At 35.6% G+C, this 144,179-nt stretch overlaps 3 protein-coding genes across 9 annotated transcripts in view; 1 reads left to right on the forward strand and 2 right to left on the reverse strand.

The window, feature by feature from the left end:
• The first annotated feature begins 6,714 nt into the window (after positions 1–6,714).
• On the forward strand, positions 6,715–10,636 carry LOC101888301 (ninjurin-A). The gene is made up of 5 exons (XM_059126047.1): positions 6,715–6,851; positions 8,535–8,571; positions 8,635–8,727; positions 8,793–9,034; positions 10,390–10,636. The coding sequence occupies exons 1-5, from the start codon at positions 6,798–6,800 to the stop codon at positions 10,546–10,548; spliced, it is 585 nt and encodes a 194-aa protein (XP_058982030.1). The 5' UTR covers positions 6,715–6,797; the 3' UTR covers positions 10,549–10,636.
• Positions 10,637–12,914: 2,278 nt separating this feature from the next.
• On the reverse strand, positions 12,915–94,220 carry LOC101887281 (nocturnin). Of its 7 annotated transcripts, XM_059126038.1 has the most exons (8): positions 76,025–76,186; positions 39,903–40,308; positions 21,495–21,596; positions 20,967–21,199; positions 18,341–18,406; positions 14,369–14,490; positions 13,640–14,293; positions 12,915–13,580 (listed from the first exon to the last, which is right to left on the reverse strand). In XM_059126038.1, exons 2-8 carry the CDS (start codon positions 39,980–39,982, stop codon positions 13,392–13,394), a joined length of 1,446 nt encoding a protein of 481 aa, XP_058982021.1. In that variant the 5' UTR covers positions 39,983–40,308; positions 76,025–76,186; the 3' UTR covers positions 12,915–13,391. The 7 variants fall into 7 exon arrangements, with proteins under 7 accessions (XP_058982021.1, XP_058982023.1, XP_058982024.1 ...); XM_059126040.1 differs by lacking the exon at positions 21,495–21,596 and having other exon boundaries at positions 76,025–76,185; XM_059126041.1 differs by lacking the exons at positions 21,495–21,596; positions 39,903–40,308; positions 76,025–76,186 and adding an exon at positions 93,730–94,220.
• A 7,083-nt stretch (positions 94,221–101,303) lies between these two features.
• Positions 101,304–144,179, reverse strand: part of LOC101888126 (rhodopsin) — a 75,954-nt gene continuing 33,078 nt past the window's right edge. Inside the window, exons 2-5 of the mRNA XM_059126045.1 lie at positions 106,549–107,415; positions 103,937–104,122; positions 103,709–103,839; positions 101,304–103,461 (exon numbers count right to left, since the gene is read on the reverse strand). Coding sequence (XP_058982028.1) covers positions 102,287–103,461; positions 103,709–103,839; positions 103,937–104,122; positions 106,549–107,093 — 2,037 coding nt within the window. The 5' untranslated portion in view covers positions 107,094–107,415 and the 3' untranslated portion in view covers positions 101,304–102,286. The remainder of the gene's footprint in view (positions 103,462–103,708; positions 103,840–103,936; positions 104,123–106,548; positions 107,416–144,179) is intronic.

Genomic DNA, 144,179 nt, shown 5'->3' on the forward strand with positions numbered 1-144,179 from the left:
GGCTGTTGGTTCTTGGAAAAAAATCTTTAAAAATTCCACGTTTATTTGGCCGTTGGTCCTTGGAAAAAAATCTTTAAAAAATCCACGTTTATTTGGCTATTGTTCCTTGAAAAAAAGAATTAATTAAAAATCCCACGTTTATTTGACTGTTGGTCCTTGGAAAAAAATCTTTAAAAATTCCACGTTTATATGGCCGTTGGTCCTTGGAAAAAAATCTTTAAAAATTCTATGTTTATTTGGCTGTTAGTCCTTGGAAATAATTTGTCTAAAAAATCCACAATTATTTGGCACCTTAGATTGCACCTTAGATTTTTTCTTTTTAAATATTAGTTAAAATTCCACGTTTATTTGCCGTTGGTCCTTCGAAAAAAATCTTTAAAAAAATCCACATTTATTTGGCTGTTGGTTCTTGGAAAAAATCTTTAAAAATCACACGTTTATTTGGCTGTTGGTTCTTGGAAAAAAATCTTTAAAAATCCCACGTTTATTTGGCTGTTCGACCTGGAAAAAATTTTTCTAAAACATCCATAATTATTTGGTGATTGGTCCTTTATTTGGCTGTTGGTCCTTGGAAAAAATTTGTCTGAAACATTCATAATTATTTGGCGTTTGGTCCATTATTTGGCTGTTGGTCCTTGGAAAAAATATTAATAATAAATAATAATATTAAAAATATTAAAAATATTAAAAAAAATCACAATTATTTGGCGTTTGGTCCTTTATTTGGCTATTGGTCCTTGGAAAAAATTCTTTAAAAAATCCAAGTTTTTTGGGTTTTGTTTCTTAAAAAAATTCTTTAAAAAATCCACGTCAATTTGGCTATTGTTCCTTGAAAACAAAAATTCTTTAAAACATCCAAGTTTATTTGGCTATTGTTCAAAAATTCAAATACGAAATTTCAAAAAAATTGGAGAATATTATATCTAAAATCGCCAAAATACCGAGTATTGGGAGGTATTGATATATGTGGCCGAAGAGCTGCACCTGCCAATTGCACCTTACCAAATTCGAAACAATTCCGGTGAAACATGTCGCTAAAATCATCAAAATACAGAATACCGGGAGGTACCATTATATGGGGGCTTACGAAGACGTGGACCTGCACCTGCACGGACAATTTTCTGCCTTAGGTTGTAGTATCCATTTCGAACTTCAAATACCAAATTTGAAACAATTCCGGTGAATAATGTCGCAAAAATCATCAAAATAAATGTGTGCAACGTGTTAGCTTTCTATCTCAATTCGTTCGAAAGATAGCGTGGTTACAACAGACAGACAGACACGCCGACAGACAGACGGATATCAATAAATCGACTTAGAATTTTACGCTGATCAAGAATATATATACTTTGTTGGGTCTGACATGAGTATTTCGAGGAGTTACAAAGGGAATGACAAAGTTAATATACCCTCCATAGTATGGTGGAGGGTATAAAAACGAAAAGTTTTATTATTTTTTGTCAACATTTTAGTATTAAATGTGTAGCGCCAGCGACGTAACGGCCGACGAGACGGGCGGCGATAACAGCACCAGTCAACAAGCACCGTGTTCATTGGGCGCATAGTGAACAAGTTAGTTTTCAGTGGTATTCCTTTCACAGCATATGGCTAAGAATTCTCATTGACTTGGTAGGGCCGGTCACATATAGTGTTCGATTTGAGGTACGATAGGGGAGGCTCGCTACTGCAGGGGGCTTGCCAAAGGCTAGTGATTTCAAATCATTTCCGTGCTCCGACTATCATAAGCGTTAGCTGGGAATAACTTTTTCGAGACTGGCTCTCATTAAGCTGAGTGGCCGGTAATTCATTTGCGAAGAAGTTTCGGCTCGTTGTTCCGTTCACAGCATAATGCTAAGAATTCTCATTGACTTGGTTGGGCCGGTCACATATAGTGTTCGGTTTGCGGTACGATAGGGGAGGCTTGCTACTGCAGGGTGCTTGCCATAGGCTAGTGATTTCAAATCATTTCGTCCTCCGACTATCATAAGCGACAGTAAACCGAAACTCCTACAGAACTAGGAGCCGAAACTTCTTTGTAAAAAAATTACCGGCCACACAGCTTAATGAGAGCCAGTCTCGAAAAAGGTATTCCCATCTAACCTTTTTCGATACTGGTTCTCATTAAGCTGTGTGGCCGGTAATTTATTTTCGAAGAAGTTTCGGCTCGTTGTTCCGCAGGAGCTTCGGCTCCTAGTTCCGCAGGAGTTTCGGTTTACTGTTCCGCAGGAGCTTCGACTCCTTGTTTCGAATCATAGTCAAACATTGGTAGTAGAGCAGATGTAGTTATAAACCGTAGCGCTAGCTAGAATAGTTACCTACCACTGTAGACGATCCGTATAGCTAAACCTGAACATTTCCTCAACGAGCTGCCGAACCTGAACGAGTTCCGATCCATCTACAAAAACTTAGACATCGGTTGGCAAACCTTAGTGAGCTGCCAAACCCCGACGAATCTTAATTCGTCTACGAAGACCTGGACAGATGGTCCCGAGTATCTCCACAGAGAATTGCTAACATTTATACCACAAGTCCCTAATCCGCCTCCGAACACCTGTCTATCAACATCCCAACCACACACATCGCATACCTCGATTGTTCACCGTTCGTCAACCCAATGAAGTTCCCCATTAAATCGATAACATCCCGATCGCCAATGTGAACGAGCCTAATATCGTAATTTCTAACATCGGTAAAACTGTCGACAAACGAGGACCAAATGTTCCCGTTTGCCTTCAAATCATTAACCCGAACACAAAAATCGTATTTTCTGACAAAAGTCAAACCGACGACCACATGTTCACTATTACCTTCAAATCGTCAACGCCAGCGTCAACCGAACGCAACATGATAATTCCCGATATTCACCACCAATCAACGTTCGACCGTCATCTACGAGTACCCGATCACCTCCGAATCGTCAGCTAATCACATTTCACATCAACCACCCGAGTCCCCATTTTGAAAAAAACCCTACATCATCATTATTTTTTACGACTGGTTCAATTTCTCGTTTACGATACGTCGGAAAACGTCAAATTCCCGATCATCAATTAAACCACACAAACTTGATGTTCGGAAACATCTCCGTAGTCCATTCGCCATCATATGTTCAATATTAATCTTAGCGTATTTAACAGGAGTAAATTCTAATTAAGTAATAACCAGTAAAGAACGACTCAAATTTGGGCGGGACCGACTTTATGATACCCTACAGCACTTTGCATATTTAGTAGAGCTTCACATAACAAATAAAAGTTCTTATGGGGAATTTGAAAGAATTAAATCATACCAACTATGATTATAATTTAATGGGGGCTATAGCTACATCTGAACCGATTTTCACCAAATTTGACACACTTGTTTCTAGACTCAATTTGGTCGTAAGTGCCAAATTCCATCACATTTGCGCTAATTCTACACGTTTAGTGCACAATAAAAGGCAAATCGGACGAAGATTTATGAGAGCTATACCTAAATCTGAACCGATTTCGACAAAATTTGGAAAGGGTATTTCTGAGCTGTATTTGATATATTTCCCCAAATATAGTTATTAAAGAGTGTATACTTCGGCTGTGGAGAACAAAAATAACAAATCGGATGAACAATATGTATGGGAGCTATAGCTATATCTGAACCGATTTCGATAAAATTTGCATGCTTATTTTCAGACCTAATTTGGTCGTATGTACCAGATTCCATCCTATTTGGACTAATATTACACATTTAGTGCCCAATAAAAAAAAATCGGACGAAGACATATATGGGAGCTATATCGGACGGAATGTGATTCTACGAAGATCATCAGAAAGACCTATGGGTCTATCTCGCTTCCTTCTCTATGTTACAAACAAATACACACAAATGTAATACCCTGTACTACGGTGTGGTGTCGGTTAAAAAAAAACTGACTTTCTCTCGCCGAAATTGTAAATTTTCTGGGAGCTACAAAAGAGTTAAAATGTCCCCTTTATCACAGTAGAGTTTAATATAATACAAGCTTATATGTATTCAGTGGATTACAAATGTGTGTGTAATTTTCGACGACATCTGTAAATGTTGTTACAATTTCGATGATTAAGAAAACAACATTTTTGGACGAAATGAAATAACAACATCCAAATTAGGCTACTGACAAAGCCTATCAACGATTAATTCAAAGACATTTATGGAAGTGTGAATAACACTGTGGGTGTTTTTTTTTTAATTTTTTATTGTACACTGGAAAAAAATGACAGTAAAAACCAGTAAAGAAAAGCTAAAGTCGGGCTGGGTCGACTTTATGATACCCTACACCACTTTGAATATATAGGGGAACTACATACGGGGTGAGATGAAAAAACTGCAAGCTGTCACTTCAAAGCCACTCGTCCGAAAGCTGTTAAAATTATTTGCAGTGACAGCTCATTATATTGTTTACAAGCGTACAAAAGCATTTTGGTGAGAATTTTTCAGAAAAAAAGTTATTCGTGATGGAATTCAATCGTGATAGTGTGATTCCTTTATATTTGGCTGGAAAACCAAAAGTGGCTATCGTTAGAGCATTCCAGCATTTAAATGTGAATAAATCTTTTGTGTCTCTTTCCATTGCTCGTTACCGCAATACTGGTAGCGTAGCCCGACGTTAAAGAAATGGACGGAAGAAAACAGCAACATCAGCAGAAATGGTTCGAAAAGTAAAGAAGCGACTTGATCGAAAACCACGTTGCAGTGGCCGAAAAATGGTTTCGCAATATTCCATTCGGCAAATATTGAAAAATGAGCTCGGGGTAAAGCCATTGAAATTATAAAATGTGCAAGAATTTACACCGCAACAGAAAGAAAATAGACTTAAAAAAGCTAAAAAAGTGCTTCGCTTGGCCGAAAGTGGTGAACTGCCGAATTCAGCTTTCTCCGTCTCCGATGAGAAAACATTCGTTGTCCAGCTGTTTTTAAGCAAACAAAATGATCGTGTTTACTTGCCAAAGAGGTCGGTCAGCTGAAAATGTACACCTTTGGTTAGCCACCAGAACTCAAGCACAGGCCATGGTGATGATGTGGGCCGCCATAACAGCCGATTGTCGCTCTCCGCTCGTATTAATCGACCATGGCATCAGAATAAATGCCGAATATTATCGCGAAAAAATTCGGGAGGATGTATTAAAGTCATGGTCACGCAAACTTTATGGCCGCAGACCGTGGACATTCCAACAGGACTCAACACCATCGCACTTAGCACGTGCCACCCAAGAATGGTTACAAAATGAGGTTCCTCGCTTCATTTCCAGCGCACAATGGGCACCAAAATCTCCGGATACCAATCCGTTGGAGTATTGTGTCTGGAGTAGTTTGGAAAGCAAGGTTGGCACTAAAAAATACCAAAGTGTCGATCGCCTTAAGTAAACGCTTCGCCGGGAATGGGCCAAAATACCGCAGAGCAACATTCGGGCAGTGTCTGACGGTTTCATTGGCCGTTTGAAGGCCATAATTCGTGCCAAAGGTGACCAAATCGAACAAATCTAAACTTATGCTAAAATTTGATGGCATTTCCGACATTCAATAAAATTTATCTCACCCTGTATGGTCTGTTTTATTGCCAATAAACGTCAACTATTCAGAGGATCATTGATTGGGCGCCATCAATACGTGAAAGCTGTATAAACTTTCGATTTAAAATCATACAACTGAACCTTATTTTTTGTCCTTATTTTTTGGCTTAGTAAAAAAGCTTAAAATGGGGTAACAAAATCAATACGCCCTCTACTTCATTGAAAGGCCCAGACATTTCCAAAATTCTAATATTTTCAAAAATTCTAATATTAAGTGTCAAAGGTGACCAATTCGGACAAATCTAAACTTATTCTAAAATTTGATTCTATTTCCGACATTTTTTGCTTTCATTTAATAAAATTAAAAAAAATGTAAACATTTTTGCGTTTGACTTTGTTGCAGTTTTTCATCTCACCCTGTATATGGGAGTTATATCTAAATTTGAACCGATTCCCGTCAATTTCAATAGGGTTCGTCCTTGGGCCAAACAAAAATAGTTTAGTAAATTTCATCTCAATCGGATAATAAATGTCAATAAAAAATTTCGGCCCATAATTTAAACTAGGTCGCCCCAAAGAGCTTTATTCTTTCACGAGAAGGCCAGGCCAGGTGGAATGCCAGAAAAAAACGTTTTATATTTATTCACGCTTAAACCCTCACTATTGCAGTTATTGAAGCACGAAATTGAATACATTTTCTTAAGATGGCAACCATGTCAACTCACAATAAATAAATATGTAAAATTTGAAGCATACTTTTAGGCGTCTAATTTGCTATTCTTATTTTAAAAATTTGTAATTTATGGGAATAAGTATTAGAACAAGACCACCGGCTCTCATAGTCCATATAGCTGTATCATAGTGTGATCCTGAAAAAAATTGCTCCAATAGAAAAGCATATACTTAATTTAAAATGGAACATTATCTTTAACATATTTACATGACTCAAATATATGTTTTGATGCAAATATCAAAATTTTTTCAATTGAAGTGTATTTTGGGTTATGTCCCGTCAAGTTAGATAGATATAGCTATGACTCCCATATATATCCATTTTTACAACTTACCAACATGCATCTGTAATCAAATTTTATTAAAAAAAAAACAATTTAAATTTAAATGATTACTAATAGTCGATATTTATATGAAAATGTGGCCACCAATAACTTGCATGACCATGCCAATAAAATGTGCATTCATAGCTTTTCTTTCAGTTAGTGCGTACCACTAGTAGAAGCAATACGTCCTCTCGGAAGTGCAATCGAAAATAAAATGGAACTGAGTTTTTCTACCGGTTTGGGTCAAAAGAGGTGCTCCACAAGTGAGGTGTGTGTGTGTGTCTCCAAACAAGTCAACTTGGAGGAATATCTTTGTAAATTAGGAAATTTCGAATTTTAAATTTTGATATTGTTCGATGCATCGGCAGTTTTTATTTTCAAGTGATCAGAATTTCAATATTTCTTGTTCTATGAAAATGCAAACGTCTATGAATGGAAGAAATGTCAAAAAAAAAATTATAAAAAAAACAAGTAAAATAGTATCAGTCGGTTTTGCCGACAGATGTATACCTCCAGCCTTGAGTTATGATTATTCAAACTGTTGCCCATTAACGGGGAAAGTTCCGAAGTTGGCCAATATATCACATATTCATATCAGATTTCTGTTTGAGGGAAATATTCAGATATAGGAAGTTATAAAGAATCGCTGAATTGTTTCGCAAGTTATGACAGATAAAATTATTGAATTATTGTGGGTGTGGTACCAGAAGGGGTTCGCAGATATATATCAACTTCACAATAGACCTTGTATTAACAAAAATGTTTGTATGTGTGAAATCAGAAGAAATTTGAAAGCTTATTTCGATTTTTCCTTAGCGTTTTGTTTTTCAAAATATTGGACTCCATGTGGGGGAGGTACCCGAGGAATTCTCCGATCTCTACCTTCTTTATAACAGATCCTGTGTTAGTAGAAATACTCAGTGGTACCAAGTCTAAGTGGAATCGGATGTTAATTCCGCGTTTTATGAGCTTAATGGATATTCACAATTTCGATCTTTTGTGGGGCAGGTACTAGAAAGAGTGGACCGATATCTTCCATCCTAACACCAGATCTTGGGTTAATTAAAATTTTGGAATGTTTGAAATTTGAAGACAATCGGATTCTTACTTCACAGTTTATAAGAGTTGTAATTATTCAAAATTTTGACCCCTTTTTGGGGGAGATACCTGATGGAGTGGACCAATATTGTCCATTTTCGCACTTGACCTAGAACTGAAGCAAATATTAGGATTTGCAAAGTTGGAGCCAAATCGGATTATCCTTTCTCTTTCTGGGCAGAAAAAATATATTTTTTGAAAATTTCGACCTTTTGTGAGGAAGGTACTAGAAGGAGGGGACCGATGTATTCCCCCTTCTCGTCAGACCTTGGGTTAATAAAAGTATTGGGATGTGTGAAATTTAAAGATAATCGGACTCTTACTTCAATTTTTATAAGAGTTGTAATTATTCAAAATTTTGACCCTTTTTTGGGGGAGGTACTTGATGGAGTGGACCGATATTTTCCGTTTTTGCACTTGACCTAGCACTGACGCAAATATTAGAATTCGCAAAGTTCTAGCAAAATCGGATTATGCTTTCTCTTTCTGTGCAAAAAATATATTTTTTGAAAATTTCTAACTTTTGTGGGGGAGGTACTAGAAGAAGTGGACCGAATCTCCGAACTCCATCTAGGTTTGACAAAAATATTACAATGTACCAAGTTTTGACCAAATCGAGAGTTATCGTGCGCACCAGCCAGCCAGACAGACGGACATCGCTAGATCGACTCCAAATGTCCTGAAACGGATTTGGTCCAAAGAGACCTAGGGTCTAAAACCGTTATTTCGACTAGGCACGTTTTGTACCATATGATATATACCCTCTGTAGCCATATGGCTGCGTGTATAAAAAATAATAAATTTATCATTATCCTCCCACGCTAACTTTTTGAACTTTGTTATATATTTATAGGAGGTTATTGAGCAGATACCGGAGCCTGAGGCACAAGGTAAAACACTAAGTCTGGAATCTTAAATTTCATTTAATGTAAAATTTGTTTTTTCTTTTTTAGAAACCTTAATTTCAGCCAATCCGCAACCACAATATCAACACCAACATTCTAAGAAACGCCCACCATGGAGTTGTTTCTATTGTTCGGCTGATGGTAAAATTATTATTATTCATTATTTATTTATTTATTTATTTCATATCTTTTCTTCCTTCCATTAGTTAAGGTCAGCGAGGATGCCCTAAAGGCCATAAAATCGAAAAAGGACAAAAGAGAAAATGAAAACATTAGCAAAACCGAATTCCACAACTATCAGCAACGAAAAACCTTGGGTCAAGGAATGATGGATTTAGCTTTGCTAACCGCAAATGTGAATCAGCTGCGAACGCTGTTGGATATGGAGATTAAACATCCGTATTATGTGGCAAACGTTGTCTTCATTTCGATCAGTATTTTCTTTCAAGTAAGTTCGGAATATATATTTAAGCATACATATTTAACAAACGAGGTGTAGGATTTAATTCGGATTTCCAAAAATAAAATAAGTTAAGAAGAATTGTGAAAATATTAGAATTTTGCAAACGTCCTAGCCTTTCAATGAAGCAGAGAGCCTATAGATTTTGTTGCCCCATTTTAAGTTGTTAAGTTCAGTTGTACGATTTTAGAACGAACGCTGGGTACGCTTTCACGTATTGATGGCGCCCAATCAATGATCCTTTGAATATTTGACGTTTATTGGCAATAAAACAGACCATACAGGGTGAGAAAAATTTTATAGAATGAAAGCAAAAAATATCGGGAATAGCATCAAATTTTAGAATAAGTTTAGATTTGTTCGAATTGGTCACCTTTGGCACGAATTAGGGCCTTCAAACGGCCAATGAAACCGTCACACGCTACCCGAATGTTGCTCTGCAGTATTTTGGCCCATTCCCGGCGAAGCGCTTGCTTGAGGTGATCGTCACTTTGGTATTTTTTATTGCCAACCTTGCTTTCCAAAATACCCCAGACACAATAGTCCAATGGATTGGTATCCGGAGATTTTGGTGGCCATTGTGCGCTGGAAATGAAGCGAGGAAACTAATTTTGTAACCATTCTTGGGTGGCGGGTGCTGAATCCTGTTGGAATGTCCAAAGTCTGCGGCCAAAATGTTTGCGTAACCAAGGCTTTAATACAACCTTCAGAATATTTTAGTGATAATATTCGACATTTATTCTGATGCCACGGTCGATTAATAGGATCGGAGAGCGACCATCGGCTGTTATGGCTGCCCACACCATCACCATGGCCGGCGCTTGAGTTCTGGTGGCCACTGGCGAACCGAAGGTGAACATTTTCAGCTGTCCTCTCTGGTAACTAAACACGATCATTTTGTTTGTTTACAAACTGCTGGAAAACGAATGTTTTCTCATCGAATTCGGCAGTTCACCACTTTCGGCCAAGTGAAGCAAACTTTTCAGCTATTTTGAGTCTATTTTCTTTTTGTTGTGGTGTAAGTTTTTCCACTTTTTGGAATTTCAATGACTTTATCCCGAGCCACTTGTGGCTTTCCAGCCAAATATAAAGAAATCACACCATCACGCTTGAATTCCATCACGAATAACTTTTTTTCTGGAAAATTCTCACCAAAATGCTTTTGTATAATGAGCTGTCACTGGAATAATTTTAACTTTTGTTTATTTAATTTTTGCTATGATCTACTTCACATAAATTCGCAATATATATAGTGGTGTAGGTTGTTATATAGTCGGCCCCGCCCTAATTGGTTTATTGTTGTTAAAATTTTTTAATTTCAACAATTTATTTTATATTTTCAGGTTCTTGTCGGAATAAGTTTGATTCTGAACAGCAGAGTTAATGTTAATGAAGAGACCGATGTTGCTGGTGCTTCGAGAGTTAATAATTTCACCTTTGCCTGTATTTTCATAATTACCATTGTAAATGTATTCCTGTCTGTATTCTACGACATGAAATAAGTCGACTTTATTATAAAAAAATTAATTTTGTGAATTTTTTTTAGAAAAATAAATATTTAATAAATGTCTATTTAGACATAAATGCGTACTTTTGGGGAACTTTCAATTATTATTCATACTGGTGTCCTACTACTGAATTCTGCAATATTTTCGATAATCATCTTTAGTTTCATAGAATGTAACACTGACTTGAATTTCAATATATATTGGAAAAATCCAGTAGATTGTGAATGTAGAGCTATAAAGCGAAGTCACTTGTATCGCCCTTTTTATACCCTCCACCATACCCAGTGTGGAGGGTATATTAAGTTCGTCATACCGTTTGTAACTCATCGAAATAATAATTTTAGACCTAACAAATTATATATATATATTCTTGATTAGTGTGGAATGCTAAGACGATTTAGCCCTGTCCGTTCGTATGTTTCAATCACGCTATAGTCAAACGAATTAAGATAGGAAGCTAAAATTTTGCACAGATCAAACTTTTGTCTGCAGGCATGTCAAGTTCGAAGATGGGCTATATCGGAGCACGATAGCTTATGGGGGGTATATAACCCGATTCGGTATTTGGATGACAAGGAGTTCCTTCTGAGTACTTTACCTCCTGAAAGAGTATTGCCTATATAGGTCCACGATATCGTATATCCCCCATAAAACGATACCTCCCTATATTTGATATTTTGATGATTTTAGCTACATTTTTAATGGAATTGTCTGAAAATGGTCACAAATAGTTTCTTCTGAGTACTTTACCCCCTGGAAAAATATTGTCCATATAGGTTTACGATATCGTGTAGCCCCCATACAACGGTACACCCCGATATTCGTTATTTTGATGATTTTAGGGATTATTAGTTTTTTGCAAATTTCGTTTTTAGAATTCGCAATAGGAGTTACTGTCTACGCAGAAAATTACCTATGCAGATTCATCTCTTCCTATAGGCTCCTTATATCGTTACCTCCCTATATTCGGCATTTTGACGATTTTAGGTACAATATTCACCGGATTTTTTCAAGTTTCGTATTTGAATATTGTAATTTATTATGACAATAGTTGCCTTTGCGTTGACAATACGAGGGTAGTTTTGGTCAAACATTCTAACCATTAATAGAGTTTTGGTCCTTTTTTTAAATGTGGCTAAAAACTCCCTTTATACCGTATCATAGTCTAAGTATTCTACAAATTAATTTGGCATATAATTCTACTGTAGGTATTCCATAGAAGACGAAGCAATGCTGGCCTTCGATAGAAGAAGGAGACTTCCTGATCTTCGAGAAATCTTCTATAGAAAATGATCTCCTGGCCTTTTCTGAAGGAATACGACCTGGTCATCTATAGATGGAGGACAGAAGAAAAATAGCTCTTGGGTTTCAATGAAAGGAGGAGACCACCTGATCTCCGAAAAAGAAGAAAATACCTCTTGGGTTTCAATAGAAGAAGTCTTCCTGGCAAAGACCTAAAATGGTAAAGACTAGACAAAATGCATTTTGAGCAAATGGTTTGTATCTACAATACATAGAGTAACGGCTCATGGCAGAGGCATGTTAATATAAAAGCCACAATTACTGTATCGGCTCACTTCTTCTTGTACCTTCCCCACAAAAGTTTGAAATTTTGAAATCCAAATATTTTTTTCAGCGCTGAGTGAGGTGCGAAAACGAACAATATTGGTACACTCCATCAAGTACCTCAACCAACAACTTATTTTAAACTCGGCACATCATAATATTTCTACCAACGCAAGATCTGTTGTGGAGATGGGATATATCGGATATATCTAATTCAGGCAACCCCCACAACGGGTCAAAATTTTGGAAAACCAGTGTGCAGAATTTCAGTCAATTCCATTACAAAAATGTGAGGCGTAAAGGATATCGTGGACCGATATAGCCCACCTTTGAACTTGACCTGCCCGCAGACAAATCTGTGCAAAATGTTTGCTTTCTATCTTAATTCGTTTTGACTCTAGCGCGATTACAACACACGGACGGACTGACAGGCCTAAACCGTCTTAGAATTTTACGCTGATCAAGAATATACATATACTACTTTGTTGGATCTAATGGTGGAGGGTGTAAAAAACATTTTCTATTTGCTACAACCTTAGCAGTTTGTTTCGAATTCACTGTTTTTTATATATTTACACCGTCGAATAGCCCGTTTGGATTGCGGAAAAGTTCTAGTGAATTTGAGAGGTTTGTGTTCTTAGGCCAACATTTATATTATACTGAGATAAATTTGGCTTTAAACTAGTCTGGGATTTCTTCAAATAAGAAAAAATATCTCACAATTAAATTTAATTTACGTTTTGTAATTCCAAAGCGGGCTCTAAATCTCTTAATGATGCACAAAAGAAAACCCGTTTATTGTTTTTTACAACTAAAATATTTTTATTAATTATGTATTTGTTGCTGTTGTTGTTTGTAATAAAAAAGAAATCAAAGAAATCTACATAACTACAATCATTATTACTATTTTTATTATTATTATTTTTAGTATTGGTATTTGTATAGTATGTGTGTATGCATGAATGTGCATGCATGTAATTGTAAGTATTTTCACACTTCGGCATTTTCCGTTTTCTTTTTTGTTTTTTGTCGTTCTTTCTTTCTTTCTTTGTTGTCTAAGAGCTAATATCACAATTTGTAAGAGTGAATCGGTTTATATGGGGGTGTATATGCTAGGATGGGTCTACTACAATGGGTCTAATTAGTTAATTAAGTAGAATCCGTGTTTACATTTACGATGATGTAAAAAAAGTGGTATTGCTTTCGTGGAAAACTTCGTTAGTTTAGAAATTGAAAAAAATTTAAAAAAAAACTTAAGATCTGGGGATGGTTCACTGCGTTTTATTTTTTTCCTGCGGCTGTTGCTGCTGCGGTTGCGATTGCTGTGATGATGATTCATTTGATGAGTCCAAAACTTCAAAATCACATATCAAAGAGAAATGATCTGAGGGATATTGGAAGCTGGGTGTGCGATTCAGGCCGATTTCATCGCCCTGGGGGAATTCCAAACAGTTTTTAACCTAGAAAAGAATGAAATATTATTTAAAATCCCCTTGGAGAATTCAATGGCTTTTCTTACCTTCAAATGATCCTTGGTATAGAAGACATAATCAATGGTGTGACACTCCTCGCCATCTTCGCGTATCTTCCACGTTGTATAGGGTGGTTCGTTTTGTATGGATTTCTGCACTTTATCGCAGCCGTTTATCAGGGCCTGCTTATCCTTTGTACTCTCATTGTTGCATTCATCACTCTCCGCACGCATCTCAGCATAGGCACTGGCCAATTTCATAAATTCACAATTCAAGATGGTCGAATAGACCGGTTCTGTGGGTTCGGCATTAAAATCACCGCACAATATTACGGCCCGATCGCCGGCAAATTGTTTTACGAATCGTATCAAATCACGACCCTGTTCGTTGCGCAATTTCGAAAGCAACGAACCATGACGAGCCTTTAAATGGGTCGTACACACACACAGCTCACGACCCGTCTGCTTGACAATCAAATTGACAGCAATGGCAACCTGATTGCTCTGAACTCGCCAAACTTCCAGGATGCGAGTATCGAAGTTGCGCAATTCGAATTTATCGCGTTTGAAGAAAATCGCACAACCATCGGGGCCGTTGTTCTCTTCGATGTACAAACATGGCGAATCAGGTTTGGGGAAGAAAATGCCCTCGTAGTTTTGGGTGCCCAAAATGGTTTGAAGGAATTTGAAATGATCGACTTCCTGAAAATTGATAGACGAATTAGAAATGATTTTGAAATTTAGAAATTTTGTTGTTTTTGGGTTTGTTGTACTTACCTGTAAACATAGAATATCCGGATTGTGTTGTAAAATTTCTTGTACTATAAGGTATTTGCGATTTTCCCATGTCAGAGCCTCTACGGGACAGCGAACAAAACCATCATTATTTTGGCCAAGGGCTGAAATTAAAAAAAGAAAATAATTTAAAAAAATATTAGAACAGATTTAAAAAAAAAACGGTGGAACATAGTTGTCTATTGTTAATGGTCTATGATTTCGAATTGCTACAAAGATCAGATTCACTGGCTGATTCATCAACGCCCAAGCGAAGTCAGCATTTTAAAATTTTTGGCTAAGGTCAACTTTGATGCGGAGGTGCGAGATAGACCTGGGTTTTTCGAAATTCGTCCCATAAGGGTATGAAACGTTCAAGGGGAGATGATAGAGCTCTGAATTTGTATACCCTCCACCATACTTTGCCATTCCGTTTGTAACTCCTTGAAATACTTATGTCAAACCCCACAAAGTATATATATTCTTGATTAGCGCAAAAATTGATGTCGATTTAGCGATTTCTGTCGGTCTGACTGACTGTCCGACTGATGTCGATTTAGCGATTTCTATCCGTCTGACAGACGGACTGACTGTCTGTTGTAATCACGCTGAGATAGAAGGCTAAAATTTTGTACACATGTGTATTTTGTCAGTAGGCAGGTTTAGTTCGTAAATGGGCCATGTCGGTCCACGTTTTCGTATAGTTAACATATAACGGTACCTTCCTATATTCGGTATTTTCATGATTTTAGAGACATTATTAACCGGAATTGTTTCAAATTTCGTAGATGAAGTTCGTATGGGTACTAAAATCTATGACAAAAAATTGCCTATGCAGGTCCACGACTTTGTATTACCGGTATTTTGATGATTTCAGTGACATTATTCGTTTCAAATTTCGTATTAGGAGATCTTAATAATTACTACAACCTATGGAAAAAAAATTCGTATGCAGGTCCACGCCTTTGTATAGACCCTATATAACAGTACCTCCCGATATTCGGTATTTTCATGATTTTAGCGACATTATTTACCGGACTTATTTAAAATATGGCATTTGAAGTTCGTAATAGGTTCTACCGCCTATGACAAAAAGTTTTACATGCAGGTCCACGTTTTCGTATAACCCCCATATGACGGTACCTTCCAATATCCGGTATTTTTATGATTTGTGAGACGTTATTCACCGGAATTGTAACAAATTTAGTATTTAAAGTTCGTAATGGGTACTACAGCCTATGGCAAAAAAAAAAATCGTAAGGAGGTCCACGTCTTCGTATAGTCTCCATATAACAGTTTTCAGTTAAATGGTAGTTTCCGGAAGTTTTTTTGAAATGTTTCAATTTCCTTCCAAATGGTGGAGGGTGTAAAAATTTCGGCCCGACCGAACTTACCTGCTCTTATACATATTATATTCTCAGTCATATGGCTAGAGAGGGTATATATCATTTGATACGGCCAGGAAGTACCCCATCAAAATAACGATTTTAGACCCTAGGTCTCTTTGGGCCAAATCCTTTTCAGGGTATTTGGAGTCGATCTAGCGATATCCGTCCGTCCGTCCCTCTGTCTGTCTGCTGGCTGGTGCTCACGATAACCCTCGAAGAGAGTATCCTATTTGATCCAAACTTGGTACATCGTAATATTATTATCAAACTTAGATCGAGTTCGGAGATGGTCAATATCGGTCCACTCCTTCCGGTACCTCCCCCACAAAAGTTCGAAAATTTCAAAGAATATATTTTACTGCTCGGAGAGAGAAAGGATAATCCGATTTTGCTCCAACTTTGCAAACCCTAATATTTGCATCAGTGCTAGGCTAGGTGTGAAAATGGAAAATATCGGTTCATTCCATCCAGTACCACCCCCACAAAGGGTCAACATTTTGAATAATTATAAGTCTTATAAAATGTGATGTAAGATTCCGATTATCTTCAAATTACACACACTTTTATTAACCCAAGGTCTGGTGTGAAGATAAAATGTATCGGACCTCTTCTTCTGGTACCTCCAAATTTCTGGTAACTTCCAAAGGGTCAAAATTTCGAGTAACCACGAAGCTTATAGAAAAACGGAATAAACATCCTATTCCATTCAGACTAGAAACATCTCAATATTCTTCTATCAACACATAATCTGTTATAAAGATGGTACGGATCCAACCATTCCATCTGGTACCTCCCCCACAAAGAGTCAAAGTTTTGAATAACCAAAACGATTATAAAATCCGATATAAGCATACGGTTGTCTTAATATTGCACATATCTCGTTATTTTTACTAACACAATATATGTGAGAAGGAGGTATGTCCACTCCTTCTGGTACCTCAGCCACAAAGGGTCAAAATCTTGAATATCCATGAACCACATAAAACGCGAAGTTAATACCCGATTCCATTCAGACTTGCTACATCTCAATACTTCCATCAGCACAAGATATGTTATAAAGATGGTAGAGATCGGAACATTCTTTCTGCTACCTCCCCGACAAAGGTTCAAAATTTTGAACATTTATGAAGCTTATAAATCGCGAAACTAACATTCGATTCCATTCAGACTTGGCACAGCTCAATATTTCTATCAACACAATATTTATTATAAAGATTGAAGAGATCGGACTATTCCTTTTGGTACCTCCCCCCACAAAGGGTCAAAGTTTTGAATAACCAAAACAATTATAAAATCCGAAATAAACATCCGGTTCTATATCTGTATTTCACACATCCGATTATTTTAAATAACACAAGATCTACATAGAACATGGTATATATCGTTCCTCTGCTTTTGGTACCTCCCTCACAAAGGTCAAAATTTTTGAATATCCATGAAGCTTATAAATCGCGAAATTAACATCCGATTCCATTCAGACTTGGTATTTCTCAATATTTCCATCAACACAAGATTTGTTGGAAGGGATCGGATAATTTCTTCTGGTACCTCCCCCATATAGGGTTCAAAATTTTTGAAAAACAAAATGCTCAAAGATGGCGGAATAAATATTCAACTCTCTTCAAATTCCACACATACACACATTTTTGCTAACACAATATTTGCTGTGAAGAAGATATATATCTTCGAACCCCTTCTGCTACTTCACCCGCAAGGGGTCACAATTTTCAATACTTTTATCTGTCATAATTTGCGAAACATGTCGGAGATTCTTTACAACTTGACCTGACTTATTTATGATTTCGTATAAAATTTGGATATAAATATTTCAATTTTCTTGTAATTTTGCCCATACCAATATTTTTATCGGTATTAGATGGAGTATAAAATGGAATACTTCGATCGACTATATCTAGTATCTCACGCACATTTTAACATTTTCTAAAATTGATCACATATCTCATATAAAGTGAAGGAGATAGTTCATATAGTTTAAACCTGGCACGTAGCAATATTTATATCATATTTATTTAGATCCGATACGAAATGGATAATGTTGGCCCATTTCTTCGGGACCTACTCCATAGAGGGTCAGCAAATTGTATAGTCATAACATAAGTCAAAAAAAAAAAAAAAAAAAAAAATGTACATTTAAATAATTTTCTATGAATGAAATATTTTAATCTATATTAGATCAGTAGAAGGGTTGTTGACCTAGTCTCATGTCTCAAGAGCATCAGTTATGTCTTGCAAATAGGCCTTCGATTGTTTACCCTAGAATGTCCTTCGACCAGTATGAAGTTGTTGAACCTTTTCAATGTCTCAACATTTAAAATAGCCGTTTGGCCTTTCTATGATTTTTTGGTTATCGACCTTTCAATGTCTCTCTCTTTACAGTCCTCTAAGAAAACTACCTTAGACATTGCGGCAGACTACTCTATAGCCATACATCTCTCAAATGTAGGCAAAAATTTGTATTCAATTTTTGCAATAGCATCCGGTTCGAGTGACACACAAAAGAAAGAGTCAATAATCTCCAGGCAACCGAGGCCATCAGTTAGATGAATGAAAAACAGTCAATACTTACTTTGTGACAAAAGATTCCATTGCAACAGACGTATATGATTTGGATCCGAAATTGGGGCACTGCAGACTGTAAAAAAAATAGAGAAATAAAAAAACATTAAAATTCAATACAAATGTTAATTGGATTCAAAAACAAAAGAGTATTGCAATATCAAATGCAAAATGTTTTGTAACACATATTTATGTAAGACCGCAGGAGGGCGTTTGATTTACAAAATAGGCCTAATGTGAATGAAAGGAAATGGGTTGTTGCTTCATGGAGCTCTCTTCACGAGTTTCACATAGATAAAAATTAAAATATTTTGGAATATATATATATATATATATATATATATATATATATATATATATATATATATATTTACAGGGTGAAATGAAAAAACTGCAACCAACTTCAGACTACTGTCGGACACTCGTCCGACAGCTGTTAAAATTATTCCAGTGACAGCTCATTATATTGTTTACAAGCATACAAAAGCATTTTGGTGAGATTTTTCCCGACAAAAAAGTTATTCGTGATGGAATTCAAGCGTGATACTTTGATTTCTTTATATTTGGCTGGAAAACCACAAGCGGCTATCGTTAGAGCACTGCAGCATTTAAATGTGAATAAATCTTTTGTGTCTCGTAACATCGTTCGTTACCGATTACGTGATATTGGTAGCGTGGCCCGACATCAAGGAAGTGGACGGAAGAAAACAGCAACATCAGCAGAAATGGTTCGAAAAGTAAGGAAACGAGTTGATCGAAACCCGCGTCACAGTGACCGAAAATTGGCTCGTGAGCTGAACATATCGCAATATTCCATTCGGCAAATGAGCTCGGGGTAATGCCATTGAAATTGCAAAAAGTGCAAGAACTTACACCGCAACAGAAAGAAAATAGATTCAAAAGAGGTAAAGAGTTGCTTCGCTTAGCTGAAAGTGGCGAACTGCCGAATTTGGTTTTCTCCGTCTCCAATAAGAAAACATTCGTTGTCCAGCAGTTTGTAAACAAACAAAATGATTGTGTTTACTTGCCAAAGAGGTCAGCTGAAAATTTTCGCCTTCCATTGCCTCCAGAACCGAAGCGCCGGCCGATGGTCGCTCTCCGCTGGTATTAATCGACCTTGGCATCATAATAAATGTCAAATTTTATCGCGAAAATATTCTGTAGGGTCTATTAAAGCCTTGGGCACGCCAAGATTTTGGCCGCAGACCTTGAACACTCCAACAGGACTCAGCAACATCGCACTCAGCACGCGCCACCCAAGAATGGTTACAAAATAAAGTTCCTCGCTGCATTTCTAGCGCATAATACCTCCCGATATTCGAAATTTTGATGATTTTAGCCACACGTTTTAATGGAATCGTCTGAAATTCTACTCAAGGAGTTCCTTGCGAGTACATTACCCCATGGAAGAGAATTGTCTATATAGGTCCACGTTTTAGAATAACACCCATATAAGGGCACATCAGATATTCGGTATTTCCACCGGAATTGTTTCAAATTTAGTATTTGGAGTTCGGAATAGTTACTACAGCCCATTACAAAAAATTAATCATGCAGCACCACGTCTTCGTATAGTAGATTTAGCAATGTCCGTCCGTCTATCCGTCAGTCCGTCTGTGAAAATCACTCTAGCTTCCGAACGAAATGAAGTAGGATGATAAATTTTTACTCAAATGTGTATTATATCTGTAGGACTTTTGGTATTGAAAATGGGCCACGTAGGTCCACGTTTTCGTATAGCCCCCATATAAAGGTACCTCCCTATATTCGGTATTTTGAAAATTTTAGAGACATTATTTGCCGGAATTGTTTCAAATTCGGTGTTTGAAGTTCGTAATAGATGCTACAGCATAAAACAGAAAATGGGCCATGTAGGTCCCGTCTTCGTATAAACCCATATATTGGTACCTCCCGATATGCGGTATTTTGATGATTTTAGCGACATTATTTACGGGAATGGGCCACGTAGGTCCACGTCTTCGTATAGCCCGCATATAACGGTACCTCCCGATATGCGGTATTTTGATGATTTTAGCGACATTATTTACGGGAATGGGCCACGTAGGTCCACGTCTTCGTATAGCCCCCAATATAACGGTACCTCCCGATATTCCGTATTTTGATGATTTTAGCGACATTATTTACGGGAATTGTTTCAAATTTAGCATTTGAAGTTCGTAATAGATACTACAGTATAAAACAGAACATGGGCCATGTAGGTCCACGTCTTCGTATAGCCCCCATATAACGGTACCTCCAAATATTGGATATTTTGATGTTTTTAGAGACATTATTTACCAGAACTAATCCAAATTTAGTATTTGAAGTTCGCTATGAATACTACAGCCTATGACAGAAAGTTGTCTGTGCAGGTCCACGTTTTATAACCTCCATGGTACCTCATTATATTCGGTATTTTGATGATTTTAGCTACATTATAAACAGATTTTTTGACAAAAGTTGCCTATGCCGGGTCACGTAGTCTTATAGACCCTAATATACGGCTACAATCGGTATTTTTAAGATTTTAATAGAATTTTTAACGGATTTTATTTTTTTTTAAATTACCAAATGGTGGAGGGTATTCAAAGTTCGGCCCGGCCGAACTTACAGCTTTTTTACTTGTTCGTACTTACCACGGGATACCGAATTCAATTTCAAACAACGCAGTCCATCTGTTAGATCTGACGAGATAATTGAAGACACGGGCTTCAGGAAGTAACGGCTCAAGAGAGGCGGTTGATTGAGGCCACGCAAGTGCTTAACATGTTGCAACAACTCCGATGTGGTGAGACCTTTTGGTATATCTAGACCATCGTCCTGTGAATCGACATTATTGATTTTGGGCGCCGAGTTGAATGAGCCCATTCTGGAAAGTAAGAAAAAAAAAATAATTATTAGTTAATTTAAAATGAGAAAAAAAAAATATTTAAAAATGCATAAAACGGCTTGCAATTAAAATGGCATCATAAACAAAATGATCATCAAAAGAGCAAAAAAAAAACAATTTATTAAAAAAAATATAAAACATATAACGAACACCTTTAAAACAACAATAACAGCAGCAAAATTATGCACATTAAAAATAAAATCAAATCGAGTCAACTCGTCAAAAACCAAAGCAAAAAATTGAACATCTTTCAAACCTGGCGGCGAATACTCACAGTGTTGGATTCTTAAAGAAAATCTTACGAATATAAACGGTTATAATAAATAGCGTGTGACTGTGGCGACTGGAACCCAAATTTGCAGCGGATGACATTTCACTGAAAATTATACACACACAGACAAACACCAGTTAAAATAATTGCCACTTGTCGAGCGCGATGATAAAAAAGGAAAACCTTATGAGACGAGGCGTTTTTAATGGTGGTGCTAGAGAGTTATGAATGAAATGACTCCGAGCTAATGCAGTTTATGATTGCATTGCATAGTCAGGTTCTCTTTATTCATTGTTATCAAATTAAATAAATGCAACAATGCGATTTATATACATGTATTTACATGGTGGCTGGTGGAATTACTAGGGGTTGAGGGGCGAATAGAAATGTGAAATATTTAAATCATAAAAAAAGTTTTAGAATTAATGCCGTCTGAATGCAGAGAATATTGCCGGTTCATTTGATTTTAGCCAGAGTGATACTTCTAAAAATAGAAGACACGTGTATCGGCATTTCTCTTTCACATTTTTTTTTTGAAATCTTTGGATTAAGATCCCTTGGAATTCATTGATTTAAGGTATATAGTGTCTTCGGAAATATTAGAATATTCTGGTCGAACATTTTAACAAATGAGTCAACAAAGAGTCTTTTTGGTCCTTTTTTCAAAGTATGGCTAAAACGTCGCTTTAAACGTAGGTGTACGAAGTCAACATATTCTACAAAATTATTTGTCATAAAATTCTGCTATGAGACCTAGAGCACATCAAAGGTCTAACTCTTCCATAAACATCAGGAATTCAGATATATTAAAAACACATTTTAGGGTTAAACACGTATTTTATGTGAGTTGGTGCAAAAATCTCCTACAATGCATCATTTTTGAAGGATGACGTCAAAGACAAAAATATTCTCCATCAATTTTTTTATTGTGTCGCCAAAGAAAAGAAACCTCTGTTTCCCCAAAAAAAAGGAAAACATATTTTGATAAATTTTTTCCTCGGGCTTTTTTCGAGTTGACACCTGAAAGTAACATTAAATGTCGTTAGAGGCAGAAGGTGTCAAAAGTAGAAATATTCTGCACAAAATAAATCTATAAATATCAGAGTGATATTTAAGTTCGACCGGATCGAACTTTTAATACCCTCCACCTTAGGGTGAAGGAAACATTAGAACCCATTATGACCCACAAATACCAATTGTTAGACATATTCGTGGGCAAATGTGCCAAAAATCATTAAAATACCGAATATCGGGAAATACAGCTATATGGGGCTATACAAAAACGTGGACCTACACATACAATGTTTCGCCACACGAACTAGGACCCATTGTGACCAACAAATATCAATTTTTAGACAAATCCGTGAAAATATGTGACAAAACCATCAATAAACCCGAATATCGAGGTAGGTACGAGGAGGTACCTTTATATAGGGACTATACCAAAGCGTGGACCTATACATGCAATGTTTCGCCACCGGAGCTAGAACTCATTATGACCCACAAATACCAATTTTTAGACAAATACGCGAAAAAATGTAGCAAAAAAATCATAAAAATACCGAATATCGGGAGGTACCGTGGGGTATACGAAATCGTGGACCTAGATATTGAATGTTCTGTCACCGGAGCTGGAACCCATTAGAACTACATATGCTCATTTTTGGACAAATTGGTGGGAAGATGTGGCAAAATTCATCAAAATACAGAATATCGAAAGTTACTGTTTGTGGGGACTATACCAAAACATGGACCAATATATCACTACATCAAATATTGTGGGCTGTATCGTGATTTCAACAGACAGACGGACATCGTTAGATCGACTTAGAATTTTATGCTGATCATGAATATATACTTTTTGGGGTCTATGACGAATATTTATAGACGTTACAAACGGAATGACAAATTGAATATAGCCTGCTTTCCTAGGTGGAGGGTATAATAAAGAGGGTAAAATATTACTAAAAAGAAGAACATCACAGATTTTCAAAAAATATTTTCAACAAGTTAAAAAGCATTAAGTTCGACCGGGCCGAAATTTAAATACCCTCCACCATTTGGAAGGATTTTTAAAAATTTCAAAAATAAAATCCGTTAAAAGTTCTGTTAAAATCTTAAAAATACCGAATATAGCCGTTATATTGGGGTCTATACGACGTGGGCCTACATAAGCATTGGTTGTCATAAGCCATTACCATATTCAAATTCAAAACGTGAAATAAGCGGTGAATAATGGAGCTAAAGTCGTCAAAATAACGAATATAGAGAGGTACTGATATATGGGGCCTATACGAAGACCTGGACCTGTATAGACGATTTTCTGTCACAGACTGTAGTTCCCATTACGAACTCTAAATACGTAATTTGAAACGACTCTGGTGAATAATGACGCTAAAATCATAAACGGGGGCTATACGAAGACGTGGACCTGCACAGACAATTTTCTGTCTTAGGCTGTAGTATCCATTACGAACTTCAAATACCAAATTTGAAACAATTCCGGTGAATAATGTAGCTAAAATCCTCAAAATATCGAATATAGGGGCTATATGAAAACGTGGCCCATTTACGAACTTAACCTGCCTGCTGGCAAAATAAACATGTGTGCAAAATTGTAGCCCTCTATCTGAATTTGTTCGAAAGATAGCGTGATTACAACAAACAGACGGACGGACATCGCTAAATCGACTTAGAATTTTACGCTGATCAAGAATATATATATACTTTGTTGGGTCTGACATGAGTGTTTCGAGGAGTTAAAAACGGAATGACAAACTTAATATATCCTCCATACTACGGTGGAGGGTATAAAACAATATCCACGAGTTTTCACAAAAAGAGATCAGTCATACATTACGTTTTTTATTTGCTGTTGTTTTTTTATTTTTTCTCAATTAAATTCAAGTTCATGAGCGGTCATAGAATTGAGTGGGTGTTACATGTCCAATGTGTTCCATGCACATACACATGTACACGTATATATGGGCCATTACGTTTACAGTTCATTTCAATTGTTATCAATATCGGAAATAATTCGAGTGAATTTTTAACACATTTCAAATCAAAATACGACTTTTACACTCACAGACACATTCTTTGATTACAGGGCCAGTTTCTATTGGAAATAATGCACAAATGTGTTGAACAACACTTATAAATAAAAAAAAAATTCAATTTTTATTAATAATAAAACCCGGTTGACAGATGCGCTTAAGCGTTTTTTTTTTGGTGTTTTATCTTCACCGTTGCTAGACAGCCACTCGCTGCTGGTTTATACCAGAATTATTCTGAGATATACTCGTAATGACATATCGTCTAGCGTGATCGCGCTCTGCTTTCAATTGTCTGACTGAAGTCAAAAGACGAAACATTCATTGACAAAATGAACGAAAATGGGTGAATCATTCATTCACCAACAAAAATAAAAAAAAAAATATAAAACAACAAGAACAATTTCAATACTTTTTGAGTGTTGTATAAATTGCGGTTTTACCATTCGATCAATATGGAATCTCCTCCGCTTGTAGACGTATTATTTATGTTCTATTTTTTGCTTTTTTGATGTAGGAAGTTTGGAATTTTTGATACTCTTTAACAACAACAAAATTAATTAATTGAATAAAAAAAACGTCTGCCCCCGTTGACGACATCCATTGATGAAACGTGTTAAAATAGAGATTTAAAATTATATTCGGTTGTGTGGACATGTGTTTACGTTAATTATTTTTTAAATATTTTTAATTTTATTAAGGCATGGACCGGTAAATAACGTCACAAATGCAGTGATGCAAAATTTGTGTAGAATTGAGGTCATAATATGACGTAGGCTCTATATTCATGTCGGATTTGTGTTTTAAACAGGAAGGAATTTTGTTTGGCAGGGGAAAAAAGTAAATCGCATTATGACTGACATTTGAGATATAATTTAATAATAAATAATACTGGAAAATATGAATTTAACGGTAAAAATAAAATAAATGCTTTGAAAGAATTAAAATTGTGATAAGTGTTTTAATTAAATATTTTATGCAATTATTTTTCTCCGTTTTTTCCACTACCAGAGTTTCCAAAATCTAGACAAATCTGCGTATAAAAAATATAAGCTCTAGAATCTTCCAATCGGTTATCCTTAAAGGACGAATATCGAAAAACCCTGTCCCTAGGTTAAACTTCGCACAAAATTCTAGCTTCAGCTGTTTCGTCTCATTTATTAATAAAGTCAGATAAGCATAAAATGAACAAAGTCCGTTTTTTTTTAAATCAAAACCAAGTCCACACGTTGCGTGGCTGAGGGCATTAAATGTGTGGACTTGATTTCCTTTATAAAATTTTTCATTTCACATTTTCATAGAACAAGAATTGAGGCCTAGGTCTCTTTGGACGAAATCTGTTCAAGGCACTTTGAGTCGATCTAATGGCATCCGTCCATCTGTCTGGCTTGTGCGCACAATAACTCTCGAAGGGAGGATCCAATTTGGTATAAACACGATATCGGCGATGTTCAATAAATATTCACAGAAAATAATTTACCTCATAGAACAAGAAAGGATCAACCATTTTTATACCCTCCACCTTGGAAAGGAGGGTATATTAACTTTGTCATTCCGTTTGTAACATCCTTAAATATTCATCGTAGATCACACAAAGTATATATATTCATAATCAGCATAAAATTCTAAGTCGATTTTTGTCCGATGTCCGTCTGTCTGTCCGTCCGTCTGTCTGTTGAAATCACGATACAGCCCACATTATATGACATAGAGCGCCAAAATTTAGCAGAGCAATTTGTAATGTGTCTAGGATGGTTGGTATTCAAAATGATATATCGGTTCATGTTTTGGTATAGTCCCCATATAACGGTACCTCACGATATTCGGTATTTTAATGATTTATGCCACATTTTTTCACGGATTTGTCTAAAAATTGGTATTTGTTGGTCACAATGGGTTCCAGCTCCGGTGGCGAAACATTGTATGTATGGGTCCACGATTTGGTGTAGACCTCTAATAACGGTTTTCGGTATTTTGATGATTTTTGACACATTTTTTCACGAATTTCTCTGAAAAGCTTATAGAACGCATAATTAACATCCGATTCCATTTAGACTTGGCACATCTCAAAATTTCTATCAACACTAGATCTGTTAGAAAGATGGTAGAGATGGGACCATTTTTTCTGGTACCTCCCCCAAACGATCAAATAAAGAGAAATAAGCATCCAACTCTCTATTCAATATCAATATTTCTGTCAATCCCTCAGAAAAAAATCTGATTCCAAATAATAAAGACCATCCAGTTTTAACATGGGTAATACATAAGTCCCATATTGAGATAACCGACGAATTAACGTTTTCGGGAATTTTGAAGCCTTTTTGAAGTCCTGGTAACAAATAAAAATTTAGGTCCATGTTGTTGTTGATAATTGGAAGATTCAAAGAGGTTGGTCTACAATTTAGAATTTAATAAAAATGGCATCTATCTATTGAAAAAGTACGTCTAAAATATTTAAAGTATCTAATATCGGAAGGTACCAGTTTTCGGGGACTATTCCAAAAAGTGGACCTACATTGCATTTTTGTGGGGAGTAAATCTTCGGAGAACCCAAAAAGTAAATTTTCAGCTGATTTAGTTGGATATGAATCTTTAAAAAACACCCATATTAAAGATAACCCGAAATGTCAAATTAGAGCTGATATGGAGTTAAAAACCCAAAATTCCGATAAATCAAAAGGAACCATTGTATACAGCATTTACCTAAACAAGGGAAATATTCCATGTTCAACAAAAATTATGCAATATTTTCTAAGCTATATCTGGCAAATTCGACGTCGATTTTTCTTATATATACTGGGTTCCTCGTCGAACGATGTTAACCCTGACAAATATATTTATGTATCGTAAATAGAATTACAAAATTAATATAACCTCCATTTCATGGTGGAGGCACATTTAAAAATCAGACGAGACCTTTTTGTAACATCCTGCCTGTAAGGTCAACATTTTGATGAGTTATAACTTCCATAAAATAATAAAAAAAATCAAGAAATGACAATGGTAATAATGCTATTGACCGCTTTCAAGGTTCAATTCTAAAAATGGAGATATGTTTTAGTAAAACAAAAGCATCTCCGAGGTAATTAAAAAATTATAAAGATTTAATGATATATATACCTTGCCAACTTTTTGGCACTTAACAACATTTAAATGAAAATCTTAAGCCACGTTTTTGCAATAAAAAAATAATTACAACAGGTCAAGTGTATCAAATTGAGGCTATTTAAAAAAATCATGTTTTTTTTTTGGATGATGAATATATTGTTCTAACACAAATTTTACTAAATCCTTCAAAGTCTTCAAAATATTTGTGAAATCTTTCCATAATAACGGTTTTGAATTTAAAATTCTTAATTTGAATGCAAAATTTGTAATGGAAGTAATAGAAGGAGGTGTAAAATGCAACATTGGCAGACGGTTGTATAAGGATCATCTGGTCCGCTCTTTAGCTATGTCCCTTCAATGACATACAACTCTTCCTTTTAAGCTAATAAAAAACAATTTTCAAATCAATTGCATTTACCTGGTCAGCATGACTCTTTGTAAATAGCCCTTGCGATCATTTTTACAGGGCGGCTTTGTGGAGCGAGTGGGGATTTCGAATGTTGGTTCCATTCTAAACAGAATTGAAATCCTGTCGTTTTAAACACTTTTACTTTTCACTTTAAATGAATGTGAGCGCAAAGATGGAATACACCGTGTTGTTGCTGTTGTTTTTTATTATCTTTAAATACAACTCGATATATTTTTATTTGTTCAACACTTTGTTGTTGTTTGTGGTTATTTTTGGTGTTAGGAGCTCTGGAGTAAATACAACAAAACTGAACCGTTCTTGTAAAAGGTTTGGGTAGAACTGATTTTGGTTTGAGTGCTCGAAATATAAGAACGGGAACGGATCGATTGTCCGATCGAATATAGGCAGGCAGATTGGTATTGGAGATGTTTGTTTTTATGTTTTTTTTTTGCTTTCGTTTTTCTTTCTTTCTGTCGCTGTTGTTGTAGTTGTTGTCAACGTCTTCGTTGTTGATCTACTAACCGACAATTGTCTCCGACTTGATTGTGATGTACTCGCAATACCCTATGCCTTTGAATGCAGCAGTGGTGAGCGGGTCACAGCATATGGCGTCGCAGCAAATTTTTGTAAAGTTTTGGTTTCGAATTTAAATTTCAAATGAATTCATTGTTTGCTACTGCTGATTTTGCCTTGCAATGAGATGAACTGATTTTTTGCGTGAGCTCAATATAATGATATGTAAGTATTGATTTGAGTTTTTTTGGAATAAAATGATGTAGAGCATAGAAGGTATTATGAAATGCTGGGATATAAAAAGTATCCATGCCAAAAAAAGGATATTTCAAGAAATTTGGAAACAAATTAAAAAAAAAATTTTGGAAGAAATTTTGCTATATCTGGTTTATGTTCGAGACTTTACTGTACCAACCATATTTTTCCGATGCATCTCCTGCAAATATTTCAAAAATGAAACCTTTGAACAATGGACCCACATCTAATTTTTCAGTTAGAATGTCTCTATATGTAAACCTTAGAAAGAAAGGATGACCTTAATTTCAAATTTCAGAATTTAAGATCTTTCCCTTAACCCAAAACCAAATATAGTACCATACAGCACGTTTCGTACAAATATAGCACACATTTTCAAAACCACCCCCATGTCTCAAACACAGATACCAAGAGAAACACCATTTCAAATTTCGAGATTTGAACTCCATTCTCCCAACCAATACCAAAATTTAGTACCACTTAGTACTTTTTGTACAATTATAGTACACATTTCCAAAATCAGCTCCTTCTTTCAACCAAAGACGCCTACAGTGACATCCACAACAAACTTCAGGATTTCAACTCTATTCCTTAACTCAATGATAAATTTCGTACCATTTAGTACTTTTCAAACAAATATAGTACACATTTGCAAAACCACCTCCATTTCTCTATTGGAGATACCAATATAGACCTCAATATCAAATTTTGAGATTTCAGGCCTAACCTTCCAACCAATACCAAATTTAGTACTTTTCGTACAAAAATAGGACGAATTTCCAAACCGCCGCAAATCTCAAACACATAATATCTGTAATCTATATATCAAATTCCTAAATATCTAATTCCTTTATCTATATCCCTTCACACAAAAACAAATATGGTAGCATTTAGTACTTTTCGTACAATTATGGTACACATTTCGGAAACCAACTCCAAATGTTCAGGCTACACATGAACAGCTACCCTAATACGAAATTTCAGATTTCATGCACTATCTGTCCACCCAATACCAAATTGTACCATATATAGTACTTTTTTGGTACTTTTCGTGCACTTGTGGTACACATTTCCAAAACCACCTGCATATCTTAACTGTAGACACCAATGGCATTTATATCAAACTTAGGGATTTCTGCTCTATTCCTTCACCCAGCACCAAAATTATTACTATTTAGTACTTTTCGTACACATTTCCAAAACCATCGCCATATCTCAATTTCAGATATCAATAAAGACCTCAGTGTCACATTTGAGGATTCCAGCCATATCCCTTCACCCACTAACAAATTTAGTACCACTTCGTACAATTATAGTACACATTTCAAAAACCATGTTTATAGTACACATTTCCATACACATAAGTACGAATTTCCAAAACTAACAACATTCCTCAGTCCTATAATGCAATAAAAATCTGGCTTCCAAATTTCAGCATTTCAGCTCTATCGGTTCATCTAAATCGAGAGTGTACCAAATTTTATACCATTTAGTGCGCATAAGTACAACATTTCGAAAACTAACTCCATATCCCAATCCTACACCCCGTCTGTAACGTTAATTTCAAATTTCAGGATTCCAGCTCCATCCGTTCCTCTAAATTCAAATTTAGTACCTTTTAGTACTTTTCCGTCTACATAAGTACACACTTCCAAAATTACCTTCTAACATCGACCAAAGTCCTTATCTTCAATTCCTTTTTCAAAATTCAAGTTTTTAGCTCTAACTGTTCACATGTTACGAAATGATACAAAATGTAGTACTTTTCGTACAATTATAGTACACATTCCTAAAACCACCACCATTTGTCCAGGCTACACATGAACAGCGACCCTATACCAAATTCCACATTGCAAGCACTATTTGCTTAAGCAATACCAAATTGTACCAAATTTAGTACTATTTGGTACTTTTTGTGTACTTGTAGTATCCATATCCAAAACAACCTTTTTATTAGAAACCTACTATGAACAGGGACCCCAAATACAAAATTTAAAAATTCTAGTAATCTAATGAAACCCTAAACCTAATTGTTTCAAATTTAGTACAGTTCGCAGAATTAGTACACATTTCGAAAATCACCTTCATGTATCAAAATTACTTTCCAACCATGATTTTCATACCGAATTTCAACTTTTTAGCTATACACGTTCACAAAATACCAAATGGTACCATTTTAAAAATTTAGTACCAATTTATAACTTTTCGTAACTCATTCGAATTTCCAAAATCCCATTGGTACATCTATCCTGCAATCCATCAAAGTCTCTCATTCTAAATTTCAAAACTCTAGCTTAATCCGTCTATCCAATAAAAAGGATTCAATTTTTAGTACATTTTAGTACTTTTCGTACCATTTTGGTACGAAATTCGAAAAAACTTAGCCTTATCACACGCTCACGCTCCAAGACAAACCCTGGTGTAAAATTTCAAGATTCTATTCGTCAACAAAAACTTTTTGAGTCCCATAGGACCAGGCCCGGGTTGGGACTCACCTCACACCTTACCCTACACCTGTGAATAAATTTTTTGTCACTATATTTTACCGTCTTTTCATTAAATTTTTGAAATAATTTTACAAAATCGTTGTTAAGAACTTATCACGCCAAAAATGTCATACATTTTCGTAGGGTAAAAACCATGTCGTCATACACCATCTGTTTCCTACACAGACTCATGGAAGTTACTTTATTGTTGACACTATTGCAGTATCTATAATCTCACGTGTTTTGTTGTTTTTGTTTTGTTTCGTTTTTTTTTGTCATATCAAATATATCTGAAACAAATACAATACATCTAAAACACACATACAACAATAGCAACGTTGTCAGCGACACGAAGAAAAATCACAAACTGAAGGAGAGAGAAAAAAAGGTCATCATTGTTTTTCAAAAGGTACGCAATAGATTTTCAGATGGCCCCTAGCCGATGGCCTCTTTGGCCTTTGGAGTAAATAAAAGTACTTTTATGTAAAAATATAAATTAATAAATAACAACATAGATATTTTTGTTTTGCTGTATGTCAACTCTCGTAACAAAATATATCAAATGAAATATAGGAACTATAGCTTAAGAATTGTTTATCTATCAGATTTTTTGAAAACACTGGCTTAAAACGGTTCGCCCACGTTTTTTATAGACCCCATATAAAGGTACCTCTTGATTTTGGGTATTTTAAAAATTGTGTTCCCAATTTAGTTTGAAATCAGCTGTAATTTACAATTACGATATCCCAGTGGGAACTTTTGTTTTCAAAATATTCTCAGATATTCGGAAACTGCAGATTTTGGGTATTTTGAAGGTTTTGGGCTCTCCGAAGGTTTACTACTCACAAAAGTGCAATGTGGCTCCACTTTATGTAATAGCCCTTTAAAACCGGTACCTTCCGATATTCGGTATTTTTAGGATGTTGGGGATATTATATGTAACACCTCAAAATATGAGTCCTGCACATAGGATGTTAATTTGAGATCACGCAACATGTCGCAATTATGGCCCGACCCTCACGCAATTGAGCATGGGGGGGAGGGGGTTTAGGGTCAGAATAGAAGCCTATTGTGTTTGGAGATGATAGCAAAATATTTGTAGTTTGAAATGGATCAAAAAATCCAATCGAAGGCGTTGACCTGCATAGACAATGGTACAAATTTGGCAATTTTCAAAAAAATAAAATCCGTTAAAAATCCTGTTAATCCTTAAAAATAACGAATGTAGCCGTATATTAGGGTCTATACGATGACGTGGGCCTGCATAGGCAACTATAATCATCAAAATACCGAATATAGGGAGGTTCAATGGGGTTTATAAAACGTGGACCTGCGCAGACAATTTTGTGTCATAGGTTGTAGTATCCATTACGAACTTCAAATACTGAATTTGAAATAATTCCGGTACATAATGTCGCTAAAATCCTCAAAATACCAAATATCGGGGGTACCGTTATATGGGGGCTATACGAAGATGTGGACCTGCACAGACAATTTTCTGTCATAGGATGTAGTATCCATTACGAACTTCAAATGCGAAATTGGAAACAATTCCGGTAAAAAATGTCGCTAGTGGACGAAGACGTGGACCTGCACAGACAATTTCTGTCACAGGCTGTAGTATTCATTACGAACTTCAAATACCAAATTTAAAATAGTTCCGGTAAATAATGTCTCTAAAATCATTAAAATACCCAATATCGGGAGGAACCGTTATATGGGGGCTATACGAAGACGTGGAACTAGATGGTCCATTTTCAATACCAAAAGTATGCCAGCAGACATAATACACATTTGAGTAAATTTTTATTAACTTACTGTATTTCGTTCGGAAGCACAGACGGACGGACATTGCTAAATCGATCATATATATATTTTGTGGGGTCTAAAATGTATATTTCGAGGTGTTACAAACGGAATGACAATCTTAATAAGCCCTCCATACTATGATGGAGGGTATAAAAGTCGGTGATCAAAATACCGAATATATCGGAGCTATACGAAGACCTGGACCTGCATAGACAATTTTCTGTCACAGTCTGTATTACCTATTTGGAGCTTCAAGTACGAAATCAAGTACAAAATACCGAATGTAAGGAAGTACTGATATATGGGGCATATACGTAGACCCGGACCTGTATAGACGATTTTCTGTCACAGACTTTAGTTCCTATTACGAACTCAAAATACGAAATTTCAAACAACTCCGGTGAATAATGTCTCCGAAATCTTCAAATACCGAATATTGTGAGGCAGCGTTATATGGAGGCTATACGATATCGTAGACATATATAAACATTTCTCTTCCAAGGGGTAAAGTGCTTAGAAAGAACTTCTAGTATGGATTTTTAGACAATTCCATTAAAATAAAATCATTAAAATTCCGAATATAGGGAGGTACCGTTACATGGGGGATAGACGATATCGTGGATCTATATAGACATTACTCTTCCAGGGAGCAACTCCTTTTGTGGATTTTCAGACAATTTCATTGAAAAATTTAGCTACAATCATCAAATTACCGAATATTGGGGTTATCCTTATTTTAGGGCTATACGTTCTCGTGGACCGATATAGCCCATTTTAGAAATTCACCTCCATGCAAACAAAAGGCTGATCTGTGCAAAATTTTAGCTTCCTATCTTAATTCATTTTGACTCTAGCGGGATTACAACAGACGGAATTGAAAAGTTGTGGGGGATATACGATATCGTGGTTTTATATAGACAATACTCTTTCAGAGGGTAAAGCACTCAGAAGGAACTCCTTTTGTGGATTTTCCGACAATTTCATTGACAATTTTGGCTACAATCCGAAAATTGGGGGTACCCTTATGTTGGGGTTATACGTTCTCGTGAGCCCATCTTCGATCTGTCCAACTTTTAGCTTCCTATCTTAATTCATTTTGATTCTAGCGCGATTACAACAAACGGAATTGAAATGTTGTATGTGGGTCAATCTTAGTATGTATGGGTAAGATAGGACTGGGTGTTTGCGAATTCGTTGTCAAAGGGTAAGAAGAGTACAAAAGTTGTACTAACTACGGCACCGCTAATATTGAGCGATTGGAAGATGACCTCAGACCCGGTACATAGGTATGATTGTGAAAAACAAAAAAGTTAATTTTGGTAATTTGTACTAGGAGGTTACGAAAAGTACTAAAGGGCACTAAATGTCATACCATTTGTATTGAGGGGAATACATCTAACTGGAATTCTGAAATTTGGCAATGCGGATTCTTATATTGAAATTAAATTTGGAAAGTATGTCTGATATAGGATCTGTGCCACACGTGTCACTGTGGATGTGTGGATTGAAATTAGTTGCCTTTTAGCAAATCTTTTTATTTTTGTGGCCCCGGATCAATTTAGATAAAATAAATGTAATTACAAAGGAATTTCCCATTTTTACCATTTCATTTTGACTACAGCTTAGTCCTGTAGAAAGTCAATTTGATGGCATTAATTTTAGATAAGCCCCTTGATAAAAATCAAAATAAAACCTGAGCATTATGCAACAATTTCCATTGAGCTGTCATCCGATCTGCTAATAGAAATGCAATTGCGTTTTAAAAGTTTTCAAAATCAATTCAAAGAGTTTTTTTCTTAACCCTTAAATGGCAGGAATCAAGGTTAAACAATTAGAGTTCTATAAAATAATAAATGTTGTTCGAAAAGCTTCTCTATGATGCAATACGGGATTTTTAGACTTTTCAAGCTTCGTGTGACTTGAGCAAGGACTCCTTTCTATCAATTTAAGTGATATATGGATTAATACACATTTATATGTTGGGATTTTCAAAAATTGTTTTTTTTTTCTTTTGTTCATGCATTAGACAAATTCGATATTGATAGTCATCTATACATAATTCATCATCAAATGCTGCAGTAAAAAAAAAAAAAACAAAATTCTGCCTTAATGAGAATTGAAAATAAAAGTGAAATTGAATCAAATCTCGGAATCTTTGCTGGCCGTAATGCAAAACTGCTGCCGTTTCATCTGCATCTTTGTATGGAAATTTTGCACATAACAACATTTCAACAATTCAATTTCAGTAACCAAAGAATTTCTATGCAATGCAAATCGATTTTTATGTAAATTACTCTCAAAAAAAAAAAAAAAAAAAATGGCAGTCGCGCATTTCGTGCTGGTTATGCAAAAATGTGTTGTTGTTTTTTTTTTTTTTTTTTTTTTGTATGTCATATACCAGCTTTAAATATAATAACTTATTTTATTTTTGTTATTTGGTTTTTAATTAATAAATTACTTCTTTCATGCGCTGTATTCAACTAGAATTTTCAATACTTGCTACTTTTATTCGATTTAAGGCACTTATGTATGTGTCGTATACCTCATGGAAAACGAAGGGAGTATCCGATTTTTTTCAAACTTCCCACATCGTAATATTTGCATCAGTTTAGGGGAGCTAAATAAATACGCAGCGTAATCTTACATAATTTTATATCCTACAACACTATGTGTTGGGGGTATTATAAGTTTGATTGGGCCAAAAATTATGTAACACCTCGAAATATTGGTTTCCCACATAGGAAAGTATATATGAATCTTCCTAGCTCGCCGAGCCGAGTCGATCTAGCTATGTATGTCCGTCCGTCCGTCAGTCCATTTTAATTTGTAATTACGCTACAGGTCGTAATTATGACCCGATCCTCACGAAATTTTTCATGGAGGTGGGGTTAAGGTTAGAATAGAAGCCTATTGCTTTTGGAGATGATCGCATAATATTTAGGGGTTGAAGTGTTTTTTGCAGTTGCTCTCCAGGTCGCAATTATAGACCAATCGACACGGAAGTTAGCATGGGGCTGGGCAGAAGCCTTCCAATTTGGATGGTCATCAGATACTTTTTAGAGGGTGAAATCGACCATAACATTTGTGTTAAATAAAATTCACATTTTCGATGTTTTTTGGTATTTATAAAAGAGTAGTGAAAAAACCGAGTGACCGATAAACAACGCCCAGACGAAACGGCTGAAGCTAGAATTTTGAAATTTTGCAGGAGAAAGCTGGGTTTTTGGAAAACTGAAAAAACTACAATTTTGGAATGAGAGTTACTAATGAAGATGTACCACAATAGGTTTTCGGAAATTCGAAACTTAATGTTACGAAAATATCTAAAAAGATACTAAACTTCTAAATTGGTACCATTTCATATTATGCGAACGGATAGAGCTAAAAACTTGGTATGAGAATTAAGGTTGGAAAATAAGTTTCATATATATATAGGTGGTTTGGGAAACGTGTAATAAATTTGGTAAAGTTTGATTCAGGGTGAACGAATGAAGCTGAAATTTTAAACATTTTTATTAGGGTCCCTGTTAGTAGTAGGAGATTTGTGATAAAGAGCTGGTTTCGGAAATGTGTACTTCAAAAGTACTAAATAGTAATATTTTTTGTCCAATTTGTACTAGGTAAAAAGATAGTGCTTGAAATCTGAAATTCGGTATTAGGGTCACTGTTTATGTGTAGCCTGGACACATGGACTATAATTGTACGAAAAATACTGAACAGTAATATATTTGATATTGGCTGGAATCCCGAAATTTCAAATTTAGATTACTATTGGTATCTGTGTTTGAGATTTGGAGGTGGTTTGGAAATACGCTCTTTATTTGTACAAAAAGTACTAAATGGTACTAAATTTGGTATTGGGAGGAGGAATATAGCTGAAACCCTGAAATTAGCTATAGATTTCACTGTTGGTGTCTGTGGTCAAGATATGGAGGTGGATTTGAAAATGCGTACTATAAATTTTCGAAAAGTACTAAGTGGTATTAAATTTGGTATTGTGTGAAGGAATAGAGTTGAAATCCTGAAATTTAATATAGATCTCACTGTTAATGCCTGTGGCTGAGAGAATAATCTGGTTTTGGATATGCGTACTATAATTGTAATAAATAGTACTAAATTTGGTATTGGGGTAGATTACAGAGCTGAAATCGTGAAATTTGATATTAAGGTCACTATCAGTATCTGAGTTTGAGATGTATTATGTCCTTGTGCTTTTGTTTGTAACATGGAGAAGGAAACGAGATAGACCCATAGTTACTTTTGAGAACCTTCATAGAATCACTTTCTGAGTCGATTTATGCATGTCAGTCCGTCTGTCCGTCCGTCCGTCCGTCCGTCCGTCCGTCCGTCCGTCTGTCCATGTATTCTTGTGAACAAAATGCAGGTCGCATTTATTATCCGATTGAGATGAAATTTTCCAAACAATATTTTTTTGGCCCAAGGACGAACCCTATTGAAATTGGTGAGAATCGGATCAAATTTAGATATAGCTCCCATATATATCTTCATCCTATTTCGGGTTAAATGTGCACCAAATGTCCACTATCTATCCAAATTACCTGAATTTTGGCACACCCAACCGAGTTCGGCCTAGAAGCAAGTATATCAAATTTGGAGAAAATCGGTTCAGATATAGCTATAGCTCCCATATATATCTTTCATCCGATTTGATCTGTAAGTCCCTCACATTCCTACTATGCAATCCACAACCGTGATATTTGGTACCAGGTATTATATGGAGCACAGAAATAGCTGTTTTAAATTTTATCGAAATCGGTTCAGATTTGGATATAGCTTCCATATATATCTTCTTCCGATTTCGGGATAATTGGCCACCAAATGGCCGTAATAGCATCAATTTTGGCAAATCCGACCGAAACCAGCTTAGAAGCAAGTACACCAATTTTAGTAAAAATCGGTTGAGATATAGCTATAGCTCCCATATATATCTTCATCCGATTTCTTGTTAATTGTGCATCAAATGGCCAATATCAGCCCAAATGACATGAATTTTCGTACATAAGACCGAATTCAGTCTAGAAGCTAATACGTCAAATTTGGAGAAACCCGGTTCAGAGATAGCTATAGTTCGTAAAATGCACGATAGAATTAGATAGATTTTGATTTTGTACCAAATATCTCATAGAGCTCTGAAATGCCCCGTATAAACCTTTTTACGAGAGCTCTACTAAATATGCATTGTGGTGTAGGGTATCGGCCCCGCCCGACTTTTGAGCTTTCCTTACTGGTTTAAAATATGTACTTTAGGTGTACGAAGAGAAGTAAATGTTATTAAATTTGCTAAATTGTAAAGAAGTAGACCTAGAATTCTTAAAATTATTATTGAGGCCACTATTGGCATCTAGGGTTTACATATGGAGACATTGAAAAAGTGTGTGGGTCAATTGTGCAATGGTTTTCCTAATATCCTCCTTGGTAAACTTCAAAATAAACATTTTTGAAGACTTTTTGCTGCAACGGGTAAACATTTCCTATTATTCTTTCCGAAATAGGAAAACCCTGAATAATATATAAAATCTTGTGTTGAATTTTGATCAGGTGCGAAGGTATACGATATCGGCCCATGTTTCCTGATACCCCTCCGCAACATTTCAGTGAGTTCTCGATTAGCTGCAGAAATTACACATTTCTTTGGAAACGATTGGCCTTTGGTCAATTCGTTCATGGACCTTGCCATAGTGGATGCTATCCCTTTCTTGACTCAAACCCGGAGGCCTGACTAACTCGTTCTAAAGGCAAAAAATTACACATTGTATTAGGCATACGTAAATTGTTGTTTTTTTCACATTTACCTGTAGTATTTAATAGTATATTTTTAGACGCTCCACGAAATTGTTAACCAAATAAGAAACTATCTATAGTATAGTATAGTATAGTATACTATATTATAGTATAGTATAGTATAGTATAGTATAGTATAGTATAGTATAGTATAGTATAGTATAATATAGTATAGTATAGTATAGTATAGTATAGTATAGTATAGTATAGTATAGTATAGTATAGTATAGTATAGTATAGTATAGTATAGTATAGTATAGTATAGTATAGTATAGTATAATATAGTATAGTATAGTATAGTATAGTATAGTATAGTATAGTATAGTATAGTATAGTATAGTATAGGATAGCATAGTATAGTATAGTATAGTATAGTATAGTATAGTATAGTATAGTATAGTATAGTATAGTATAGTATAGTATAGTATAGTATAGTATAGTATAGTATAGTATAGTATAGTATAGCATTTAAATAAATTTAAATAGCATGGCGGTTCTTATACGTTTAAAAATAGTGTGAGAGCTCAAAAGTATGCTATAAAAATGCTAAGCATATAATGTAAAAAAATAGTATAGTATAGTATAGTATTTAAATAAATTCAAATAGCATGGCGGTTCTTATACGTTTAAAAATAGTGTGAGAGCTCAAAAGTATGCTATAAATGTAATGTAAAAATCTCTCTATACATATATGAATCTAACATGATGGGTGAATAGGTCTTAAACAAGGCTGGGCTTATTTAAAAATATGTGAAAACTCTGCAAAACTAAAGCCCGTCAGAAATACCGGTTTTTTTGGGACTTGTGAATACTTTTCTGAAACAAAAATGGTGGTTTCGGGGTTTGGGGACTATTAAATTTTTCTGTTTTTTTATGTAACTCACAAAATCTCCGCCACATTGTAATACTATTTTGAAGTCTTTTACAAAAAATGGAAATTAATTTAAAGTGAACATATAAAATAATAAATTATTACCTGGGTATGGGCACCGCAACACGACGTGTTATCGTCCGCGATTTCACAATCAGACGCGATGATTTCAATAGGAAATCCATGATTTCGAATATCTTTCGAAATTGTTTTGTTACGTATTTATAAGAATTATAGAAAATTCGTTGAATATTTTCTTTTAAAAAATTAACAAAAAATATTATTATTTTTAAGATAAATATTTATGTATTAAGGTGTGTTTGTTATTATTTAACTTGTAATACTCTATCGGTACTATATTATTATTTGTTGTTGTTTCTCTTAAAAAAAAAACTTCTTACAACCAAGACAATATAGTTTGTTGCTGTTGTTGTTGTTGCACCAACGATGGTTGCGATATAGACATTGACAAGATCATAATGTCAAACAAGCGAGTCTGTGTTAAATGTTCCTAAAATGAAAGAAAAACAAAACAAAAAACATTGATGACACGTTCCATTTGGAGGGGGGCTAATGCAGAACATTGTGATCAGTCACACAATTACCATTGTAATGTCAGCTTTATGGCGGAGGGAGGGAGCATTTAAACGCTTATCAAAATCATTATCATCATTTATTGGAATATTATTTGTTGTTGTTGTTATTTTGATAATTTTAGTTGGAATTTGTTTTTTTGTGGAATATAAAGTATGGAAAGATTTTACGGCACAGTGCCGTTCGAAAATATTATCAAGGCAATATATTATTGTTATCATGGCAAAAATAGAAATATTTCTTTTGCAATATAAGTTTAGAAAATTTTCCAGTGGCTAAAATTGGACCAGGCATCTTTAGGTGAAAAATTGCCTTTAAGGGGGGAATAAACTATTTATATTTACACTCCGCGACCCAAAAATTTAACTTGCTAAATAATAGTTTGTAATGGAATGATACAACTGGGTTAGAAATAATATTTGAAGACACTGCTATATTCGTCGGATATAGAGCCTTCTTTCTGAAATAAAACAGAGAAAGCAAATAAAACCTTTAAATCAGTCTATGGACTTCTTTTAAGGATTCATAGAATTCGATTAAAAAAGATTAAAATAATTGAGACTGTACACTAAAAACTCTATCGCAGTAATCTGAAAAAGTCTTGGAATGAAATTAGTATGTAATATGTTTCTTTGTATTTCACATTCAAGAGGGGGTATGTTCATTCCTCTTCAAAATTTCGGATTAAATTTCGCTATATAGGGTCTATGGCGACTCTTCAAAATTTCAGATTAAGAAACTGAAATCCTTAATTCTTTTGCTATATAAGGTCTATAGGATAGGAGGTATTATTTTGGTCAATGAATTTGACCCCCAAGCGAGACTCCAAAGGGGATTTTTTGGGATCGGGATCATAGCTAATCAAATATTTTATTAACTCCTCACCAAATTCCATTATAGTTCCAAGAATACATCAAAACTCTAAATTTTATCTAAATGCCAGCAATTTATATACATACAAAGGGGTTCGGGGCCGACCATGGGATATCCTACAACACTACAATATCTTAGAAGCCCCCTTATGTCCAAATCCATTTTGGAAAATTTCGCTTTTGAAATTAAAGGGTGAGATAAAAAAAAACTCCAACCAATTTCAGACTGCTGTCATTTCTAAGCCACTCGTCCGACAGCTTTTAAAATTATCCTAGTGACAGCTCATTATATTCTTTGCAAGCGTACAAAAGCATTCATGATGGAATTCAAGCGTGATAGTGTGATTTCTTTATATTTGGCCAAAAAACCACAAGTGGCTATCGTTAGAGCACTCCAGCATTTAAATGCGAATAAATCGTTTGTGTCTCGTATCAACGCTCGTTACCGTAAAACTGGTGGCGTAGCTCGACGTCAAGGAAGTGAACGGAAGAAAACAGCAACATCAGAAGAAATGGTTCGAAAAGTTAAGAAGTGACTTGATCGAAACCCGCGTCGCAGTGGCAGAAAAATGGCTCGTGAGCTGAACATATCGAAATATTTCATTCGCCGACTATTGAAAAATGAGCTCGTGGTAAAGCCATTGAAATTCAAAAAAGTGCAAAGACTTACACCGCAACAGAAAGAAAATAGACTCAAAAGAGCTAAAGAGTTGCTTCGCTTGGCCTGTCGAAAGTGGTGAACTACCGAATTTGGTTTTCTCCGTCTCCGATGAGAAAAGATTCGTTGTCTAGCAGTTTGTAAACAAACAAAATGACCGTGTTTACTTGCCAAAGAGGTCAGCTGAAAATGTGCACCTTCGCTTGGCCACCAGAACTCAAGCGCCGGCCATGGTGATGGTGTGGGCCGCCATAACAGCCGATGGTCGCTCTCCGCTCGTATTTATCGACAATGGCATCAGAATAAATGCCGAATATTATCGCAAAAATATTCTGAAGGGTGTATTAAAGACTTGGGCACGCAAACATTTTGGCCTTGGACCTTGAACACTCGAACAGGACTCACACTCACATTCAGCACACGCCACCCAAGAATGGTTACAAAATGAGGTTCCTCGCTTCATTTCCAGTGCACAATGGCCACCAAAATCTCCGGATACCAATCCGTTGGACTGGAACTGGAGAAGTTTGGAAAGCAAGGTTGGCACTAAAAAATACCAAAGTGTCGACCACCTCAAGCAAGCGCTTCGCCGGGAATGGACCAAAATATCGCAGAGCAGCATTCGGGCAGAATGTGGCGGTTTCATTCGCCGTTTGAAGGCCATAATTCGTATCAAAGATGACCAATTCGAACAAATCTAAAGTTATTCTAAAAATTGATGCTATTTCCGACTTTTTTTGCTTTCATTCAATAAAATTAAAAAAGAGAATGTAAAAATTATGGCGTTTGACTTTGTTGCAGTTTTTCGTTATATCACCCTATATATATCCCATATATTTACTATCGGCATCTACGTAAAGCTCAGAATTGACCTTTTCGTCTATTTATGATTTCGCCGGGATTAAAAATATTGGCTGTTTAATGGAAAATTTGACGTTTTTTTAACACAAATATTATCCGATGACCATCCAAATTGAAAGGCTTCTGGCCAGCCCTAAGCTCTAGCCCTATGCTAACCTCTCTGTCGATTAGTCTATAATTGCGATCTGTAGAATTATTGTAAAATCAGGGAAATTTTCAGTTTTTGGTCTATTTCAAGCCCTAATATAACCCCACCTCTATGCAAATTTTCGTGAGGATCGGGCCATAATTGCGACCTGTAGTGTGATTATAAGTTAACATGTACAGACGGACGGACGGGCATACATAGCTAGATGGACTCAGCTCGGCGAGATAGGAAGATCCATACGTATTTTCCTATGTGGGAAACCAATATTTCATGGTGTTACATAATGTTTGGCAAAAATCAAACTTATAATAACAAGCCGTGGCTCATGCGAGTATATGCAAAATTCTCCTACAAAGAATCATTTCGGAAGTATGACGTTCAAGACCAAGGAAAAGAAATCCCTATTTCTATTATATGTCTAGAAAATATTTCCATCAATCTTACCAAAAAAAATCAGAACATTAAAATTGTGAAAGGAAATATTTTCGCCTGTTTTCGTGGCAACATTGGTGGAACAATTTTCCTGATATATAGTGGACTTGGAGATTTCCTTTCTATTGTGACTGATGGTGAAATTTAATGAATAATTTTTTTGCCTTTGACATTATCTTTCTAAAACGATGCTTTGCAGGAGAATTTTACATAAGCTCACATGCGCCCTCTGTTTAGTTTGAATTGCTAATCTTCAGTAACGTTTGGAGTACCCTTAGTATGGAAAATAGGCTGCATAGGTTCACATTTAGATATATCCTATAAAAATTGTCCGTTCTTCGCCTAAGTTCTTTTTTTTTGGTCGGTCCATGGTTTCTGACGTAACCTCCTTTGAACCTGTAACGCTATCCACTAATATACCGCCACATTTGTAAATTTATCCGTCACTCATACCCCTTAAATTAATCATAATTTCCTTAGTTTAATAAAAAAAGAAGAAAGTCCAACCAGTTCTTTCCGCATAATAATTTTTCCATTGTGTAATAAACAAATAAATCGCACATACTTACAACGACTGCAATTTAGACGTTCTCATCTGAGAGTGCATTTTGAAACTGTCTAATGCCGCTTTATTTCCATACAAAGTTTGTTCGGTTTTTTATTTGATAATGGATTATAAAACAATCACTTCAGATTGATAAGACTAACTGCAGTCTAAGGGAAACATCTGTAAAGGCAGACAGTTATTGTCTGATACCGGAGCATTGTCTCGGTGTAATTTCAGACGGCACCTTTTTGCCTTAAAGGCATATCAGCTGATAAAGGCGGGTAGTAAGCGTGATATATATACATTTTAGTTTTAATTCAATGGTTGTAAATTACAATGGGGGGTAAATAAATACAGTCGAAAGATTCAGGTTCGCACCGGTTTCTTATCATACATTTGAGGTATAATAAGTCAAGGTTATTTGTTTATAACTTACAAGCAGGGGTGTAAAAAAATGTTGGAATTTTTTTTATTAGAAAATACATAACTTTTTGAGGGAAAATATAAGGGATTTTAGCAATAAAATTATTCAAATGCGGAACTTGAAACAAAAAATTCGCTGAATAATGTAGCTGAAATCATCAAAAACCCCGATATAGGGAGGTACCGTTATATGGAGACTATACCAAAACATGGATCTGCACAGAAAATTTTCTGTCATAGGCTGTCTATTACGAACTTTAAATACCAATTTTGAAACAATTTCGGTGAATAATATCGCTAAAATCATCAAAATAGCGAATATCGTGAGGTAACGTTATATGGGGGCTATACCAAAACGTAGGCCTGCGCAGACAATTGTCTGACATAGACTGTGATATCCATTACGAACTTCAAATATCAAATTTCAAGCATTTTCGGTGAATAATGTCGCTTAAATCACCAAAATACCGAAAATAGGGAGGTACCATTATATGAGGTCTATACGAGGACGAAGACGTGCACAGACAATTTTCTGTCATAGGCTGTAGTATCCACTACGAATTTCAAATACCAAATTTGACACAATTCCGTTATATGGGGCTATACGAAGGCGTGGACCTGCACAGACAATTTTCTGTCATAGGCTGTAGTATTCATTATGAACTTCAAACACCAAATTTAAAACATTTCCGGTGAATAATGTCGCTAAAATCATTAAAATACCGAATATAGAGAGGTGCCGAAGACGTGGACCTACAAAGACAATCATAGGCTGTAGAATCCATTACGAACTTTAAATACCGAATTTCAAACATTTCCGGTCGCTAAATGTCGCTAAAATCATCGAAATACTGAATATCGGAAGGTAGCATTATATAGAGGCGATACGAAGACGTTGACCAGCACAGACAGATTTTTTTTTATCACAGGCGGTAGTATCTATTATTAACTTCAAATACCAAATTTGAAACAATTCCGGCGAATAATGTCGCTAAAATCATCAACATACTGAATATAGGGAGGTGCCACAGACAATTTTCTGTCGTAGGCTGTAGTATCCATTTTGAACTTCAAATACCAAATTTCAAACATTTCCGGTGAATAATGTCGATAAAAAAAATAAAATAACCGAATATCGGGAGGTAACGTTATATGGGGGTTATACGAAGACGTGGACCTGCACAGACAATTTTCTGTCTTAGGCTGTAGTATCCATTACGAACTTCAAATAGGATATTTGAAACAATTCCTGTGAATAATGTCGCTAAAATCATCAAAATACCAAATTTAGGGATTTACCATTATATGGGGACTATATCAAAACGTGGACCTACATGGACCATTTTCAATACCAAATATCCTGAAGAATCAATATACATTTCAGTAAAATTGTATGAACCTACTTTATTTCGTTCGGAAGCTGGAGTCATTTCCACAGAAGGGAAAAGGACGGACGGACATCGCTAAATCGACATAGAATTTTATGCTGATCAAGAATATATATACTTTGCGGGGTCTAAAATATATATTTCGAGGTGTTACAAACGCAATGACAAATTTAATATACCCTCCATACTATGTGGGAGGATCTAACAAGTTAAAAAGTATCAATCGATATTGCCGAGAGATGCATAACCTCTGCCAATGTTCGATTGTTTAAATATATTTTGACATCTGTTATAATTATTCAAATTGTTGACCCTCTATGGAGTACGATCGGATCTAAATGATAAAAATATTGCGAAAGTGCCAGGTTTGGACTATATTTGGTAACTTCCTTCACTCAATATGTGATAATTTATAGAAAATATTAAAAAGTGCGTGAAATGCCAGATATGGAGATATCAGAAGGAGTGGAACGATATATCCCATCTTCATAGCAGCTCTTGTGTTAGTAGAAATAATGGGATGTATGAAATTTAAAGAGAACGGATGCTTATTTCGGGTTTTATAATCGTTTTGGTTATTCAATTTTTTTTTACTTTGTGGGGGAGGTACCAGAAGAATCTTTATAACAGATCTGGTGTTGATCAAAATATTGAGACATACTAACTGGAATCGGATGTTAATTTCATGTTTTATGAGCTTCGTGGGGGGATGGGTTCCAGAGTGGAGTGGACCGATATATTCAATTTTCACACCAGTTCTGGGTTTATAAAAATACTAGCTGGCCCGGTCCGCGTTGCCGGCCCCTACTTTTAGTTTTTAATGCATATTTTTTAAGGCATTATAGAACACTGATCTGAATGATTTCAAAATAGTCAAAGATAATTGGTCTTTTACACCCATTACCTTAAGATAGGAATTAATTTATTTTTGTCATTTAAATTGTGTGTTGGAAAACCCATAAAGTCCATATTTTTCTTCATAGTATAATTCAATAACGATCCAAAAAATAATATTCGTGATTTTTTCATGTTTCTGCCACAATTTGATATTTCGGAGTTCAAAGCATGTAGACGTACATCCCACTTCTACGTTCCCAGCCAATATTCTCTTGAGAGTTAAAAATTCAATAGTCTACCAAATTTTTTTTTCTGACCAAACATTGGTTAGTAAGGTGGATTTGCGGGTACACTAATGTGGGAACTATACTCAAATAAATGCCTATGTGGACAATTATCTGTAAGACGATTCTCTATCCCAGAGTAGCCTAAATACAATTTTTTAGCCAAATCAATTGATGAATGTGATCAAGACCAAGATGGACTCTACTCCAAAAGTCAAAATATTATGAGAAGAGGTTTTTTACACCCGTAGAAACAAAGATGTCAAATAAAGGCCTGAAAAATGAAAGAAAAATGTCGAAAACCCCGAATATAGCTTAAATTATATAATGGTTATACCAAAACGTGATCATTTTTTGCGAGGATGGTTTCTTCTCAAATTACCAACTTTTGCTAAAATGCGTATGAGTAAAATATGGTTAAAATGTAAACTATACTTGAAAAAGGAGTGTACCCTTATCCGGGGGTCATATATCGTGACCTGCAAAAGCGATTTAAGATATCTTGAAAGTTTTTTTTTTTTTCCTAAATGTCCAATTCGCTCTACCATTTTGCACCATTTTGCTCCAATGAATTGCATTTTGAGTTCTCATTGGGCGGATTATTGTAATATGAAAGAAATAGGTTCACATATAAGGGTTATACCAAAGCATGGTCCTATTCTTATAATTATTTGAAAAAATGTGTTGTTCTTCTTAAAATCTCAAATTACCAACATTTGATATACATCTGATATATATTTTGAACAACTGATTATTCATGAAACCCCTAGGAAAAATTTAAAACTCTATGGTAACTTTTGCGAAGTATAGAGCAAAATATTTGAGGCCCTTTGTGTTTGGTTAAACTATATAAAATGGACCCTAAAAACGTTTGATCCCCCTTTTTGGGATTGTTATGTACCAACCAAACTGACTACTGATGATAGCGCATAGTCACCGTATAACGTTTCATGGGAGTTAAGGTTACTTTTAAGGTTTCGGAAGAATTTTCCGAGGAAATGTATCCTTTTCTTTCCAAATTTTCAATTTGCTCCACTATTTTATATAGTTCGCATATAACAGTGCTCTTCATATTCGGTATTTCACTGGTTGCAGTCCCAATGAATTTTGCATTTTAAGTTCTCATTGGATGAATTATTTCCATATCTAGTCAATTTCCATTGAATTTTTTCTTTCGATTTTTCCCGATTTGAGAATTTTTGCCATGAGATCTCTTTTATCGTGTTTTTTTAGCGATTTTGAAAAAGTAATTATCTTTTAACATTGGTCTAACCGCGTTAAGTTATTTCGATATCATTTGACTGACTTCCATGCAACCCGCCATCAATTTCAGTTCTCAAGAAATCAAGTCAATTAAATACATTGGTATTAATATTCGAATTAAAAAAAATATAAAAAAAACACTACAAATGTACATTAGAAAAAAGTAAGTCAAAATGGAAAAAAATCATGCAAAATAAAACATTACTATTGTACATTTCAAAAGGCAAAATGAAAATGTTAATATATCACATTTTTACGCGATTTTTTGAATATTATCCTTTTCGGAAAAGAGACAATTCCGAATTTGTATGAATCGTTAAAATCGGATCAGCGGATCTTGAGTTATAAGCGTAGTAACTAACACAACTTACATTTATATATATAGATTGTAAAGTGTGTAATATGTGAAGAGAAACGGATGCTTATTTCCGATTTTATGATCGTTTTGGTTATTCAAAATGTTAACCCTTTGTTGAGGAGGTACCAGAAGGAATGAACCGATATATTTCATCTTAATACCAGATCTTGGGTTCATAAAAATATTAAGATGTATGAAATTTGAAAACAATCGGACTTTCATATTTTAAAAGAGTTATAATTATTCAAAATTTCTACCCTTTGTGGGAGAGGCACTTGATGGAGTGAACCGATATTATCCATTATCGCACCTTACCTAAAACTGACGCAAATTTTGGGATATGCAATGTAAGAGCAAAATTGGATTATTGCTTCCCTCTCTGTAGAGAAAATATATATATTTTTTTGAAAATTTTGACCTGTTGTTGTGGGGTTGGACCGATATATTCTGTCTGCACACCAGACCTGGGGTTAATACAAGTATAGCGATGTATGTAATTTGAAGACAATCGGACTATTACATCACATTTTGTAAAAATTATAATTATTTAAAATGTTGACCCTTTGTGGGGGAGGTACTTGATGGACTGGACCGATATTGTCAATTTTCGCACCTCACCTAGCATTGATGCTAATATTAGGATTTGTAACGTTGGCGTAAAATCGGATTTTCCTTTCCCTTTCTACGCAGTACATTATTTTCTTTGACGGAGTGGACCGATATTGCCCATCCCCGAACTCGAACTAAGTTTGATAATAATAATACGATCAAATCGGATACTCCCTTCGAGAGTTATCGTGCGCACCAGCTAGACAAAAAGACGGACGGACATCGCTAGATCGACTCCAAATGTCCTGAAACGGAATTGGTCCAAAGAGACCCAGGGTCTAAAACCGTTACTTCGATGAGGCACGTTTTGGCTGTATCAAATGATATATACCCTCTGTAGCCATATGACTGAGGATATAAAAAACAACATTTAACAAAATTTATTGTATTTCAATCCAAATAATATCTTATTATTCGATTGTATATAAAATAATTAGGTAACAAAAATATGTTTCGGATTTTTTTTTTTGGTTTTTTTTTTGCTATGCGGAATCAATGAAAAAATCCGCAAACTTCCTTGAACCTCCAATCACAATGACCAACAAAATTCAATTGAATTGTTACAGTGTTTGTTTTTATAGCTACATACATATGTATGTATGTGTGTCCATCAAAGAATGATATTAAACATTTTTCGACAATCAAGAAAAGAGCGCAAAAATGGTTATTATTTTAGCCAGTAGCCAGGTCATTATCTCGTTTTGATCAACACAGCTGTTTGTTGGTGGTGGACCATTAACACACAAATTAAATTTACCGAATGATCCACTGAAATACATATCGTTTCAATATGGAATATGACGCAGTTTGAGTATTTGTAAATAATATCGAATGTGTTTTATTTTATAAATATCAGTACTTGGATACACAATTCAAACAACAATAAAAAGAAGAGGAAAGGAAGCAAACTTGAGTAATAAATATGTATTATTAGTGTCCGACTGATTCATTATCGTATTTATGAAATAATGCATTTTTAGAACAAATAAAAAAGCTGTAAGTTCGTCTGAGCCAAACTGAGAATATCCTCTACCATTTGGAACAAATTTGGCAATTTTCAAAAAAATAAAATCCGTTAAAAATTTTGTTAAAATCTTAAGAATACCGAATCTAGCCATACCATAGGCAAATTTTGCCATAAGCCATTACAATATTCAAATGGGAAACTTGAAAAAAAAATTCGGTGAATAATGTAGCTAAAATCATCAAAATTCCGAATATAGGGAGGTGGGGGCTATACCAAAACGTGGACCTGCACAGAAAATTTTCTGTCATAGGCTGCAGTATTCATTACAAACTTCAAATACCGAATTCAATATATTTCTGGTGAATAATGTCGCTTAAATCACTAAAATACCGAAAATATGGAGACCATTATATGGGGGCTTACCAAAACGTAGACCTACATGGTCAATACCAAAAGTCCTGCAGACATAATATACATTTAAATAACATTTTATCAACCCACTTCATTTCGTTCGGAAGCTAAAGCGATTTCCACAGACTGACAGATGGACGGCCGGACGGACATAGCTAAATCAACATAGAATTTTATGCTGATCAAGAATAGGCTTTATCCCTTTATTGCTGTTTTTATAAAAACAACGTTTGTTTATCAGTGGAGAACGATAAAAAATGTTTTTTGTCATAGAAGTTATTTTTAAAATAACTTCTGGGGAGAATATCCCAGACAAAAACAAGGGAACTGATGAGTATTGGTGTCTCTTTCCGAAACCTAGGTATTCCCTGCCTTACCCCCTAGTAAACATTACAATCGTTCTCCACTAATAAACAAACGTTGTTTTTATAAAAACAGCAATAAAGGGATAAAGCCTGACCATTTTGCTTGTTACAAACGGAATGACAAACTTAATATACCCTCCATACTATGGTGGAGTGTATAACAAGTTAAATTGTATCAGTGGACTTTGGCGACAGATGTATACCCCAAGTCTTGAGTTATGGTTACTCACACTGTTGACCTTTTAAGGGGGAGGCACCGAAGCAGTTGGCCAATATTAACCAATTCGTATCTGACCTTCGTATACTTTATATGAGATATGTGAAAATTTTTGGAAAATATGGAAATATGAGAGAGGTACCAGATACAGCGGACCGAATATATCATCCAATGCGGATAAAAATATTGGTATGTGCAAAATTTAAAAGAAAATCGAACATTTTGTATCCAATTTTATACGAAATCATAAATTCCGATAAATTACATATTCATATCAGATTTCTGGTTAAGAGAAATATGTAAATATAGCAAGTCGTAAAGAATCGCCGACTTGATTGGCAAGTTATGACAGATATATAAGTATTGGAAATTGTGACCCTTTGTGGGTGAGGTACCAGAAAGGGTGGACTGATACATTTTATCTTCACAGCACACCATGTGTTAGTGGAAGTAATGGGATGTGTAAAATATAAAGATAACCTAATGCTCTTTTCGGATTTTATAATAGTTTTGGTTTTTCGAAACTTTGACCCTTTGTGGGAGAGGTAACAGAAGAAGTGGTCCAATCTCCACCATCCTTATAACAAATCTTATGTTGATGGAAATATTGAAATGTACTAAGTCTCGAATTGAATCAGATGTTAGCTTCATTTATATTCAATATTTTGACCCGTTGTGGGGGAGATCCCAGAAGGAGTGGACCGATACATTCCATCTTCACATCAGATGTAGTGATCTTGATCATGTGTGTAGTAGAAATAATGGGATGTGTGAAATCTAAAAAGAACCTGATGCTTATTTCGGATTTTATAAACGTTTTTGTTATACAAAACTTTGATCCTTTGTGGGGAAGGTACCAGAAGAAATGGTCCGATCTCTACCATTTTTATCACAGATCCTATGTTGATAGAAATATTCAGATGTGCCAAGTCTAAAAGGAATCGGATGTTAATTTCGCGTTTTATGAGCTTAATGGATATTCAAAATTTCGATCCATTGTGGGGGAGGTACCAGAAGGAGTGGACTGATTTATTTCATCTTAACACCAGAACCTAATTTTTCTAAAAATATTGGGATGTGTGAAATTTTAAGACAATGAGATTCTTACATTACATTTTATAAGAGTTACAATTATTCAAAATTTTGACTCTTTGAGAGGGTGGTACACTAATGTAAATTTTAGGATTTGCAAACTTGGAGCAAAATCGAATTATTCTTTCTGTTTCTGTGTATTTCATTTTTTTTTTTTTTTGAAAATTTCGACCATTTGTGGTGCAGATACCAGAAGGAGTGTACCGATATTGTCCATCCCCAAACTTGATTTTAGTTTAGTTTGGACCAAATCGGATACCCCATTCGAAAGTTATCGTGCGCGCCACCCAGACAGAAGGACGGACGGACATCGCTAGATCAACTCGAAATTTCCTGAAACGTATTTGGTCCAAAGAGACTAGAAAAGACCAAGTTGGAACCAAATCGATCCAGATGTGGCTATAGTTTCATCCGATTTTATATTAAAGCTTCCCAAAAATCGTATTAGATATAGAGTGCATATCAAGCCGTTTAGAATTTCGATTTTCTATCTTATTCTCTCTCTCTCTGATAAAAAAAACTATTTACTGTCAAACAAAACAAAAATAATAAAACTATGTTCGAGTTCAAAATTGTCAAATGTAAATTGATTTTATAACTTTCTTTAAAATTTTATTTCAGAGAGAATATCCAAATTCAAAACTGTGTGCAAGATATGAGAATCGCAATGATTCTATTCTATAACATGTAAGGATCTAAAAATGTTGTTACGATAACCAAATTTTTCTTTGGACCTGTGAAAAACGGCGTAACCCGATTTCCCGGGAATTGAAAAATTCCGTTACATGAAATTCTCTTTCTGGAACCTTGATGTGAATTTACTAAAACTTGACACCCAATCATTTGTCGGCTAGTGTTTTTGAATATTAACACAATCGAAACAAAAAACCTCAACACGATAATATCCGCACTTCAAATTCTCTTATCAATCTCTCTACACTTAATTTATGTTCGATATTTAAAAAAACTACTAGTTTATTTTTGTTGTTGTTCAATAAATTTGGTTTGGTGGGCATGCCAATAATGTCGATCAAATTAATTACCTTACAAGGTACAACAGCAATTCGCGTGGAGGCTCATAGTCTTCGTGATAGTCAGCAACAGCAGCAGCAGACCCAGTGTCTGCCTGTCTCTGAGTCAGTTTGTTGTTGGCATTCGCTTGTTTTGAACGTAAAGCTGGTGTAACGGCATCATTGTTGGCGGGCGCACCTTGCTGCCGGCTATTGATTTGTTGTGACGACGACGACTGTTTGCCTCCACCAAAACCGGTAGATGCAGGTTCGCAAATTGTATCACCACTGTTGGCGTTTTCAAGCTCCGACTCATGTTCAGCATCGCCAGACAAGATGGCATTAGCGTTCTCCAATTCAATTTCCCGTTTTCGAGCGGCCAGACGTTGTTTAATTTGCGACGTAGAGGTCATTGCCGAGGTCTTTGCAAGAGCTTCCGCTATTTCGAATTTCTCACGAAAATCCTTGAGCATGGCCATTTCATGTGGATCAATGAGAGCGTCATTATTATGGGCAGCAGCTGCCTCAGATGTGGATGGTTCTTGGGAAACATTGTGGTCGTGGTGTGGCAAGGGCAAGGGCGAAACAGATGGAGTTGGTGGTGGTGCCACCACGATGTTGGCAACAATATCCAATAACTGTTTGGGTGGTCGATCCAATGTTGCGGCTCCCTCTTCATTGTCGCTACTGCTGAACGACTCATCACCCTTGCGTGCCAGGATATTATTAAGGAATTGTTTCCGTTGTATGGCAATCGCCCCTGGCATGGGTCGTTTGGGCACCTCAGGGACTTTCTCCACATTTTCCGCCTCTTTTTTCGGTCTAGGTGGCAGTTTGGGTGGTTTCTCCAATATGGCATGTTGTACATAATTTTCCAAAGCCTCTTGGTTCTTGGCAATGGCATCGGAAGTGGGTACCAGACCGGCTAGACTTAAACGCAAACGACACTCTTCGGTACACAACCGACGACACATTTCATTTATGGCCAAAGGGCGGGCGGCCATATCGCTTGGTGCCGAACCCACACATGTCTGGCATGGTGTGTAAAATTTCGAATTCCCAATGAGTGAAATGTATTCATCCGAGTTGGATTTACGCCGATCGCCACCATCATCGTGATGACTACTGGCATAACTGCTGCTACATTCCGATATAAGTATTTCATAATCCTGTTCGATGGCATCTAAATCATCTGGGTCCGTATCGGCAGAGGGTGGTTTGCTGACCTCCACACTGGGTGGAGACACGTCATGTACAGGAAAGAATTGTGGTGGCAATTCGTTACGAGTCGGTGATAAATCATCGATTGCTCTGGATCGACCTCCGGCATCACTGCGTATATCATGGGAACCCTGGATGGCCGAGGGTGAGGTGTAATTCAGCAGCAAAGAGGTTATGGGCATAGCCTTGCCCAATGTCTCGGAACGACGATGGCCACGATTTTTGATGGCCTCCGAACCAAAGGAATCTTGATGGGATTGCATTTTTCCTGTTTTTTTTTTAGTTTTTGAGGCCGGGTAAGATTTTGAGGGATTGTGGGGTGTGTTGTTATATTAAGGTGAATAATGTGTTGATTGTTGTTAAATTTATGGCATAATTGTGGCTAGGATTCTTTAAAGTCGAAGAAGTATTTCTTTCTCATTTTTATTCACAAAAAATATTCTTTAGCATGCTGATAGTTAATGCTGCAGATTAAAGTGGGTAGAATTGTTTACATTTATTTTATTCTAATATTGAAAATTTACAAAATGTCGATAATGCAATTATTTGTGGAACATTACCTCCGATGCTCTTAAATAGGATCCTAAGTTTCTCCAAAAATTCAGAGGTTTAACAATCTTAGAATATACCCCGTATGCTTCCTAAATTATCCAAAAATTGATCTCTTTATAAGCCCATCAATATGTAGGACGGTTATGGGGAAAATTTACTTGGAACACAACAAGGGCTATTGTCTCCAATAAATGATGTTATTCTTATACGAGCCTAAAAGTATGCAACAATTAACGTGCTTTAAGTTCTTTTTAGTCGTTACCTACAGAAATCGGTAACTTTCAACAGAAATCGGTAACTTCAAAAACATAAAACCTCATTCCTAATTTCAGATTTTCAGTTCTATCCTTCCCTTGATTCCACATGTTGTACCATTTTAGCACATATCTCCAAAACCACTTTTAAATCTCAACCAAAAAATGTAAGTATCATTTACACCTTACACTTAGCTTAAATTTCCAAAAACACCTCCTTATATACACCTTTACTCCCAAATCTCAAGATTATACCTCTCTCAGTTCACATAATTTCAAATTGAATCAAATTTAGTTTTTTTTAGTACGCTTTTATTTCGAATTTCCAAAAAAACTTTAATTATATCGTTTGGTCAATACAATAAATTCGAATTTCCAAGTTCGAATTTCCAAAAACTCAGCCTTATCGCTCCAACGTGGACCCACATGCCTTATGTAGCTTTAGCCATTTTGCCAGGGTCTTTATGATTCAGTCGGTCAGTGACTCATAACTCTACTCGTTTATATATGAACTAGCAGGAGTCATCTGCTGTGTCTGTGAAAAGTTCACCCTTAAATTTTAGATTTGTTCCAACAATTCGTACTATGCCTTTTTAGTACTATTTAGTACTTTTCGTACAATTACTTCCAAATATCAATTCCAGGTACCAACAGAAACTTCAATATCAAATTTCAAGATTTCAGCCTTACCCCTTCACCCAATAACGAATCTAGTACCATTTAGTACTTTTCGTACAAATATAGGACGCATTTTAAAACCACTGCCAAATCATAAACCCACCATCAGTTATCTAAACACCAAATTTTAGAATTACCCAATACCAAATATAGTACAATTCAATTTGTTTCGTACAATTATAGTACACATTTCCGAAAGCACCTCCATATTTCCAGGCTACACATGAACAGCTACCCTAATACAAAATATCAGATTTCAAGCACTATTTGTTCACTCAATACCAAATTGTACCAAATATAGTACTATTTAGTACTTCGTGCACTGTAGTACACATTTCCATAACCACTTCCATATCTCAATTTCAGATACCAAAAGACATCTCAATATCAAATTTAAAGATTCAAGCCCTATTCCTTCATCTTATACCAAATTTAGTACTATTTAGTACTTTGTGTACAATTATGTTAAACATTTTCAAATCCAACTCCATATCTCAATTCCAGATACCTTAATATTAAATTTGAGGATTTCAGCCCCATCCCTTAACCGAATATCAAATTTAGTACCATTTCGTATGTTTCGAACATTTATGGTACACATTTCAACAAACCCATCAGTACAAATTTCCAAAATTACCTACATCCCTCAATCCTACAATGCAATAGTAATCTTATTTTCAAATTTCAGCATTCCAGCTCCCTCGGTTCACCCAAATGGGAAATTGTACCAAAATGTAGTACCATTTAGTATTTTTCTTGCACATAAGTACAAATTTCGAAAACTTTCTCCACATTCCAAGCCTAAACTGCCAGCAATGTTAACTTTAAATTCTAGCTCCATCCGTTCCTCAAAATTCAAATTGTATTACATTTAGTACCGCTTAGTACTTTTTCATATACATGAGTACTCACTTCCAAAACTAGCTTCTTACATCGAGTCTACTCTTCCATCTTGACTCCCATTCCTAATTTCAAGTTGTTATCTCTTTTTTCTACTTTTCGTGCACATAAGTACAAAATGTCGTACTTATGTGCATGTCCCAATCCTACACTCTGCCAGTAACGTTAATTTCAATTTTCAGTATTCGAACTCCATCCTTTCCTTCAAATTCCAATTGCACCACATTTAGTACGGTTTAGTACTTTTCGTGTACATGAGTACAAACTTCCAAAACTGCCACCTTACATCGATCCTACTCCTCAACCTTGATTCCCATTTCAAATTCTAATTTTTTACCTCTAACTGTTTACACAGAAAGATACCAAATTTAGTACATTTTAGTACGTTTTGTACATCTATAGTGTGGATTTCCAAAAAATCCTTGGGAACATACACTCCATCAGTGTTCCTCGTTCCAAATTTAAGAGTTCTAGTTCTACTGGTTTGTCAAATACAATGGTGGTATATTTTAGTACTTTTCGTACCGTTCTAGTACGAATTTCGAAAATCCCAGCCTTATCTGAAACCTTTGGATTAAGAGTGATCTCCATCCAAAATTTTTAAGATTTCAGCTGCAGTCGTTTCATCTGGACGTATATTGATGATTCATCTACGCCCAGGCGAAACGGATGAAGCTAGAAGCTTGAAGTTTTGGGTGAGGCTCACTCGTGGTCCGAAGGTGTGTGATTAGTCTGGGTTTTTTTGAAACGGTACGAAAAGTACTAAAAGGTACTAAAAATGGTACCAATTGTATTTGATAAACCAATAGAGCTATTTCGGTAAAAAAAAAAAACTTTCGTACGATCGGTTAGTGCGAATATCACACGACACACATTTTTTTGAATATTTAAAATATTTAATATTAAAAATCACAGTGGTAGAGATACCCTGGTCGTTTGCATTATCGACATTTTTGTAAATTTCAAAATTATTTAATAGGTTATATTTTATTCGTACCACAATCAAACACCTTGATTTATTTATTTCCGTACAATTTTTACATTTTCACTATTTTTAAATAAATTCCACATTTACACATCACTTAATATTTTTAGGGAATATTTTCCATAAATTTGTATTAAATGTCCTTGGGATCTAGGTAATATATCTTAGAAATTAATCCTCTCTTGGTTAGGTGTAAATTTCGGATCTAAGTAATAGATCTTATAAAGTAATCCATTTTCAATTGAGCTTTAAATTTTAAACAAGAGAACGCATTTCCGTTTTAATTTTCATTCGATATTCACAGTTTTAAATAAATTTAAGACAATTTCGATTGTTTTTTTTTTTTTAATTTCTGCATTAAAACCCCGTTATTGTCATTTTCACTTCCATTTTTTTTTTGGTTTTGTTTTTTTTCGTTTTGTATTAATTAAACCACAAGCGAGACTTGAGAGCAGTGTTCGATCGGTTCGGTTCGTACGACTGTTGTTTAGAACATGAAACTAGTAAATCTGAGAAACAATAAATGTTCCTTATTTATATGTGGCTAAAAGCGAGGCTATTTGGCTGTGCATTGCGGACCCAACGCACTCACACATACACACATCCACAGACACACGCACTCGGCCAAACTCACTCTGGCACTTGAACATAGGAGAATTAATATTATGATTGGACTAGCTAGACTGACAAATAGGCGGATAAACAACAAGTGTTGTTTTGTTGTTGTGGTCAATGTTTGTTGCAATATTGGGAGTAGTATGTACATTGTACATATGTATGTACTGTACAATTGAAGTAAAGTGTTGAGTGTGTGTGTGTGTATATTCTGTATAAATATGTACGTTTGTTTAGTTCCTTTAATGTTTGTACTCCAGCTAGACAAGAACTTGCAAAAAATTAAAAAAATATAAGTAAGAGTTGAAAATAAACAATCGATTGCTTGTTTCACCGCCATTCCCCCTTGTTGATCGTTTCAGCTATCATGTCGTGGTTTAAAATGACCGCTATTCAGTCAGAGCTGACGTTTATGTGATCAACGTGGTCTAGGAAAGTATTACACTGTGGTTCAAAAGCCGTTTAATTTTCCTCCATTGGACACACGAGGGTGCAATACACGGCTGGATTTTTGGAAATTCGAATTAGAAAGGCACGAAAAGCACTAAAATGTACTAAAAATTTAATTTTTTGTATTGGACAAACTGAATGAGCTAGAATTCTACAATTTGAAATGAGAGTCACTGATGGAGTGCAGGATATATGTACAAAAATGTTTTTGGAAATTCGAATGAAAAATTCTAAAATGGTACCATTTGGTATTAAGCGAACCGATAGGGCTGAAACTTGCAAATTGTTATGAGAATCAAGGTTGGAAAGTAAGTTTGATTTTGAATATGGTTTCGGAAATGTATGCTACGTGCCCGAACTGTACTAAATGGTACTAAATTTTGTACAGTTTGGTTTAGGATGAACGGATGAAGCTTGAATTTTGAAATTTTGTTTTGGGGTCCCTGTTGGTGGTAAGTTTATGTTAAGGACGTGGTTTTGGAAATTCGTACTAAAAAAGGTACGAAAAGTACTAAAATGTACTAAAAATTACATTTTTTGTGTTGGACAAACGAAATGAAATTTGAAGATTGGTATCAGAATTAAGGTTGCAATGTGAGTTTGATATATGAAGCAAATGTGTACTAAGTATTCGACCTGTACGAAATGGTTCTAACTTCGGAACATTTTGGTTTAGAATGTATCGTATTAGGGTCCCTGTTGATGGTAGGTTTATGATAAAGAGGTGGTTTTAAGAAACGGACAGTACAAGTGCACGAAAAGTATTAAATAGTACAAAATGTGGTATTGTGTGAAAGGTTACGGATGGAACCCTCAAATTAGAGATATAAAGAGCATTTTGGAAATGTGTACTATCATTGTACGAAAAGTACTGAAGGAGTGAGCTGAAGCCTTGATATTTGATATGGATGTCATTGTTTACCACAGGGCGATAAAGATTTGAGGTGGTTTTAGAAATGTGTTCTTTAAATTAAATATTGAGGTTCCTGTTGGTATCTGGAATTGAGATATGGTGGTGGTTTTGGAATGTGTACTGGGCTGCCCATATTCGACAGACCCATGACTCTTTGGGCCCATTCCAATCGACGAGGCTTGTCCGCAGGCAACATTCTTTGCGTCAATTGAATTTTGAACGGGAACAAATGCAAATCAATGCGAATAATCCGTTGTAAAGTGGACCGAGCCATGCTCAACTGCTGAGAACGGCGTTTTTGGGATGTTCTTGGGGACCTCTCAACACTGGCTCGTACGGCAGCGATATTCTCGGCCGATCGCCTTGGTCGACTTTTATGTGGCCTCTTCGGATTAGAAAGAGCCTTACCAGTCGAAAATTTTTCGTATAAACGCTTAATGGTGTTCTTAGAAGGCGCACTTCTCACATTTTTTAATGTTTTAAAAGCACGTTGAGTTTTCACAATTGACTTCTTCTGTTGAATGTAAATGTCAAATATGGACAACCCTGTACTATTATTGTACGAAAAGTACTAAATGGTACTAAATTTTGTTTTGGGTGAAGAAATACAGCTGGAACCTTAAAATGTTTTATGGATGTCACTGTTGATGTCTGTGTTTAAAATATCGATGTGGTTTTGGAAATGTGTACTATAATTGATTGAAAAGTACTAAATGGTACTAAAATTTGTTTTGGGTGAAGGAATGTGCTGAAACATTGAAATTTGATATAAATGTCACTGTTGATGTTTGTGGTTAAGATTTGGTGGTGGTAACTAAAAGGAACTATAATTACACGAAAAGTACTAAATAGTACTAAATCTGGTATTGGGTAATATAATACAGGTGAAACCTTGAAATTTGATATAAATGTCACTGTTGGTATCTGTGTTTGAGGTTTGGCGGTGGTTTGGAAATGCGTCCTATATTTAGACGAAAAGTACTAAATGGTACTAAATTTGATATTGGGCAAAGGGATGGAGAAGGAATCTTGAAATTTTATATTGATGTCTCTATTGGTATCTACGATTGAGATATGGAGGATAAATGTGTGTTATAATTGTACGAAAAGTACAAAATAGTACTTAATTTGGTATTGGAGGAAGAAATAGATTGAAATCCTGAAATTTGATCTAGATGTCACTGTCGGTGTTTGAGGTTAAGATTTGGATATGGTTTTGGACATATCTGCTATAATTGGACGAAAAATACTAAGTGGTACTAAATTGGGTATTTGGTGAAGGGATGCAGATGGAATCTCCAAATTTTATATTGAGATCTCTGAAGGTATTTGGGATTGAGATATGGTGGTGGTTTTGGAAATGCGTACTATAATTGTATTAATTGTAAAAGTACAAAATGGTACTAAATGTGTTATTATTAGAAGGAATAGTCCTAAAACCTTGAAATTTTATATGGATGTCACTGTTGGTGTCTATGGTTGAAGGAAGGAGCTGGTTTTACATATTATTGTACTAAATGGTTCTAAATTTTGTAATGCTAGAACTTGAAGAACTGAAATCATGAAATTTGATATTTAGGTCGCTTTTGGTATCGGAGGTTGCAATATGGAGATTTTCTTGAAAATTCTTGCTATGGTATTGCGGGATAGAATTAGAATCCTGAAAGTTGATATGACTATCACTGCTGGTGTCCGGTGGTTTCGGAAATTCGTATTATAATTGTATTAAATGGTACTAAATTTGGCAATGCGGCTAAAGTCCTGAAATATGATATTAAGACCACTGTTGGTACTTTTTAGTTTTGAGAGAAGAAGGTAGATTTGGAAATGTGTACCATATTTGTACTAAATGGTACTAAATTTGTCGTTGAGCGAATTGACGCAGGTTGAATCCTTAAATTTGATATTGAAAATTTCTAGGATTGAGATATGGCCAGATTTTATTATGAAAAGTTGTTGAAATAGTTTTGGCCATAAAAATTGGATGTGGAACCATTGTTCAAGAGCTTAACAAATATGCTCTTTGATAAACTTCCAAACGAAAGACTTTGAATTTTTTTTGATGCAAAATGGAATCATTTTTCGATTATCCTTTAGATAAAGGAACAACTTGAATATGAGTAAAGTGTCATCGAACTGGTGTAGCAGATTTAGTTATTACGATGCTTTATTTGGGATTCTTTTTACCAAGAAACAATGAACAATTGTGTATTTTGAGTATTTAAATGAACGAATCTAACATTTTAAGATGGACCTTTTGCTGATGAAGTAGCAGACACTTACTTGTATTTTTAATACTACAACATCCGTAGGATTAAGCCTGACTATATGAAAATAGCAAAAAATCTGTAAAACAATTTAATTAGCCACAAGCTTTAGCCACTGTGTATCCCAGACTTTATAGTTCTCAATTGCGCTTGGGCAAGCTTTTTTTACTTTGTTTTTTTTTTTTTAATAATAAATAAATAAAAATCAGTTCCCCAAACAAAAATCAGCCACAACTACAACTAAATACCTGGCATGAGGTGCCTGCCAGCTTAAAAACAATACAAAACAAATAAAATAAAACAAACACAATCAACACTCTTCCGCCTTAGGCTGATCGGATATCGAGTAGCTGTGATCGCCGTCGAACAAAATAGACATCACTCTACGAGTGTGGGAATAATGGGCAATAATATTTACGCGAGTGTATTGGAAATTAATGCTTGTTTATTGTTTTTTCAATTATTATTTTCGTTTAGGTTTTCTGTTTTTTTTTTTTTTATTTTCAGCTGAGATGCATGTTTTGCCAGCATTAACTAAAGGTAAACAACAATTACTTGACACTTTTGTTGTGTTCTAATGCTGATCGGGAGAATGGCATAAATCTGACCGCTGCCGCCACATAGCGGGAAAGAGGCAAGTGTTTTGTGTTTAGAATAAATAAATTTCTAAAAACAAAAAACGTTGAATTTAATGAAAACAAAAATCAAATAAGTTATTTTATTGAGTGAAAAATAAGCGTATTGAATAACGTTTTATTTTATGGATGATTTGTTTGACTTTCTAATATGTCTTCATTAACCTGGCGACCCGACGATTGCCATTGGAAAAGCTGTAATAATGCAATAACAGCCAAATTTGCCTACAATTTACCATTTGCGGAAAAAAATTACTTCGACGGGAGAACGGGACAAATCTTAACCAGTAAAGAAAGTCTTAAAGTTGGGCGGGGCCGACTTTATGATACCCTACACCACTTCGCATATTTAGTAGAGTTTCACATAACAATTAAAAGTTTTTGTGGGATAATTAAATCATAAAAGCAGTGATTATAATTATAATTTAATTTGCCGAAGAATTTATATCTTTTCAATTGGTGCTTGTACTGCTCATTTGGGGCACAATTAACTTGAAATCGGGTAATGATATATATTAGAGCTATATCCAAATCTGAACCGATCTCGATAAAATTTGGCATAGATCTTTCTGAGCTGTATTTGATATATGTCGCTGAATTTCGTTGTTACGGAGTGCATATTACGGCTGTGGGTAACAAATATAACAAATCGGATGAACAGTATATATGGGAGCTATAGCTATATCTGAACCGATCTTCACCAAATTTGAAATACTAGCTTCTAGACTAAATTCAGTCCTAAGTGCCAATTTCCATCCCATTTGGACAAATATAAGACGTTTGGTGCACAATATAAGGTAAATCGGACGAAGTTATATATGGGAGCTATATCCAAATCTGAACCGATCCCGATAAAATTTGGTACATGTATTTCTGGGCTGTATTTGATATATTTCCCCAAATATTGTTGATACGGAGTGCATATTACGGAGGATAAAAATAACAAATCGGATGAACAATATATATGGGAGCCAGAGCTATATCTGAACCGATTTCGATCAAACTGGGCATATTTTTTCAGGCCTAATTTGATTGTATGTGCAAAATTCCACAATATTTGGTACACAACAAAAGGCATATCGGACGAATATATATATATATATATATATATATATATATATATATATATATATATATATATATATATATATATATATATATATATATATATATATATTTATATATATATATATATATATATATATATATATATATATATATATATATATATATATATATATATATATATATATATATATATATATATATATATATATATATATATATATATATATATATATATATATATAGAGCTCTATAGGGAGCTATATCGAAATTTTGACCGATTATCTCCAATTGAGCCAAGAAAATGACTTGTGAAAAATTTAATCTCAATCGAATGATAAATGCGATCTGCATTATGTTTACAAAAATACATGGACAGACGGACAGACAGACGGACGGACAGTCGGACGGACATGCATAAAGCAACTCAAAATGTGATTCTATGCTGATCACCAAAAGGAAGTATGGAAATAATACCCGTATACCCGGAAGTATAAACATAATATTGATTTGCCTTAGATGTTTCTCTTCCACCTACTCTATACGTCATGTTCAGAGTCATTTGTTAAGTGACTTTTCCCATGAGTATTTTTTTCTAACAATTTAGAATATACTTTTAGGCTCTCCCCACATTTTTTTTTTTTTTTTTTTTTTTTTTTTTGAATGAAAAAACCTAATATACTTTTATAAGGGATAATATAATTATAGTATAAGTACTGTACTGTATCATGTAATATAGCATTTCTCTTAAGTCCACAAATTGTTGGTACTCTTAAAAGTATGCTACAACAATAGTTAATAAAGGGTGATTTTTTAGTTGTTTTCTTTTTCAAGATTTTCCGATTTTTTTTTCAATTTTCTCCGAATAATAGGAAGATTTTTACTTTTAACGCCACAAATCCTTCTAAATCTTTAATTACGAAGTTTAATGAGGAGGATATTAGTAAAAGCATTGCACAATGGACACACATTCAATATTTCTGGTCAAAACTATTTCAACGTCTCCATATGTAAAGCCTAGAAACCAACAGTGATCTCGATATCAAATTTCATAAATTTTGCTCTATAACCAATCTTAAATTTAGAAACATTTATTACGCATAACCAAAACATGTGATTCAAAAATAGTACTATTTAGTACTTTTCGAAAAATTATAGTACGCATTGGCAAATCTACCACTAGATATTAACACCAGCTACCAATAGAGAATACAATATTAAATTTCAGAATTTAAACTATATTCCTTCATTTAATAACAAATTTAGTACCATTTTGTACATTTCGTACAATTATAGTACACATTTCCAAAACCCCCTCCATATCTGAATTACAGATACCAACAATGACCTTAATATCAAATTTCGAGATTCCAACTATATCACCCAATACCCCAATATCTATTTTAGTACCATTAAGTACTTTGGTATAATTTGGCAAATCGGTTCCATATCTCATTTCTAGACAGCTTTACCCTTTGAACCAATACCAAATTTAGTAGCACTTAGCACATTTAGAAAAATAATGGTACGTATTTCCAAAACTACCTCCATATCTCAATCCCAAATACCAACAGAGTCCTCAGTATCAAATTTCGGGATTTCAGTTCTATTTCTTCACCCAATACCAAATTTGGTACCTTTAGTATTTTTGGCATAACTTGCGAATCGGCTCCATATCTCGGCTCCATATCCAAAACCACCTCCATATCTCAATTCCAGATCACCATCCAATCGCAATTCCAGATACCAACAGAGTCATCAATCCTAAACATGAATAATCCAGCTCTTTCCCTTCAACTAATACTAAAATTTAATACCACTTAGTACTTTTTGTACAATTTTAGTACACTGTTTGAAAACACCTCCATATCTGAATTTCTGATACCAACAGAGACCTCAATATCAAATATGAGGATTCCAGTCCTACCCTTTCACCTAAAAATAAATGTATTACCATTTAGTACATTTCGTACAAAGATAGGACGCCTTTCCATACCACCGCCACATCCTAAATATCAAATTTTGAGATTTTATCTGTACTCCTTTACCTAATACCAAATAAAGTACCATTCAGTACTTTTCGTACAATTGTAATACAAATTTCCGAAACCACCAGGCTACATATGAACCGCTTTGGATAATACCAACTGGCACCATTTTAGAATTTAAGTACCATTTTAGAACTTTTAAAACCTAAAAATTCGAATTTTCAAAAACCCTTTGGTATATCTATCCTGCCCTCCACTATTGACGCTCAGTCAAAATTTCATAAATCTAGCTTTGTGCCCGGACTTAATCGTCATGGGTAGCATGGCCGTTTGCTGTGGCCAGAAAGAAACATGGCATCATTTTGGCAAAGAAGAGTGTAGGCTATAACATAGTATTATTAATACCCCATAATGGGACCATTTTGTACTTTTTAAGGGGGTTTTGAAAAAAAATCCAATTTTTTATATTGCTCCAGATACAGGTCAAACAATCCAACCATAATACTAATAATTGGATAGGTATTTCCATAAGCTCTTGGAAACCCGATAAAATTATGTTTCCAGACTTTTGGGTCGAATAAGCGGGTATTACACCCACGATAAAATTACTTAGCCCTAATCAGGTTAAAAATACCTTCCCCATAATAATGTCCGCTACTTTGTGTGGAATATTGCCGATTTTTTTTTGGACATAATCCCCTTTCCATCATGAGGGTTATGACCCTAACTGTAAAGGGGATTATGTCCGTAGGGATTATGACACGGCACCTTTTATTTTATTGCGTTTAACCTATACAAAGTATTTAATTCTTAGTATATTTTAGTACTTTCCATAACCTTTAGTACGAATTTCCAAAAACCCAGCCATATCACACGACTACGCACCAAGGCTGACCCTCGTGCAAAATTTCGCCTTGGTGTTGATTTTCAGTCAGTCTGTTACATCAGTACTTTTATGCCCACCACCATAGTATGGGTGGTATATTAAGTTTGTCATTCCGTTTGTAACACCTCGAAATATTCGATTATGCGATGTCCATCCGTCTATCCGTCTGTGGAAACCACTCTAGCTTCCGAACGAATTAAAGTAGGTTGATAACTTTTTACTCAAATGTATATTATGTCTGCAGGACTTTGAAAATGGGATATGAAGGCCCACGTTTTGGTATAGCCCCCATATAACGGTAACTTCCGATATTCGGTATTTTGATGATTTTAGCGGCATCATTCACCGGTGGTGGATTTTAGTAGAATTTTGAACGGATTTTATTGTTTGCTTAAGAATTGCCAAATTCTTTCCAAATGGTGGAGAATTTTCAAAGTTCGGACCGGCCGAACTTATAGCTTTTTTACTTGTTTTATACATATATAGATGATTCTTTAGATGGAAGAAATAAAATAAGTATTTTTAGAAAAAGTCTAACTGACAAATAATTTGCAACAGTCAAATATTCCATTTATGTTGAACTTCTTAGCAGATATTCTACAAATGGAATTATTCCACACTACATAAATACACTCCAAATAACCACTTTTAAATATATGACATATTTGCAAAACAAAAAAATTAAACTTCATGTTATAAATCAAACGAGTAGTTGTAACACTTGTTCTGTACTTATGTTATTGATATCGAGAACCAAGCAATCTCATTCTCACTCTATGAACGCACTTGGGCCAATCAATTTTCTCTGATTCATTTCACTGCGGGTAATTAACATACTAAACATCGAACTCAAGTACACTTTCATTTTGCTGGCTCATTTGTTGTCATTTGTTACAGCACTCGTAGTTACATACCTTCATAGCTACATATATATGTAAATATTTACACTTCCGGTAATATCAACATTTCTAAAATGTCTACAGATTTATTGCATGCTAATGAAATAAAATTTCAAATCAATTTATTGTTTGAATGTTTTTTTTTGTCGTTCCTAAGGTAAATGGATTAAGTTCGATTTAAGATAAAATTATGTATATTAATTTAAATCCATCATAGCAGCCTGAAAGTATGCAATGGTTATTCAATGGCCGATTATCGCTGTTGTGAACTTTAGACTTGAAACAAAAACAACTGACGCGATAATACGCACGTATTTACTTTGCAGTTGTTGTTTGCTTCTGTCGTATGTATGTATGTACATATTTTAAGTATGTATATTTTTAAATTTATTTATGTAGAATTGTTTATTTTGTTTATCATGCTCTCTCTGTCTGCTCTATTGCAGACATACAGAGTACTTGACTTCAAACAATTGCAACTGATAAATTGCAATTATTAATCAATATATTCGAAATACAGCATATGTATTTTTATGGACACACTTTTGGCCTAGAATGTGACCAATGGGATGGGCTAGTCGATCTGAGCCCTCAGCAAAATAGTAATTTAAATAATTATATTTTTCTATATATTACTAATTAAAAGTTGTGAACGTAATTTCATGAAAGTTGTTGGCTTTTTCATGACGAGTTGTAATGTCTAAATAATTTAATTCTTTTGTGTAAAAAATTTAAAATTTACGAATATGCGAATATTTTGTATGTCTAATTTTGTAAGCCTCTTCATTAGTGCCAACATTTTCATTTCCCAGAGAAAAAACTGAAATTCGTTGCAAATTTGTTTTTGCCATAAACATTCGTATCGGGCACATACATATATCTCTATGTCGTCAGTGTGGTGGGAAAACTATTTTGGCAACAGCCAACGGAACTACCACAATGTGACATTGAATTGTATTTTATACTGCGTATGTATAAATAAACAAAAGTGATGGGGAAAATGACAAACTATAACAAGTTAAAAATCAGTAAAGAAAGTTTTAAAGTCGGGAGGGGCCGATTTTATGATACCCTACACGACTTTGCTAATTTAGTAGAGCTGAGCATAACAATTAAAAGTTTTTATGGAAGAATTCAATCATACCCGCTATTGCAATTTGAAGGTCAAAAGACTAAGTATGCCGAAGCATTTGTATCTTTTAAATTCGGATTTGTATTGGCCATTTGTTATACATGGGAGCTATATCCAAATCTGAACCGATCTTGATAAAATTTAGCAAAGATATTTCTGAGCTGTATTTGTTATATATTTCCCTGAATATCGTTGTTACGGAGTGCATATTACGGCAGTGGGTAACAAATATGACAAATCGGATGGACAGTATATATGGGAGCTATAGCTATATCTAAACCGATCTTTACCAAATTTGGCATACTAGCCTTTAGACTCAATTCGGTCGTAAGTGCCAAATTTCATCCAATTTGGGCAAATATTAGACGTTTGGTGTACAATAAAAGGTAAATCGGACGAAGTTATATGTGGGAGCTATATCCAAATCTGAACCGATCTTGATAAAATTTAGCAAAGATATTTCTGAGCTGTATTTAATATATTTCCCTGAATATCATTGTTACGGAGTGCATATTACGGCTGTGGGTAATAAATATAACAAATCGGATGAACAGTATATATGGGAGCTATAGCTATATCTAAACCGATCTTCACAAAATTTGACATACTATCTTCTAGACTCAATTCGGTTGTAAGTTCCAAATTTCATCCAATTTGGGCAAATATTAGACGTTTGGTGCGCAATCAAAAGTAAATCGGACGAAGATATATATATGGGAGCTATATCCAAATCTAAACCGATCTCGATAAAATTTAGCAAATGTATTTCTGAGCTGTATTTGATATATTTCCCCAAATATTGTTGTTACAGAGTGCATATTACGGCTGGGGAGGGCAAAAATAACAAATCGGATGAAAAATATATATGGGAGCTATAGCTATATTTGAACCGATTTCGATCAAATTTGGTGTACTTATTTTCAGGTCCAATCTGATCGTACGTGCAAAATTCCATACTATATATATATATATATATATATATATATATATATATATATATATATATATATATATATATATATATATATATATATATATATATATATATATATATATATATATATATATATATATGGGAGCTGTATCTAAATTTTGACCAATTATTTCCAATTTCAATAGGGTTTGTCCTTGGGCTAAACCAATGGTTTGTGCAAAATTTCATCTGGATAGGGCAATAAATGCGAGCTGGACTTTGTTTACAAAAATACATGGACAGACGGACAGACGGACGGACGGACATGCATAAATCGACTCAGAATGTGATTCTATGCTATCTATCATCTAAAGGAACTCTGGGTCTATCTCGTTTCCTTTTGCCTGTTACAAACAAATGCACAAAGACATAATACCCTGACCACCTTGTGATGTAGGGTATAAGTATCAATCGGTTCTATCGACAGGCGTATACCCGCAGCCAATGTTCGATTTGTTAAGTATGTTTAGACTTCTGTTATGATTATTTAAATTGTTGCCCCTATATGGAGTGGGTTCTGAAGGAATGGGCCAATATTCTCCATTTCGTATCGGTCCTAAATAAGTACGATATAAATATAAATATTGGTAACTTCCTTCTCTTTACATGACATATTTGATAATTTTTAGAAAATGTTAAAATGTGCGTTAGGTGCCAGATAAATTCGACCGAAATATTCAATCTTGAACTCTATATGGGGCAGGTAGCAAACGAAATGATCCGATCTCTATCATCTTTATAACAGATATTATGTTGATCGAAATATTGAGATGTGCCAAGTCTGGAATGGAATCGGATGTTAATTTCGCTTTTTATGAGCTTCGTGGATATTCAAAATTTTGAGCCTTTGTGGGGGAGTTACCAGAAGGAGTAGACCGATATATCCTATCTTCACCACAGATTTTGTGATAGTAGAAATAATGGGATGTGTGAAATATAAGGAGAACCTGATGCTTATTTCGGATTTTCTGATTGTTTTGGTAATTCAAAATTTTGATCCTTTGTAGGGGAGGTATCAGAAGAAATGGTCCGAACTCTACCATCATTATAACATATCTTATGTTGATAGAAATATTGAGATGTACCAAGTCTGAAATGGAATCGGATGTTAATTTCGCTTTTTATGAGCTTCATGGATAGTCAAAATTTTGAGCCTTTGTGAGGGAGGTACCATAAGAAGTAAACCGATACATTCCATCTTCCCAGCAGATCTTGGGTTAATATAAATATTGAAGTGTATTAAATTTGAAGAGAACCTGGTGCTTACTTCGGATTTTATAATCGTTTTGCATATTCAAAACTTTCACCCTTTGTGGGGGAGGTATCAGAAGAAATGGTCTGACCTCTATCATTGTTATAACAAATCTTGTGTTGATGGAAATATTGAGATGTGTCAAGATGTCTGAATGGAATCGGATGTTAATTTTACGTTTTACCAGAAGAAGTGGACCTATATATTCCATATTCATACGAGACCTTGGTTTAATAAAAATATCGTGACGTAATAAAAATATCGTGACGTGGAGGAGGTACATGATGGAGTGAATCGATATTGTCCATTTTCTCACCTGACCTAGTACTAGTACAAATATTAAGATTCGCAAAGTTGGAGCAAAATCGAATTATCCTTTCTCTGTCTATGCAGTAAAATATTTCTTTTGACAATTTCGACCTTTCGTGGGGGAGGTACCAGAAGCAGTGGACCGAAAATGCCCATCTCCGAACTCGATCTAAGTTTGTCAATAATATTACGTTGTACCAAGTTTGGACCAAATCTGTGACTATCAGATTTCGAGAGTTATTGTGCGCACAGACGGACAAACGGACATCGCTAGATCGCATAGGTTTGTGAGAGAAAGCCTTGTGCACGAGGCAGATGTGCAAAGGCTAACTCGGAACAATTATGGGCCGCCGAGTTGTTCACTAACGATGAATAAAGAGGGTCTTCTCCACAGAAAGAACCAACTTTTCTTCGGTTTAGGTATGAAGCCTTTCAAAATATATAGCTAGTGCAAGAATTGAGGCCGATTGATATACGGCAACGCAGAATTTTTGGCGAATGAAATATTGAAAAGTTTGCAGAAGATCCATTTTTTTTTAATCTAAAAATTCGGTTTATCAATGGAGGAAGAATTGTTGATTTTCAAGTGAAGAAGCATTGCTAGAGCTAGCAATCCAGAAAAAGTCACAGTTTTTTGCGGTTCTTCTTCAAATATGCTGTGAATTGTGAGCGCCACCGTGAGATGATATCCATCTTTTTTTTTTGCCTAAAATGCAAGAGCTTGATGCAAGTCAAGTGATTTCAACAAGACTGTGTGTGATATTCAAAATTGAGATTTTACTTTAAGACTTCTTACCCCGTCTTTGAACAAACAACTTCCCTATAGAATACTAAATCTTCCTGTCTATCTGATAACTTATAGTATAACAGCAAAGTTGTACTCTCTAATCTGCCAAACAGAAAAGTTTGCCACCACTTTTTGTTTATTTTTAAAAAAAAGTTCTGAATAGAAGAAAAATAAATAAGTGGTGTCATTGAAGTTTTATTACCGCATAGCCGCTCGTGTCGTGTGTAGTTGGATGTCAAATATACAAATAAACACACACACACACAAATTAATCTAACAACAATTATCGCATTCAAATCGTCTAGCATAACCTACTGCATAGCAGAGTGATAAGATTTCTTTTACTCGATTTGAGGCCGAATGTTTTGACTGGGCAGGGGGATATAGGTGGTCTATAGGCTTATAAATTTATTGTTGTCAAGGATTTTGAAGTTGATATTCGATTTACCGATAAGGATTGTAAGACATTAGTCATTAATAAAATTACTAGTTTTTATGTAGATATATTGGGGTTTGATTTTGGGGATGAAAGATTGAATTGTGAGGACTTTATTATTAAAATAATTATACTTTAATTTAATATTAACCAATTCTAATTTCTGCGTTTAATAACTTTATGGATATTCAAAATGTTAACCCTTTGGGGAGGAGGTACCAGAAGAAGTGGACCGATGGACCATCTTCACAGCAAATCATGTGTTAGTGAAAATAATGGGATCCGTGAAATATGAAGAGAACCAGATGCTTATTTCGGATTTTACAATAGTTTTGTGTGGGAGGTACCAGAAGGAATGGTCCGATCTCAACCATATTTATAACAGATCTTGTGTTTATCGATATATTGAGATGTGCCAAGTCTCAATGGAATCGGAATAATTTCGCGTTTTATGAGCTTCGTTTATATTCAAAATTTTGACTCTTCGTAGAGGAGGTACCAGAAGGAGTATACGAATATTTCACATCTTCATACCAGAACTTTTGTTAACAAAAATATTGAGATGTGTGAAATTTGAAGACAATTGGACTCTTGTATCGCATTTTATGAGAGATATAATTATACAAAATTTTGATCCGTTGGGGGAGGTACCAGAACCAGTGGCGCGTCATATTGCATCTTTACACCAGCTCTTGCGTTAGTAGAAATATTGGGTTGTGCGAAGTTTGAAGACAATCGGACTTTTGTTTCGTTTTTGTGAGAGATACCATTTTCTTCAAAATTTTGACCCTTTGTGGGGGAAGTACCAGAAGGAGTATACCGATATATCCCATCTTCACACGAGATCGTTTGTTAATAAATATATCGGGATGTGTGAAATGTGAAGGTAATCGGACTCTTATTTCAAATTTTATAAGTGTTATAATTCTTCGAAATTTTGACCCTTTGTGGGGGAGGTACCAGAAGCAGTGGTCCGGCATGTTCCATCTTCACTGCAGATCTTACATTAGTACAAATTTTTCGTTGTTCGAAATTTGAAGACAATCGGACTCTTATTTCTCATTTTATTAGAGTTGTAATTATTCGAAATTTTGACCCTTTGTGGGGGAGGTACCAGAAGGTGTAGCCCGGCATATTCCTTGATTTTGTTTTATTAGAAATATTGGGATGTGTGAAATTTAATAAAAATTTGGCGAATGCTCATTTTACGTTCTACGAAGCTTGTGGTTATTCATAATGTTGACCCTTTGTGGGGGAGGTACCAGAATGAGTATACCCATAAATCATATCTTCACACAAGATCATTCGTTTACAAAAATATCAGGATGAGAGAAATTTGAAGGCAATCGGACTCTTATTTCAAATTTTATAAGTGTTATTATTCTTCGAAATTTTGACCCTTTTTGGGGGAGGTACCAGAATGAGAGGTCCGGCATATTCCATCTTCTTTCCAAATCTTTTGTTAGTAGAAATATTGGGTTTTATGAAATTTGAAGTCAATCGAGCCTTAATTTCACATTTTATGTTAGATATAATTATTCAAAATTGTGACTCTTTGTGGGGGAGGTACCAGAACGAGTGGTCCGGCATATTCCATCTTTACACCAGATCTTGCGTTAGTAGAAGTATTGGGTTTTGTGAAATTTTAAAGGAATTGAATGTTTAAATCGCGTTTTACGAAGTCCATTGTAACTCAAAATTTTGACCCGTTGTAGGGGTGGTACCAGAATGAATATACCGATACATCCTATCTTCACACCAGATCTTTTGTTTTCAAAACTATCGGAGTGAGAGAAATTTGAAGGCAAATGGACTATGATTTAAATTTTTTTATAACCTCCACCTTGGAAAGGATGGTATATTAACTTTGTCATTCCGTTTGTAACATCCTTAAATATTCGTCTTAGACCCCATAATGTATATATATTCATAATCAGCATAAAATTCTTAGTCGATTTAACGATGTCGGTCTGTCTGTCTGTTGAAATCACGATACAGCCCACATTATTTGACGTAGAGCGCCAAAACTTAGCAGAGCTATTTGCATTGTGTCTACGATGGTTGGTATTAAAAATGAGATATATCGGTCCACGATATATAGTCCCCATATAACGGTACCTCCCGATATTCGGTATTTTGATGATTTATGCCAAACTTTGTCACGGATTTGCCTGAAAATTGGTATTTGTAGGTCATAACGGGTCCCTGAGCGCGTGGCAAAACATTGCATGTATAGGTCTACGTTGTGGTATAGCCCCCATATAAAGGTACACCCCGATATTCGGTATTTTAGTTTTTTTTTTGCCACATTTTTGCACGGATTTGTCTAAAAATTGGTATTTGTGGGTCATAATGGTTTCCAGCTCCGGTGGCGAAACATTGCATGTATGGGTCCATGATTTGGTATAGCCCCCATATAACGGTACCTCCCGATATTCGGTATTTTGATGGTTTTTGCCACATTTTTTCACCGGTTTTTCTAAAAATTGGTATTTGTGGGTCATAATGGGTCCTAGTTCGTGTGGCGAAACATTGTAATTATAGATCCACGTTTTGGTGTAGCCCCTATATAACGGTACCTCCCGATACTCGGCATTTAAATGGTTTTTGCCACATTTCTTCTAATGTTTCTTTTACCTTAAGGTGGAGGGTATTAAAAGTTTGGCCCGGCCGAGGGTATTAAAAGTTTGTTAAGGGTATTAAAAGTTTGGAGGGTATTAAAACTTTGTTTAGAGTTATAATTATTCGAAATTTTCAGCCTTTGTGGGGGATGTACTTAATGGAGTCCACCGACATTGACCATTTTCACACCTGACCTAGCACTGGCAAAATATTGGGATGTGCAAAGTTTGTACCAAATCGAATGATCCTTTCTTTTTCTCAGAGGAAAAATATTTTCTTTGAAAATGTTTACCTTTTAAGGGCGAGGTGCCAGAAGGAGTGAACCGATTTTGCCCATCGCCAAACTCGATCTAAGTTTGACAATAATCTTACGATGTACCAAGTTTGGATCAAATCGGATACTCCCTTCGAGAGTTTTTATGTGCACCAGCCAGACGCACAGACGGACGGACATCCCTAAATCAACTCCAAATGTCCTGAAACGGATTTTGTCCAAAGAGACCTAGGGACTAAAATCATTATTTCGATGACTCCAGTTTTGGCCGTATCAAATGATATATCCCCTCTATGGCCATATGACTGGGGGTATAAATATTTTAATTTTACCGCATTGTTGCCACGGAAGTTAGAATATGGACCAAAACTTGGGTTTATTTTGAAAGTTTTTAAAAAGCCGGTAGTGAGTACTAAAACCGTACGACCCTCTGATATCTAGGATATCAAAACAAATTTTAATTTGAAAAACTCACTTCACTTCACTTTTTGCTCCACTTTTTTGTTGTACAGTGTATTATAATCAACAATGACCAAAGTAAACTTTGAAAAGAAATTGGAACAAAAAAACAAATAATAAAATCAACATAGCAACGATCCGTGTAGAACAAATCAAGATTGGATTATTATTCGGATTCGAATCATGAAGAAGTCCATTAATAATTATAACAACAACAACAATTCAATGGCAAAAATAATATTTGACATTACAATGGTGACTTTGTTCTCTGATTACATTTGAAAAGGGGGTTCATTCCACTTTGCGATTTGTTGTAAAATGAACCAGCCATTGACTTACCATTTCTTGGATAAGTATCCAGGGGCAAGGGTGTTCCATGCACTTGATGGAATTAATTTTTGTAACGGTTTTTTTTGTAAATACTTTTTTTTTTAGGTTGTTTATAAATTGTTGTAGATTTTCACAAAATATTTCATAGATTTTTTTTTCAATTTTTTTTTAACTTTTTTCTTTCATAATAATTGGATTTTATATTTCAAAACTATTTTATATTTCAAAACTATTTTATATTTTTATTAATTTTTTTTTTATAATTCACATTCCTTTATTAACGATTCCTAATCCTTGGACACCAACTGTTTCCCACGAATATAAATTCTCAAGCCGTTTCGCGACATCTCTTAATTATTCTCAACACTTCTGATCGGTATTGTATTTCCACTTGTCACTGCCTGAAACCGTTCCAAATTTACACTAATCGAATCGAGAAGTTCCACGACAATCTTTATATATATTTTTCATTAATGCTAATGTAGTTCAGTGGGCTTGGGGGCTAAAAACAAGTCCACGATCACATTTATTTACAATGTGATCGCAGCGCCGATTGCCCGCCGTCGTGGTGGGCTGTTTGTTTTGATACTAAAATTGGGTGAGAATGAGAATGGACGACGACGATGATGATTGTGGCGTGGTCGGTTCGTGAAAAGGCCGCTATCGCAATTGTGGTGAAATACTCAATTCTACTCCCACTTAGTTCCGAAGCATAAAATACGAATTCAATTTAGTTTAGTTCATACCAGTATGGGGTGACAAGAATTCAGCGTTAAAGAAAAAAAAAATAAAATCAGAGAGAAAGAGAGGGAGTCGCCATGAGAGAACCAACCATATGCATTGATTGGCAGGGCAATAAGTGATAAGGATATAGACAAAGCAAGCCAATACATTGTTCGTTTAATAGACAAATAAAAGCCACTAGATCTGCCGATAATATGGTGTGGTGGAATGGACAAATGACCATGGAATCTTGAAGTAATGTTGTAATCCTTTGCTGTCATTTGGATTTGATTTGATTACTTTGCTGTAATATGACATATCTGTATATAACAAAACTCTGACCTCAAGAGATATCAGAATTAACAGATAATGTAATTCATCCGAACTCAAATTATCAGTCACCGAACATTGCATATTTTTCTACCCTCCACCATAGTATGGAGGGTATATTAGGTTTGTCATTCCATTTGTAACACCTAGAAATATAAATTTTAGACCCCACAAACTATATATATATATATATATATATATATATATATATTCCTGATCAGAATAAAATTTCATGCCAATATAGCAATGTTCGTCCGTCTGTTCGTATGTCCGTCCACAGACGTACTTCATTTCGTTCTCTAGCTTCCGTACGAAATGAAGTATGTTGATAAAATTTTACACATATGTATATTGAAAATGGACAATGTCCTCGTCCTCGTCCTCGTTTGGTATAGCCCCCATAACGGTACCTCCTGATGTTCCGTATTTTGATGATTTTAGCGACATTATTCACCGGAATTCTTTCAAATTTGGTATTTGAAGTTCATAATGGGTACTACAGCCTTAGACAGAAAACTGTTTGTGCTGGTCCACGTCTTCGTATAGCCTCCATATAACGGTACCTCCTGATATTCCGTATTTTGATGATTTTAGCGACATTATTCACCGGAATTCTTTCAAATTTGGTATTTGAAATTCATAATGGGTACTACAGCCTTAGACAGAAAACTGTCTATGCTGGTCCACGTCTTCGTATAGCCCCCATATAGCGGCACCTTCCGATATTCGGTATTTTGATCATTTTACCGACATTATTCACCGGAATTGTTTCAAATTTGGTATTTGAAGTTCGTAATGGATACTACAGCCTATGACAGAAAATTGTCTGTGTAGGTCCACGTCTTCGTATAGCCCCCATATAACGGCACCTCCCTATATTCGATATTTTGATCATTTTAGCGACATTATTCATTTTGGTATTTGAAGTTGAAGGCCCCATATAACGGTACATCCTGATATTGGGTTATTTGTTGATTATTCACCGATTTTTTTCAAGTTTCGCATTTGAATATTAAATGGCTTATGACAAACTTTGCCTATGCAGGTCCACGTCGTCATATAGATCCAAATATAAAGGCTACATTCGGTATTTTCCAGATTGTAACAGAATTTTTAAAGGATTTTATTTATTTGAAAATTGCGAAATTCGTTCCAAATGGTGGAGGGTATTAAAAGTTCGGCCGAACTTAATTATTTTTTTTTTTTTTGTTTGTTATTCACGATTCCCCTTTCCACAAATTTGGGGGTTTTCTGATTAGGATTCGTCGAAGTCCGTGCAATCTAGGTATATAGTGCCTATGGTAATATTGTAGATGAAAATACGAGGAAAAATTTTGGTCGAAAATTTTAACGCTTCCAGTTTAGTCAAAAAAATTGACCCTTTTTAAATATAGTTAGAAACTCCAAGTAAGTGGGATCGTAGAAAGTTGAAATATTCCACATAAATGTCTACTATAGGTCCTAGAAGATATCAAGGGTCTAAATCTTACATAAACGCAAAAACCCGTACTTTGTGAGTTTGTGCATAAATCTCCAACAAATTATCATTATAGAGGGATGACGTCAAAGACAAAAATATTCTTTATCAAATTTTAAACCCGCGTCGCAGTTGCCGAAAAATGGCTCGTGAGCTGAACATATCGCAATATTCCATTCGGCAAATGTTGAAAAATGGGGTAAAGCCATTGAAAGTCCAAAAAGTGCAAGAACTTACACCGCAACGGAAAGAAAATAGACTCTAAAGCTTTGTCAGTTATAGAGTTGCTTCGCTTGGCTTAAAGTAATGAACTGCCGAATTTGTTTTTTTGTTGGCATAGAATAACATCGCGAAAATATTCTGGAGGGTGTATTGAAGCCTTGGGCACGCAAACATTTTGGCCGCAGACCTTGGACATTCTAACAGGACTCAGCACCATCGCACTCAGCACGCGCCACCCAAGAATGGTTACAAAATGAGGTTCCTCGCTCTTCCTCGGATACCAATCCGTTGGACAATTGTGTCTGGAGTATTTTGGAAATCAAGGTTGGCACTAAAAATTTCCAAAGTATCGATCACCTCAAGCAAGCGCTTTGCCGGGAATGGGCCAAAATATCGCAGAGCAACATTCGGCCAGTGTGTGACGATTTCATTGGCCATTTGAAGGCCATAATTCATGCCAAAGGTGACCAATTCGAACAAATCTAAACTTATTCTAAAATTTGATGATATTTCCGACATTTTTTGCTTTCATTCAATAAAATAAAAAAATGTAAAAATTATGGCGTTTGACTTTGTTGCCGTTTTTTATCTCACCCTGAATATTGCAGAGGAAAATACGAGGGATATTTTGGTCGAAGATAACAGGTAGACAACCAAAGGGACACTTTTTTAAATAAAGTTAAAAATTCCCTATAAGCAGGTTCATATAACGGTTTTAGACCGTAGGTCTCTTTGGACCAAATCCGGTTCAGGTCATTTGGACTCGATCTAGAGGTGTCGGTCCGTCCGTCTGTTTGGCTGACTGGTGCGCAGGATAATACTCGAAGGGAGTATCTGATTTGATCCAAATTTGATACATCGTAATATAATTTTTTAACTTAGATCGAGTTTGGAGAAGGGAAACATCGGTCCACTCCTTCTGGTACCTCTCCCCTAAAAGGTCGAAATTTAAAAAAAAAAATATTTTGTTGCACAGAAAGGGAAAGGAAACTCCGTCGCATGATTTATATCATATTTATGTAGGTCCGATACGAAATGGATTGTATTGGACCATTCCTTCGGAACCTAATTCATAAAGGGTCAACAATTTGAATAATCAGAACAAAAGTCAAAATATATTTAAATAATCGAACATGGGCTAAATGTATATATCTGTCGGCGAAACCCGCTGATACTTTTTAACTTATTAGTATTATAACCGGTCCATGCAGCCCCACATTTTGGTATATCTTATATTTAGTGACAATAGAGTGCCAACTCAATTCGGTATTTTCATAATGTTTGCGGTATTTGTAACAGATTTTCTTTCTTAATTAGCAAGTTCCATCCAAATGGTGGAGATTATTAAAAGCTTACTTTTTTACTTGACTATGTTATTTTATGATTTATATTCGAAAAGGCGAGTGTGCCATACATTTATGTTTGTAATCTTGATTATAAATGTGAGAACAGAGACCTTATGTCTATGGGGGAGCGATATCAAGGTTATGACCAAGATTGTGGGCCGATAATTTACTTTGAATTTCTTGACTGATAATGGATCGAACAATAGTTTTGTCGCTAAATTTTTTTCTGGTATTCCACTCCGCCACTTTGTGGGCCGGGTATGATAAGATTATTTTCGCCCAGAAGTTTGTAATTGATTGAAATATTGAACATAGATCATATCTCGACTAGCTGAGTCGAACCATCTACGGTCACAATTTGGGTAAAAATAGAGGTTCAAAATTTGTGAAGATTACAGCAAAATATGAAATGGATCGAATATTAAAGTTGTTCTTGATTTTACAAAAATTTCCAAATTTTAGTTTAATCCAAATTATTGTACCCTAAAACAGTATGTGTTGGGGGTATTACAAGTTTGATTGGGCCAAAAATTATGTAACACCTCGAAATATTGGTTTCCCACATAGGAAAGTATATATGGATCTTCCTATCTTGCCGAGCTGAGTCGATCTAGCTAAGTATGTCCGTCCGTCCGTTCGTCTGTCCATGTTAATTTGTAATCAAGCTACAAGTCGCAATTATGGCTGGATCCTCACGAAATTGAAAATGGAGGTGGGGTAAGGGTCAGAATAGAACCTTATTGTTTTTGGAGATGATTGCACAATATATAGAGGTTGAAAAATTCCTGATTTTGCAGTTGTTCTGTAAGCCACAATTATGAATCAATCGACGCGGAAATTTACATGGAGTTAGAGTTTAGGACTGCATAGAAGCCTACCAATTTGGGACCCCAACTTTTATGTAAGGAAATAAGAAAAATTCCACTAAACCACGAATATTTCTAGCCAAATCACAAATACATTTAAAAGTCACTTCTGACCATTAAGGTGATGCTAATAGCCAAGAAATCAGATATATAGCGAAATATGGTATATATGTACAAGAATATATCTTATTTATTCTGTTCATAAGTCAAGAACCGCTGGGCCGATTTTCACAATTCCCATCAATTCGGAATGGTTTCATGCCAGAAACTGGTAAAATCTAAGAAAATCGCGGAAAAATATACCAATAAAAGAGTGAATATCTTTTGTTCCATTTTTTTTTTTTTTCAATTTTTGTCTTATTTTTTATCGCATGCGATTTTTTCAATATGACTTTTTGAATTAATTTTTTTTTTAATTTGTACACCCCACAATACTACGTTTTGAGGATATTATATGCATGTCGCAATTTTCGTCCGATCCTCACGACATTTTGCATGGGGGTAGGGTTCAGAATTTAAGCCTATTGTTCTTAAGATGTACATTTAGGGGTTCAAATGGACTAAACAATTAAAATTTTTCTAATTTTGTAGTCGCTCTATAGACCACAATTGAAAACTAATCGACACTCAATTTCGCATCAGAAGAGAGTTAAGGACAGGGGCATCATTTTAGACATTATTTCAAAAACGAACTCTTCCAAAATAGATTTGGACATAAGGGGACTACGAACAAATTGAAACCGACAAGTTTAAGTGATGATTACTGGTGAAGGTGACCTAAAAAATTATATTCAATCGCAAACACTTTTATTTTGAATTTCACATTGCAGACTAGAATGGAAGAATAATTTTTCCGGTTTTCAATATCATAGCTATTCGCAAAAACTAAATATCACTGTGGCAAAATTGGACATCTGGTTAAAAATAATTTTCTTAAGTATTTTAACAACTTATTAATTTATTAGTTCGAATTATGGAGGAACAGTTATATGACCACAAGCAGACTTGGATTTCGGCCCATTAATCAACATTCATCATCTATTGATTAGACTCCCATAGCATAGCTTTACACGTTATTCCCCAAAGTCCACTGAAAGATTGTACAACGACATTTCGGATTGGTTTACTATTTTTCATTTCAAGATAAGATTATTAAACGCAACTTTTTTTTCTTTTCAGTTTTGAACAAACTCATTATTTGGAGTAGTAGATAATAATCTTCAGTTGTTAGTATCCAGAAAAATATTGTTTTTACTGGAAATTTGTGGACTAGAATTACAGCAAAGATAAAAATAAATAAATGCGTTGAAATTGGAATACAAACTGATTAGTTTGCGTGCTTTATATTCGTTCAACCTTGAACCATAAATATGTTTATTTAATCTATTCTATATTTGTTTGTTAGCAAACTTTATAATTAAGTAGGGCACTTCAGTTGCTATTTTGTGTGAGCAAGAGACGTGGAATGAGAGGAAGAGTGAGTTATGAATCTTGGGAAGAGAACTTAAAAATCTTTGCAAATATGAGACTACTACAGAAATATTGAGTATTTTATCGTAGCGAAATATTCAACGTGGTGAATGAATAGCTACTATTAACATAGACAAATTAAAGTATAGACTAAAAAGTTGTCTCATCTGTTATCTTCGAAAAAAAGTGCTTCAATAGATGTCGTTCATGCTGTGAGAGAGCAAAAGTCTATTCACTCAATTCTCTCAAAATACAAAATATTGAATATTTTTATGATTATTTATTATTTATCAATTAAAAACGAAACAGTGACTTTGTTTATTTTTACATTATCCAAATATGACGTGAAATATAAAAATATAGAACTTAAATAGCAGAAAAATGAATAAATTGTTTTCGAAGTCGAGTGACTTCACTAGCCCTGAGTGACTTGACTGGCCCAAGATCAACAATAGTGACATCTGCCGGAAGGGGTAAATTTTAAAACTTTTTAGTCTATACCTTAATTTGTCTATGCTATTAATCACCGATGTGAACAAATTGAAAATTAAATATGAACTTAAATCTCTTAAGCAAATCTGGTAATAGGATGATAATAATAGAAATTGTGTTTGAAAAATACGCATTCCGAGGCCCATATGTCTCTGACTCCAAACAAGTTAATTTGACCAATTAAATATATTGGACCCAAATTATTTTCTGTTGTCGGCAATCCGATCAAATATTCTGGAACACCAACATCTTTTAGCTACATTTGAATGGGAGTGGATTTCGAGGACGATATTCATACATTAGTTATAACAAGTAAAAAAGCAGTAACTTTGAATACCCTCCAACATTTGGAACGAATTAGAAAATTTTCAAAAAAAAAATAAAATCCATTAAAAATTCTTTTAAAATCTTTAAAATATCTAATATAGGAAGATGCCGATATGGGGGGATTTACGATATTGTGGACCTATAAAGGCAAATCTATGTCTGCGTGTAAAGTACTCACAAGGAACTCCTTGTGTCGATTTTTAGATAATTCCACTGGAAAAGTGGCTAAAATCATCAAAATACGGGAATATAGGGGAGTACCGTTATATGGATTATAACGATATTGTGGACCTATATCGACAATTCCGTTTCAGGGGTAAAGTGCTCACAAAGAACTCCGTGTGTGGGTTTTCAGACAATACGATTGGTAAATAAGGCTAAAATCATCAAAATACTTAATATCGCGGGGTATCGTTATATGGGAGTTATACGATATCGTGGACCTATATAGATAATTCTCTGCCGAGGTATAAAGTACCCACAAGGAACTCCTTGTGTGGATTTTCAGACAATTCCGATGAAAAATGTGGGTAAAATCATAAAAATACCGAATATCGGGGGGTACCGTTATATGGGGGCTATACGATATTGTGGACCTATATAGATAATTCTCTGCCGAGGTATAAAGTACCCACAAGGAACTACTTGTGTGGATTTTCAGACAATTCCATTGAAAAATGTGGCTAAAATCATCAAAATACCGAATATCGGGGGTACCGTTATATGGGGGCTATACGATATCGTGGGCCGATATAGCCCATCTTCGAACTTGACCTGCCTGCAGACAAAAGAGAGATCTGTGCAAAATTTTAGCTTTCTATCTTAATTCGTTTAGACTGTAGCGTGATTACAACAGAGGGACAGACGGACGGACAGGGCTAAATCGTCTTAGAATTTTACGCTGATCAAGAATATATATACCTTGTTGGGTCTAAAATGATTATTTCGATGAGTTACAAACGGAATGACGAACTTAATATACCCTCCATACTTTTTTTGGTGGAGGGTATAAAAAGCATCAGTATGAATGCATCAGTATGAATGCTACATAGAGCTGCTCTCTAGGGGCTCTCTTTTTTAACGGTTGTTAGATTATGTAGGTCCTTCCTGACACGTATTGCTTATGGGGTTTTGCCCATCATATGAAGGTTTGCATAAAACCCTCTGCAAATCCCATGCAGGAACTTTAACGAAAGCATGTGGTTATGTTGACGTATCGCAGATAGCTGTAGCTTGTTCGTACAACTTGAACATGATGTCAAGTGTGACCCCTAGGTTCTTGGAATAGTCCGCGGTCGGAATGCACCTCGACCTGCACATTCCTAGTGGTGAATGTTAAAACCCAATTCAATAATTAGCAAATTAAACTATCTCTATAAGGGCCTCATATTCCAGAATGGGGATGCAAAAGGGGAACCCCCCGCTGCCCTCTTCTGGTCGTGATCATCATTTGAGTGGTACCCATATGAGTTTGATAGAAAACAGTTTTTAATGTTTCATTGGGCTGAGTGGCGAAGATCTTGTACAAAAGGCATGAAGGTAAAATCAGTAGAAGCAACGGGCCAGTGGATTTCTTGTACAAAAGCTATAAGATTATTATATGCTTTGATAGTACAGATTATTATATGCTTTGATAGTACAGATTGGCGGCAATGCTGCTCAATGAGTAAAGAGCAGTGTTGCCGTTTTGGGCGTTTCCGTCCAAATTTGGGCGGATAAAAGATAAATTTTGTGGTTTGGGCGGATTTTTCCATATTGGGTACATTTTATTTTATTTTTCATTGTTTATTTTTACGTAATTTAATTTTTTTTTATTACTAACTGAATTTTATATTTTTTTTATTGAGATGAATCGAGTTTTGTTAAGTTTTTTAATAATATATATAATACATTAGGCTATAGTCGTGCGAGGCCGACCATGTGATACCCTACAACACTACAATATGTTAGAAGCCCCCTCATGTTCAAATCCATTTTGGAAGATTTCGCTTTTGAAATTATGTCACGGAGCACTCCAACATATTACCCTTAGCATTTTGACCAGGGATATTTTCCCAATATTTATGCACTCCGTCGTGCCATTCTGAAGATATAAGCATTCTAGCTGACATCCCCTTCCTTTGTATATATACATTGTATATATTTCGCTATATATATCCGATATTTTTACTATCGGCATCTACGTAACGGTCAGCATTGACCTGTTCTTCTATTTGTGATTTCGCCGGCAGTAAAAATATTCGCGGTTTAATGGAAAAATTGATTTTATTTATCACAAATGCTATGGTCTACTAAACCACTAAATATACCGATGACCATCAAAATTGGAAGACTTCTGCCCAGCCCAAAGCTCTAGCCCCATGCTAACTTCCGCTTCGATTGGTCTATAATTGTGACCTGTAGAGCAAGTGCAAAATCAGGAAATTTTTCAGTTTTTGGTCCTATTTTGACCTTAACCCCAGCTACATTCTAAATTTCGTGAAGATCGGGCCATAATTGCGACCTGTAGAGTGATTACAAATTAACATGGACAGACGGACGGACGGACATATATAGATCGACTCAGCTCGGCGAGATAGGAAGATCCATATATGCTTTCCTATGTGGGAAACCAATATTTCGTGGTGTTACATAATTTTTGGCCCAATCAAAGTTATAATACCCCCAACACATGATGTTGTAGGGTATAAAAACCTGAATAATAATAATGACTTTAATGACTTTTAATACATTGAATTCTGAAATTTTCAATAAAATTTACTGGAATACAAACTACATATAAATTATTCAACTATATGGTCGATTTTGGGCGGTTTTTAGAAAAAATTTGGGTTGAAATAAAAATTTCAAACGGCAACACTGGTAAAGAGTACACTACAAAATTTCCATGGATTTAATGGTATATGCATTTAATGCCTTTAGGGCCGCCTAACTATCTACGTATATTATCATCGGACCATCAAGTTCACTGGCGAAAAAGGTTGTAGTCATTATCAAGCATGAATGAGTTACAAATGTTTAGGCTGTCGAAAGGAACTCCTGCACCCGTCTACAATATTTCCCATCCAATATAGTTGGTGGTCGAGAACAATACCGACACACTGGGACCTGAGGATAGGTCCAGTGGGGCATCGTCTAGCTATGGTGTTTAAAATTGTGGAAGTTTTCTTTTCTTCGTGAAAACTTGAGTAAGCTCATAGTCAGTTTTTAAGCGCGCATCTTGATAGTTTTTGCAAGTTTTCCCTGGATTCGTTCTGAGATTGCTTGCATAATTTTCCTCCAATCAACAAAACCAATTCGCCAGTGTATATCCCCGTTTTTTCCAGATCTTGCAGAACTTTTCCACAATAATAATAACAGAACAATACCCTGTGGTGTGCTTCTGATGGAGCTTTCTTCAAAGTGTGAATTGATGATTCTACTTCAAAGCATAACATAATCAACTCGAAAAGGAAGCGAGAGTGTTGTTAAAAGTCTCCTCAATATCAAGAAAAGCAGTCATCGTGAAGAGAGCCATCCACATTTTTCTTAATGTAACTCACAGCATCATACAGCGCTGTCTCAACATACCTACCCTTCATGCATCAATGCTGTGCAGTGCTAACTGAGGTAAGATATAAGAGAACTCTGATCTTAGAATCTATTAACCTTTCAAACGTTTTTAGCAGAGTTTTGGAGTTGGGGTCTGGCAAATTTAGCTGCATTCGGAGTCGTGAAAAAAGCTCGAATACGAGAATTTTTGCTATTTTAGATAATCAGTATTTTTATACCCTACAACACTATGTGTTGGGGGTATTATAAGTTTGATTGGGCCCAAAATTATGCAATATTGGTTTCTTAAAATGAAAAGTAAATATGGATTTTCCTATCTCACCGAGCCGAGTCGTTCAAGCTATGTATGTCCGTCCGACCGTCTGTCCATGTTAATTTGTAATCAAGCTACAGGTCGCAATTACGGACCGATCGTCACGAAATTGAAATAGAGGTGGGGTTATGGTCAGAATAGAAGCCTATGGAGATGATAGCAAAAAATTTAAGGGTTAAAATGGACCAAAACCTGAAAAATTTTCTGATTTTGCAGTTGCTCTACAGGTCGAAATTATAGACCAATCGACGCGGAAGTTAGCATGGGGCTAGAGCTTAGGGCTTGGTGGAAGCCTTCCAATATGGATGGTCATCGGGTAATATTTAGTGAGTGAAATAGACCATAACATTTTTGTTAAATAAAAATCGAATTTTCCATTGAACCGCGAATATTTTAAATCCCGGCGAAATCGCAAATAGACGAAAAATTCAATTAATACCGTAACTTAAATGCAGTAGTAAAAATATCGGCCTATTTCTTCCCATCTTTCTTCAATAATGTTTAGTTATATATCTACTGGTATACTCGGAAAAAGTGAGACTACCTCAAAGGAGACCATCTCTTCGTTCACATTAATCGTCAAGTTTTTAACCTTATCCCTATATTGCACATCATCTTTAATATTATAAATAGAGTTTTTTTTTTTTTTTTAAGATGTTTACTGTTTGCAGATATATAGTAATTGCTTACGATCCTGTCAATCGTATTGATCTTAATAGCAAAAAGACGTTACTGGGCCACAGACCATGTATGAATGTCACCGGTTTTTTCTGCCTGGCATAAGAATATTTCCATTTTGTTGCCAAATTAAAATAAGACGCAATTTTTAAAATTCAGATAACAGCGTATCACGTGACATAACGGCTAACTTACTGTTGTCTATGTGAAAATATATATTTGTTTTCAGGAGATGCCGACGTCTGCCTAAAATTAATCTCTAATTTATAAAGAAATTGAAATAAACACCGATTCTATTGAACTTTGTATACTTCGACATATTTGTGACATTTGTACATGCCTTTGGTCACCTTCAAGACAATGGTGTTTATTTGCGATCATGGCGATATTTATCGAGGACCCAACGTCATTACGAAGAAGAAGAAAATATAAAAATGTTTTTAAAGAAAATATTTATGCGCAATGAAGACCTTATCATAACTGCTTAAATCTGAATGAAACCAACTCGGACTGATGTGATCCGAACGATACCCAATGACAGACGAGACTGGGCTCAACTGCACATATAATTGTGTTTGTTTTTATTTTTTTTTTCTAGTTTCGATGAACAATAACAGTTGCGGTCGGGGGTTTTCTTGAGAATGTAGACATATGTATGTACACACATTTGTCCATCGATCCCCCCGGGCATTTTATGTGATTGTCTGAATAATGTGGATAAGAATAGCTGATAATTAGCGAAAGCGAATTCAAGGATTGTTTTCGTTATTATTTATCGTGTCACGTGTCTAGACAAGAGTTTAAATTTCATTTGTGGAATTTGGAATATGGTTTTCCAGAATCTAATCTGACCACACAACTATGTTTTTTTCAATTCTTGTGTTTTCAGTTTATCTATCGACGCATAAAAGGAAAATGTGGATAGAACATGCGACGTGTTGCAACTTTGGAACCGATATGAGTTAGCTGTGGGCATCGGTTAAATTGCTCTCTAACCCTTAAAAAAAAGGACGATAGGACCTCAGACACCCTTAACGATGTTATGGTGACTGATAATAAGTTGCGCTGGTTATTTTAAGCAACAATTTCTCGGGCACCCCGAGAATGTTAGGACGAAGCGAAGATATATCTTCTCGCTGAGTAAGCAACACCTAAGTTTACGACCTGTGATGTTGCAAATGTCATTCACAATGTTAAGTCAATTTAATTGTTGGATTCGTATGAATCTCAAATGGTAGGACAGGGGAAATTAAGTGCCTTACGAAATGCCTCAACATGTAGCTAGCCACCCACATATTTCCTGATGTAAACTAGAATAGAGTCCAATCTCCCTAATCAATTGTCAACTCTATTCTTTATTCGGATCCTGCTCGGAAGATCAATTTTTATGAGAATAGAATCCAATCTCCCTCTTCTATTGTCAATTCTATTCTGGATCCTGCTCGGAGGATTAATGTTTTTAATAATGAGAATAGAGTCCAATCTCCCTAATCAATTGTCAACTCTATTCTTTATTCGGATCCTGCTCGGAAGATCAATTTTTATGAGAATAGAATCCAATCTCCTTCTTCGATTGTCAATTCTATTCTGGATCCTGCTCGGAGGATCAATGTTTTTAATAATGAGAATAGAGTCCAATCTGCCTCTTCGATTGTCAACTGCTCGAACATGTAGAATACTTCTCCTTACTCAGAATCCTGCGATTTTGTCTCCACAAAAGCGAAACAAAAATCCAGTCTTCTTGGAATAATCCCTGTTTAAAGCTCTTGCTTTACTGAGGTCTTCTTAAAGACCAAAAAATATTTATTTTTAACAAAATGAAAAAATATATTTGAAAACAGATAAGTTTTCATTAATACAGTTTTGGATTTGACTTATGTTTTTCGATGTTTCGTAGGAGGCGATACCGTTTAGCGTTGATGGTTAAAATTGAAGTTTGAAATTTGAACAATTGTAGAGCTTCACCTCTCGTATTACTTCTTAAATGATAAACTCATTGTAAATCAGACAAACCAGGCCGATTAATGAAAACCGCATGGAAGATATCTCTGAATGCAGGCCAATTCGAATAGGTGCCTTCAAAAAAGCTGGGTATCACAAGTTGCCAGCTTAAGTCCTGAATCACCTTTAAGAACCATGTTATTCTCCACACGAGTTTTTGTTATTTCGCAGGATACCGTCTAGCATTGATGGTTAAAATTGTGAAAGTTTTCATTTTCTCTCCGAAGAAAAACTCTGCTTAAGATAAGTCAATACATAGTGAAACATGCCGACTATAACAGACCTCTTGATGGAGCTTTACCCAAAGTGCGAATTCTACTCTAAGCATAGTTTTTGTAAGATTTATGAATGGACTCAAGACGTATGGCCCTCGATGTTTCTTGAATTCCGAAAAGTTTCTTAATTTGCTGATGGACAGCTTTTTAAACCAATTTGAAGTTGTTGTCAGAAGGTCAAACCTTTGTATAATTTGTAGAGCTCCATCTCTCGTAAGACTTTTACGTGATACTCAGACAAACCAGAGTTATTAATGAAAATCGCATGAAAAAAATCTCTGAAAGCCTGGGTAACACAATGTGGCAGCTTAAGCAAAAAAACTTAATATTTTAATTCATTTAAATTTAAAAACTAAATAAATATTAAAAGATATCATATTTCAATACCAAAGCTATTAACAAGTTTTTCGCAAAACCTACGTTCAATTTTATGCCATTCTTCCAAGAAAGCTTTCTTCAAATCTTCTTTGAAAGATATGGTATGCTGGCGGATTTTTTCATCGAGATAGCTTCATAAATTCTTTATGTGGTTTATGTCTGGACTCTGGAATGATGTATCCATGACGTAGGGACAATTATATAGCAGCTATGACCGCACTTTATAAGCCTTGTGTTTCGGATCATTGTCTTGATAAAAATAATAATCTTCGCCAAGGCCGAGATTTTCCTTACAGAGTGCAGACTTTCTTTCAAAAGATTAAGGAGACCATAATACTCTCAATAAAATGCAATATTCCATGTCCAGAGGCTAAAAATGAACCTCACACCATTACTGACCCACCACCGTGCTTCACAGTAGGCTTCATATTTTTGACAAGGAGCGCTTCATTTGCCTTCCTCCATACATAATGTCTGCCATCTGAACCAAAATGAAAAATCTTTTCATATCTGCTCCTTGGTAAATCCCAATCTTACTTCTTGATTTCGCTTGCTGATTAGAAGTTTGTGTCTAGCTTTTCTTCCATTGTATGCAGTACATTTCTTATTGTTTGAGGGCATCATATTTTCCCAAATCCTTTTCATCAATTTTTGCCAGCTTCGGTGCACGCAAAAATGGATCCTTTTTGATCTGCCGTAAAATATACTTCTCATCACTTAAGGTAATTTTTTTTTTATTATTTGCCGTTTTTGACTTATTTTCTACACATCAACCTGTTTTGAATCATTTTATGATGTTCTCAACTGTAGATCGGCTTCTATTAATAATCTCAGATGTCTCACATAGCGATTTATGGTTTTTGTAATGTTTAATTATTTTGTCCTCGTTATCTTCCCATTTTTTTACTTTTTTTTTTTTTTTAATTTTCTCGTAAATTACGCAACACTTGGAAATTTGTGATAAATTAGCGTGAAGTTGGACGCAGTTCGAAACAGGGTTGTCGTATAAACGCAAGCTGTACGAGTTAAGCTTTTGCATAGAAATTTGTTGAATTTTAGATAAAATTTCATTATTTTGTTAAATAAAAGGGAATCATATATTACATGAAAGAACATTTTTTGCTAAGTGTACGATTTTCGCTTGGAGCTGCTTTAGATTTTATTTCGAAATTATCTGGAATTTCTCTTCAATTTTCCCCTTTCACTATCATCTTCAATTGTCGCGCTGTTCTCGAATCTTTCCATTGCAATTTCCACCGTCTTTTCATATTTGTATTTTTTTCACTTCCAAAGCAGTTCATCAAATTCTTCCGTCTTAGTTTTAAAATTTTCACAAAAAGAATAAAAAAATTCGATGCAACTTTTTTTTTTGACATTGCACCTTGCAGAATCCTTTAAATTAATTCTATTGCCGCTCTAATATAGAGAGTGCCAAAGAAATACAATTATAGTGTTCTGATTTCGTACTTTCCATCTATTTTTATGCCCTTCACCATAGTATGGAGGGTATATTAAGTTTGTCATTCCGTTTGTAACACCTCGAAATATACATTTTCTACCCCACAACGTATATATATTCTTGATCAACATAAAATTCTATGACGATTTAGCGATGTCCGTCCGTCTGTCCGCCTTTGGAAATCACTCTAGCTTCCGAACTAAATGAAGTAAGTTGACGAAAATTTACTCAAATGTGTATTATGTCTGCAGGACTTTTGGTATTGAAAATGGGCCATGTAGGTCCACGTTTTAGTTAAGGCACCATATAACGGTACCTCCTGATATACGGTATTTCGATGGTTTTAGCTACATTATTTACCGGAATTGTTTCAAATTTAGTTTTTGAAGTTCGTAATGGATACTACAGTCTATGACAGAAAATTGTCTGTGCAGGTCCACGTCTTCGTATAGCCAGATATAACGGTACCCCGATATTCGGTATTTTGATGATTTTTGCGACATTATTTACCGGAACTATTTCAAATTTTGTATTTGAAGTTCGTAATGGATACTACAGCCTATGCCATAAAATTGTCCATGCAGGTCCGCGTTTTATAACCTTCATGGTACCTCCCTATATTCGGAATTTTGATAGTTTTAGCGACATTTTTTACCGAAACTATTTCAATTTTGGTATTTGAAGTTCGTAATGAATATTACAGCCTATGACAGAAAATCGTCTGTGCAGGTCCACGTCTTCGTATAGTCTCCATATAATGGTACCCTCCGATATTCGGTGTTTTGATGATTTTCGGGACATTATTTACCGGAATTATTTCAAATTTTGTATTTGAAGTTCGTAGTGGATACTACAGCCTATGCCAGAAAATTGTCTGTGCAGGTCCACGTTTTATAGCCCTCATGGGACCTCCCTACATTCAATATTTTGATGATTTTAGCTACATTATAAACAGATGTTCTTTCAAGTTTCGCATTTTAACATTGTAATAGCTTATGACAAAAATTTCCTATGCTAGTCCACGTCATCGTATTGACCCTAATATATGGCTACATTCGGTATTTTTAAGGTTTTTTACAGAATTTTTAACGGATTTTATTTATTATTATTATCTTATTTATTTATTTTTTTTTAAATTGCCAAATTTGTACCAAATGGTGGAGGGTATTCAAAGTTCGGCCGTTATGCCATGTTTACGTTAGAACATTTTGTAGGGTTAACCTACTTTGAGAGGATTTATTTGAAGTAAAATTAATGGATATTTAAATCCAAATCTAGTGGGTTAACCCTCATATATATAAACGTACTATTACATCGTTTTTACTTGTTTTCTCTGAGGGCATATAACAATTTTTGAAAATTTGCTCTTTTACTACTTTTACCACTAAAATAATACGAGAACGGATCTATTGTTAAATTTCACCACACTTGTAAATAATTGATGTCCACAACACTGCTTACCGCCATGTCAATGTGTGCACGGTCATGTTGTCTTATCAGAAAAACGATGTCTTTAATATAAATGAACTGTTCGTGGTTTCAATATATTTTCAAACAATTACGAACATCCACCTCTGCCATTATTTTCATTGGAATGTCATATTCAAGAGAGGTTAAATGCAATGCAAGGCAATAATGTTAAGAATACACAAACAATAATTGCATAAAATCCACAAAAAAAAAAAATAAACTAATTATAGTTACAATGTCATTAACATTTGTGGGAGTGGTGGGCCAATATTTTGTGGCTGCTGTTGTTGTTGTTGTTGGTTTCAAAAGATAAAGATAAAAATGTGATTACTTACAAAAATTTCTTATATGCTTTATACAAAGCAACGATGTAATATATTATTGTTGATATTAAAAACATTGTCACGGAAGTCTTATAGTATCTTCTTTTTCAAAAACAATAAAATTAACAATATTTCAGTGGAATATTTTCGATCTCCAACTAATTTTGTGTGACTTTTGTACCTAGCCGCGGAGAGCAAGAGAAATGCCCAAAGACGATATTGACACGCTTGAAAAAATAACAATGCCACAACAACACTACACCACCACCATCACTTCGGTCACTGGCTATGGAAATTTTGATGTTTTTGTTGTGCAGCAGTAAATAAACTATTTAATACCGCACCACCAACGAGACATCGACAGCGACGTACTCTGGGTGTCAGCCCACCAAGTGACAGACTATAAACAAAACAAAACCGTTTTACCAAAAGAAAAGAACCAACAAGAACAACTGAGAAATCATGCAGCGGTAAATGACGAAAAGTCGGACATAAGAAAAGACAGAAAACAAAAACTTGTTCGTCCCAATCCATTTTGTACTTTGTCTGGAGTGGAGCGTTTTCGTTAGGTTGATTGCCAACCAACGTGAAAAAATGTAAACAAACAAGTATGTCATGTCAGCAAAGAGCATCGCAAGACAATGAGAGGAAGAGCGTGTGAGAGAGCGAGAATGACAACACAATAAATAAATGACAAATGAAATCGGCATTGCCATATTGTTTACAAACCAACAGTCAAATTGCATAGATTAGCATAGAGTTTAGATGTTGTGTGCAAAACACGTTTATACTACCCAGAATAAATCATCTCGAATTATAAATTGTTGAAAAATGTTGCAATTGTTTGTAATCTAAAAAAGTCATATTTAAAAAAAAAAATTAATGATATGTCGATATCGTGAACGAAATATATAATCACAATAAAAGTATGTTAAAAATATCGAAGGTTAACTCTCTGACATTGATAGATAAAGTGAGATAACACTTGGAAGAAGACATGGTAAGAAAATACAGATAGATGCATCAATGCTTGGGAACATTGATATGTCAAAATTTTTTAAATATTTCTTCAAAAATAAGTATATTTGTATATGTTTTCCTATACGACGCCAATCAGAGGTTGTTGTAATATGCATTTTTTTTTAGCAATATTTACAAATTTGAGTAACTTTTCATTCAACATTTTCGATTCCAAAATTGGTTTGATAGTTCATTTTCCCAGCAGCTGTGTCGAAGCGTCTACCTGTATTCTTCTACCATGTGTCGCATCGATACAGCTGCTGGGACAATGAACTGTCAAACTAAATTTGAAATTGAAAATATTAAATGAAAAATTATTTAAATTTGTAAAAAATTTTGAAAAACGAATATTATAACAATCTCCGATTGGCGTCGTATAAGAAAACATAAAAATCTACTTATTTTTGAAAAACATTTCAAAATTTTTGACATATCAATGTTCCCCAGCGTTGATGCATCTACCTGTATTCTTCTACCATGGGAGAATATAAATGCCGACCAGATAGTGCATGGTAGAAAAATACAGGTAGATGCATCAACGCTTGAGAGCATTGATATGTCAAACATTATTTAATTTATTTTCAAATATAAGTAGATTTTTATATGTTTTCTAATACGACGTCATTCGGATGTTATTATAATATGGCTTTTTCAACAATTTTTACAAATTTAAATTATTTTTTATTCAACATTTTTAATTCCAAAATTGGTTTGACAGTTCATTGTCCCAGCAGCTGCGTCGATGCGTCTACTTATATTCTTCTACCATGAGATAGTGCCTGTTTGTTCTTTCAGAAAACGTTATTTTGGGAAAGATATTAAAAGTTTCGGATAAAATAAAAAAAACTTCTATAAAATAAATTGCATTTGATAGAAGGATTTAAAAAGTATTTTCGAATGTAATCGATAGTGATGCAATCTAAATTGTCATATACAGGGTGAGATGAAAAAACTGCAAGCAACTTCAGAGTGCTGTAATTTCTAAGCCACTCGTTCGACAGCTGTTAAAATTATTTCAGTGACAGCACATTATATTGTTTACAAGCGTACAAAAGCATTTTGGTGAAAATTTTCCAGTTATTCGTAACTGAATTCAAGCGTGATAGTGTGATTTCTTTATATTTGGGTGGAAAACCACAAGTGGCTATCGTTAGAGCTCTCCAGCATTTTAAGGTGAATTTCATTCGGCAATATTGAAAAATGTGCTCGGGGTAAAGCCATTGAAATTCCAAAAAGTGCAAGAACTTTTACCGCAACGGAAAGAAAATAGACTTAAAAGAGCTAAAGAGTTGCTTCGCTTGGCCGAAAGTGGTGAACTGCTGAATTTGGTTTTCTCCGTCTCCGATGAGAAAACATTCCAGCAGTTTGTAAACAAAGAATATGATCGTGTTTACTTGCCAAAGAGATCAGCTAAAAAGGTGCACCTTCGGTTGGCCACCACAGCCATAACAGCCGATGGTCGCTCTCCGCTCGTATTAGACGAATAAATAGAATAAATACCGAATATTATCGCGAAAGTATTCTGGAGGTTGTATTAAACCCATGGGCATGCAAACATTTCGGCCGCAGACCTTGGACCGTGGGGTCTGAACGTGTATACTGTATTGTTTTTTATTCTTCTTCTTTTTATTATATACCCGGGAGCAAAGAATAAGTATAAATAGAGTCGCAGGAATGGAATATCCACTAAGAGGGTGATTGATTGTCTGTAAGACTATTCTAATTCTGTATCGCCTTGTAATAAAACAACATTGGTTTGTACATAAATAACTTCATTTTTATTTTTCTGTAGATATTTTGTGTATTGCACTTGTAAATTTACTGGTTACTTATATATTATTTTTTAACTTACACATCACATTTAGATTCATTTGTATATCTTCGCCATATGTCTGTTTATTACTATTTTGTATTATATTATAGAAAATATAAATATGCAAATATTTTGATATATTAATTTATTTTCTTTGGATAATCTTAACACTTAATTCATATTTTTAACAATTACAGCTATTTACGTTGGTAGTGGTTTAAAATACTTGTGGATAATATTTATAGACATACATATTCATATTTTACACGTATCATTTCTGTTCATTAAGGTACAAAGTAAGCTCTCGTTTAAAGTTTATCGTAAATTCTTTTTCCACCTAATGTAATGCTCGGATTATACATCTTAAATATTGAAATGATTGCAATAATAATTAATTAATAAATCCTATAAATTAATAAGCATACATCAAGTTTATACAAAATTGAGAGTCAAATGTAAGGTGACACGGCCTATTTATCTTTCACATTTTATAGCATACTTCCAGGCGCTACACAAAAAGGCCTGAACTAAAAAGAAAATAATAATTCGCTGAAAAGGCTAAAAAAGCTAACGATGCTTCTTAGAAACATAACGCATACCATTCAGAACGAAAACTGAAATTGGTGAAAGAAAGAGGTTCCTCGTCTAAATCACGTGACGGTGTATTTGATATACTACCGGAAAATAATGTATTGTTTTGAAAATAAACAAAATATTTACAAATTTAGTGATTTAAAGCAACATACATTGCAGGACGAATATTAAACATATTAATCAATTTTGTCATGCAATTGAAATACTGAAGAGTTTGAGTCATGTTTTTGAAAGAAAATCCACAAATATAGTCAAAATTTGGAATAATTAGAAGTCTTATAAAACGTGAAATAAAAGTCCGATTGTCTTCAACTTTTGTACATTTCCCAGTATCTGGTATAGAGAACATATATGACGAACCACTCCTTCTGACACTTAATCCGAACGGGTTAACCTTTTGAATAACCATGAAGATCATAAAATACGAAGTGAGAATCCGATCACTTTTAAACTCGGTACATCTCAATATTTCCACTAAAACAGGATCTGGTGTAAAAATAAAATATATATGCGCTCACTCCTTTTGGTATCTCCCACACAAAGGGGCCAAAATTTGAATATAGAAACCCTCAAAAATGCGAAATAAGCAACCTATTCTCTTGAAAAAAAAAAAAACACATCTCAATATTTTTATTAAAACAAGATCTGACGAGAAGATGGATTTTTTGGTCCATTCTTTCTCGGAGAAGGCTTAAAATTTTGAATTGCCTTGAAGCTCGTAGAACGCGAAATAAGCATCCGATCCCTTTTAAACTCGGCAAATCTAAATTTTCGAAATTCCACTTGAAACTTAAGATAGCAGCAGAACCGAAGGTACCTACAAATAATTTAGATTTAGTATGAATATATCTATTGATCTGATAGAGATACAGTCTTCAAATTTGAAATGTGTAATGGAATTTGGAACAAAAATAAATTTGCCACTTATATTGAAATATGTTCAGATTTGGATATAGCTCCCATATATATATATTCGGCCGATTCCACATATTTAATGCACCAAACATGATATACATGTCCGATTCCAATGAATTTCGGAATGAGTGACGGAATTTGGCCTAAAAATAAATTTGTTAAATTTATGTTGAAATCGGTTAAGGTTATATAAAAATTGGTCCGATTTCACATATTTGATGCATCAATCACGCTATAATTATATCCTCAGCTATATGGATTGAGAGGGTATACATCAGGGTATGCCTCATCGAAATAACGGTTTTAGACCCTAGGTCTCTTTGGACAAAGTCGATTTGGGCATTTAGAGTCGATCTAGCGATGTCCGTCCGTCTGTTTGTCTATCTATGGAAGGGAGTATCCGATTTGGTCCAAAGTTGGTTCTTCGTAATATTATTGTCAAACTTAGATCTAGTTTAGAGATGGGCAAAATCGGTCCACTCCTTCTGGTACCTCCCCCACAAAAGTTATACATTTTCAAAAAATAGTTTACTGCACAGAAAGAGAAAGAATAATCTGATTTTGTTCCAACTTTGCAAATCATAATATTTGCATCAGTGCTAGGTCAGGTGCGAAAATGGACAATATCAGTCCACCACATCAAGACCTCCCCCGCAAAGGGTGAACATTTTGAATAATTATAACTCTTTTAAAATATGACGTAAGAGTCCGATCTGGCGCGAACATGGTATACATCGGTCCACTCATCCTGGTACCACCTCCACAAAGGGTCAAAATTTTGAATATCCATGAAACTCATAAAGAGCGTAATTAACATCCGATTCCATTCTGACTTGGTGCATCTCAATATTTCCATCAACACAAGATCTGTTATAAAGATGGTAGAGGTCAGACCATTCCATCTAGTAACTCCACCACAAAGGCTCAAAATTTTGAATAACCAAAGCGGATATAAAATCCGAAATAAGCTTCCGGTTCCCTTCATATTTCACACATCCTGTTATTTTTACTAACACTAGATGTAATGTGAAGATGGGATATAACGGTCCATTTCTTCTGATACCTCCCCCACAAAGGGTCTAAATTTTGAACAAGCATGGAGCCCATGAATCGCGAAATTAACATCCGATTCCATCCAGACTTGGTACATCACAATATTTCCATCAACACAAGATCTGATATAAAGATGGTAGAGATCGGACAATTTCTTCTGGTACCTCCCCCACATAGGATTTAAGATTTTGAAAAAAAAAACAAATTGCTCAAAGAAAGCCAAATAAGCATCCATCTCTCTTTAAATTTCAGACACACGCCTTTTTTTCAAACACAACTTCTGTTATGAAGATGATATATATCTGTCAACCCTTCTGGTACCTCACCCACAAAGGCTGACTATATCTACATATTTCTTGCAACAATAAACCTGGGCTGAATTTGGAATTTATGATTCCGTATAAAATTGGATATAAATGTTCGATTTTCTTGTAACTTTTTCCATTCCAATATTTTTATCTGTATTAGATGAAGTGTAAAAATGGAATACTTCGATCGACTGTATCAGGTACTTCATGTATATTTGAGCATTTTCTCAAAAATTGTCACCATATCCCATATAAAGTAAAGGTAGTAACCAATATATTTAAAACTTGGAACCTATATATGGATCTTCTTTTCTACACCTCGCAACACTATATGTTGAGGCTATTATATACTGGTCGCATTTATCGTCCGATCTTCAAGAAATTTTACATGGGGCCAGGGTTGGGGTCAGAATTAAAGCCTATTGTAATGGAGATTTACATTTAGGGGTTCCATTGAAACCCAACCGACACGGAATTTCACATGAGAAGAGAGTTAAGGACAGGGAAGAAGTCGAAGTTTTTGAATCATCATTGGATTATATATTTAGCTGTAAAATTGACCACTAATCTTGTGAAATTGTTTTGAACACCACGTGGACGTAACTATGGAACAATTGGCCCCGGTCAGAAACTAAGGGTAACATATGTGAAGGGCTGTAGAAATTATTTCGAAATCTTCCGCAATAGATTTGGACATAAGTGTGCTTCCAATTTAGTGTAGTATTGTACGGTTTCACATGGTCGGCCCGCACGGCTATAGCCTTTGTTTACTTGTCTTTATAACCCCCACCGTAGTATGGAGGGTAATATATATATATATATATATATATATATATATATATATATATATATATATATATATATATATATATATATATATATATATATATATATATATATATATATATATATATATATATGTATGTATATATATATTTTTTTTTGATCAGCATTAAATTATATGTCGATTTAGCGATGTTCGTCCGTCCGTATGTTATGTCTTTGTTATGGACTTTTGGTATGTAGGTCCACGTTTTGGTATAGCCCCCACATAGCGGTACCTCCCGATATTCGGAATTTTGATAATTTTAGAGGCATTATTCACCGGAATTGTTTCAAATTTGGTATTTGAAGTTCGTAATAGATACTACAGCCTAAGACAGGCTGTGCAGGTCCACCTCTTCGTATAGCCCCCATATAACGGTACCTCCCGATATTCAATATTTTACGATCTTAGCGATTTTATTCACCGTAGTAGTTTCAAATTTGGTATTTGAAGTTAGTAATGGATGCTACAGCCTATGACGGAAAATTGTCTGTGCAGTTCCACGTCTTCGTATAGTCCCCATATAACGGTACCTTCCGATATTCAGTATTTTGACGATTTTAGCTACATTATTCACCGCTTTTTTCGCATTTGAGTATTGTAATGGCTTATGACAAGAGTTGCCTATGCGGTTCCACGTCGTTGTATAGACCCTTATATAACGGCTACATTCGGTATTTCTAAGATTTTAAGTGAATTTTTGACGGATTTCATTTTTTTCTTAAATTGCTAAATTCGTTCCAAATGGTGGAGGGTATTCAAAGATCGGCCTGACCGAACTTACAACTTTTTTGCTTATTTTAATCTAAAGAAGCAGGCAAAATAATATCTTACAATCAATAATACAGCGTTTTTTTAAATTCTCTACTTAATAATATATAACATATAATTTTCCTATATAAGTTCCTAGAGTGTGGGATATTTTTACTTATTTCTATATTTGGTATTTAAAATAGCAATAATCATATTTTTGATATATTTTCAGTAAATTTAAAATACATTTATGTCTTTTTGTAATTTTGATTCCTAATAAATTCTCATTTGAACTTTCATTTTCCCAAAGCTTTTTGTGGGTTCCCTATCCTAAATGTGCGATATCCTTGTTTGTTTTTTTTTTTAATGCAATAGTTGTTTACCTCCCTATCTCCGGTTGTATAAAATCGACAATTTACAAAATATAATACTTTTAGAGTGCATTTTTAATTTTTCGATACTAAATTAATACAGACCCTAATCTTCACTAAAAAAGTTTGCGGTCTTCTCTAAAAGGCCATGAGATTCTCAAAACGGTTTTGACAATAAGATCTCATGGTTGTCTCCGGTAGCAGACTTTTTGGACTTCACAAGAAGTCCGTAAGCATGAGTTCTTCAGCAGAAGTCCATGAGGTCTTCTAACGAAGACATAGTGAAGACCTCCAAATCTTCATGTGGTCTTCACAAGTCTTTTTGTGAAGACCCTAAGGTCTTATAGTGAAGACCTCAAGCTTTTGTAGTGAAGACCCCAAGGTCTTGCAGTGAAGACATCAAGGACTTCTAGTGAAGACATCAAGGATTTCTAGTGAAGACAACAAGGTCTTACAGAGAAGACTTGCATGACTTCTGGTGAAGACCTGCAGGACTTCTTTTCAATTTTACGATACTAAATTAATTCAGACCCTAATCTTCGGTAAAATAGATTGCGGTCTTCTCTAAAAGGCCATGAGATTTTCTAAACGGTCTTGACAAATAGACCTCATGGTACCTTTTGGACTTCAAGAAGTTCATGTCCATGAGGTCTTCACTAGAAGACCTTTCTTGTGGTCTTCACAAGGTCTCAAGCTCTTGTAGTGAAGAACCCAAGCTCGCGTAGTGAAGACATTAGGGACATCTAGTGAATACATCAAGGACTTCTAGTGAAGACAACAAGGTCTTCTAGTGAAGACATCAAGGTCTTATAGAGGAGACCTGCATAACTCCTGGTGAAGACCTGCAGGACTTCTTTTACAGTGCATTCTCAATATTTCGTTACTAAATTAATTCACATTTCTTGCAATTTATGACCTAAAAACTAGTCTCCAAAGCTGTCGGTGGTGAGTTAACTATGCGTTGTGACAAATTTACATCGCCGCTATCGGTGCCGATGACGAATACCTGGGTGGCCTGTGATTCCTGAACCGAGGAACGACCACCACTTACAATGAAAATAACATCTTCCTCCGATCCTCCAGATGGCTTCTTGTCAATGACAAATGCTCCGCTTCCCTCCCGTCCAGCCACAATGGAATTTGCCAACGATGTACTATAGTCACTGGTTCGTGAAATACTACGCTCCGCCACCATGGAACAACGGTTGAGGGGTCTTACATATTTAGCATTATTGCGTTCGTCCGAACGCATCAGACCATCTCCAAAGGCTGAAGCTGATCTTATGTTTCTCTTGAATGTCGTCGTTGGTTTTTGCTGATATAAACTACCACCACCACCACCACGAAAACTGGTGCCCGCGGTTGTAACCAAATTGTGATTCCTCCTCGATGACTTGGTCATATAGGAGGAACGCGTCAGAGAGTAACGCAAGCTGCGCTTACGTTTGCAGAACAGTTTCAGCAACTCCTGGCGAAAACGTTTATGGGATATGGTGTATAAGAATGGATTCAGACACGATGCTGTCTTGCAAAAAATTGCCGGTATTCCAGCTCGAGTCGGTGTCAGATATTGCTCCTGTTCGAAAATGCCACAAATGGCGACAATTGAATATGGCGTCCAAGCAATGAACCACAACATAATGACGAGAAGGACAACAACCGCCAAACGCATTTCAATATTTTGCTTATTCTTGTTGCTGGGCAGATCGCGGGCTGTAAACACCACTTTCAGGATATGAAAATAGCAGTAACAAATCACCGACAACGGCACCAGCCAGGCACACACGAAAAAGACAAACATAAAGACGCGGGCCTTTGTCGATGTATCCAAATAGTCAAAGGAACAGGTGGTGAAATAACCCTCCGGCACATAGCGGGACATGCCGATATCCAACATGGGCATGGATGAAAATGTCAGGGCATATATCCACACGAAAATTATCAAAAATGTATAGTATTGAGTAATGTAATTGCTGCGATTCGGGTTGAGTGGATTCACGACGACACTGTAACGATCCAGGGCAATAATGGTCAGCATGCCAATTGAGGCGGTTCCACTGAGGCCACCAACAAATCCATAAATTCGACAACCTGAAAACAAGGGAAACATACCAGTTAAATAAATATCAACAAAAAAAGATTCAATTCAAGGAGGATGGAGATTTTATACCCCCACCATGGGAATGGAAGGCCTTTGGGTAAAAGTGTTCGAGCGAACACACGCTCGTTTTGCACTAGCAATTGCCATGGAATCTTGAAGTTATTGGGAGGTATTTATTTTTACATGTAAATTCAACCCCTCTTTCCTCCAACAACAAATTTTAACTTCTCAACTCACCCCAATCACCCAATACTGGACCATTCATATAATTATTGAGGGCTGCCAGTGGACATTTAAAGACAATTATAAAATCACTAATGGCCAAATTCAGGACAAGCATATATGGTGATGTCCTCAAGGATTTACATCTGCAAATACGAAATACCAATACATCAATCAATTATCGCATCAACTAAAGACATGTGCCCATGCATGTGTGTGTGTGTGTATCATCAATCAACTCACCTGAAAAACATAAATATGACCAGACCATTACCAAAGGTGCCAATCGCAAATATAACCATATAAAGAATTGCCATTGTCCGGTAATAGGTTTCAGTGGGCGGATCAAATTTCAACCAAAATGGATTAATGCGGGCAATTAGACGATAATCGTAATTGTTATGGAAACCTTTTAGAGCCGGATAGATACTGAAAGAAAAAATGGAAGTAGGGTAGAATACTATTAGCATTTAAATACTTTAAAAGAAGTCCTTTAGGTCTTCAATGAAAGACGTTGAAGTGTTCATCAGAAGAGCTTGATGTCTTCAACAGAAGAACTTGAGGTCTACATCAGAAGAACTTGAGGTCTTCACCAAAAGAGCTTGAGGTCTTCACCAGAAGAGCTTGAGGTCTTCACCAGAAGAGCTTGAGGTCTTCACCAGAAGAGCTTGAGGTCTTCACCAGAAGAGCTTGAGGTCTTCACTAGAAGAGCTTGAGGTCTTCACCAGAAGAGCTTGAGGTCTTCACCAGAAGAGCTTGAGGTCTTCACCAGAAGAGCTTGAGGTCTTCACCAGATTAGCTTGAGGTCTTCACCAGAAGAGCTTAAGGTCTTCACCAGATTAGCTTGAGGTCTTCACCAGAAGAGCTTGAGGTCTTCACCAGAAGAGCTTGAGGTCTTCACCAGAAAAGCTTGAGGTCTTCACCAGAAGAGCTTGAGGTATTCATCAGAAGAGCTTGAGGTCTTCACCAGAAGAGCTTGAGGTCTTCACCAGAAGAGCTTGAGGTCTTCACCAGAAGAGCTTGAGGTCTTCACCAGAAGAGCTTGAGGTCTTCACCAGAAGAGCTTGAGGTCTTCACCAGAAGAGCTTGAGGTCTTCACCATAAGAGCTTGAGGTCTTCACCCGAAGAGCTTGAGGTCTTCACCAGAAGAGCTTGAGGTCTTCACCAGAAGAGCTTGAGGTCTTCACCAGAAGAGCTTGAGGTCTTCACCAGAAGAGCTTGAGGTCTTCACCAGAAGACCTTAAAGTCTTCATTAGAAAAGCTTGAAGTCTACACAATAGAAGACCTTGAGGTTTTCGCAATAGAAGATCTGGAGAGGTATTCAGTAAAAGACTTTGAGAGGTCTTACCTAGAAGACTTTGAAGTTTTTACAAGAAGACCTTGAGGTCTTCACTAGAAGAACTTGAGGTCTTCACTAGAAGACTTAGAAGAGCTAGAAGTCTTCACAATAGAAGACCATGAGGTCTTCCCAATAGAAGACTATGAGGTCTTCACAAAACGGCCATAAGGTCTTAACAATAGAAGACCTTCTTCTAGTGAAGACCTCCAGGTCTTCCAGTGAAGACCTCCAGGTCTTCCAGTGAAGACCTCCAGGTCTTCTAGTGAAGACCTCCATGTCTTTGAGCTTGAGGTCTTCACCAGAAGAGCTTGAGGTCTTCACCAGAAGAGCTTGAGGTCATTGAGGTCTTCACCAGGTCTCCAGGTCTTCCAGTGAAGACCTCCAGGTCTTCCAGTGAAGACCACCAGGTCTTCTAGTGAAGACCTCCATGTCTTTGAGCTTGAGGTCTTCACCAGAAGAGCTTGAGGTCCTTGAGGTCTTCACCAGAAGAGCTTGAGGTCTTCACTAGAAGAGCTTGAGGTCTTCGCTAGAAGAGCTTGATGTCTTCACTAGAAGAGCTTGATGTCTTCACTAGAAGAGCTTGAGGTCTTCACCAGAAGAGCTTGAGGTCTTCACCAGAAGAGCTTGAGGTCTTCACCAGAAGACCTTAAAGTCTTCATTAGAAAAGCTTGAAGTCTACACAATAGAAGACCTTGAGGTTTTCGCGATAGAAGATCTGGAGAGGTAAAAGACTTTGAGAGGTCTTACCTAGAAGACTTTGAAGTCTTTACAAGAAGACCTTGAGGTCTTCACTAGAAGACTTAGAAGAGCTAGAAGTCTTCACAATAGAAGACCATGAGGTCTTCCCAATAGAAGACTATGAGGTCTTCACAAAACGGCCATAAGGTCTTAACAATAGAAGACCTTCTTCTAGCGAAGACTTCCAGGTCTTCTAGCGAAGACTTCCAGGTCTTCTAGCGAAGACCTCCAGGTCTTCTAGTGTAGACCTCCAGGTCTTCTAGTGTAGACCTCTAGGTCTTCTATTGAAGACCTCAAGGTCTCCTATTGAAGACCTCAAGGTCTCCTATTGAAGACCTCAAGGTCTTCTATTGAAGACCTCAAGGTCTTCTATTGAAGACCTCAAGGTTTTATAGTGAAGAACTCCAGGTATTCTAGTGAAGACCTAGTTGTCCAGTGAAGACCTTAAGGTCTTCTGTGAAAAACTTCAAGGTCTTCCAGTGAAGAACTCCAGGTAATCTAGTGAAGACCTAGTCGTCTGTGGAAAACTTCAAGGTCTTCCAGTGAAGACCTCAAAGCCTTGTTCTGAAGACATCAAGGTCTTCTTGAAGACCTTGGTTTTTCGATAGATGACCACGAGGTCTTCAATAGATGATTGTGATGCCTTCATCATCATCCCGCTTTAGAAAAGTCATTGAAAAAACTTTTTTCATTTTAAGCCAATCCAGCCAGAAACTAAATTTAAAGATGTTCCTCATTCATTTGTACTCGAGAAATTACCGAAAAGTACATAACTCACCTTTCATTCAATGCAATAAGGCCATTATTCGTCGAATTGACATATTTAATGCAATCAGTTGAGTTGTTCGGCAGGCATACAATCAAATTCGAACTGTCATATTCCTCAGCCAACTCCGTTGCATTAGCCTCGGCAATAGTTGTGGAGTTGATGGTCGTGTACACACCGACCACCATGGTTATGGACTGCATAATTCCCATGGCAACTGTGGACCAGCGCCATTCGCTCAGGTAACATATCACCGTCTTCAGATGTCGCATAACTATCGAAGTTATTTGTATAATTTTGCCATCACTTGCCTTTGATGGGATGCACGACAAATGAGCTGCAGTGGATGGCCCAGCTCGCCGCATTTGAGGGGGACATGGCGGGTGAGTGCATTGAAATGTTCTTCGAATTTTCTTTCGACTTCGATGTCTTCTGATACTTGAAAATTTTGCTTTGTTTTTATTTTTTGTAGATCTGAGAGTATAGCTGCCATTATTGATGCTGCTGCTGCTGCGTCTGTGGCTACTGGTGGCGACACTCGTCTCCTGTGATATCATTTTCCTCCCGTCTCTTTCTGCGACTTCGGCTGGGGCAGATACGGAAATTTCTAATTTGTATCCATGGCAATCGTAAATGCAGGTAACTTATCATTTGTTCAGCTATTGAAACTTTTGATATTTTTTGTTTTTCGTTTTTTCTTTGAAGTTGTTTTTTTGTTTGTTTTGAATTGGAGGAACAAAAGAACGGCGAGCCAAATGACGTGCAGGCAACTCAATTTGAATGGTCTTCAATGTTTGATATGACGACTATTGATAGCAGCAGTTGAAATACTTCCGAGAAGTTAGTAAACAATTTGAACGTTATGATTTCACAAAAGCTCTGAAAGGAATAAACAACAACAACAAAGAAATTAAATATTATTGAATGTGTATGCAATATTTAAGAAATAAGGTATGGCTTCTTCTTGGGGACTGTATTGATTTAATTTTAAAATCAGGTTGCCAAATATTACATTCGTTTCGAATAGAAATATGTGTCGAATAGAAATAATTGAAATAAAGTGAAGTCCTATTGGTTCTCCAAAAGACGACGTAAAAGTTTTTGAAAAATATAGATATGAAAATAAAAATAAGTTTTTTTATATAATACCATAAAATAGGTAAGGACAATATATCGAAATATATAAGAAAACTTATCGATGAACTTTTGGAAGACCTATTCCCCTTCTATAAGAAGATCTTTTATAATTATATCTATATACATTTTTTGTTTGCTATAATAGGCCTTATTTGTAGATTTATTACTATTCTATATATTTTTATATTTTCTATGAGAAACCCTGTTGTTAGCCTACCAGGTAATCTTTAGGTCTCTCTTAGTAGATCCATTCATATTTTATACTGCTCTATAACAAGACCTTAAATAAGAAAAAGTACAGATCTCCTATAGATAAACGTATGAATATCCTATAAAAGGATGAATTCGTATTTTATAGGATCTTCCATATGAAGAAGATTCAGAAAATCCAGTAATCATGTCTCACCGAACATTTTTGGACGCCTACTAATCTTCTTTAAGAAGCACTATATAAGTACTATACAGTGTGATATAAAAAAATGCAACCATCTTCAGACTGCTGTCATTTCTAAGCCACTCGTCCGACAGCAGTTAAAATTATTCCAGTGACAGCTCATTATATTGTTGAGAAGCGTACAAAAGCATTTTGGTGAGAATTTTCCAGAGAAAAAGTTATTCGTTATGGAAACCCACAAGTTACCTGGTAGGCGTTAGAGCACTCCAGCATTTAAATGTGAATAAATTATTTGTGTCTCGTACCATAGCTCGTTACCGTGATACTGGCAGCGAAGGTCGACGTCAAGAAATGGTAAAAACAGCAACATCAGCAGAAACGGTTTGGAACCAAGAAGCGGCTTAATCGAAACCCGCGTGTCGCAGTGGCCGAAAAATGGCTCGTGAGCCGGACATATTGCAATACTCCATTCGACAAATATTGAAACGTGAGCTCGGGGTAAAGCCATTGAAATTCCAAAAAGTGCAAGAACTTACACCGCAAAAGGAAGAAAATAGACTTAAAAGAGCTAAAGAGTTGCTTCGTTTGGTAGAAAGTGGTGAACTTTCAAATTTGGTTTTCTACGTCTCCGATAAGAAAACATTCGTTGTCCAGCAGTTTGTAAACAAACAAAATGATAATGTTTACTTGCCAAAGAGGTCAGCTGAAAATGTGCACATTCGGTTGGCCACCAGAACTCAAGCGCCGGCCATGGTGATGGTGTGGGCCGCTATAACAGCCGATGATCGCTCTCCGCTCGTATTAATCGACGGTGGCATCAGAATAAATGCCGAATATTATCGCGAAAATATTCTGGAGGATGTATTAAAGACTTGGCCGCAGACCTTGGACATTCCAACAGGACTCAGCACTATAGCACTCAGGATGCGCTACCCAAGAATGGTTATAAAATGAGGTTCCTTGCTTCATTTCCAGCACACCAAAATGGCCACCAAAATCTCCGGATACCAATCCCTTGGACTATTGTGTCTGGAGTATTTTGGAAAGCAAGGTTGGAACTAAAAAATACCAAAGTGTCGATCACCTCAAGCAAGCGCTTCGCCGGAAATGGGCCAAAATATCGCAGAGCAACATTCGGGCAGCATGTGACGGTTTCATTGGCCGTTTGAAGGCCATAATTCGTGCCAAGGTTGACCAATTCGAACTAATGTAAACTTTTTCTAAAATTTGATGTTATTTCCGATATAAAATTAAAAAATATGTAAAAAATATGGCTTTTGACTTTGTTCCAATTTTTTATTTCACCCTGTATTTCCATTACATTCAAGAAAATATTTGCATCGAAGTGGATTAGAACAAGTAAAAATACTGTGAGTTCGGCCGGGCCGAACTTTGAATATCCTCCGCCATTTGGAACTAATTTGGCAATTTTCAAAAAAAAAAAAAAAAAAAAAAACCGTTAAAAATTCTGTTAAATTCTTAAAAATACCGACGACGTGAACCTGCATAGGCAACTTTTGTCATAAGCTTTTACAATATTCAAATGCGAAAATTGAAAAAAAAATCCGTTTATAATGTAGCTAAAATAATCAAAATAACGAATATAGGGAGGTACCATGGGGTTTATAAAACGTGAACCTGCACTGACAATTTTCTGTCAAAGGCATTAGTATCCACTACGAACTTTAAATGCAAAATTGCATTTTTTTTAATTTTTGGCTTGGCCGAATCGAGAATGACCTCAGTTCTCTTTAGTGGAGTTCATGGCGTATTGTTTATGTCCGCATTTATACGCCATATGGAACTGTAATAAATAGGATATTTAACTAAGTTTTTGTAATAAGTATGTTATATTTTTCTTTTCAGAGAGTAAGAGAGAGTGATGTGTATTAAATACATTTAAGGCAGGATATATTTCCATGAAGCAAAATTTTTGATTGTTGGAATTATTTTTAATATGATAAAAGGTCTTTTTGCCGTATACTTCACTTCAAAACTCATACGCTCCATGGGAAAAAAGTTAAAAATAAATTCTTTACCCAAAAAGTTATTTTCGCCCAAGGAATGTTGCTCTGCGGTATTTCGGCCCATTCCCGGCGAAGTGCTTGCTTGAGATGAACGACACTTTGGTATTTTTTAGTGCCAACCTATCTTTCCAAAATACTCCAGACACAATAGTCCAACGAATTGGTATCCGGATATTTTGGTGGCCATTGTGCGCTAGAAATGAAGTGAGGAACCATATTTTGTAACCATTCTTGGTGGGCACGCACTGAGTGCGATGGTGCTGAGTCCTGTTGGATGGCCAAGGTCTGCGGCCAAAATTTTTGCATGCTCAAGGCTTTAATACACCCTCCAGAATATTTTCGCGATAATATTCGGCATTTATTCTTATGCCACTGTCGATTAATACGAGCGGAGAGCGACCATCGGCTGTTATGGCGGCCCAAACCATAACCATGGCCGGCGTTTGAGTTCTGGTGGCCAACCGAAGGTGCACATTTTCAGCTAGACCTCTTTGGAAAGTAAACACGATCATTTTGTTTGTTTACAAACTGCTGGACAAAGAATGTTTTCTCATCGGAGACGGAGAAAACCAATTTCGGCAGTTCACCATTTGTGGCCAAGCGAAACAAGCCTTTTGGCTCTATTTCCTTTCTGTTGCGGTGTAAGTTCTTGCACTTTTTGGAATTTCAATGGCTTTACCCCGATCTTATTTTTTAATATTTGCCGAATGGAATATTGCGATATGTTCACCACCCTTCACCACATAGTGGTAAGGGTATTATATCTTTGTGCATTTGTTTGTAACATGGAGAAGGAAGCGAGATAGACCCATACTTTTACTTTTGAGGATCACCATAGAATCACTTTCTGAGTTGATTTATGGATGTCAATCCGTGTGTCCGTCCGTCTGTCCATGTATTCTTGTGAACAAAATGCTGGTCGCATTTATTATCCGATTGAGATGAGATTTTCCAAACAAAATTTGTTTGGTCCAAGGACGAACCCTATTGAAATTTGAGATAATCGGTAAAAATTTAGATATAGCTTACATATATATCTTCGTCAGATTTTCCTTTTATTATGCACCAAACATGTAATATTTGCCCAAATGGGATGAAATTTTACACATACAACCAAATTAGGCCTGAAAATAAGTATGCCAAATTTGATCGAAATCGGTTCAGATAAAGCTATAGCTCCCATATATATTTTTCATCCGATTTGTTATTTTTGTCCTCCGCAACCGTAATATGCACTCTGTAACAACAATATTTGTGGAAATATATCAAATACAGCTCAGAAATACATTTGCTAAATTTTATCGAGATTGGTTCAGATTTGGATATAGCTCGCATATATAACTTCGTCCGATTTACATTTTATTGTGCACCAAACGTCTGACTGAATTGAGTCTAGAAGCTACTATGACAAATATGGTGAAGATCGGTTCAGATACAGCTATAGCTCCTATATATATTGTTCATCCGAGTTGTTGTATTTGTTATCCACAGCCGTAATATGCACTCCGTAACAACGATATTCAGGAAAAATATATCAGATACAGCTAAGAAATATCTTTGCCAAATTTTCGGTTCAGGAAAAAAAGCGTGTATGATTGAATTCTCCCATAAAAACTTTGAATTGTTATGTGGAGCTCTACTAAATTAGCGAAGTGGTGGAGAGTAACATAAAGTCGGCCCGCCCGTCTTTAGGACTTTCTCTAATTGTTACTTTTCGAACCATTTTGGCTGATGTTGCTGTTTTCTTCCGTCCACTTCCTTGACTCTCAGGCTGCGCTACCAGTATCACGGTAACGAGCGATGGTACGAGACACAAATGATTTATTCACATTTATATGCTGGAGTGATCTAACGATAGCCACTTGTGGTTTTCCAGCCAAATATAAAGAAATCACACTATCTCGCTTGAATTCCACCACGAATAATTTTTTTTCTGGAAAATTCTTACCAAAATGCTTTTGTACGTTTGTAAAGAATATAATGAGCTGTCACTGGAATAATTTTAACAGTTGTCGGACGAATGGTGGTGGTGTTGTAGGGCATAATTAAACCTTATTTTCATTATATATTTCACTTTCAAGTCCCAATGCCGTTAGTTAATTTATTTGCAGTAAAGGTCAAAATAATAGATAACAAATAAGTATATTTCAATTTATTCATTTAAATCTCATTTATGATTTCGACATGATAATTAAATTGTCAGTTATATCCATTCCATGTGCAACAACACCATTGAAGGAATATTTTTTTTAATTTCCTTTCAAAAATTAATTCACAAAAAATTGACCACAAAGATTGCAATTAGGTGGAATATGTTTTATCCTTTAAATCAGTTTTGTGGTTTTTAAAACTAATTTCTTTGGGTTTTTTTTTTGATAACATTTCGAATATTGTAAAGAAAGAAAATAACAGGAAATTAATTTATTTAAAAGTAAAGGTGATAAATCTATCGAAAATGTACCTCTGTTTTAAATCAAATTTGTTTGAAAGGAGTAAATGACAGAAATGTTGATTCGAAGGATAACGTAACAGACAAATATATTCTTCATCACATTAAATTAGTTTTTAATATTTATGAATTCAATATAGAAGTAGCTGAATTTTAGCACACATATTTTGATAGAATATTTTGACTTGACCTTTATAGAGCATTTTTAACCTTGTATTTGAAAGAGTACCAAAACTGACCCGATTTCCGACCAAACTGATCATCGTATTGATATACCCCATGAAAGCACTATATACAGGGTTGCCCATATTCGATGGACCCATCTGGCAACGCCATAACTTTTGACAGAGATGTCATATCACCTAATGAGATACCGCGTTTGAAGCATCAGTCCAAGCAGATTTTTACCATGAAATTTACAAGAAGTCAATTGTGAAAACTCAACGTGCTTTTAAAACATTAAAAAATGTGAGAAGTGCGCCTTCTAAGAACACCATTAAGCGTTTATACGAAAAATTTTCGACTGGTAAGGCTCTTTCTAATCCGAAGAGGCCATATAAAAGTCGCTGCCGTACGAGCCAGTGTTGAGAGGTCCCCAAGAACATCCCAAAAATGCCGTTCTCAGCAGTTGGGCATGGCTCGGTCCACTTTACAACGGATTATTCGCATTGATTTGCATTTGTTCCCGTACAAAATTCAATTGACGCAAAGAATGTTGCCTGCGTACAAGCCTCAATGGGCCCAAAGAGTCATGGGTCCGTCGAATATGGGCAACCCTGTATAGAGCAATATGAGTGTTATTTCAACCTAAAATGGCAATTCTCAAGCTAGTCACCAAAAAGGGCCATTTTGGTACTTTAGAAACCCCTTTAAACGGGATAGTAAAAAGTCAAAATATTCCACACAATTATTTGTCATAAGATTCTAATATAGGTCGCAGAATACACCAGAAATCTTACCTAAAATGCAGTATTTTTATACCCTCCACCATGGGTAGGAGGGTATATTAACTTTGTCATTCCGTTTGTAACACCTCTAAATATTCGTCGTAGACCCCATAAAGTATATATATTCATAATCAGCATAAAATTCTAAGACGATTTAGCGATGTCCGTCTGTCTGTCCGTCTGTCTGTCTGTCTGTCCGTCTGTCTGTTGAAATCACGATAGAGCCCACATTATTTGACGTAGACCTTTGAAATTTGGCACAAGTGTGTGTATTGTCCCTAGGATGGTTGGTATTGAAAATGAGATATATCAGTCCAGGTTCTGGTATAGTCCCCATATAACGGTACCTCCCGATATTCGGTATTTTGATGATTTATGCCACATTTTTTCACGGATTTATCTGAAAATTGGTATTTGTAGGTCATGACGGATCCCTGAGCGTGTGGCAAAACATTGCACGTATAGGTCCACGTTTTGGTATAGCCCCCATATAACGGTACCTACCGATATTCGGTATTTTGATGATTTATGCCACATTTTTTCACGGATTTGTCTGAAAATTGGTATTTGTAGGTCATGACGGATCCCTGAGCGTGTGGCAAAACATTGCATGTATAGGTCCACGTTTTGGTATAGCCCCCATATAACGGTACCTACCGATATTCGATATTTTGATGATTTATGCCACATTTTTTCACGGATTTGTCTGAAAATTGGTATTTGTAGGTCACAACGGGTCCCTGAGCGTGTAGCAAAACATTGCATGTATAGGTCCACGTTCTGATATAGACCCCATATAACGGTACCTCCCGATATTCGGTATTTTGATGATTTATGCCACATTTTTTCACTGATTTGTGTAAAAGTTGGTATTTGTGGGTCATAATGGGTCCTAGCTCGTGTGGCGAAACATTGTAATTATAGGTGCACGTGTTGGTGTAGCCCCTATATAACGGTACCTCCCGATATTCGGCATTTTAATGTTTTTTGCCACATTTTTTCTAATGTTCTTTTACCCTAGGGTGCAGGGTATTAAAAGTTTGGCCCGGCCGAACTTAATGTTTTTTTACTTGTTTTAACATTAACATATATCTATATAAAGAATCGCTGAGTTGATTTGCAATTTATGACAGATAAAAGTATTGAAAATGTTGTCCCTTTGTGGGTGAGGTATCAGAAGGGTTTCGTAGATATATATCATCTTCACAACAGATCTTGTGTTAGGAAAAATGTTTGTGTGTGCGTATGAAATTTGAAGAGTGTTGGGTGCTTATTTCGATTTCTTTGAGCGTTACGTTTATCAAAATTTTGAACCCTAAGTGGGGCAGGTAGCAAAAGAAATGGTCCAATTTCTACCATCTTTATAACGGATCTAGTGTTGATGGAAATATGAGATGTACCATGTCTGGAATGGAATCAAATGTTGATTTCGCTTTTTTATGAACTTCATGGATATTCAAAATTTTGAGCATTGTGGGGGAGGTACCAAAAGAAGTGGTCTGATATATTCCGCCTTACTACCAGATCTTGGCTTCATAAAAATAGTAGGATGAGTGAAATTTGAAGACAATCGGACTCTTACATCATATTTTTTAAGAATTATAATTATTCAAAATGTTGAGGCACTTGCTGGAGTGGACCAATATTATCCATTTTGGCACGAGTCCTAGAACTGAGGCAAATATTAGGTTTTGCAAAATTAGATTATTGATTTCCTTTCTGTGGAGACAATATTATTTTTTTGCAAATTTTGACCATTTGTGGGGGAGGTACCAGAAGGAGTGGACCGATTTTGCCCATCTTAACACCAGACCTTGGGTTAATATAAATATTGGAATGTGTGAAATTTGAAGACAATCAGACTCTTACGTCACATGTTATGAGAATTGTAATTATTCAAATTTTCCTTCTGGTACCTCCACCACAAAGGATAAAAGTAACCACAACGTTTATAAAATCCGAAATAAGCATCCGGTTCTCCTTATATTTCACACATTCCATTATTTCTACTAACACCAGATCTGTTGTGAAGATATCGGTCCTCTCTACTGGTACCTCCCCCACAAAGGCTCAAAATTTTGAATATCCATGGAGCTCATAAAACGTGAAATTAACGTCCGATTCCATTCAGACTTGGCACATCTCAATATTTCCATCAACACAAGAAATGTTATTAAGATGGTAGTGATCGGACCATTTCTTCTGGTATCTCCCCCCTAGGTTTCAAGATTTTGAGAAATTTCACATATACAAACATTTCTCTTAACACAAGATCTGTTGTGAATATATACATATCTGCGAAACCCTTCTTGTATCTCACCCACAGAGGGTCACAATTCTCAATACTTTTATCTGTCATACCTTGCGAAACAAGCCAGCGATTCTTTACAATTTGCTATATCTAAATATTTCTGTCAACGAGAAACTTGGGATGAATATGGATTTTATGATGAATTTACAAATATTGACAAAACCTGTCAAGTCAAAATATATTTAAACTATCGAACATTGGCTGAGGGTATACGTCGGCTGATACTTTTTAACTTGTTTTATGTTAACTTTAAGCTTAAAGTAATTTCAACAAAATGAACGCCCTCATCGATTTATATTCTCATGAAATATTTAAAAGGAATAAAGGATAAAAATAAACTTATTGATGTCTGCAGATCAAACAAAGAGCTTATTAAACATTATTCACTCAAACTTGATTTAAGGGTCATCAACAGAGATTTCGGAGCTTTCTTTTTTCAAAGCTTCTTAATACATTTGTGTATATTTATGACTTGACTTGTAGACAACAATGTCAGACAAGAAAATGTGCACACATGCATGTAATATTTATAGATAACACTTGATTTAAGTCTAAGCTGATTTATGTTCTTGCGTATTTTTGCTCAAGTGGAGAATTGCTGTTCATGAATTTTGCGGAAAACTTTGCCGTATACATTTTTTGATTGCTGCTGATGGCACATTTCTTGCTATTGGAGATTTTCGTGGATAAAATATTTTGAATCTCATGTTTACACAAATACGCGAAAATATAAGAAATGCCTTATAACCTGGTTAACATCATTTCCGTTTAAGTTAAACATAAAAAGGACTTCAAAACCACAAAATTTTATTCGCTTTGTAACGCCTTAAACAAAACGTGTCCTTTAATGTTTCAAATACAATTTCGAAATTTAAATACTTCTAAGATATTATCGGTTTGGATTGAGTAACACAGTTACTCGCAAATAATTTTCAATATAAATTCGAACATAGTCCTCTTATACAGTTACCTACCGCTTTTATACCCTCCACCATACTATGGAGGGTATATTAACTTTGTCATTCCGTTTGTAACTCCTCGAAATACTCATGTTAGACACAACAAAGTATATATATTCTTGATCAGCGTAAAATTCTAAGTCGATTTAGATATGTCCGTCTGTCTGTCTGTTGTAATCACGAATTGAGATACAAGGCTAAAATTTTGCACATAGGTTTATTTTTACAGTAGGCAGGTTAAGTTCGTAAATGGTAGGTCCACGTTTTCATATAGCCCCCATATAACGGTACCTCCCGATATTCGGTATTTCGATGATTTTAGCGACATTATTAATCGGAATTGTTCAAAATTTGGTATTTGGAGTTCGCAATGGATACTACAGCCTAAGACAGAAAATTGTCTGTTCAGGTCCACGTCTTCGTATAGCCGCCATATAACTGTACCTCCCGATATTTGGTATTTTGATGATTTTAGCGACATTATTAATCGGAATTGTTCAAAATTTGGTATTTGGAGTTCGCAATGGATACTACAGCCTAAGACAGAAAATTGTCTGTTCAGGTCCACGTCTTCGTACAGCCCCCATATAACGGTACCTCCCTATATTCGGTATTTTGGTGATTTTAGCGTCTTTATTCACCAACATTTTTTCAAATTACGCATTTAGAGTTCGTAATGGAAACTCCAGTCTGTGACAGAAAATTGTCTATGCAGGTCCAGGTCTTCGTATAGGACCCATATACCAGTACCTCCCTATATTCGGTATTTTGACGAGTTTAGGTACAATACTCACCGAAGTTGTTTGAAATGTCGTATTTGAAGTTCGTAATGGATGCTACAGAATATGACAAAAAATTGTCTACGCAGGTTCAGGTCTTCGCACAGCTCCGATATAACGGTACCTCCCTATATTCTATACTTTGATGATTTTAGCTACATTATTCGCGTTTATTTCAAGTTCCGAATTTGAATTTGGTAATGACTCATGACAAATAATGCCTGTGTGGGTCCACGTCGTATAGGCACCAATATAACAGCAATATTCGGTATTTTTAAAATTTTACCAAATTTTTTTTTTCAGGATTTTATTTCCAAATTCGTTCCAAATGGTGGAGGGTATTCAAAGTTCGACCCGGCCGAACTTACTGCTTTTTAACTTGTTAAAGTTTTTGAAAGTACTAAACATATTACTGACTGAAGTAGTTGTTGTTTTAATATCTGGACATTTCAAAGTCTATAATAATATCACATATTTTTAAATTTTTGAATTTGGAATTTGGACTCAACGAGTAGAAGATTTTCTTTGATTTATGTTTTGACGAAGTACAAATACAACGGTAGCACCCGATTTATAAACGCCCGAGCCAATTGTTTTAATCCAAAGCCCCAATAATTCGATATTTTGGAATGTCATTGGTGGTAGGATGAAATTCAATTAATTTTTTTTAATAATTTTTTTTTATAAACTTTAAATACTATCCACCATTTGGAACAAATTTGGCAATTTTCAAAAAAAAAAAAAAAAAAATATAAAATCCGTTAAAAATTCTGTTAAAATCTTAAAAATAACGAAGGTACCGTTATATGGGGGTTATACTAAGACGTGGACCTGTACAGACAATTTTCTGTCATAGGTTGTAGTAGCCATTATGAACTTAAAATACCAAATTTAATAGAATTTCGATGAATAATGTCCCTAAAATCATCAGATTACCGAATATCGGGAAATACCGTTATATGGGGGCTATACGAAGACGTGGACCTGTATATTTCGAGGTGTTACAAATGGAATGGCAAAATTACCATGGTGTAGGGTATAAAAAGTATATCGATATCTTCCACATTTATTAAAAACTTAAGAATTAAGAATCCTCGAAATCCAATATGAGAATTTTTTGACTGAAAAATGTGACCAAAGGTGTTTTGGTCCATTTCTCCAAATATGGTTAAGATGTTTTTTTTTAACGTCATTCTAGAACGAGACAAAAATATTCTTCACTATGGTGAAGTTGCACATGGAATGGACATAACAGACAATTTAATTATCATGTCAAAATCACAAATGAGATTTGAATGAATAAATTGAAATAAACTTATTTTTTTAGGTAATATCGGAGGGTGTATTTGAAAGTGAAATATATAATGACAAGAATGTTCAATTTTAATTGAAAACAAAATCAAACCCTTTTTTTGAATCGGAATCGGATATTAGTCTCGCATTTTATAATACTCAAAATCATGGATACTCAAAATGTTGACCCTTTGTGGGTGAGGTACCAGAAGGAATAAACCTATGTATCCCATCTTCACAGGAGATCTTGTGTTAGTAGAAATAATAAGATGTGTGAAATATGAGGATACCCGAAAGCATATTTCAGATTTTATAATCCTTTTGGTTATTCAAAAGTTTGACCCTTTGTGGGGGAGGTACCTGAAGGAGTGGACCAATTCATCTCATTTTCACGGCATATATTAGTTTGTTGGGGAGGTACCACAGGGAATGGTCCAATTTCTACCATCTTTGTTACAGATCTTGTGTTGATGGAAATAATGAGATGTACCAAGTCTGAATCGAATCGGATGTTAATTTCGAGTTTTATGAGCTTCGTGGATATTCAAAACTTTGACCCTTTGTGGGGGACGTTCCGGAAGGAGTGAACCGATATTGCCCATCTCCGAACTCAATCTAAGTATGATAATAATATTACGATGTACCAAGTTTGCACTAAATCGGATACTCTCTTCGCGAGTTATCGTGCGCACCAGCCAGACAAACAGACGGATGGACGGAAATACCTAGATCGACTCCAAATGTCCTGAAACGTTCGTGGTCCACTTTTTACGAATGGATTTCACAATTTCCTTAAATTAAAACTCCTTAAATTAAATTCTCAAAAATTGCATATAAAATGGATGAATATGAACATGTTGACGTGTGTGTGTGTGTGTTTGCAATGATTGAAGTGTTAAAATATTAAATTCGATTTCCATATAAAATCAATATTTATTTGATTATTGGTTAACGTTGACACAAATATACATTAGTACATACATACATACATAGATATATAAATGTAAGTAAAAAACATAAACCAAGACTGCCTATTTGACATTCGTCTTCGTCACAGTATCTTCCGTTCGAAAGTCTGCCGTCGATTGTTGTCACTCAGTTACAAGACATTAGGAAAAACATTCTTAGTGGTTGGGATATTTTGAAGACGGATTACCCAAAATACCTGACCACAAAGTTTGTGCTTTTGCCATTTCTATGGGAATGTATTTTCATCAATGATGTGAAGTGACGATCTAAGGTCCGTAAAGGGAGGGGGTAACTTTGCCTTGAACCATGACATCTTAACAAAAGATTTGTCAATTTAAGCTACACGTTGACATTCCATTTTGTTTATCAAACAAATTATCTGATGGATATCTATAGGGTTACTGCAGAAGTATCATTGATTCCTATAATTTATCCTGGGAGGGAGGATAAAGTCAATTTAATGAATGGATGACAATCATTTGTAAAAAGTGTTCACCGGAACTCCATCGAAAAATTTATATTTTATAACTTTGGGGATAGTTTTGGTCTCTATAGAAGGGATGTGATTTTTATACCCTCAGCCATATGGCAACAGAGATTAAATATATATTTCTTGAACGACCAAAACGTGTCTCAATTGAAATAGCGGTTTTAGACCATAGGTCTCTTTGGTCCAAACCCGTTTCCGGAAATTTGGAGTCGACATTTCCGTCCGTCTAGTGGGCTGGCTGGTGCTCCCGATAACTCTCGAAGGGATGATCCGATTTGATCCAAACATGGTACATCGTAATATTATTTTCAAATTTAGATCGAGTTCGGAGATGGGCAATATAGGTCCACTCCTTCGGGTAACTCCCCCACAAAATGTCAAAATTTTCAATGAAAATAATTTACTGCACAGGAAGAGAAAACATAATCCGATTTTTATGCAATTTTGCAAATCCTTATATTTGCATCAGTGCTAGGTCAGGTTCGAAGAAGGACAATATCGGTCCAACCCTTCAAATACCTCCCCCCACAAAGTTTCAAAATTTTGAATAACTTTAACTCTTATAAGATGTGATGTAAGTATCCGATGGTCTTCAAATTAAACATATGACAATAGTTTTTTTAATCCAAGGTCTGGTGAGAAGATGGAACATATCGATTCCATTCCATTCCTTCTAGTACCGGTCCACTCCTTCTGGTACAAAGAGTCAAAATTTTGAATGTTTATGAATCTCACTAAACTCGAAATTAAAATCCGAATCCATTCTTACTTTGTAGATCTTAGTATTTCCATCAACAAAAGTATGTTATAAAGATAGTAGAGATCGAACCATTTCTTTTGGTAACTCCCTCACAAGGGGTCTACATTTTGAATAACCAAAACGATCATAAAAGCCGAAATAAGCATCTGGTTCTTTTCAAATTACACACACCACAATATTTTTATTTACCCAAGATATTGTGTGAAAATGTATCGGTTCACTCCTTCTGGATCTGCACAGACCATTTTCTGGCTTAGGCTGTAGTATCCATTACGATCTTCAAATATCAAAATTGAAACAATTCCGCTGAATCATGTAGCATAGATTACCAAAATACCGAATATAGAGAGGTACCATTATATCGGAGCTATACCAAAACGTAGACCTACAAAGCTCATTTTTAATACCAAAAGTCCTGCAGACATAATATACATTTGAATAAAATTTTATAAATCTACTTCAATTCGTTCGGAAGCTAGAGTGATTTCTACAGTCGGACGGACGTTAAATCGACCTAGAATTATATGCTGATCAAGAAGAGCTCGGGGGAAAGTCGTTAAAAATTCCAAAAAGTGCAAGAACTTACACCGCAACAGAAAGAAAATATACTCAAAAGAGCTAAAGAGTTGCTTCGCTTGGCCGAGAGTGGTGAACTGCCGAATTTGGTTTTCTCCGTCACCGATGAGAAAACATTCGTTGTCCAGCAGTTTGTAAATAAACAAAATGATCGTGTTTACCTGCCAAAGAGGTCAGCTGAAAATGTGCACCTTCGGTTGGCCACCTGAACTCAAGCGCCGGCCATGGCGATGGTGTGGGCCGCCATAACAGCCGATGGCCGCTCTTGGCTCGTATTAATCGACCGTAGAATAAATGCCGAATATTATCGCGAAAATATTCTGTAGGTTGTATTAAAGCCCTGGGCACGCAAACATTTTGGCCGCAGACCTTGGTCATTCTAACAGGACTCAGCACCATCGCACTCAGCACGCACCACCCAAGAACGGTTACAAAATGAGGTTCCTCGCTTCATTTCCAGCGCACAATGGCTACCAAAATCTCCGGATACCAATCCATTGGACTATTGTGTCAGGAGTATTTTGGAAAGCAAGGTTGGCACTAAAAAATACAAAAGCGTTGATCACCTCAAGCAAACGCTTCGCCGGGAATGGGCCAAAATACCGCAGAGCAACAATCGAGCACCGTGTGACGGTTTCATTGGCTGTTTGAAGCCATAATTTGTGGCAAAGCTGACCAATTCGAACAAATCTAAACTTATTCTAAAATTTGATGCTATTTCCGACATTTCTAGCTTTCATTCAATAAAATTTAAAAAACAACTGTAAAAGTTACCGCGTTTGACTTTGTTGCAGATTTTTTATCTCACCCTATATATACTGTGTGAGGTCTAAAATGTATATTTCGAGATGTTACAAATGGAATGACAAACTTAATATACCCTCCATACTATGGGGGAGAGTATAAAAAAATAAGGAAGAAGGGCATACCAAAGGACATAGAACGACGACTCCTCTCCACCACCCCTTATTTTATGCTCTACTCGTAGGGTACCCTAAGTTATTCATATAGATGCGCTTTTATTTATGACTTGTTTGATTTTTATCACGAGCAGCTCATAATACTGATAATATTTAACCGCAACATATTTTCCATCAAATTAAACCGGTATAAAATTTTGCTATGTCTTTTAGTGTGTTTTATCTACCACTTGTAGCGATCTAAGCATCGCCTTTTTTATCGAAAAAAAATATATCCTTTAATCCCAAAACGAGCCATAAAGCTTTATGAAACTAATCTGGTAGCAAAACAAAAAGAGCTGAAACCTACAACATTTTCCGTAAAAATGTTGTAATAGTCAGCATAATAGTTATCCTTTTTGTTAGATTATACTTAAGTTCTATAAGTATGTTGTTGTATTCCTTGTATCTAACCATATATCAAAGAAGGAGAAATTGTAGTAAAACCCCAGCCCATAAGGTTTTCGCAATAATTCTTAACACAAGATTCAAACAATCTCACAATGATGCTGATAAAACAAAATATTTCCACGAATTTTTTGGGGGTGATGACACCCTCACAATAACAACAAGGGTAACAAAACTTCCTCTTCTACCTATTGGAAGATTATTTCGAAACCATAAACACGTGATAACACCATAAAAAAGGACTTAACTTTTCTCGGTACTGCCCCAATGTAAAAGAAAATGGAAGATTAATTTACGTTAAAAATGGGCATATGGTACACAGATGGGGCTTCCGTAAAAACCCTCTCTCACACCCGCACACATACAAGGCAAAAAGCCACTGGAAATACCGGATGAAAGAAAATAATTCTTCTAGACAAACAACAAAATAAACCCAAATGGGTGTCGATTTACTCAAATGGACTTCGGCGAAAATCCTTTGAATAATCAACTCAACAGGTGAACAATGTGAAGTCCGGTATGGAATAACTGGAACGCAAAGAATGTTAATTAAAGACATTTTGAGAAAATCTCTAACACATGTGGTGTTAGCTTTTCATTTGTTTTCGACATTTCTTAGAAGATTTTATTTATTTGGTGAGGACTATTGTGTTGTGTGTGGGTGAGTCCTGAAAAGAGTTATATCCTAGATAAAAAATACTGTCAAGGATATTTCGTCTACGTATTTGTGTTAATTTTTCGGTTAACTTAGTTATTTTCTCTTTGAAATGAGTACCAAACGCTTTAGATATTGTGACGAAGATATAGATGAGTGATGCCTTTTGTAATGTTTATCGCCTCATCGAGGTCTCTTTGGACCAAATTCGTTTCAGGACATTTGGAGGCGATCTAACAATGTCCGTCCGTTCATCCGTCTGTCTGGCTGGTGCGCACGATAACTCTCGAAGAGAGTACCCGATTTAATCCAAACTTGGTACATCGTAATATTATTGTCAAATTTAGATCGAGTTCGGAGATGGGCAATATAGGTCCACTCCTTCTGGTATCTACCCCACAAAATGTCAACATTTTCAATGAAAATAATTTACAGCACAGAAAGAGAAAACATTATCTGATTTTGATCCAATTTTGCAAATCCTAATATTTGCATCAGTGCTAGGTCAGGTTCGAAAATGGACAAAGGTTCAAAATTTTGAATAATTTTATAAGATGTGATGTAAGTGTCCGATTGTCTTCAAATTAAATACATGACAATATTTTTATTAATCCAAGGTCTTGTGAGAAGATGGAATATATCGGTCCATTCCTTCTAGTACCGGTCCACTCCTTGTGGTACAAAGAGTCAAAATTTTGAATGTCCTTGAAGCTCATTAAACTCGAAATTAACATCCGATTCCATTCATACTTGGTAGAATTTCCATCAACATAAAGTATGTTATAAAGATAGTAGAGATCGAACCATTTCTTCTGGTACCTCCCTCACAAAGAGTCAAGGTTTTGAATAACCAAAACGATTATAAAAGCCGAAATAAGCATTTGGTTCTCTTCAAAGTACACACACAGCACAATATTTTTATTAACCCAAGATTTTGTGTGAAAATGTATCGGTTCACTCCTTCTGGTAGCTCTCCCTCAAAGGGTCAACATTTTGAACCTCCATGAAGGTCATAATACGCGAAATTAGCATCCGATTCCATTCTGACTTGGTACATCTCAATATTTCTACCAACTCAAGATCTGTTATAAAGACGGTACAGGTCGCAAAATTTCTTCAGCTACCGCGAAAATTAAACAAGTAAGTTGTAAGTTCGACCGGGCCGAATATTGAATTCCCTCCACCATTTGAAACGAATTTGGCAATTTTTACGAAACCGTGGATCTGCACAGACAATTTTCTGTATCAGGTTGTTGTATCCATTACGAACTTCAAATATCAAAATTGAAACAATTCCGGTGAATCATGTAGCATATATTATCAAAATACCGAATATAGGGAGGTACCATTATATCGGAGCTATACCATAACGTAGACCTACACAACCATTTTTAATACCAAAAGTCCTGCAGACATAATATACATTTGCATAAAATTTTATAAACCTACTTCATTTCGTTCGGAAGCTAGAGCTTCCAAAGACGGACGGACATCGCTAAATCTACCTAGAATTATATGCTGATCAAAAAGAGCTCGGGGGAAAGTCATTAAAAATTCCACCGCAACAGAAAGAAAATATACTCAAAAGAGCTAAAGAGTTGCTTCGCTTGACCGAGAGTGGTGAACTGCCGAATTTGGTTTTCTCCGTCACCGATGAGAAAATATTCGTTGTCCAGCAGTTTGTAAATAAACAAAATCGTGCCAAAGAAGTCAGCTGAAAATGTGCAACTTCGGTTGGCCACCTGAACTCAAGCGCTGGCCATGGTGATGGTGTGACCCGCCATTACAGCCAATGGTAGCTCTCCGCTCATATAAATCTACCGTAGCATCAGAATAAATGCCGAATATTATCGCGAAAATATTCTGGAGGGTGTATTAAAGCCTTGGGCAAACATTTTGGCCGAAGACCTTTGACATTCACTATTGTGTCTGGAGTATTTTGGAAAGCAAGGTTGGCACTAAAAAATACCAAATACCAAATAAAAAATACCTCGAGCAAGCACTTCTCCAGGATGGACCAAAATACCGCAGAGCAATATTTAGGCATCGTGTGACGGTTTCATTGGCCGTTTGAAGGCCATAATTCGTGCCAAAGGTGACCAATTCGAACAAATCTAAACTTATTCTAAAATTTGATGCCATTTCCGACATTTTTTGCTTTGCCGGGCCGAACTTTGAATACCCTCCACCATTTGGAACGAATTTGGCAATTCTCGAAAAAAACAACGTTAACAATTCTGTTAAAATCTTAAAAATACCGAATGTAGCTATTATATTAGGTTCTATACGACGACATGAACTTGCGTAGGTAACATTTGTCATAAGCCATTACAATATTCAAATGCGAAACTTAAAAAAAAATCGGTTATAATGTTGATAAAATCAATATACCGAATTTGGGGAGGTACCGTTGTATGGGGCTATACGAAAACGTTGTCCTGTACAGACAATTTTCTGTCGTAGGCTGTAGTATACATTACGAACTTCAAATATAAAATTTGAAATAATTCTGGTGAAAAATGTCCCTAAAATCATCAAAACACCGAATATCGGGAGGTACCGTTATATGGTGGCTATACCAAAACGTGGACCTACATGGCCCATTTTCAATACCAAAAGTCCTGCAGACATAACATATATTAGAGCAAAATTTTATCAATCTACTTCAATTCGTTCGGAAGCTAGAGTGATTTCCACAGACGGATAGACGGACAGACGGATGGACATCGCTAAATCGACATAGAATTTTATGCTGATCAAGAATATATATATATTTTTTGTGGGTTCTAAAATGTGTATTTCGAGGTGTTACAAACGGAATGATAAACTTAATATACCCTCCATACTATAGTGGATAGTATAAAAAAATATGGAAAAGGGGCATACCAAAGGACACAGAAGCACGACACCTCTCCACCACCCCTTATTTTATGCTCTACTCGTAGGGTACGCTAAGTTATTCAAATAAATGCGCTTTTTTATGACTTGTTTGATTTTTATCATCACCAGCTCATAATACTGATAATATTTACCCGCAATATATTTTCCTTCAAATTAAACAGGTATAAAATTTTGCTATGTCTTTTAGTGTGTTTTATCTACCACTTGTGGCGATCCAAGCATCGCCTTTTTTTATCAAAAAAAATATATATATATATATCTTTTAATCCCAAAACGAGCCATAAAGCTTTATGAAACTAATCTGGTAGCAAAACAAAAAAGAGCTGAAACCTACAACATTTTCGCAAAAATGTTGCAATAGTCAGCAGAATAGTTATCCTTTTTGTTAGTTTATACTTAAGTTCTACAAGTATGTTGTTGTATTCCTTGTATCTAACCATATGTCAAAGAAGGAGAAGTTGTAGTAAAACCCAAGCCCATAAGGTTTTCGCAATAATTCTTAACACAAGATACAAACAATCTCACAATGATGCTGAGAAAACAAAACATTTCCACGAATTTTTTGGAGGGTGATGACCCCCTCACAATAAGAACGAGGGTAACAAAAAATCTTATTCTTCCTATTGTAAGATTATTTGGAAACCATAAACACGTGATAACATCATAAAATAGGACTTAACTTTTCTCGGTGCTGCTTGTGTGCCCCAATGTAAAGGAGAATGGAAGATTAATTTACGTTAAAAATGGGCAAATGGTACACAGATGGGCCTTCCGAAAAATCCTCTCTCTCACACCCGCACACACACAAGGCAAAAAGCCACTGGAAATACCGGATGAAATACAATAATTCTTCTAGACAAACGGCAAAATAAACCCAAATGGATGTCGATTTACTCAAATGGACTTCGGCGAAAATCCTTAGAATAATCAACTCAACAGGTGAACAACGTGAAGTGCGGTATGGAATAACTGGAACGCAAAGAATGTTAATTAAAGACATTTTGAGAAAATCTCTAACACATGTGGTGTTAGCTTTTCATTTGTTTTCGACATTTCTTAGAATATTTTATTTAGCTGGTTTCCACAGTAATTTGTTATTTAGTGTGTGGGTGAGCTCTGAAAAGCGTTATGTCCTAAATTACAATGTTGTCAAGAATAATGGGTGTATGTGTTTATAGTGGTTAATTTTTCGGTTCGCTTAGTTAATTTTTTTTTTTCAACACTTTTAAAATGAGTTGAGATAGCTTCAGAGATGATGACAAAGATAAGTGCTGCCTTTTGCAATGTTCACATTCGGCTCTCCATGATTGTTGTGGCAAGGATGTAAGGCAGGAAGGCAAAAGTTGTTCGAAAGCGAAAAAATTATTTTTAATAAACAAATTGAAATTGGATCAAGAACATTTCTCTCCTTGATACATTTCCCCAAAAAAGAGCCTCCCGAAAAATTAAGCGAGGAAAATTGGTTCAAAAAATATATGAACAAAGACAATTACTCAATACCAAGACAAAATACATTTACTCAATACCGAATTTAGTTTTTAGTTACATTTAGTACTCACCGTATAGTACTCATTACCCAACAGATTTTTCAGAATTCTTTCCCTATCCCTTCCGCCAAGACCATACATAATACAATTCATGTTTCCACATCTCAATCCTAGATAACAACTGAGACCTCAATTTCAAATTTCGGGATTCCAGCTCTATCTCTTCACCCAATATCCAATTTAGTACCTATGAGTACTATTCGAACAATTACAGTACACATTTGCAAACTAATCACAATATCTGAACACAAATTAACAATAGTGACCTCAATATCAAAGTTCGGGATTTCGGCTCTACACTTTCATCCAATAACCAATTTTGGTACTATTTAGTACTTTTCGTGCAATTGTAGTACACATTTCCAAAACCACTATCATATCTCAGTCCCAGATCAAATTTAAGAATTCCAGTCATATCCCATAGCGCAAAACCAAATTTAGTACTATTTGGTACTTTTCGTACAATTATAGTAAACATCTCCAAACCCACTTCCAAATCACAAACACACATTTCATTAGCAATCTTAATATCAAATTTCAGAATTTCAGAATTTCCTTCAATCAAGACCAAATCTAGTACCATTTAGTACCTTTATAGTACTCATATCCAACATTAGCTCCTTCTCTCAACCGTAGACACGAACAGTGACATCCATATCAAATTTCTGGATTCCAGCTCTATACCTTCAATCTATACGCAATTTAGTACCATTTGATACTTTTCGTACAATTATAGTTCACATTTCCAAAACCACCTCTATATCTTAATATCAGATACCAACAGAGACTTCAATAACAAAATTGAGGATTCCCGAGCTATCCCTTATATCAAATTTAGTACCATTTAGTAGTTTTAAACGCATTTCCAAACCTCCTCCAAATTTCATACACAGATACCATCAGTAACCTAAACTTTTTAAAATTTTTAAAATTTTACGAAAAATGGTACTATTTAGTACTTTTCGTACGCTTAGAGTACACGTTTTTACCACCAGTTTACCACCAACAGGGTATCCTATACAAAATTTCAGTTTCATTCTTTCTCCCCTAATCAAACTGTTCCAAATTTAGAATCACTTAGTACAGTTCTCACATTAAGTACACTTTCCCGTCTTTTATTCTGATACCAAATTTCAATTTTGTAGCTCTAGTATCATTTAAGAACTTTTCGTAACCTCAAAGCTTGAATATCCAAAGAGCCTTTGTTTTCAATTTCAATTTGTACCAAATTTAGTACCATTGAATACACATAAGTACGAACTATCAAAGCTTGCTACATACCCCAACAATATAATTATAATTACAAATTTCCAAACCCACATTCCGAAATTTAATCTAATTTCCAATGTACCAGCTCTATTGGTTCGCCATAAAACAATTGTATCAAAGTTTAGTACCATTTAGTACACTTAAGTACACATTTTTATAACTACCAACATCATACAGTCCAATAGAAATTTTATTTTCGAATTTCACAATTCCAACACTACCGGTTCACCCAAGAATTAAAATTGTACCAAATTTAGTACCATTTAGTACACATGAGTACGAATTTCCAAAACTACCTACACTCCTCAGTCCTAGAAAGCAATAGTAATTTGATTTCTAAATTTCAGAATTCCAGCTCTATCGATTCACCAACATCGAAATAGTACCAAACTAAGTACCATTTAGTACTTTTCGTGCACATTAGAACAAATTTCGAAAACGTCGTCCATATACCAATCCTGAACTCCACAAGTAATGTTAGTTTCAAATTTCAGGATACCACCTCCATCCGTTCCTCTAAATTCAAAATTTACTAAATTTAGTACCCTTTAGTACTTTACGTATACATGAGTACACACGTCCAAAACTTCATGTTAACATCGACTCTACTCCCAAACCTTGATTCCCATTCCAAATTTCAAGTTTTTAGCTCTAACCGTTCACATGACACGAAATGGTACCAAATGTAGTACATTTTAGTATTTTTTCCCAAAACAATTTGGTATATCTATCATGCACTCCATCAGTGTTCCCCATTCCATTTTTATACCCTCCACCAAAAAAAGTATGGAGGGTATATTAAGTTCGTCATTCCATTTGTAACTCATCGAAATAATCATTTTAGACCCAACAAAGTATATATATTCTTGATCGGCGTAAAATTCTAAGACGATTTAGCCCTGTCCGTCCGTCTGTCCGTCTGTTGTAATCACGCTACAGTCTAAACGAATTAAGATAGGAAGCTAAAATTTTGCACAGATCTCTCTTTTGTCTGCAGGCAGGTCAAGTTCGAAGATGGGCTATATCGGTCCACGATATCGTATAGTCCCCATATAACGGTACCCCCGATATTCGGTATTTTGATGATGTTAGCCACATTTTTCAATGGAATTTTCTTAAAATCCACACAAGTAGTTCCTTGCGAGTACTTTACCCCCTGAGAGAGAATTGTCTATACAGGACCACGATATCGTACATCCCCCATATAAAGGTACCCCCCGATATTCGGTATTTTGATGATTTTACCCACATTTTTCAACGGAATTGTCTGAAAATCCACACAAGGAGTTCCTTGTGGGTACTTTATACCTCGGCAGAGAATTATCTATATAGGTCCACGATATCGTATATCCCTCATATAACGGTACCCCCGATATTCGGTATTTTGATGTTTTTAGCCATATTTTTCAACGGAATGGTCACAAGGGGATCTTTGTGAGCACTTTACCCCCCGACAGAGAATTCTCTATATAGGTTAACGATAACGTGATAATCGGTATTTTGATGATTTTAGCCACATTTTCCAATCGTATTGTCTGAAAATCCACATACGGAGTTCTTTGTGAGCACTTTACCCCGGAATTGTCTATATAGGTCCACAATATCGTATATCCCCCATATAACGGTACTCCCCTATATTCGGTGTTTTGATGATTTTAGCCACTTTTTCCAATGGAGTTATCTGAAAATCCACACAAGTAGTTTCTTGTGAATACTTTACACGCAGACATAGATTTGTCTTTATAGGTCCACAATATCGTATATCCCCCCATATATTTTGGCACGAAATTTGAAACAACTCCGGTGAATAATTTTCCTAATATCCTAAAAATATCGAATATTGGGGAGTACCGTTGCATGTGGGGTATACCATATTGTGGACCTAGATAGAAATTTCTCTTCCAAGGGGTAAAGTGCTTAGAAAGAAATTCTAGTATGGATTTTTAGACAATTCTATTGAAAACGTAGCCATAATAATCGAATACTGAATATCGGGAGGTACCGTTATATGGGGGATATACGACATCGCGGATCTATATATACAATACTCTTCCACGGCGTAAAGTACTCAGAAGGAAGTCGTTTTGTCGATTTTCAGACAATTTAATGGAAACATTTGGTTGCAATAATCAAAATACCGAATATCGGGGGGTACCGTTATATGGGGGCTATACGATATCGTGGACCGATATAGCGAATCTTCAAATTTTACCTACCTGCGGACAATAGACTGATCTGTGCAAAATTTTAGCTTCCTATTTTTATTTGTTTTAACTCTAGAGTGACTGAAACAGACGGACGGACGAAAAGTGCTAAATTGTTTTAGAATTTTGCTCTGATCATATATATATATATATATATATATATATATATATATATATATATATATATATATATATATATATATATATATATATATATATATTTTATTTGTTTTAACTCTAGAGTGACTGAAACAGACGGACGGACGAAAAGTGCTAAATTGTTTTAGAATTTTGCTCTGATCATATATATATATGTGATCATGTGATACACTACAAAACTACAATATGTTAGAAGCCCCCTTGTGTTCAAATCCATTTTGGAAGATTTCGCTTTTGAAATTATGCCTTAGAGCACTGCCAGATATTACCCTTAGCTTTTTGACCAAGGACATTGCCTAGGACTAGCCCTTCTAAGCCTAATCCAACCCTTGTAAAATTTTTCGTGAGGATCAGGCGATAATTGCTATCTGTATATAAGCCAATATTAAAATCTATATTATTCGCATTCGCATCTTTTTATACGATTTTTTTTGAAATTTTATACTTTTATGCCAAGAGGGCATTCTGAATTGACAAATTTTTTCAAAATTGGAAGGCTTCTGCCCATCCCTAAGCTCTAGTCCCATGCTAACTGCAAAATCATTAAAATTTTCGGTTTTTGGTCCATTTCAACCCCTAAATATTATCCGATAATCTCTATTCTGGATCTAGCCCCATGTCTATTTTAAATTTCGTGAAAATCGGGCCATAATTGCGACCTGTAGAGCGATTACAGATTAACATAGACAGACGACCAGATGGACGGACTGACATACATAGCTAGATCGACTCAGCTCGGCGAGATAGGAAGATCCATATATAGTTTCCTATGTGGGAAACCAATATTGCGAGGTGCTACATATTTTTTGACCCAACCAAACTTATAATACCCCCAACACATAGTGTTGTGGGGTATAATAACTCCTATGACAAAAAAAGTACCCAAGTGATGAGATTGTAAGCTCAATAGAAGAGGAGGAACCAATTCTTAATTATTTGGTTCCTCTTCTATTGAGCTTACGATCTTGTCACTTAGGTAAAAAAAGATTTTTTTTCGTAGGACTTATTTTTAAAATAACTTCTGGAGAGAATATCCCAGATAAAAAACAAGGAAACTGATGAGGATTGGTGGCTCTTTCCGAATCCTGGGTATTCCCTGCCTTACCCCCTGGTAAACATTAACATCGTTCTCAACAATAATGGGATTAAGCCTGACCATTTTGCAATCCAGAACAAACATACCAACACTGTTCTATAAAATGTTAATGATAAAATTGCTAAGACTTTTTAAAATAACGAAAATCAAGAGGATCAAATATTGATTTTTTTTTTGAGAAAAAGTGGTTTTTTACGTACCGCAGATCCAAGTCTGTATCGGGCTCCATTAATATTCAATATTTATATTCCTTATAATATTTATTTATTTTATTATTAAAACTTAATAGTTAGAGATGAGATATATTATTATTTGATACGGACTTAACAGTTCTAGACCCCATGTTTATTTTGGGCGAAATCTGTGTTCTCAATCTATGGACCGATTCAGTACCGAATTTGTATAAAATAATATTTATCCCAAACTTAGATAAAATCTGTAGATATGTCAAATTCCTTGAAAATGTATTTTATTGTTTTCTTATCTATATTTTTGTTGTTACGTTTATTTACGAAACACTTCACAAACACTTGGAATTTCCATTTTAAAGTTTTTGTTTGTTTTGTTGTTGTTGTTGTTGTTGTTGTTTACACAAAAGTTCACAAATTTAAGACAACAATTTTTGTTTGCTATTCTCCGTCAAGGACCTGTTGAGAATATTTAGTTAACCTTAACGATTTGACTTTCGATTCAATACTAAAAATAATTTTTCATTTTGGAAAAACATTATCATTATGATTCGCAACAAGGTCACGGTCTGTACGTGGCTTCTTTTTATTATGCCAGACAGCAGGATGAACACATTTGTTTCGCATTATGACCGCAGGGGGATAAATTTTTTCTGTTAATATCTCTCCTACAAAAACACTCCCCACAAAATACACACACGCACCTGAAACGTGCGTTAGTTAGACCACCAAAAAAAAAACCTCCATACAACTAATTTGAATATTTACCTGATCAAAATATGCCCCTAAAATTAAAATTTAATTTATATTTATGAATAAAACCAAGGATTAAATTTCCCTGTGGCCTGAATTGGGTTGCAAAATTACCCAGCCAGTCATAAACGTCTTCCTAATTAGACATATTAGAAAAATTAATACATATCTATTTAAATTGGAATATGCTTTAAATTACTCCAAATACTACCGAGAACGCAAAACTTTGCCAAAATGACATATCTATCGATTGGAAAAATATATATAAAAAAAAACTTGAAATAACTAAAATCAGAGAGATTGATATAAGAGCTATAAGAAAAAGGGGACCTATAGGGTGAGATGAAAAAAAAACTGCAACCCACTTTAGACTGCTGTCATCTCTAAGCCATTCGTCCGACAGCTCTTAAAATTATTCCAGTAAAAGCTTATTATATTTTTTACAAACGTACAAAAGCACTTTGGGAGAATTTTCCCGAAAAAAAGTAATTCGTGATGGAATTCAAGCGTGTGATAGTGTGATTTCTTTATATTCTGCTGGAAACCCACAAGTTGCTATCGTTAGAGCACTTCATCATTTAAATGTGAATACATCTTTTGTGTCTCGTACCATCGCCCGTTACCGTTACCGTCATACTGGTAGCATAGCCCGACGTCAAGGAAGTCGACTGAAGAAAACAGCAACATCAGCAGAAATGGTTCGAAAAGTAAAGAAGTGACTCGATCGAAACCCGCGTCGCAGTGGCCGAAAAAGGGCTCGTAAGCTGAACATATCGCAATATTCCATTCGGCAAATATTGAAAAATGAGCCATGAGCCTATATTGAGGGTAAAGCCATTGAAATTCCAAAAAGTTCAATTACTTACATCGCAACAGAAAGAAAATAGACTTAGAAGAGCTAAAGAGCTGCTCCGCTTGGCCGAAAGTGCTGAACTGCCGAAGTTTGTAAACAAACAAAATTATCGTGTTTACTTGCCAAAGAGGTCAGCTGCAAATGTGCACCTTCGGTGGACCACCAGAACTCAAGCGCCGGTCATGGTGTGGGCCGCTATAACAAGCGATGGTCGCTCTCCGCTCGTATTTATCGACCGTGGCATCAGAATAAAAGCCGAATATTATCGCGAAATGTTCTGGAGGGTATATTAAGGCCTTGTGCACGCAAACATTTTGGCCGAAGACCTTGGACATTGCAACAGGGCTCAGCACGCGCCACCCAAGAATAGTTACACAATGAGGTTCCTCGCTTCATTTCCAGCGCACAAAGGCCACCAAAATCTCCGGATACCAATCCGTTGGACTATTGCGTCTGGAGTATTTTCGATAGCAAGGTTGGCACTAAAAAATACCAAAGTGTCGATCACCTCAAGCAAGCGCTTCGCCGGGAATGGGCCAAAATACCGCAGAGCAACATTCGGGCAGAGTTTAAAGGCCATAATTCGTGCCAAAGGTTTCCAAGTCGTACAAATCTAAACTTATCCTAAAATTGGTATTTCCGACATTTTTAGCTTTAGTTCAATAAATTTTTAAGAAAAAAATATAAAAATAATGGCGTTTGACTTTGTTGCAGTTTTTTTTTATCTCACCCGTATATGTTTTATCCGATTTGGTGTTTAAGTCCCTCACATTCGTAATATGCACTCCACAAGAATGATATTTGGTACCAGATACAGTCCAAAACAAGTAAGCAAAGGCTACAGTCGAGCGGGGCCGACCGTTGAATACCCTACAACACTATAATAAACTATTTCACACATTGAATATTTTTGGATGGCCATCCAAAACTATTTGGCTTTTGCAATGTCCGGTAACCTCCATTCAAATGCGATCGGGCGATAATTACGACTTGCTGAAAATTTTGCAGTTTTTTTGTCCATTTCAACCCCTAAATATATGGCGATTATCTCCAAAAAGAGTAGGCTTCTATTCTGACCCTTATCTTATCCCCATGCAAAATTTCGTAAGGATCGGGCCATAAATGCGATCTGTATATGATATCCTGATATCCTAACTACTTAGTTTTGTTAGCTGTAGAAATATTACCAAATGTTTAATTCAAAATGAAAATATGCCAAAAATATGACAAAATTGAAAAAATATGAGAAAATATTACAAAATCAATATTTTCATCTTTAGAGAGATATTTTTATGCGATTTTTTAGGCGTTTTTTCTTTCCTGCGAAGAGGCTATTCTGAATTAATGAGAACTGTCGAAATCAGTTCAGCCGTGCTCGACATATAAGAGATCTTTCAAGCATATCTTCTTTGATAGACATATATATCGTACATATTTTGCTATATATCCGATACCTCTGCCAAATTGTATCATGATCGGTTCAGATTTAGATATAGTTGCCATATATATCTTTAAACGATTTCGGAATAATTGTGCACCAAATGGTCAATATCCGATCAAATGATCTGAACTTTGGCACATCCTACCGAATTCAGTCTGGAAGCAAGTACATCAAATTGGAGAAAATGGGTTCAGTTAGCAATATCAATAGCTCACATATATATGTTTCATCCGATTTGGTATTTAAGTCTATTCGTAATATGCTCCCCACAATAATGATATTTGGTAACAGATATCTTATAGAACTCGGAAATACCCTCACCAAATTTTTTTGAGATCAGCTAAGTTTTGGATATAGGTCCCATATATATCCTTAATCCGATTTCAGCTCTATTGTGTAAATTATGGCTAATAGTAGCCCAAATTGAGTGAATTTCGGGACGTTTTCATTTTGTGGAAATCGGCTCCGATATCTATTTTTGTACCCTCCACCATAGTATGGAGGCTATATTAATTTTGTCATTCCGTTTGTAACACATCGAAGTATACATTTTAGACCCCACAAAGTATATATATTCTTGATCAGCATAAAATTCTATGTCGATTTAGTTTAGCCCTTATATAACGTTACCCCCCGATATTCGGTATTTTGATGATTTTAGCAACATTATTCACCGGAATTGTTTCAAATTTGGTATTTGAAGTTCGTAATAGATTCTACAACCTATGTCAGAAAATTGGCTGGGCAGGTCTACGTTTTCGTATAGCCCCATATAACTGTACCCCCCGATATTCGGTATTTTGATGATTTAAGCAACATTATTCACCGGAATTGTTTCAAATTTGGTGTTTGAAGTTCGTAATGGATACTACAGCCTAAGACAGAAAATGGGCCATTTAGGTCCACGTCTCCGTATAGCCCGCATAAAAAGGTACCTCCCGATATTTGGTATTTTGATGATTTTAGCGACATTATTTACCGGAATTGTTTCAAATTTGGTATTTGAAGTTCCTAATGGATACTACAGCCTATGACAGGAGATTGTCTGTGCAGGTCCACGTCTTCGTATATCCCCCATATAACGGTACCTCTCGATATTCGGTATTTTAATGATTTTAGCGACATTATTTACCGAATTTTTTTATTCAAGTTTCGCATTTGACTATTGCAATGGTTTATGACAAAAGTTGTCGATGCAGGTCCACGTCGTCGTAAAGACCCTTCTATAAGGGCTACATTCGGTATTTTTAAGATTTTAACAGAATTTTCAACGGATATTATTATTATAATTATTATTATTATTATTATTATTATTATTATTATTATTATTATTATTATTATTATTATTATTATTATTATTATTATTATTTATTTATTTTTTTTTGAAAATTGCCAAAATCGTTCCAAATGGTGAAGGGTATTCAAAGACCGACCCGGCCGAACTTACAGTTTTTTTTATTAATTTTTTTATAATTTCCCACTATGGAGGGTAATAAATGATCGGTTCACGTGAACTTAACCCCATTGTTGTTCATTCTTATTTCAAGGATCTTCAAGTGGATAATTTGATGAATTCAAATGTCATGGCAATTATGGTCGTCTATTTTGCACAAACAGACTATAGACATTATGTAGGTTTTGTTGTATGTTGTTGTATTGATTTTTGTTTTTGTTTTTTGCTGCTAATGGGTTTCCTTGCAGTTTATTTTCCCTTTCTTTGGATGGCAAATTTCTTCCTTTTTAGCTGCATTTCATAATTTTCCTATGGTACATTGAACACGAAGAAAAGAATTCAGCAGATTTCGCAGCAAATGAATGACGGCCGGGAGAGAGGAAAGGGGGGTTGCATACTTTTAATTTACCCATTCATTAAATGTTAATGTACCTGTCTACAACAACAACAACTAGAACAGCCAGCCAACAACTACCTGATGGTGATGACTTAATAATTTGATGAATCTTGGCTTGTTTGGGACATATGAATAGAACTACGGAAGCGGAAGCATTGGGCGGGAGGGGGCGTTTTCATTTCATTTTCAAAACATTGATTCTATGCATAACAAGTCCATGGAAATTACAGAGGAAAATACACAAATCTTAACAGCGAATATTCGTTCAGCAAAAAAATTTGAGAGGGAATGAAAGAAACGATAAAAATTAAATGCCACTTTTGTTGAACGACAGCAGATGTTTGGTTGGTGCTCTGGCTGGCTGGTTGAATGGATGACTACGAAATCAATATTCATTTAGAATCAATATTCATTTAGCTGTGCCAGCCAGGTTTTATGCAACAACAGTTTTAGAGAAGCCGAACATTCTGCGTAAGCATATTGCCATTGGATGGACGAAGCGGAAGAAACTAAATTGATGCTATCGATAAATAGGAAAAGAGAGAAAAAACAAGTAAAAAAAAACATTAAGTTCGGTCGGGCCAAACTTTTAATACCCTCCACCTTAGGGTAAAGGAAACATTAGAAGAAATGTGGCAAAAACCAATAAAATGCCGAATATCGGGAGGTACCGTTATATGGGGCTCTACCAAATCGAGGACCTACACATGCAAGGTTCCGCCAAAGGAGCTAGAACCCATTATGACCTACAAATACCAATTTGCAGACAAATACGTGAAAAAAATGTGGCAAAAATCATCAAATTACCGAATATCGGGAGGTACCGTTATATGGGGGCTATACCAAAACGTGGACCTATAATTACAATGACTCGCCACACGAACTGGGACCCATTATGATCTACAACTACCAAATTTTCAGTGAAATTCGTGAAAAAAATGTGTCAAAAATCATCAAAATACAGAATATTGGGAGGTACCAATGTATGGGGACTATACCAAAACGTGGACCTATACATACAATGTTTCGCCACACGAACTAGGACCCATTATGACTCAAAAATACCAATTTTTAGACAAATCAGTGGAAAAATGTTGCAAAAACCTTCAAAATACCGAATATCGGGAGGTACCGTTATATGGGGGCTATACCAAATCATGGACCCATACATGCAATGTTTCGCCACCGGAGCTGGAACTCATTATGACCAACAAACACCAATTTTTAGACAAATCCGTTAAAAACTGTGGCAAAAATAATCAAAATATCGAATATCGGGAGGTACCATTATATGAAGGCTATACCAAAACGTGGACCTATACATGCTATGTTTTGCCACACATACAGGGACCCGTTATGACCTACAAATACCAATTTTCAGACAAATCCGTTAAATAATGTGGCAAAAATCATCAAAATACCGAATATCGGGAGGTACCGTTATATGGGGACTATACCAGAACGTGGACCGATATATCTCATTTTCAATACCAACCATCCTAGACACAATACCAATTGCTCTGCTAAATTTTGGCGCTCTATGTCAAATAATGTGGGCTATATCGCGATTTCAACAGACAGACAGACGGACGGACAGACGGACAGACAGACAGACAGACGGACATCGTTAAATCGACTTAGAATTTTATGCTGATTATGAATATATATACTTTATGGGGTCTACGACGAATATTTAAGGATGTTACAAACGGAATGACAAAGTTAAAATACCCTCCTTTCCAAGGTGGAGGGTATAATTAAGTCAATAGGTATGGTATGGAACAGCTTATCAACAATGATTGTCTATTTCCCTATAATTGAGCTAGCTGTGCAGATGGTCCTGCTGATGCACACACACACACACACACACACACACACTATCAATTCTGATTGGTTTTCATATAAACTGCTTGAATGGACATTAGTTAATGAGAAAATTATAATAATAGGTTTAATTATTATTTTCTATTGTTCGCAATTTTATTTGAAGTTCTGCACTGTAGCCAAAATAATAATAGATAAAGGTATTAATATATTTGCAACGAATGGGTATTAATTGAAAGCATATCATGAATTCAAAAGAAACTTAATTGAAATCTTTCGGGAACATGTATCAAACGCTTTGAAATAGAAATATTTATTAACTAGCTGGCCCGGTCCGGTCGTTGCCGGACCATACTTTTAGTCTTTAAAGCATATTTTTAATACCCTCCACCATACATAGTATGGAGGGTATATTAAGTTCGCCATTCGTTCGTTTGTAACTCATCGAAATAATCATTTCAGACCCAACAAAGTAATATATATTCTTGATCAGCGTAAAATTCTAGGACGATTTAGCCCTGTCCCTCCGTCTGTTTTAATCACGCTACAGTCTAAACGAATTAAGATAAGAAGCTAAAATTTTGCACAGATCTCTCTTTTTTGTCTGCAGGCAGGTCAAGTTCGAAAATGGGCTATATCGGTCCACGATATCGTATAGCCCCCATATAAAGGTGCCCCCGATATTCGGTATTTTGATGATTTTACCCACATTTTTCATCGGAATTGTCTTAAAATCCACAGAAGAAGTTCCTTGTGGGTACTTTATACATCGAAAGAGAATTTTCTATATATGTCGACGATATCGTATAGCCCCCATATAAAGGTACCCACCGATATTCGGTATTTTGATGAATTTAGCTATATTTTCCAATGGTATTGTCTGAAAATCCACACAAGGAGTTCTTTGTGAGCACTTTAACCCCTGAAAGGGATTTCTCTATATAGGTCCATAATATCGTATACCCCCCCCCCATATTTTGGCACCTTCCGATATTAGGTACTTTAAAGATTTTAACAGAATTTTCAATGGATTTTATTTGCTTTGAATATTTTCTAATTCCTTCCAAATGGTGGAGGGTATTCAAAGTTCGATCTGGCCGAAGTTACTGCTTTTTTACTTATTAAAGCATAATAAATCACAGATCGGACTTATATACCATATCCATAGTAATTTCTAAATAGAAATAAATATTCATGGTAAAAATTATAGTAGATGTTCACTTATAGTTCGTTTTAGATATTTTTTTAAATAGCCCGATCTTATTTTTAAGCCTTTCAGGCTTTAATTTGAGTGTTAAAAAATCTATACGTTATGCAACAACCATAATACCCACATGTGAAAACTCAGTTAAAAAAGCCTAGCAACATTTTCCATTCAAATGAGCTGTAATTTGTAATTCTAACGTTCGGAATACAGTGCTGGGTAGTTTTTAGTTTTGTCCTCCTCATAATTGATACAGATAATTACTCTTTTACACCCATTAGGGTTGGAGACTCTATAAAGTCCATATTTATACCTTACACCACATAGTGGTAAGGGTATTATGTCTTTCTGCATTTGTTTGTAATATCAGCCCGAATAGTATGGAATTTTGCACATACAACCAAATTAGGCCTGAAAATAAATATGCCAAATTTGATCGAAATCGGTTCAGATATAGCTATAGCTCCCATATATATTGTTCATCCGATTTGTTATTTTTGTCCTCCGCAGCCGTAATATGCACTCTATAACAACAATATTTGGGGAAATATATCAAATACAGCTCAGAAATACCTTTGCTAAATTTTATCGAGATCGTTTCAGATTTGCATATAACTCCCATTTATAACTTCGTCCGATTTACCTTTGATTGTGCACCAAACGTCTAATATTTGCCCAAATGGGATGGAATTTGGCACATGCCCCCTAATTGAGTCTAGAAGCCAAATTTGGTGAAGATCGGTTCAGATATAGCTATAGCTCCCGTATATATTGTTCATCCGATTTTTTTTTATTTGTTACCCACAGCCGTAATATGCACTGCGTAACAACGATATTCAGGGAAATATATTAAATACAGCTCAGAAATATATTTGCCAAATTTTATCGAGATCGGTTAGATTTGTTCGAATTGGTTACCTTTGGCACGAATTATGGTCTTCAAACGGCCAATGAAACCGTCACACGCTGCCCGAATTTTGCTCTGCAGTATTTTGGCCCATTCCCGGTGAAGCGCTAGCTTGAGATGATCGACACTTTGGCGCCATTTTAGTGCCAACCTTGCTTTCCAAAATACTCCAAACACAATAATCCAACGGATTGGTATTCGGAGATTTTGGTGGCCATTGTGCGCTGGAAATGAAGCGAGGAACCTTATTTTGTAACCATTCTTGGGTGGCGCGTGCTGAGTGCAATGGAATGTCCAAGGTCTGCGGCCAAAATGCTTGCGTGCCCAAGGTTTTAATACATCTTCCAGAATATTTTCGCGATAATATTCGGCATTTATTCTGATGCCTCGGTCGATTAATACGAGCGGAGAGTGATCATCGGCTGTTATGGTGGCCCACGCCATCACCATGGCTGGCGCTTGAGTTCTGGTGGTCAAGCGAAGGTGCACATTTTCAGCTGACCTCATAGGCAAGTAAACACGATTATTTGTTTGTTTACAAACTGCCGGACAACGAATGTTTTCTCATCGGAGACGGAGAAAACCAAATTCGGCAGTTCACCACTTCCGGCCAAGCGAATCCACCCTTTAGCTCTTTTGAGTCTATTTTTTTCTGTTGTCTGTTGCGGTGTAAGTTCTTGCACTTTTTATACCCTCCACCATACATAGTATGGAGGGTATATTAAGTTCGTCTGTCCGTCTGTTGTAATCACGCTACAGTCTAAACGAATTGAGATAGGAAGCTAACATTTTGCACAGATCTCTCTTTTATCTGCAGGCAGGTCAAGTTCAAAGATGAGCTATATCGGTCCACGATATCGTATAGCCCACATAAAACGATACACCCCCCACCTGGAATTTTCGGTATTTTGATGATATTATCCACATTTTTCAACGGAATTGTCTGAAAATCCACACAAGGACTTTCTTGTAGGTACTTTATCCCTTGGAAGAGAATTATCTATATAGGTCCACGATATCGTATAGCCCCCATATAACGGTGCCCTCCGATATTCGGTATATTGACGATTTCAGCCACATTTTCAAGGGAATTGTCTTAAATTCCACACAAGGGGTTCTTTGTGAGCACTTTACCCCCTGACAGAGAGTTATCTGTATAGGTTAACCATATCGTATAGCCCCCATATAACGGTACCCCCCGATATTCGGTATTTTGATGATTTTAGCCACATTTCCCAATGGAATTATCTGAAAAGCCACACAAGGAGTTCCTTGTGAGCACTTTACCCCCAGACATAGATTTGTCTATATAGGTCCACAATATCGTATATCCCTCCATATATGGGCACCTTCCGATATTAGGTATTTTAAAGATTTTAACAGAATTTTTATTTTTTTTTTTTTTTTTTTGAAAATTTTCTAATTCGTTCCAAATGGTGGAGGGTATTCAAAATTCGGCCCGGCCGAACTTACTGCTGAATGGAATATTGCGATATGGTCAGCTCACGAGCTATTTTTCGGCCACTGCGATGCGTGTTTCGATCTAGTCGCTTCTTTACTTTTCGAACCATTTCCGCTGATGTTGCTGTTTTCCTCCGTCCACTTCCTTGACGTCGGATGTGGCTGCGCTACCAGTATTACGGTAACAAGCGATGGTACGAGACACAAAAGATTTATTCACATTTTTGAATGCCGGAGTGCTCAAACGATAGTCACTTGTAGTTTTCCAGCCAAATATAAATAAATCTCCCGATCACGCTTGAATACCATGACGAATAACTTTTTTTTTTGGAAATTTCTCACCAAAATGCTTTTGTACGCTTGTAAACAATATAATGAGCTGTCACTGGAATAATGTTAATAGCTGTCGGCCGAGTGGCTTAGAAATGTTAGAAATGTAGTTTGAAGTTGGTTGCAGTTTTTTCATCGCACCCTGTATACATCTGTCGACAAAACCGACGTTCTAACTTTTTTTGGACTCGTCCAATTCTTGTTACGTACATTTTTGTCGCAAAAATTCCCGAACTTTTCTCAAAAGTGAAAAAAGTTTGGCCATGGAAAGTATCCATCACCTATTACTACAAGTTCGGCAATATATAAGAATATATGCAAGCAAGAAAACTTCGTTGCAAAGTGTCTCAGCAGTAAGGATTTAAATCATTTAACAAACTGTCATCGATATTCATCATTTCGAGATATAAAAACCCTAACGATTTAATAATATTCCTTAAGGGGATGTTAGCCTTTGTTCATGCTAAGAACTCAGGAGGCTGTGACAATTAAAACGTGACATATCATAAACTACCCCATTTACAATCTTCTAAATCATGTATC

This window comes from Musca domestica, unplaced genomic scaffold (genome assembly GCF_030504385.1).
Source record: "Musca domestica strain aabys unplaced genomic scaffold, Musca_domestica.polishedcontigs.V.1.1 36, whole genome shotgun sequence".
Taxonomy (NCBI): domain Eukaryota; kingdom Metazoa; phylum Arthropoda; class Insecta; order Diptera; family Muscidae; genus Musca; species Musca domestica.

Excerpts from the sequence above, each read along its gene's own strand:
- LOC101887281 (XM_059126036.1), bottom strand. The coding sequence starts at position 54,137 with ATGGCCGCCCGCCCTTTGGCCATAAATGAAATGTGTCGTCGGTTGTGT. Across the intron at positions 14,491-18,340 it reads ATGGAATCTTTTGTCACAAA|CCCTTGGCCAAAATAATGAT; the intron begins GTAAGTATTGAC and ends TTTTAATTTCAG. Across the intron at positions 13,581-13,639 it reads ATACCAAGGATCATTTGAAG|GTTAAAAACTGTTTGGAATT; the intron begins GTAAGAAAAGCC and ends ATTCTTTTCTAG.
- LOC101888301 (XM_059126047.1), top strand. The coding sequence starts at position 6,798 with ATGGAACTGAGTTTTTCTACCGGTTTGGGTCAAAAGAGGTGCTCCACA. Across the intron at positions 8,728-8,792 it reads TTTCTATTGTTCGGCTGATG|TTAAGGTCAGCGAGGATGCC; the intron begins GTAAAATTATTA and ends TCCTTCCATTAG. Across the intron at positions 9,035-10,389 it reads CGATCAGTATTTTCTTTCAA|GTTCTTGTCGGAATAAGTTT; the intron begins GTAAGTTCGGAA and ends TTATATTTTCAG.